The sequence below is a fragment of the Dermacentor variabilis genome, chromosome 1 (assembly GCF_050947875.1).
Source record: "Dermacentor variabilis isolate Ectoservices chromosome 1, ASM5094787v1, whole genome shotgun sequence".
Taxonomy (NCBI): Eukaryota; Metazoa; Arthropoda; class Arachnida; order Ixodida; family Ixodidae; genus Dermacentor; species Dermacentor variabilis.
In genome coordinates this window covers 283,389,849-283,502,805 of record NC_134568.1, presented here as the reverse complement: position 1 = coordinate 283,502,805, position 112,957 = coordinate 283,389,849, and the positions used below count along the sequence as shown (strand labels likewise).

The 112,957-nt window shown below is 47.1% G+C and overlaps 1 protein-coding gene across 12 annotated transcripts; it reads right to left on the bottom strand.

The window, feature by feature from the left end:
• Window positions 1–37,902: 37,902 nt before the first annotated feature.
• On the bottom strand, window positions 37,903–87,250 carry Hr38 (Hormone receptor-like in 38). 12 transcript variants are annotated; one of them, XM_075676993.1, is made up of 13 exons: window positions 87,239–87,250; window positions 86,288–86,441; window positions 78,672–78,727; window positions 73,582–73,679; window positions 69,260–69,417; window positions 50,286–50,599; window positions 49,699–50,223; window positions 45,123–45,297; window positions 44,509–44,638; window positions 43,539–43,699; window positions 41,676–41,875; window positions 40,923–41,101; window positions 37,903–40,542 (listed from the first exon to the last, which is right to left on the bottom strand). In XM_075676993.1, the coding sequence occupies exons 3-13, from the start codon at window positions 78,713–78,715 to the stop codon at window positions 40,286–40,288; spliced, it is 2,241 nt and encodes a 746-aa protein (XP_075533108.1). In that variant the 5' UTR covers window positions 78,716–78,727; window positions 86,288–86,441; window positions 87,239–87,250; the 3' UTR covers window positions 37,903–40,285. The 12 variants fall into 12 exon arrangements, with proteins under 12 accessions (XP_075533108.1, XP_075533098.1, XP_075533150.1 ...); XM_075676983.1 differs by lacking the exon at window positions 87,239–87,250 and adding an exon at window positions 86,997–87,143; XM_075677035.1 differs by lacking the exon at window positions 78,672–78,727.
• Between the last annotated feature and the right edge of the window lie 25,707 nt (window positions 87,251–112,957).

The following is a 112,957-nucleotide window of genomic DNA, read 5'->3' as shown; positions in this document are numbered from 1 at the left end:
GCTTTAGATACACTATTACATGCAATTCACAGAATTGTATTATCATTTTTCGTTGATGAGTTACAGAGTTGTAAACTTTATAGTTTCGTTTCTTGAAAATTTTCAATTTTTGCCAATGTTTAATAAAGAATTGACGACCGCTAACGCGCTATCGGAGGAAATCCGCGAAAAACTTCGTTCGAGCGCTGCGGAAAAGTTTTTGAGGCTAGATTTTTGCTTCGTCAGTCAGTAACTAGACATAAAAATGCCATGTTGGAATTGCGCAAAGAAATAGAGAAAAGGACCATTATTTAAGGCATAAAGCGTCTGCACGTAGCTTAAGCACGACGCATGCTCCTGGTGTGCTCAAACACGCGCGTAATTACCAGTTTCAGCAAGTTTTGACTACGTGAAAGTATGTGAGCGTGGTTTCGTAGGTTCATTTAGTATCTGCAGAGTGCTTTGGTTCGGCCGGCTTGTGAAAGGTTCCAACTGCCTTGGCTAAGCAATGCCTAGCATATGGGCCGCTTCTGCTCTGCGCCTTTTACAGATGTGTGTAGCTGATGAATGGGTTCCGGCGGCCATGAGCAACGTCTTAACACATAGACGATATTGATAATGCGAATACGTGCCGGTAGCTTCGCAGCGCATGAAATCGTTTTTTTTATTTCTTTTATTTCTTGCCGTGCATGAGGTTGGACTTTAATAGCAAGAACGAACCTGATGGAAAACTGGAGAGAGGTTCCAAAACAATTATCCCCCCCCCCCTAGCATCAGTAACGCTGTTGTTGAAGTTCTAATTTTCTATCTGCATACTGCGCGCGTCTGTATTCTTTTGCGTTGTAAGTTGTCGCTGGGAAGCAGTGTCCCTGTAACTCGAACACTATTTTGGAACTCTATGTTAGAGACAGAGAGAACAAAAGAGCTGTATACATGGATGTAATAAAGGTGCCCAAGGACTGCAACTCCTTCCGCACTCCATAATCAAAAACCGCGAAATTATTTGTCGGAAGAGATGTAAGGCAATGTGCAGTGCATATTTATTTATTTATTTATTTATTTATATATTTAAAATACCTTACAGGCCCCATGGGAGCATTGTGTAAGGGGGCGTTACAAAATCAAAGGCATAAAAAAAAAAGAGTAAGCCGCCTTCTGAAGTCTGGTACAAAAGATACGTCCCAATGCAGGGCTCGTCAATATTACTAGAAAGATCAAAACATGAAAAAGGAAAAACAAGTAATAAAATGCCACAAAGGTACACTTCAAGGAAAAAAACACGAGTAATATTTAACGTAAGGCAATAATACTAGTAAGTACAATACAGGAAAAATGAACAGATCAAGGAGTACAATGCTTCAAGGGATATTTCGGGAAAAAGACGCAAAAAGCAATAATATATGCAGTGCATACAAGTGATCAGGTGACGCAGCATAAAATACCAATTCATGTGAATGACGCATGCGATAACCATTTACTTAATCGGACGCATAAAAATGTTGATGTTAAGCAGTAAAAATGTTAATCCTTATCAGGGGCCTATGGTCCTTTGCGGCCTTTCTTTGCTATGATAATACCACAGACAAAACGTGCGAGTAGCCGCTGCTCATCCCTTCGATTCCAACGACGCGTCCGGCAGTAGCCGGGATAGAGGCGAAATGCGAGAGTCCCGTGTTCTGTACCAGGTGCACGTTAAACATCCCCAGGTGACCTAAGTTATCCGGAGCCATCCACTACGACCTGATCTACTAGGATCAGATTATGTGATCCAGGTCCGCCCTTGATAAAATTTACATTTGGCCGATTCTGACCAAATCTGGCCGAAGTTGGCCGAATTTTGTGTCAGTGGCGCCTGACACCGCCAAAAGATGCCGAGAGCGAGCGCGGCTATACTAATCAAGGTACAACGAAATTAGGAAGGCCAGCTAAGCTTCAACAAAGACACTCCTTCCCCAGAACAGGAATTGGCCCCCCTGGTGCAGTATTCGACCACTAACTCCCTCATGATTCCTACAATTTACCCATGGCCCTCAACCCCTAGCAGCTACGGAGCACCTGACCAAGGCGGCGGTCAGACCTGTAACGCCGCAGAGCGTGCTAAGAATATCTTGACCAGGAGAGGCCGCCAATGGAAACTGACCCTGGTAACCTTTAACACCCGAACTCTGTCGTTTGAGGCTAGCTGCTATAGCAGGACTCTTTGAGAAACTAAGGCCTTTGAGGTCTTACTGAGATTAGAAGAACTGGTGAGGCTTATACAGAGCTGACTAATGGCCATGTTCTCTGCTATAAAGGTATCCCAGATAAGAAGCAATATGGGGCAGGATTCCTAATCCATAAGGACATATCGTGGTAACATTGACGAATTCTACAGCATTAAAGAGAGGGTAGCAGTAGTTGTAATCAAACTTCATAATAGGTATAGATTAAAGGTAGTACAAGCCTACGCTCCAACATCTAGTCACGATGATGATGACGTAGATCAGTTTTATGAAAATGTTGAATTACCTATGAGAAAAGTGCTAACTCAGTACACTGCAGTAATGGGCGACTTCAATGCAAAAGTGCGGAAAAAGCAGATTGGTGTACAAGCAATTGGCAACTACAGCGTCGATTATAGGAACGCTAGAGGAGAGACGCTAGTAGAGTTCGCAGAAAGGAATAAGCTGCGAATAGAAAACCTTCTTCAGTAAGCGTAGCAACAGAAAGTAGACATAGAAAAGCCCTAATGCTGAAACAAGAAATCAAATTCATTTCATACTTTCTGGCGATACCAACATAGTGCAGGATGTAGAAATGTTAGGTAGTTAGTGATCATAGGTTAGTTAGGGCTAGGATTCACCTCAATTTGAAGAGATAAAGTGTAAAATTGGTCAAGAAGAAAATGGCCAACCTAAATGCAGTAAGGGTAAAAGCAGACACATTCTTGCTAGCACTTTCAAACAAATATGCAGCCTTAGAACAGAGAGATGAATATGACAGAGGTAATGAATGAAGCCTTAACTAGGCTGGCTTCAGAGGCAGCAATTGAAGTGGCAGGTAGGGCACCAAGGCAACATGTAGGCAAGCTCTCCCCAGTAACAAAGGACCTAATAAAGAAACGACAAAGAATGAAAGTATGGAACTCATGAGATAAGATAGAATTAGCAGAACTGTCAAACCTGATCAACAAGGCGAAAATAAGGGATATTCGAAATTATATTGTGAGAAAGAGTGAGGAAGCCGTAAAAAATGGACACAGCATGGAATCAGTGAGAAGGAAACTCGGCATAGGACAAACAAAGATGCATGCACTGAAAGATAAACAGGGTAATATCATCAGCAATCTCGAAAGTATAGTAAAATCAGCGGAATAATTCTATACTGACCTGTACAGTACCTAGAGGAGCCACGATACCTCCCTTAGACGCAGTAATGAACAGGTTGCAGCTAGAGACTCTTCCTCTAACTAGCGATGAGGTCAGAAAGGCCTTGCAAGACATGAAACAGAGAAAAATGGCAGGAAAAGATGGAATAATAGTCGATTCAACCAAAGATAGAGGAGTCATATTGCTTGAAAAACTGGCGGCTCTCTATACGAAGTGTCTATCGACTTCAGAGGTCCCAGAGAACTGGAAGAATGCCAACATCATACCAACCCAGAAAAAGGGAGACGTTAATGTCCCCTCACCAGGCCCCATAGCAAATTTTGGTTATACGCTGGAAGTTGTTACGTGTCCTCTAGGTAGCGCTCTGCCGCAAAAATTTTCGGCTCCCATTAATAGCCGAGATAGAAATACTTCAGTGCCGCGAACCCATGATTTCAGCAGGGGGGCTTCACTGCATGGCGAGACTCCCTGTCTACTCGTCCCGTCTAGCCTTCGCAAGCGAAATTCCTTCCCTGCGTTTTCCCATGCTTGACCTCGAGGATCGCGTGACATATACGTCACGGGCCCCGCCTTAACTCTTCGTTTCTCCTCGCTTTTTTTTTTTTTCGGCGATGCGCACTTCCGCTGGTTTATCCGCTGGCGGCGTTGCGCGCGAGCTGCTAAGCTGTTAACGTTTCGCGCAGCGCACGATTTTGTGCGCTGTGCACAAGGACACATGACTAGCGGTATAATTCCGTGCTACACTAATACTGAGGCAGAATAAGCGGATCGCAGAGCATGGTCACGCGCTGGAACGCGGTAGAAAATGGCATAGTTTCGGTACCTGCGCACGTGACCGCACGACCGTGGGAACAAGCAGACGAAGCGGAAGTACATCTCGTTTGCTTCGGTGCGAAGTAAAGCAAAAACACACAGACATTCCGTTTGTGTTATTATTTCTCTAAACTTTAATTCGTCAATTTAAGCAACAGATCACACAAATAACAGATGGTACCTTGAATAATTCTCGAAGTCACGTGTCACCACGAGCGACGTCACACTGTGGACGTAGACGCAAGGACGCGACTACGTCATCCTCCTGCTTGGAGCGGGGCGGCCGCGAGGAGAAGGAAAAACGGCGTTCGGTTAGAAATTTCAGATCTTTCCGCGGCGCGTAGCGATGCAATACTTCGCAGACAGGATCGTTATCCCGCAATGTATGGTCTGCGCTTGTCAGCTCAAAATGACCAGACCTGGTGAGGTCTGGCCATTCTGATTAGGCTCGACGGTAGGACTTCGGTCCGACGATGACCCAACGTAAATGGGGACAGGACGTATAGCTCTGGCTATAGCGACTCGGCCCTGGGATGAGGCTCGGTAAGTCGACATGCCGGGCTGCACCCAGTATGAGCGAAGGTCCTGGGAAGGGTGCCCGGCCCTAACCGAACCGGGTGTGATTCGGCTCGCGTGTCCTATTTTGCTGAAGCCTGTTTTCTTCTCTTAATTGTTTAATTTCCTCCCTCTGCTTAGAGTTTTCGCGAGTAATTAGCGCTGGGCATTTTTTAATTTGGATCATTTCCTGCTATAGGGCGGACCCTTCTATTTTAGGTGTTATTTTAGACGGAGAAGCAGCGCTGGAGACCGTGTCTGTCCAGCTCACCCGCGTTTTGTTGCCATGGTCCCCGCCAGAGCCCTCCGGGGTTCCGTGTAATGGGGGTCCTCTCGATTGGGACCTGGACCGGGACTTGAGTTGGACCGGCCGCCACCGCCTCCACTGGTGAGTCTCGGGAAGGAGCTAGAGCGGCTCCTGTCGCGGCGTCTGCTGCCGTGGCTGTTGGTCTCTTTGAGCGATTCGGCGATGCCCGACCGCCCCCTAGAGCGACTCGGGTGATTGTCCGCCGTAGCATTCTGCGGTTGATGTTCATTCCATTGTTGTTGTCGTCCCCGCTGCCTCTTTTTAAGAAGATATGGGGCCTTGAATCGTTCACGGCACTTTCTGTCTCCCGTGAGGTGTCCCTTCCCACACATGAAGTATCTTGGTTCGTTGCTTCAAAAGGCATAAAATGACAGAGGGGGCGGATCAGGAACAACGGGCGTGCGACATTCAGCACCGGGAAAAGCATGTTCAATGCACGAAAGGAGTGGTGTATGAAATTCCCGTCTCGTGTGGTGCATGGTACATTGGCCGGATGGAAAGATGCGTCAATGTAGGCGTTAGGGAACATATGGCTTCCTTGAGCGGTCAGCCATCTTCGAATCTTGCCTTGCGCTGCAAGAAATGCCGGAGCGGCTGCGCTCCAGTGCCTTCAAAAACCAAAGTACTATCGAGGTACGGGGATAAGTCAGTCCGACAGATAGTGGGAGCTTACTTCATTGACAAGGCAGAAGACACGTGTGGTGCGCGTCCGTCTGTTTCGCTCCGTGAGCTGGAGATGCATTACTTTGACAAGTTTCTTTAGGGTTTTGCTGATATTGCCATTTCATGCCAAGTGCACCTTTACTACGTCATTTTCGGTTGTTGTCACGTGCAGCATCGGTTATTTATGCGTGTGCTTTCAATAAAGGTGTCTTGATAGTCAGCGCTTGTCTGCGTATCTTGTGTAGTTCGAGCTGTTTCACGCTGTCAGTCGTTTCAGTACCTTGGTTCGCACTGATGATGTTCGGGTGGATTGAGGGTTCCACACTCCCGACATTTCTTGTTCGGTGCTGGGCAGACATCCGCTCAGTGGCCGAGACGGCCACAGGTGGTGCATGTTTCGTACTGCTTACAATATTGTAGGCATCGGTATTCAGCTCCTCGGTGTAGTACACGTATACGTGTGGTACGCATGTACCTCCAAACACTATCGCCACCGAAAAGGTGCGTCCCATGCGTCTTGCGCGTAGTATAGTCGGATTTCTGCAGTTTACTAGGTCTTCTTTCAGCGTCTTTGGGTGTGTCGTATTCTGGTATACCATGTATGACTACCTTGGAAGACATACACGAGAGTCATACGAAACGTCAGTAAAGACATATGCCATAACGTTCGTCATTTTCTTTTTTGAATGTTATACCTTCGGGTCTGGGGCGAAAGCCTTCGTGTTATATATATATATATATATATATATATATATATATATATATATATATATATATATATATATATATATATATATATATATATCTTATAAAGGAGATTTATTGGGGTTCGTAACGACCGCCGGTCCTGGGATGCACCGAGCAGTTCCCGAGTTCGAGCCTCTGCTGCGCGCTTGATGCTGCCCATGCTGCTGACTCTGTGCGCACGTTCGTCATCTTCCTTACTATGGCCCCGCGGAAATAAAGGAGCCATCCTGGTGACTTAGTTTTTTGGAAGGACGGTAGAATTGTGATATGGCTTGAGAGGCTGAACGTGAACGACTTCGCGGTTACGACGCCGCATATCGGACGGCGGCGTTGGCGGCTCAAGGAGGTAATTGACGGGTGATTTTCTCTCGAGAACGCGGTATGGTCCGTCATACTTCGGAAGGAGTTTTGAAGCGAGCCCAGGCGTGCGGTGTGGCACTAACAACCAAACGAGAGCGCCCGGGAGAAAAGTGGGAGTCGAGTTCTGGGCATCGTGAACGGCTTTTTGACGGTTCTGGTCGTCCGAGGTGAATCGGCGGGCCAGCTGGCGACACTCCTCGGCGTGTCTGGCGGCTTCCGAGATCGGCAGGCATTCAGATGGGTCAGGCCGGTCGGGTAGAATGGTGTCAATTGTGTGCGAAGGATGACGGCCGTAAAGAAGGTAAAAGGGGGAGATCCGGTAGTGGCCTGAGTCGCGGTGTTGTAGGCGTAGGTGACAAACGGAAGAACTAGGTCCCAATTAGAGTGATCAGGTGAGACATACATGGCGAGCATGTCACCAACAGTTCGATTAAAGCGTTCCGTGGTACCGTTAGTTTGTGGGTGATAAGCAGTGCATTTACGATGAACAATGGCGCATTCAGCAAGCAGTCGTTCGATGACTTCAGATAAGAAGGCGCGGCCTCTGTCGCTTAAAAGTTCACGTGGACCTCCGTGACGAAGGAGAAAACGGCGAAGTATGAAATTGGCGACCTCCTGCGCTGTAGCATTTGGTAGAGCAGCAGTCTCCGCATAACGGGTTAAGTGGTCTACCGCAACGATTATCCACCTGTTGCCGGTAGGAGTCAACGGAAGTGGCCCGTAGAGATCTAGCTATGCCCACGCGATCAAAGGGTCGGGATGGGCATTGTAAAGGGTGGAGTTCACCGGCGGAGTTGTGCAGTGGCGCTTTGCGGCGTTGGCACTCATGACAAGAGCGGACGAACTTTCGAACGAAATTGTACATTCCCCGCCAGTAATAGCGGTGTCGAAGTCTTTCGTAGCTCTTGAAGACTCCCGCGTGGCCACACTGAGGGTCGACGTGGAACGAGGAGCAGAGCTCTGATCGTAAGATTCTCGGAATGACGAGTAACCAGGTGCGTCCCTCTGGGGCATAGTTGCGTCAGTAGCTGGTCGCGAATCGCAAAATGAGGAACTTGGCGCCGAAGCGTACGTGACGCCGGAACTTTCGACGTATCCGAGAGAAGGTCTAGCAGAGATGCAGTCCAGGGATCATTACGCTGTGCAGCAGCGATAGTGTCAACGTCCAGAGAGAATAATGTACACTCGCAGGCGGAGTCGTCACTGACCTTCGGGGGAAGCGGCGATCGGGATAGCGCGTCAGCATCGGAGTGCTTTCGCCCGGAACGGTAAACCACGCGGATGTCATATTCTTGGTTTCGCAATGCCCAGCGGGCAAGGCGGCCCGATGGATCTTTGAGCGTCGACAGCCAGCATAGTTCGTGGTGGTCGGTCACTACGTCAAACGATCGGCCGTATAAATATGGGCGAAACTTGCCAAGCGCCGACACAATGGCCAAACACTCCTTTTCTGTAACGCTGTAATTCGTCCCCGCCTTGGTTAACGTGCGACTCGCGTATGCGACGACGTATTCTGCGTGGCCAGGTTGACGCTGTGCCAACACAGCGCCAAGGCCTACACCGCCTGCATCGGTATGGATTTCGGTTGGCGCTTGAGGGTCAAAATGGCGAAGAATGGGTGGCGTCGTGAGAAGGCGGCGCAAGGTTTTGAAGGCGTCGTCACACGCTGGAGACCATGATGAGAGATCTCTAGCGCCGCCAAGGAGCTGCGTGAGAGGCGATATAATTGACGCAAAATTTCGAACGAATCGCCGGAAGTAAGAGCAGAGGCCGATAAAACTGCGTAGCTCTTTCATAGTGGTAGGTTTTGGGAACGCAGTAACAGCACGTAGTTTCTCGGGATCCGGGCGAATGCCCTCCTTTGACACGACATGGCCTAAAATTGTGAGCTGACGAACAGCAAATCGACACTTCTTCAGGTTAAGTTGCAACCCGGCGTTGGTCAAGCAAGTGAGTACGTGCTGGAGGCGGAGTAGGTGCGTTGCGAAATCAGGGGCGAACACCACAATGTCGTCAAGATAGCAAAGACAGATAGCAAAGCCATTGTAGCAACTGTAGCATAAGTGACTGGTGTAGTCACGACATCCTGCTGCTGAACAGCCGGCAGCGCTTCGGCGACCTCTTCATGGATCACGTTACGGAGATGAGACTGTAAAGTGCTAGCAGACTCCTGAGTGACGGACACCAGAGATAGCTGTCGTGCGACTTCTTCGCGGACGAAGTCCTTGATTTGTGTTATCAGGAAGGCTTGTTCTGGGCCGGTGGTCAGGCTGCAGAGTGACGCCGCATTTGGTGTGGGATGTCGCCTTGTCAGAGCTCGCTGCTTACGTAATTCATCATATCTCTGGCACAAGCTGATGACGTCGCCAACAGTGCGCAGGTCCTTGGCTAGAAGCATCTGGAACGCGTCATCATCGATTCCCTTCATGACGTGCTTGATCTTTTCCGCTTCCGTCATGGCAACGTTCACGCGCCTGCACAAATCTAGCACGTCTTCTATATAGCTGGTGAATGTCTCACCCGTGTCCTGTGCGCGTGTACGCAAACGCTGCTCGGCTCGTAGTTTCCTGACGGCGGGTCGGTCAAATACTTCCGTAATCGACGTCTTAAACGCCGACCACGTTCGGATAACCTTCTCATGATTTCTGAACCAGAGACTGGCCCCGCCCGTGAGGTAGAATTATACGTAGGCCAGTCTGTCCGAGTCATTCCATTTGTTGTGAACGCTCACCCGTTCGTAGGACGACAGCCACTCTTCAACGTCGTTGTCGTCGGTTCCGCTGAAGAAAGGAGGCTCCCGCTGGCGAACGGTGCCAGCGCAAGGGGTGGGTGGCGATGGAAGAGTCTGCTGGTCGGCGTCCGGCATGGCGGAGGGTAGCGTCCGAGAACGGAGTTCCAGGATGGTAGAATGGAACGTTACCCCGCACCTCCACCACTTATAAAGGAGATTTATTGGGGTTCGTAGCGACCGCCGGTCCTGGGATGCACCGAGCAGTTCCCGAGCTCGAGCCTCTGCTGCGCGCTTGATGATGCCGATGCTGCTGACTCTGTGCGCACGTTCGTCATCTTCCTTACAATATATATATATATATATATATATATATATATAATGTATATAATGCCCGTGGTATATGTAGTACAATTCTACTTCTTGAGCTGAATTACTTTAAAGGGTCCCTCACCAGGCCCCATAGCAAATTTTGGTTATACGCTGGAAGTTGTTACGTGCCCTCTAGGGAAAGTTCTGCGGCAAGAATTTTTCAAATCGGCTCCATTAATAGCCGTGATAGAAATATTTCAGTGCGCGAACCCATGATTTCAGGAGTTGAGCTCCACTGCGTAGCGAGACACTCTCTCCACTCTCCCCGTCTAGCCTCCGCCAGCGAAATTCCCTCCCTGCGTTCTCCCATACCGCACCTGGAGGATCGCGTGACGCATACGTCATGGGCCCCGCCTTCACTTTTTTTCACGTCGCTTTTTTTTTTTGCGGCGCGGCGCACTTCCGCTGACGGCATCGCGAGCTGTTGCGAATGTCTCGTTTCGCGCAGCGCTCAATTTTGCGCGTTGTGCACGAGGACACCTGACTATAACGGTATAAGTATGTGCTACACGAATACTGAGGCAGACACAAGCGGATCACAGAGCATGATCCCGCGCTGGAACACGGTAGAAAATGCCATTGTTTCGTTGTCTGCGCGCGCGACTGCACGACGTGGAAACAAGTAGACGAAACGGAAGTACATTTCTCTTGCTGCGGTGCGAAGTGAAACAAAAAAATACGCAGACATTCCGTTTGTGTGTTTTATTATTTCTCTAAACTTCAATTCGTCAATTCAAGCAACAGATCACACAAATAACAGATGTTGCCTTGAATATTTCTGGAAGTGACCTGCCACCACGAGCGACGTCACACTGCGGACACGAGTACGTAGGCGCAAGGGTACGTCGCCGTCCGTCTTGGAGCGTGGTCGTCGCGAGGGAAAGGGAAAACGGCGTTCGGATTGAAATTTCAGACATTTCAGCGGCGCCTAGCGATGTAATTCTTTGCAAACGCCATCGTTAGCGCGCATTGTATGCTCTGCGTTTGTCAGCCGAAAATGGCCAGACCTGGGGAAGGGCCCTTTAAGAGGCGGACATTATTTGGGCGAAAAATCGAGAAGCATCATCGACTCATTGCCACAATTTCTGGAATTAACCTTTAAACTAATTACCTTACGGCGCATATTTCAATTTACGACTTGAAGCCGGTGAGTTCGCAAGTCATATCCACTGGGAAAAAATCCTGAGAATGACACCAGTGTCTATATACACGTGTGTTCCCAAAGTGTGCGAATTAATGCACTGGTGTTCCAGTCATTTTTTTTGACCTTCGATGCATAAAAAAAGTCATTTTGTTTAAAACGTAAGTGGAACAACGGCACATTTCTTACCACAAGTTTGAAGGCGCTTACCTCGAAACTGACGCTAGTTTTAAAATTAATTCCAATAGGATGCGCATTGTGATATCACTGGCTTCAATTCGTAAATTGCCATATGCGCCCTAAAGTAATTAGTTTAAATGGTAATAGTGATGTTTTAAAAATTTATTAAACTATGTATTTTGATTTCTTCTGCAAATAATGTCCGCCTCTTAAAGTAATCCAGATTAATGAGTACATATGCCTGCTATGGGGTGCCACAGAAAACTTGTAAAAAATTCTGTTAACGATTAGAAAAAAGAAAAAAAAAACTTGTACGACGCGCCTGTACCACTCCGGCCGCGGTATACGAACTGGCCATGGGGTTGCATCGCATGCTGAGCTCGCGGTCACAAGTTCGACCCCGGCCGCAGCGCGCGCCGCATTTTGATGGGGCCGAAATGACAAAAAAAAAAAAAAAAAAAGAAAAAACCGCTCGTGTAGTTATAGTTCACGTTAAAAAACATCAGGCGGTCAAAATTAACCCGTAGTCCCCGAATATACGGCGTGCATCACGATCAGATTGTGGTTGTGTCGAGTAAGAAACGCCAAGATTTAAATTTATCAATTTCTTTTGTGCGCATACGAGGGGTGCGGGGACCCAACAGTAACAATATGTGCTCCAGTACAGCACCATGCGGAAGAGTATAGCTATACGATACTACACTGACCCGTGTCGTCAATTAGGCGCTCTTGTAATACACTGTCGTATCGTCTCCATCCGTTGGCCGAGCACCGCCCTCGTGCAAAGTCTCGCGTGCTCACGGCGTTGTTTCCCTTTGAGCCTGTTTCGCCCTCTGCGTCCGTTTTGCGGCGACGGAGGTCGACTAGCAACGTGTGTGAATCGGATTCTATAGTCTCTCTTGGGGAATCTTTCTGATACATCAAAGAGCGTATTCGCGTTAAATTTCTGCCAAAATGTCAGACAGTCGTCCAGCACTTTTCACGGTGGAATGCCCGAGCACTTGCGCGATGCAGTTCGAAAAAAAAAAAAAAAAAAACGTCCCAATCGAGCTATGGAACAGGGGCGAGTGGGTTGTGTGCATCTCGACAGCGTCTCCGCCCGCACCGCACTGAGCGCGTGCGCGCACGTGCCGGCAAAAATTTAAATTGAATTCTGGTGTTTTGCATGCCAAAACCACCATCTGTTTATGAGGCACACCGTAGTGGGGCGACTCCGGATCAATTTTGACCAGCGGGAGTTCTCTAAACCCAACTATATACGTGAGCGCTTTCGCATTTCGCCCCTATCTAAACGCGGCCGCCTTCGGGATCTCGCCACCTCGGGCTTAGCATCGCAACGCCATAGCAACTAAGCCACCGCGATGGGTGACAGAAATATCATCACAACGCCAAAGTCCTCTGGATCCTCCATATCCACTTACTGTGTCTTGCCCCTGGCACTTCGTATCTCCGAGACTAAAAAGGCGTTTTCAATATGCGATGAGGAAGAAAACGAAGGAAGCACCGACAGCCATTAGTTGGCAAGAGTTGCTCAAGAGTTTTAAAGAAAAGCGGTTAGACAAATTCATTGCGCCCGAGAGAGTGCACCTTAAATGTGATTAATATTTTGATATATTCGAGGAAATATGCGAATTAAAGAAAAACAATTCTCGTCACTTTTGGGTCGTCTCTCGTATATTGGTCTCGAGCTCCACCACTGGAAAAGCTGGCGCCGCCGTCGGCGTGACGTGCTAGGAGGGATCACGTGGACATAGCGGCCGCGTCGGCTGCTTCGGGAGCGCCGAAGCGTGCTGAAAACGAGAGTTTAAATTCCCTGGTACGCTGCGGTCCTCATTTAGTGGCGAGATTTCCCCGCTTCGAGTGTCTCCTTTACAACGCTTGAAAGCACTACAATAGGTAGTGGCTGCCTTTGAAGGCGCGCAACATGCTAGGCTACTGCTCGGTGCCGCAGTGCCGGACGTACGTAACGGAGGCCGATGTCAGCCTTCTTCACACGTAGGCGCAGGACAAGAAGCCGCGTGAAGCTTGGCTCGCGAACCATAAAACCGGCAAACAGTCATCGGCTACAACTCGAGTATCCAGCAAGCACAGACGCGAGGAAGATTTCTGCTACGGCGCCGTGTCTGTGATGTTCGGAAAACGCGCACTGAGACGCTCGCCCGAGTCCGTTGCCCGAGTAATGTCACGACGGTTTGGTCTATGAACTTGTCGATGCTATAGATACTGGCAAGTTCAGTGGAGTGGAAAGGGAGCGGTAGGAAGCACATTTAAAAAAAGCATGGCATATGGTCATGTTTGTGTTATGAATTAGTGCACTGGATTACAAAAAAGGAGCAGCGGGGAATTGCACGCTGAGAACACCGATAAACATACAGTGCGACGCAACTCGAGAAATAGTATTGAAAGGTCAAAGAATTTAGTAGAAAAAAAAGATTGAATCGTCGCGACGGCACATCACAGTCCCCGTAGGCGTCGAAGTCTCTACAATGAAATTATTTTTGAACAGCTCTGATAGCGCCCACGCAACAATGGTTGCTTGTATACTGTCAAATGCTCATATTCTGCGGCCTAAAGCTCATGGCACGGTGCCAAAACGCGCGCGCGGAGAAAGCGAAACAGTGCGCGGACAAGCATGCAGACGCGCAGTCGGTCGCTGCGAATATGTGCGATCGCTGCATTGAGGCTTCATTCTATTACGCTCCATTTAGTTATACAAACACTATAAGAACATATTTCACGTAGTTTGCTCTCAGCGTTTACCTACCTTTCACGCAAGAAGCCGGTTCAGGAGACTCCATCGCGGCGACCGCGCGCAGTGGCGTTCACTGTAGGTATTCGGTAAAGAGATAGCGTCTGTAAACGATTGTGCTCTTTAAGTTTGCCCAAGATTATTAGTCAGTAAAAAGCTTCTCTCGTTTCGAAAGTACTTACAGAAATGTCCGGAAGAGCTCGCGCGTGGTGTTTTCAGTGAGCGCTGACAGCAAAACCTATGAGGAGCGCGCCACGTGATCCCTCATACTACGCCAGCGAGCCGCTTCCGATAGATGGCGACTCCGTAACTCCTCGCCGCCAATAGCCTTTTCCTGTTCAAATTATGTAATACACACCTACCTATAATAATAATAATAATAATAATAATAATAATAATAATAATAATAATAATAATAATAATAATAATAATAATAATAATAATAATAATAATAATAATAATAATAATAATAATAATAATAATAATAATAATAATAATAATAATAATAAAAGATGCAAATAATTCCCAGCATCAAAATTTATAAACCACTAGTGAGAACGTTTTGGGTGCCGCCGTTGTTTGTGGTCGTTCTACTTTTCTGCCACCAAACCTACAATTGCCTCTTGATAATATCTATTGCTTACATGTTTACTTTCTCCCTGCCATCCCTGAACACAAAGGCTTCAAGGACACCAGAGGAGACTAAAGCGATGGCTGGGTTTCTTCACAATGTAATAAAACATGTACCATCGTATTCTCAGCTTTACTGCAGCGAGCACATGCTTCTTCCTTGGCGTACCTGGCTTTATAACTATGCGTTCTAAAGTATCCTGATCTCGCTTCGAAAAGTAAGGAGCTTCCCTTTGAGTTTTCATAACTTGTTTCTTTCCCGATTTCGCCTTTTTCCTCTTAAGTAGTTACTCGTGGTAGGTTTCCTTTCCATTGCCGCCACCCGTGAGATTATCTCAGCTTCTGTGACTTTGCGTTTGACATTCTTTGTTGCTGTGTTGCTTACTATACAGGTCACATACTTGCTGGTAAGCTTCCTAATTCTTTTCCTCCACTTTGAGTCAATGTTTTTCCTGTACAAATACCTGAACACTCTCGCATCCCATTTACTTTCTTTCATATTCCTCAGCCGTTCTTCAAAATCAATTTTACTGTGAGCTTCCCACACTTCAAACCCTGTCCAGCCCATATCATCCTTCACAGCTTCAGTTGCAGTCTTCCCGTGAGCGCCAATGCGAGGCGTCCCACTGACCTTCGGTTGTCCTCGAGTCCGGATTGCAACCCTGACTTCAAGTAAGCAACCGCATTTCCAAATGTGAGTCCTGGAACCATCACACCTTTCCACATACCCCGGAGCACCTCGTGCCTGTTGTCTCTCTGTGTTTCACAATGGCGGCATTTCTCTTCCCCTTTGCTATTACTGTTTTCTCCTGTGTTTCCATATATCTATTGGCTTCGTTTACCCATACACGAAGGTATTTATATTCTTTTGCCCGAGGTGTTTCATGACCCTGTATTGACACTGTCTGTTCATTTTTTTTTTCATTGAATACAATAAAAACTGCCTTTTTACCGCTAAATTTTAATCCTAAATTATCACAACCCTGTCCACAGATACCAGCCAAGCATTGCATATCACTTTGCTTGTTAGCTAGCAACACAATGTCGTCCGCATAAACAAGCCTGGAAGCTGCTGCTCCACTTTTGTGCCTGCCTGTTTGAAGGAGAGGTTAAATCCGATATTGATTCCTTCTATAGCACCCTTTCCATCCTTACCGTGTGCATAACAAACAGAAGCGGGGATAAAGGGCACCCCTGTCTCAGTCCCTTGGTGATATCAATTTTCTCCTCGCCCCTCATCCCTTCCCGTTAGACGCAAAAGGTATTTTCTAGGTAAATCTCTCTCAAAAGCTGCAGACAATCGTCGCCTAAGCCTTCCCCTTCCAGAATATTCCACAAAATGTTGTGGTCTACGTTGTCATACGCTCCGGTAACGTCTAAAAAATCCACATGTAACGGTTTCCTTTCTCCTCCGCTTATTTCAATACACTGAATAAGAACAAATAAATTATCATCCAGACATCTACCGATTCTGAAGCCATTCTGAAGTTCTCTCAATATGCCATTATGTTCTGCCCGTGCTTGCAGTCTTAAATTAATTGCCTGCATAGATAACCTGTATATTACCGATGTAATGGTCAACGGTCTATAGGAGTGAATTTTATCTTTTTTCCCCTTACCTTTATAAATTAAATTCATTCTGCTTTGTCTTTAACTGCCTGGTATTCGCCTATCTTGTAAGTATTTTTCCACTGCTTTCAACAGAGCTTCCTTACATTTTGGTCCTAGTTCAATAATCAGCCTAACGGGAACCTCGTCTAGCCCTGTGGCTGTGCTCTTAGGAATTTTCTCTTCGGCTTTCTTCAAGTTGAAATTTCTAAGCACCAGCTCCTTTTCCATCTGGTTCTCGTCCATGTTCCTTTTTTTCCCCACAAACCACCTCGCCATTGTCTTGAAATGATTCGGCTCTTATTTTTCGGATGTAATTTAATGCCACCTACCCTTACGGTTTGTTTCCATCTCCGTCTAGGATGTGTTACTGTATTGTTCCAGACTTCCTGCCTATCGATTTAACGTGGTTCCAAAATATTCTAGGTGCGGCCTTCTTTTTCCCACGTATTTCTGACAACCAACGTTCACTTTCACCTTTAATCTTCGCTTGAACCAGTATTTCAGCCTTAGTTCTTTTCTCCCGGTATATCTGCCATTTTCTGTCTACTTCATCCTGCGGCAGTTGCGTTTTATTTTGACTGCCTATACTCTTGTGATGCTTTCTGTTGTTCATCGATCGCTTCCCGTGTTTCCCTGTTCCACCAGTTTTCTGGTTTTCTTTTTCCGTTCCAAGAGACGTGTTGCATCTCTTTCCTCATTTCTCTCGTCATCACACTTTTAAGCTCACTATATTCCCAGTCTTTGCTTGGCCATTTGCCAAGTTCTTTCTCAACTCTTGTGACTATATTTGTTATTTGTTCAGCGTTGGACTGACCATCCTTCGCTCCTCGCTCTCTTTCACAACTACATCTCCGTTTCGGAGGTTGACCGGGTTCCCAGATGTCAACCTGTGAAACAGATAACTTCTGCTTCGCGCAGGCCCACAGACATGCACATCGATTATCACCTAATTATAATAACAAAGTCTACAGAAATCGCCAGATCAGGGAACAGACAATTATTCATGGGCTTTCCTATAGTTATATTAGCCAAGCATTGCGGAAACGTATACGAACGCGTAAATTTTGTGGCAGTTTCTCACAGATGGCAGTCTGCGTACAAGACAACATAACGTTAGTAAAGGAAAATGGACCCCGAGAATAAAATATCGATAGCATGGGAAAAATTAACTAGCTGCGAGACAATATAGACATCCAGAAAAGCTTTCGCTAATGTTTCTACGGTTATAGCTCTGGAAAGGAGGTCGCATTCTCTTGTAATAACAAGACGGTGGGGCGGTGGACTCTTGGGTTTAATGTGCACAGATGACGTTGTTCTGTTATCGGACAGTCAGAGAGATAGCGAGCTTCTGGCAAATGTTTGCAGAGGGGAGGGCGACGCTCTGGATTTCAAATTCAGCAGAAGAAAAGCAAGGTTTCGTGGTTGTTAATGATACCAGTCAACAGGAGGTCCCAATACAGATAAACTAAATGTTGGGCATTGAAGGGTAAAAATATCTTGGAGTATGAATAAACGAGGAATAATTAAATTGCACGAAAAAAACTTGATCAAGTAATCAAAGCGAAAGGCAAGAAAAGCGCAGCCGTAATGAAACAGACCGCTATAGAGGGGGGCACAAGTATAAGGTAGTCGTGAAGCGAGTGCAAAGGGATTGACGTGGTTTTCGGACTTATGTCCGGAACATCGGCTTAAAATGCGAATGGCAATCGGGACTAGAGATTAATCAAAGAGATGATTGGAAGGCTAGCTTTATGTAGGAGTGCGTGGTAAAACTACAAACGAGGTATATTAGAGGGAGACGGGCTGCTCGTTCTTGGATGCGTGGGGTGCTCCGAGAAAGATCTGCTTCAAAAAATGACTGAGGAGTATGAGAGAAGATGAACGTTACCGTCACAGAGAGAGATAGATAGATAAATAGATAGATAGATAGATAGATAGATAGATAGATAGATAGATAGATAGATAGATAGATAGATAGAGAGAGAGAGAGAGAGAGAGAGAGAGAGAGAGAGAGAGAGAGAGAGAGAGAGAGAGAGAGAGAGATGCTTACAGTGGAGAAAAATAATTCTTGGACAGTGAAAGTGAAAAAGGCGCGAAGTCGAAAATTCAGAAACAACATACCGCATAGACGCGATGGAGAGGAAGGCAGCTGCGGAACTCTGTCAAGCTACGAAATAGGTGCCAACGAGCGCTTCATCGGAAGTGCCGTAGGTAATGGCGTCTAGCGTATACTAGGTGGTTTATTTCAAGATGCACTTTCTTTGGATGCTTCTGCGCAATCAATCTATCCATTGAGTGATACACGTGGGGAGAACCTTACGAGTAATGATGATATGCTGACTGACGCACATGGCACAAGAGCAAAGCATTCGTTGAGAATTCAACACGCTAATATAACAGCAGAGGCAATTTCAAAGTGGTATTTCAATTTCTTCAACTTTGAGGGTACCTTAAATAAGCATTAAAAAATTCAGCAGAGACACTAATTTTTTTTTAGCTGATCTATGGCACTTTCCCATCCTGTCTCACCCCCCCTCCCTAACGTAATGTCCCTGAAGGGACCCTTAAGGGAAAAATAAATGATGATGATGATGATGATGATGATGATGATGACTTAAGACTGCTTAAGTGCGGGAATGCGAAATCATTATAATCGCTTAGGAGTGTTTGGGATCGGACTGCTGGTACGATCTGTTGGGAACTCGGCGCTGACGCCCGTGGTTGTACCTGGGTCGCAAGCCCCAAGGGTAGCGTTGGCCTGGCGGCCTGGGGTACAACTGGAAGCATCCGAAGGTCCCGGCAAAGCATGAGTCGACTGGTAACAACGAAACAACTTGTTTATTTTAACATCGCAAAGAGTTGGTGGTCAGGTTTGACCGAAGTAGAGAGACGGGAGAGCACTTCACTCAACAGAAGAAATCGGAGCCCTCCTTTTTGCGTCCGGGGGCAGCTGTTTTTATACTCTCGCAGTTGAGGGCAAGAAGGAACCCCTCAAAAGACGAGCACGTGAATGTACAATGGGCTAATGGTGACGCACACTGTCGAAGCGATGCCGTAGCACCATGACGAGCACGATCTCGTAGCACCCTGTCGAGCACGATCTCGTAGCACCCTGTTGTAGCGCTGCCGGTCGGGCACAATGACTGTAATGAGAGGATGGTCCCTGCTTTGGCATCGCCTGTTTCGGGCACAATGACTGGAATGAGAGGATGGTCCCTGCTTTGGCATCGCCTGTTTCGGGCACAATGACTGGAATGCGAGGATGATCCCTATGCGGTCGCATCGCCGCAGTCGCGCCTGGAAACACCTGGCGATGAGTGTTGCGGCGACGACGATCGGGCCAAAATGTCTGCCGCCCCGCCGCAGTCGCGCCGGCAAAACCACGTGTCGCAGGCGAAACGCAACAGGAGAAACGTTTTCGATTGACGTTTTCGACATGCATTAAAGTTCCTTCCGCTGAATCGGTGAGTGTGTGTGTGTGTGTGTGTGTCTGCGTATACCTTGGCCACAGGCTGGAAACGTTTGTACCATTCTGCTGCAGAACGATGAATTTTATTATATGCCTAATGGTACAAGTCTGTCCTGACTGTGTTGTCGTCTTCTGTGTTCCTTTGCATTGTCTTCTGAGGCGTGTTCTCGTGGGCGACCACGTTTCACAGCTGTCGCTGAGGTAGACGCTTCGGAGTACATCGCAGTATAGACACAGCACCGATGAGATCCGACGAGCAAGTGACGCACGGGAGGCAGCGACGTGCACTAGGCATTTTATACGCTCATGATTTGGCGTCGAGAGTGCATCGCAGTAGACGCAGCACTGATGAAATCCGAAAAAACTAGTGACACGTGGGAGGCAGTGACTCAGGCAGTGACGTGCGGTGCGCAATGACGCACGCACTAGGCACAATTTTTGTCAGCCACATCCGTGGAGCCGCCGTGGCATCGAGGAAGCGTGCTCGCCTTGCACCCCAGGGGCGCTGGTTCGATTCCCACCCTGACAGATGTTTGTCTAATGTTCTTTTCGGAGGCTTCACCTTGCTTTGTTTACAGAAACCTGCCTGGCAAATTTGACGTCAGTCCGAGCACTTTCTGACGTGTCATTACTCTTCGCGCTTTCAGCCATTTTTGGTAGCATATTTTGGGTCACGCCGCCGACGACAACGCCGGATTTTCGCATAACGGGCATATAATGCTTTCGCATTGATAACGAAGTGCTCCCTCTTCAGTCCTTTGACTGTAGTGCCTCTTTCTGCATGTGGCATGGTATCCTGCGTATTTCGATGTGCGCGCAGTACGAATAAATTGAATGGAATTCAATTTATAACTATAGGAAAGCCCATGAATAATTTCTGTTCCCTGATCTGGCGATTTCTGTAGACCTTGTTATTATAATTAGGTAATAATCGATGTGCATGTCTGTGGGCCTGCGCGAAGCAGAAGTTATCTGTTTCACATGTTGACATCTGGGAAACCGGTCAACCTCCGAAACGGAGATGTAGTTGTGAAAGAGAGCGAGGAGCAAAGGATGGTCAGTCCAACGTTGAACAAATAACAAATATAGTCACAAGAGTTGAGAAAGAACTTGGCAAATGGCCAAGCAAAGACTGGGAATATAGTGAGCTTAAAAGCGTAATGACGAGAGAAATGAGGAAAGAGATGCAACACGTCTCTTGGAACGGACAAAGAAAACCAGAAAACTGGGGGAACAGGGAAACACGGGAAGCGATCGATGAACAACAGAAAGCATCACAAGAGTATAGGCAGCCAAAATAAAACGCAACTGCCGCAGGATGAAGTAGACAGAAAATGGCAAATATACCGGGAGAAAGAACTACGGCTGAAATACTCGTTCAAGCGAAGATTAAAGGTGAAAGTGAACGTTGGTTGTCAGAAATACGTGGGAAAAAGAAGGCCGCACCTAGAATATTTTGGAACCACGTTAAATCGATAGGCAGGAAGTCTGGAACAATGCAGTAACACATCCTAGACGAAGATGGAAACAAACCGTAAGGGTAGGTGGCATTAAATTACATCCGAAAAATAAGAGTCGAATAAGAGTCTTAAGTCATCATCATCATCATCATCATCATCATTTATTTTTCCCTTAAGGGTCCCTTCAGGGACATTACATTAGGGGGGGGGGTGAGACAGCGATGGTAAAGTGCCATACATCAGCTCAAAAAAAATTAGTGTCTCTGCTGAATTTTTTAATGCTTATTTAAGGTACCCTCAAAGTTGAAGAAATTGAAATACCACTTTGCAATTGCCTCTGCTGTTATATTAGCGTGTTGAATTCTCAACGAATGCTTTGCTCTTGTGCCATGTGCGCCAGTCAGCATATCATCATTACTCGTAAGGTTCTCCCCACGTGTATCACTCAATGGATAGATTGATTGCGCAGAAGCATCCAAAGAAAGTGCATCTTGAAATAAACCACCTAGTATACGCTTGACGCCATTACCTACGGCACTTCCGATGAAGCGCTCGTTGGCACCTATTTCGTAGCTTGACAGAGTTCCACAGCTGCCTTCCTCTCCATCGCGTCTGTGCGGTATGTTGTTTCTGAATTTTCGACTTCGCGCCTTTTTCACTTTCACTGTCCAAGAATTATTTTTCTCCACTGTAAGCAATTCTCTCTCTCTCTCTCTCTCTCTCTCTCTCTCTCTCTCTCTCTCTCTCTCTCTCTCTCTCTCTCTCTCTCTCTCTCTCTATCTCTCTATCTATCTATCTATCTATCTATCTATCTATCTATCTATCTATCTATCTATCTATCTATCTATCTATCTATCTATCTATCTATCTATCTATCTATCTCTCTCTATGACGGTAACGTTCATCTTCTCTCATACTCCTCAGTCATTTTTCGAAGCAGATCTTTCTCGGAGCACAACACGCATCCAAGAACGACCAGCCCGTCTCCCTCTAATATACCTCGTTTGTAGTTTTTCCACGCACTCCTACATAAAGCTAGCCTTCCAATCATCTCTTTGATTAATCTCTAGTCCCGATTGCCATTCGGATTGGACTGGAACGGCATAACTGGCACAGATTACCCCAGCATTCACTAATAGCCATAACACCTATACGACACAAACTCGGGTACGTAATGCACAGTGCACCCCTACCGAAACAAATGCGCCCGGTAACACATGATAGGAGCGATAGAGAGAGGCAAGGAATACAGGGGGGGTAAACCAGACGCGTGTCCGGTTCACTACACAGGGCGAAGAAGATTAAGGCACAACAAAACATCTCAGCGCCCTTCCATTCCGTGAAGAAGGATGACCAGCGAAGCTGTGTATGGGGGCTCCTTAATGGGGAACTGCACCTCCTCCGTGGGTTGGCCCGGCACTATCTTCGGGGCCGGCCCACGTATAGGGAGTGCTTAACGCGTGCTTCACCTCCGCCGCGGGTCGGTACGGTATTGCACTATCTTTGGGATTTTGTGTCTACACATGTACACGATCCTGGGGGAACTAGCTCTAACAGCTTCGCTGTAAAAAGCGTCGGCAGACTTCAGTGATTCCCCCAGCTCTGAACTCATTTACTGCGACAGCAGCAGGCTTTTACGGCGGACACCATTATGTTCTTTGGGCACAACGCCGTCTTCGTCCGCTAGGATATGCAGTAGTGCTTGCTCGGACCTCCGAAAAAAATGTACAGACGTCAGCACTCTCAGATCATGCTTTGCGCGCGAAACCCCGCACCAAGTTCCAAAGCTGCATAATAGCGCGATGCTTTGCAAATCCAGCTTCCGACTGCTCACTGCCGTAGGGTCAGGATTTATACCTTGTAGTTGTAACTTCTAGCTGCTGCCGCAATAAAACAAAATAAACGAGAAAAGAGGGATTCAACGCCATTGCAAAACCTTGCTGTCCAACTTTTGGCGATCTCTTCTTTTTTTTAGCGATGGGCGAACTGGCCATATCTCCAAGTTGGATTGCGATTGACACCGTGAAGGTCGAGAGTAGAAACCGTTGGGTTTAATTAAGGCGTAGTTAATTGGCTCATGGATTGAAAAATTGACTGTCCGGCTTTATGGCACCAAAATTCAAGCGCATGCACCACTAAGCCATCAATTTATAAGAAAGCGTGAAGCTTATAGGCAAAGAAGAAGAAGCGTCTAGAGGATGCTGAAATACGACAACATGAAGCCGTGGCGAGGAGGCAGAAGCGAAAAAAAAAGAGCTCAAGCACTGGCGATTGAGTCTGTCTCGTCCTACTGAATGCTCTCTGTCGCGTGATGGAAAGTACGCCTTCGGAGGACGAACTACCTTAACCTACAGCGAAAAGCGTAGCTCGCCCACGGAAGTATGCCACGGCTGTCGAGGCGAAAGAAGCAAAGAACGCAGCCAAAAGAGCCAAAGTTAACCTCGGCAGCTCAGCGCGCTACCAAAGAAACACCTGTCTTCGAACATCTGCGCATGTGTCTTAGTGGTCTTCATAGACTTGCTACGACCATTCTAACGTGCCATTAACCATACATAACCAGTGGCGATGTCTAGGTGACAGAAATAGAGAACAAGATAATGACAAGTAAAGAGAAAACAAGTCATATAATGTAACAACGCCTTCGAATGAGAATGTCAAAGTCATTTAATGTATGTCTTGTGAGCGCGCAGGGTTTCGCCTTCATTCTTTGTAGTGCGTGATAAAGTGACTGTCAACCTTTTCTTTCCTTTTCCTGAGTGTAGTTTTACAGGTTGTTTTGTCAAGCTAATACTGGTTCTACTTTGATGTACCTGTTCCATGCACATTTTGTAACCTGCGCTAAACCCTGCGTGCCATTATGTTCTATTTTCTGTTAATCGATATCCTCACGCTGCCAACACCCCTCTAGTGGTGGTTGCAGGACAAGCAAGCAAGCAAGCAAGCAACTAAATAAATAAATAAATAAATAAATAAATAAATAAATAAATAAATAAATAAATAAATAAATAAATAAATAAATAAATAAAGCTACTACTACGACCATGCACTACTACTATAACCACGCAAACGAACGAAATATTGCAAAGCAGCACCAACAATACGCACATATATAATCAACCTCTCTACATGGCTTTCTTATATTATGAAAAGGCATTTGATTCAGTAGAGATACCAGCAGTCATAGAGGCATTACGTAATCAAGAAGTACATGTCGCTTACGTAAATATCTAGGAAAATATCTACAGAGATTCCACAGCTACCTTAATTCGACACAAAAAAAATAGGAAGATACCAATCAAGCAAGGGATCAGACAAGGAGACACAATCTCTCCAATGCTATTGGCTGCTTGCTTGGAAGAAGTATTCAAGCTATTAAATTGGGAAGGCTTACGATTAAGGATCGATGGAGAATCTCTCAGCAACCTTAGGTTTGCCGATGATATTGTTCTATTCAGCAACACTGCAAACGAGTTACAACAAATGATTGAGGACCTTAACAGGGAGAGTGTAATAAGAGTGGTGTTGAAGATTAATATGCAGAAGACAAAGATAATGATGAATAGCCGGGCAAGGGAACAAGAGTTCAGGAACGCTAGTCTTGATCAATAGAAGAAAATTTACGGCAGGCATTGCCAGATCCTGATTGAGAGCTTACCACTATCATTGAAAAGAAAGGTGTACAATCACTGCATTTTCCCAGTGCTAAGATATGTGGCAGAAACTTGTAAGTTGACAAAGAAGCTCAAGAACAAGTTAGAGACTGCGCAAAGAGCGATGGAACGAAAAATGTTAGGCGTAACGTTTAGAGACAGGAAGGAAGCCGTGTATATCAGAGAGCAAATGGGGATAGCCGATATTCTAACAGACATCAATAGAAAAAAATCGAGCTGGGCAGGCCATGTAATGCAGAGGATGCCTAACCTGTGTATCATTAGAGTTACAGATAACCTGTGTACCATTATAGTTACAGAATAGTAGGTGCCAACAGTAGGAAAGTGCAGTCGAGGACGGCAGAAAACTAGGTGGCGTGATGAAATTAAAAAAAATGCAGGCGTAAGTTGGAATTATTTGTTGCAGGACACGGGTAATTGGAGATCGCAGGGAGAGGCCTTCGTCCTGCAGTGGACATAAAAATAGGCTGATGACGAGTTGAGTAAGCAGCACGTTCTCTAGCGGGCTGCCTATCAGAGCTCGATAATGCTGGGTGATAAATGTTTTTATCTATGAACATCATTTGGTGTCATAGTCTATAGTTACTTGCGCAGAAAGGGCATCTTCCGTGGCCAAGTCCATAAGCTGCATGTACTATGTGGTATTGACGGAGAAAAAAATAAATAAAAACGTTCTGCAGTGATAGGAATAGTGGGAATAAATAAGTTGCCGCAGTTGTAAATGGAAGATCATGACGTTTTACACCAATTAATAAAACAACAAATTGATAAATCGTGTATTCTTCATTATTGTTTATGAACCGTTGCTCGACCAATTTATGGTTGCCGTTTTGCCAGAAATCGGCGGCTCTGGCCCCGAAAAAGTTGTTGAGCCATTTTTAGAAGCCCTTCTCATTGCCAAGGATAACGCTGCTCATTCTGTTCGACGCTGAACGGAAAAGGCGATAATCCGTTGGTGCATTTATAGGCACGGAGAATATGGATGATACTTAAGTCTGAAGAACCTCCCAATCGGTCTTTTGGGGAACGGCTTTAACGATGTTTGCAGTGCGGGGCTTGGGGTTGTTGTGGAGCAGGATAACTTGGCCTTGCCGATTGGGTCTTTCCTGCTGAATAGCCTCATTTACTCGATGCAACTGGGCTACATAGAAATTCTTCTCAGCCGTCTTGTTCTTCTCGAGCATTTCTCAGTGCACCGTACCTTCCGAGTCCCACCAAACGCAAGGTCCGGAGAGTATGTAGTACGGAAAATGGGGAGTTTGGAGAGCATGGAAGACCTCTCAGCTATTGGCCTCGAGCTCCACCACTGGAAAAGCTGGCGCCACCGTCGGCGTGACGTGCTAGGAGGGATCACGTGGACATAGCGGCCGCGTCGGCTGCTTCGGGCGCGCCGAAGCGAGCTGAAAACGAGAGTAAATTCCCTCGTACGCTGCGGTCCTCATTTAGTGGCGAGATTTTCCCGCTTCGAGTGTCTCCTTTACAACGCTTGAAAGCACTACAATAGGTAGTGGCTGCCTTTGAAGGCGCACAACATGGTAGGCTACTGCTCGGTGCCGCAATGCCGGACGCACGCGACGGAGCACGGTGTCAGCCTTATTCACACGTAGCCGCAGGACAAGAAGCTGTGTGAAGCTTGGCTCGCGAAACATAAAACCGGCAAACAGTCATCCGCTACAACTCGGGTATGCAGCAAGCACAGACGCAAGGAAGATTTCTGCTACGGCGCCCGGTCTGCGATGTTCTGAAAACGCGCACTGAAACGCTCGCCCGAGTCCGCTGCCCGACTAATGTCCTGACGGTTTGGTCTATGAACTTGTCGATGCTGTAGATACTGGCAAGTTCAGTGGAGTGGAAAGGCAGCGGTAAGAAGCACATTTAAAAAAAGCATGGCATATGGTCATGTTTGTGTTATGAATTAGTGCACTGGATTACAAAAAAGGAGCAGCGGGGAATTGCACGCTGAGAACACCGATAAACATACAGTGCGACGCAACTCGAGAAATAGTATTGAAAGGTCAAAGAATTTAGTAGAAAAAAAAGATTGAATCGTCGCGACGGCACATCACAGTCCCCGTAGGCGTCGAAGTCTCTACAATGAAATTATTTTTGAACAGCTCTGATAGCGCCCACGCAACAATGGTTGCTTGTATACTGTCAAATGCTCATATTCTGCGGCCTAAAGCTCATGGCACGGTGCCAAAACGCGCGCGCGGAGAAAGCGAAACAGTGCGCGGACAAGCATGCAGACGCGCAGTCGGTCGCTGCGAATCTGCGCGATCGCTGCATTGAGGCTTCATTCTATTACGCTCCATTTAGTTATACAAGCACTATAAGAACATATTTCAGATAGTTTGCTCTCAGCATTTACCTACCTTTCACGCAAGAAGCCGGTTCGGGAGACTCCATCGCGGCGACTGCGCGCAGTGGCGTTCACTGTACGTATTCGGTACAGAGATAGCGTCTGTAAACGATTGTGTGCTTTCAGTTTGCCCAAGATTATTATTTAGACAGTAAGAAACTTCTCTCGTTTCGAAAGTACTTACAGAAATGTCCGGGAGAGCTCGCGGGTGGTGTTTTCAGTGAGCGCTGACAGCAAAACCTATGAGGAGCGCGCCACGTGATCCCTCATACTACGCCAGCGAGGCGCTTCCGATAGATGGCGACTCCGTAACTCCTCGCCGCCAATATTGGCGGTGAGCTCCACCACTGGAAAATCTGGCGCCGCCGTCCGCGTGACGTGGTATGAGGGATCACGTGGACACAGCGGCCGCTTCGGCTGCTTCGGAAGCGCTGAAGCAAGCTGAAACCGAAGGAAGGAAGGAAATCAACTTTATTCGAGGTCCTGCATGCCACGAAAGCTTTGAGCTCTCATGGAGTGGGCGTCTCCCACGACGGAACAGGGAGGTTGAGTTGCCTAGCGGCGTCGTAGACCAGCTGGACGGCCCAGAATTTGGGACCTAGTTATTCGCACCGGATTGCATCCTCAAACTGAAACCGAAACTTCAAAGTGCCACCTGCGCTGCAGTTCTGATTAAGTGGGGGGTTTTACCGCTTCTAGTGTGTACTTGACAACATTTGAAAGCCCTATAATAGGTAGTGGCTGCCTTTGAAGACGTCCAACATGGTATATAAGCTGCTGCTCGGTGCCAGACGTACGCAACGGAGCCCGGTGTCAGCCTTCACACGTACCCCCAGGACAAGAAGCTGCGTGAAGTTTGGATCGCAAAACCTAGAACCGGTAAGCAGCCATCGGCTACAACTCGGGTGTACAGCAAGCACTTCCGCGAGGAAGATTTCTGCTACGGCGCCGGGGCTGCGATGTTCGGTGAGCAGCAGAAAGCGCGCAATGAGACGCATGCCCGCACGCGCTGCCTGGCTAATATCATGAAGACTTGGTCTATGAACTTGTTGTTGCCAGATAGCGGGAAGTTCACTGAATTGGAAAGAAAACTGTAAGATGCGTATTGAAAAAAGGCTTGGCATAAGCTCATACGTTTGTGTTAGCACCAAAGAATGAATGTACTGGATTAAGAAAAAGAAGCAGCGGGAAATCGCTCACTCAGAAGACGGATAAGCATTCAGTGCGACGCAACTTGAGAAATAATGATATTGAAAAGTGCAAGACTTTATAAAAAAATGGAATCGTCGCGACGGCACATAACGAGTCGCCGCTATAGGCGTCGAAATTCCTAGTTATAACGAAATTATTTATGAACAGCTCTGATAGTATACACGCAACAATGGTTGCTTGTGTACGGTCAAATGCTCATATTCTGCAGCCTAAAGCTCATGGCAAGGTGCGAAAACGTGCTCGCAGCGAAAGCAAAAAATTGTGCGCGGACATGCATGCAGACGCGCACTCGGTCACCGCGAACCCGTGAGATCGCTGCTTTGAGGCTTCATTCTGCTATGCTCCATTTAGTTATACAGACAGCCTACTATAAGAACATATTTCACATAGCTCGCTCTCAGCGACTGCCGACCTTTCACGCAAGAAGGAGGTTCGGGTGACTCCATCGCGGCGACCGCGCGCAGGGTGCGTTCACTGTATACGTATTCGATAAAGATGTAGTGTCTTTAAAGCATTGTGTGCTTTCTTTTTTGCTCAAGATTATTATTTTGACAGCAAAAAACTTCCTTCATTTCGCATTTCGAGAGTACTCGCAGAAATGTGCAGGAAGGCTCCGCGTGGTGCTTTTATTCAGCGCTGACTGCCTGACCTATAGACCTCAGACTCTGCCCAGGCGGCGCTGCGGAAAAAACCCGCCACCAGCGCCCGCATCGCACACTTGGCGCGAACTGAGTAGTGCAAAAAGAGCTGCCCGCAAACGAAGGTGCATAGTCCACAATTGATCCTCCACTTTCGGTTGTGTTGAGGCACGGTTTCCTAAAAATCAAGTATCTGGAAAGCTTTTTCCGCCCATCCAAGCTTCGGAAATGGAGAAAGCTCAGGAGGGCGAAGTACGGGTGCAATATAAAAGAAGTCTCAGGTGTTATTTCGGCGTGCTGCAAGTCGCAAGTACAGAGAGCATCAGGTTTGTTTACAGGCCTATCAGCGTAAAAATCTAAGCATTTAAAATTGGTTCATATTGAAAGCGTCCTGAACGCAAGACTTAAGTATCTCCTATATGTTTATGAATTTTATCGTAATGTTTTTTCTCGCGATTATTTACAGAGAGTAAATCCTTCCATAGCCTTTTTCAGGGCAGCAAACAGAAAACGTTTTCCAAGGCAGAAACAGCGTGCGAACATAACGAAAGTAAGCTTCCTACAGTGCCTACGCGCAGCATCTTTCTTTCTCGCAGGAGCTACAGCCTCGCTCAGTAGCTTTTGAACTTTTCGCAGACGTTTCGAGCAACAAGCGCGCAAAAATAAATGTAAATAAACGCGCCATTTTTTTCTTTACACACGTGCGTTACTTCGTAATTACTCATCCCGTGCTCCTACGGCAACATTATTGCTCATATTTGAGAAACGCAGGCTCAGCTCATTGCGAAACGTGCTTGTATCGGCGCAGAACATACAAAATACCGAAACTAGAAATGAGCTCGCGATACAAGCATGCTCTAGAACAGGATTTTGAATTCATAAACGAGCCAAAATCTTTGGTTAAACTGTCCTCCCAAATCTCTCTGTTCCATTTGTTGAGTCAAGTGGAGGCGGATGCCTGTTAAAAGGTGGAAATATCGATGGCACATACGCAGGATGGTTCGCAACGTTGTTTTTTCTGTTACCAACGAAGTGGCGGCTGCAGATTCTTGAGTTTTCGCTTGGTTACCGCGGTCCTCCGTCAGGGCTACGCAACGCAATTACAGCAGAACAAAATTGTCGCACTTTCTCATGCGAGCCGCTGTGTTGTGGAGAACGCAAGTAATTCGATTACCCAACATGTTGAACGGCCCGTATCCAGCGCTCTCGCATTGCCCCTTCATACGATCGTTATGGAAATCGGTAAATCTGAACGTTGGTTATTCAGTCCTTCACGCTCATGGCAATTTATAACACAACAGTATCGTCGATTGCGGCGTTTCTTCGTAGTGCGCGGAGCTATCGAGGAAGCCGTCGTTTTCGCCATCAGCCTGACGTGTGAGCCATCAAGCGCTTTATGGCAGTTCGGCGGCGCGTCCAACTAGCGAAGAAATTCATAGCTCTCTGTCTGGGTGTTAAATGCGCGAAGCACTCGCTATATGGACCAAAATATGGTTAAATCGTTGTTTCGCAGTCGCTAGCCGCATAGGCAACTTAGCAGGGGAGTCGGGCTTCGCACTACTCAATTACTGCCTCTGCGCACCGGCAGGTGGCGCTACGCGTCTTGCAAAACTCCAGAGTCTGACGTCTATTAAGAGCACGCCGCGTTACCCTCATACAACGGAAGAGAGACGTTTCGGATAGATGGCGACTCCGTAACTTCTCGCCCCTAATATCGTCCTAGGACTCCGTACACAGCGCAAATGCCCCGGTCTGCTTTCTGTCCTCGGCAAAGGGCCAAACGAAGAAGGTGTATAAAGGGGAGGTTTTCGTCGCCTGAAGCATCCATTTGTAGAGCCTGAATTACAAGTAAAGTTTAGTTATGCGCAAAAAAAAAAAAAAACGATGTCAAGAAGCATTCAAATGGTATATACGGGGTGTTTCACGTAATACTAACCAAAGATTAAAAAAAAGTGATTAACCGCAGCTGGAAAAACCAACGACACATGGTTTGCCGTCATATGGCGCTCCGCAATATTTTTTTTATGTTCCGCTTAATTAGTAAATAACTGAGATCACTTATATTCTAAATTTTTAATATTCCCTTTAGGACTAAGTGTTTCGTCACGTTCTAGAAGGGCTTCAGAAATGACCGCTGTATTTTTTTGTGGCAACGTATATGCTGCGTGGTGATTTTTTTGGCATTTAAAGAAAGTCCGCGAGAAAACTTGGAGAAGGCTTAAGAGGAAGCTTTAGCTCGGGCCCAACTCCGACGAGGCCTATTCAAATACATGTAAAACGCAGAAACGGTTTTCTGAGGTAACCCCTGGACCGATTTTGTTGCATTTGTTGCATTTGAGAGAGAAAAGTAAATTCTAGGGTCTGTTGAAGGGGAATTTCGGTTTAGGGCCTGAATTTTGTGAAAAGAAGTTTCAAAAACTCGTAACTTCGAAAAAAATAGAAGCACGAAGTTTACAAACGAATAGCTCTGCATCAAGAAGAGATATCGCGATTCTGTAAACGGCATCCATTAGCTCATTCAAAGCGGACAAATTTGATATGTCGATTTATATCTTGCGCAAATTGTTACGTTGTGTACAAGGGTTCTGCAAAAGCTGTATTTCCATATTAGTAAATTTTTAGGATTTATGTATAACATATAAATTTTACCCGCTTTAAATGTACTATTAGATGTAATTCACAGAATTGTGATATAATTTTTCATTGCTGAGTTACAGAGTTGCAAACTTGATAGTTTCGGTTTCTTAAATTTGTTATTTTTGCCAATTTGTAATAAAAAATTGGCGACGTAAATGAAAAATCCGAAACCAACAGTCAACACATTTTAAGTTTTTTTTAAAGATGCAGCAAAGTTCATCTAATTTGGTGCAGTGGTTGCCGAGAAATACGAATTAACCCTTTTTCATGTATTTATATAGGAGCACCCGAGCTAAAGCCTTCCTCTTGAGCTTCGCCTTTTAGAGTGGAACGCGATAGCATTCAAAGACCCCTAATTGCTTCTCACGCTTCCCGTCAACTGCAGCCTATGTAACCGTAAAGTTTACCAGGAAACGCTGGCGGCGATCGCTATGCACGAAGGCGGGCTTTCTACTAGAAACCCGGCCTCTGCGGCGGAGGCGAGCGCCATCTGGAGGCGTTACAAGGAACCGGGCGCGCCGCTCCGTGGCCTCTAAGATATTCGTGCGCCGGCGCGCGCTAATGACGGACGCGGGGGCCGGTCTATGGATGGCAGAAACGCTGAAAAAAGGGTTTGTTTGAGTTTCTGCGTAACATAATTGTGTTTTATCGTATATTCAAATTGAAATCCGACGCAGTCGTGCTTGTAGGTTGTTTGTAAGTCGTACTTTGCGATTTTTGTACGTATTTTAGCTTGAGAAATTCAATTCAGTAACTTCATTGCGTCACACGGGGGGCCTGAGTATGGGTGGTTCGAAATTCTTTTTGCCGAAATGACTCCCGACGCCGGACGCCGACGCCGGATTTTCTGCGACGCGGGGCCCTTAACGTTCTCGCGTTAATGTTGTTACGGCGCATTTGGACAGGACCGCGCGCGCAAGAGGGAGACGAATAGGAAGTGCTAGTCTAGCACGGTTGAGAGCGTTGCGATACGATAGTGCATGAGCGCACTTACGTGGCTTTGTTTCATATTTGGCGGGCTTTCTTTAAACGCCGAAAAAAAAATAATATCACCACGCGGCATCTGCGTTGCCACAGAAAATTGCTTCGGTTGTTTCTGAATCCCCTCTACAACGTAACGAAACGCACTTGGCCCTAAAGTGAATATAAAAAAAATTGCATACTTGGTCTTAGTTAATTAACTAATTAAGCAGAATATATAAATATACTCTAAGGAGCGCCTCATGGCGGCAAACCATATGTCGTTGGTTTCATTCAGCTGGGGTTAACCACTTTTTTTACATCCTTGGTTAGGCTCCACCTACCAGCCCCCACGTGGGAGCGGCCCGCAGCTCTGCCCTAGGGCGAAGCTTCTCAGGACTTTGTAAATGAAGTTCTTTGTCTGTCTGTCTGTCTGTCTGTCTGTGTTCAAGTTACGTGAAACACCCTGTATAATTAGCATAACAGCAGACAAAAGGTGTGGAAAAGAAGCAAGAAAAAAAAAGGGAAAAAGAAGGTGGAAATTTATTGCTCAGCCTATATGTGGGTCAGTAACAATGACATTAGACTTTAGTTATCGTGAGAAAACGCGATCGAATGGAAAATATGGAACACTTAAAAGAACGCAAGATACCAATTACGGCAGCACCAGCCGAAGAGGCGCCATTGAATGCATTACACAACACCCCAACTTAAAACAGGTGAATTTAATAATTATGGGGTTTTACGTGCCAAAACCACTTTCTGATTATGAGGCGCGGCGTAGTGGAGGACTCCGGAAACTTCGACCACCTGGGGTTCTTTAACACTCACCTAAATCTAAATATACACGGGTGTTTTCGCATTTCGCCCCCATCGAAATGCGGCCGCCGCGGCCGGGATTTGATCCCACTTCCTTGTGCCATAAAACAGGTGGTCGCAAACATAAAACAATATGATATCATGCCGTCTTGATTATTATTATTATTATTATTATTATTATTATTATTATTATTATTATTATTATTATTATTATTATTATTATTATTATTATTATTAATTGGCATCCACTTTGAAAAGGGGCAGTGACAAATAGTCACCTAGCCTGACTGAGTTAATCAGGTATGCTATACATGGTCTTTATGCTGACATTTTCTATACATCTCCTTAATATTTTTTTACCTTCCTAAAAACTTCTATATTTACCTTGTACTGCTACCTATGCCTGTAACGGACACGATCGTATCAATCTCTTTCTATCTTTTTTTCCATCAAAACTCCAAAGGTCTCTTGTTTATCTCTGCTGCTGACGGTTGATGCTTCCGCCCTCTGGATGAATACCTTCGTATTCCATTAGGATGTGCTAAGTGGTCTCGGGAAATTTGATGCGGCAGAAACGTGCTTCATCTGGTTGCGAATATTTGCTCCGGTATGTTTTTATGCTTAAGCAACCAGCTCGAGCCTGAAATAGCCTTTGTGTTATCGTATAGATTTTCCCTTCTAATTTCTTTCTTGTCGTTCTTGTAAATCTCCATGCTCTTTTTTTTTTTGCTTCCACTATTTGCATCCAATTTACTTGCTATGTTTGTCTCACATCCGCGAACTCTCTTCAGCGCCCTTTTCATGTAAACAACCTCCTTATCTACACTCACTAATTGTGACAACGACGTGAGTGAATGCTGTATTGATATCAATTGCCGTGGTACTCATCGGTGTCCAGAAATGTAGCGCAGGGCTTACGTAAATGCCGCAATTTTGACGCAATGGACGCCGTTTGCTGTGTGTAATACTGCTAGCCTTATTTACACGAAAACTACAGGTGTGACTCGTACCTGGTGGTGAGTCAGGTGAGGTCATTACAACTCGCCACCTGCCGCGTGCAGACGAACACTATTTTAGCGCCGCTAGAAAAACGCTTCCTCTCCAATATACATATTATGACCGCCTGCACATTTGATGGTCAGTTCTGCTATGAGAAAAGTTGCGCTCTAACCAAAGGCACGAAGCTGCAGAGTGGGCCTCGTATATCTCAGCACGTCCTATATCGCAGAGCACACACACACACACACACACACACACACACACACACACACACACACACACACACACACACACACACACACACACACACACACACACACACACACACACACACACACACACACACACACACACACACACACACACACACACACACACACACACACACACACTTTGTTGCGTAACAGACGCACTAGGACAACATAGTTTTGTTAGTGAAAATAAAGTACACCATAGTCGGCCCCATAGCAACGCAACCTTCCGGACGTTTCAGAGTACTCTTGCAGAGCTGCCATCACGGCGTCATGCTGGCGGCGGATGTTCCACATCCGCCGCCATGGTTTGTGAGTGGTGGCGCTAACACTCCCAAGGTTAGTTCTGGCAGTAAAACATAAATACCCCAAGAAAGTGGATGGGAAGACGGCGCCGGCGGTAGCTCAACTAGTTAGAGCATCGCACGCGTAATGCGAAGACGTGGAATCGTTCCCCTTCTGCGGCAAGTTGTTTTTTCATCTACTTTCATTGCCATTAATTTATCATTTCTTTAATTCAATTATTCTGTACAAGTAAGTTCCCATATGTTATCATTGGTGTCTTTCTTTGCTGGCTTCTTATGCTGTGATTAATAAGAATTGGACCCCTCGGTTAATCCCCTTTAATCTCATCGAGGTATCATCAGTGTTCAGATATCCTGACGACACCCAAGTCCAGTTCTTTCGTAGCATACTTTCAAGGTGAGCCGGATTAGCGTCCGAAACGTAGGATTGGCGGGTGTTTACCTGCATGGGCCGCTTGAGTATACGTTAGGTTCCTTCAATTTATATAGGTGATGGCAGAAACTATTTGTGGATAGACTGCTTTTGAATGCGCATCGGATGAGATTAAGAAGTTTGCAGGGACGGCATGGCCACGATTAGTACATGACCGGGGTTGTTAGAGAAGTATGGGAGAGGCCTTTGCCCTGCAGTGGGCGTATAATCAGACTGATGATGATGATGATGATGATGATGATGATGATGATGAATGCTCATCGGCTTCAAGAACGCAGATCACTGGCCGTGCTGAAGATATCTTTTAACCGCCGAACGTCTTTAACTACGTTATCGTTCCATTTGATCTGTTCTTGTATTGCGATAATGAGGCGATTAACCTTGCGAGACGCCTGCTCACAGTGCGCCGACAACTTTCCATCCTGAAGTCAGAGAAAAAACCTCAGCTTGCATGACATATTGTGTTGGACCAGTCACGCACATTCGCCTTCACAAAGAAACTGCGCGACTAAGAGTTTTAGGCTAGAGAAACGACCACATGCCAACTTCGTACGTGGTATGCCCCACACCAGGTCTGGCTTTTCAAGATGAGAGGCTTTCGCTCTACATTATACACTATATGTATACTAAAGAAGTATATTAGGCTGGATTCCAAAGTGACGCCCCTACAATAACAAGACCATGCCTTACCTTGAGCAGAGACTTGGTAACCCTCAAATTATGCAAAAAGAAGACACAGCTTTGATGTTCCCCTATGCCAGCTTCCCGTGACGTCACATATTTGGCGGCGTATGCGTGGGACAAACATTGCTTACTAATAAACGAGGATTACAACCCAATGTAACGGCGCAAAAAAGAAAATCTAGCAAATTTTGACAAGTTTCCCACCACATTAACGCCCCAAGTACGCAAAAATATTTAGCATTATTCTTGTGTATTTGACCGTAACATCACGCTGAGGGAAACGGTGTTGCAGTTTGTGCTGACTATGAACTGAACGAGCCGACTGTGAACATTTTTTTGTTGCCAGCTCTCAATGCGAACAGATCTTTTTTGGGATACATTATTTCCTCTTTCTCTTTTGTGTGTGTGAACCATGGACTTCTGGTTAATAAATATACATCCTTGCTATTTGTGAGGTATGTAGTAGTCGGTTGCAAATTTTCACCTAGGGTATGCGTGTTAAAAAAGATTTTACCTTTTCAACTGGTTAAAGCACCAAAAAAAGCAGGAAATCGACAATCCCGGACGTCTAGTTTTTCCTCTTTCACACTACAGCAAATGATTCAGTCCGATATGATGATTCTTACACCGATGTTAGGCACTTTTATTATTCGTACTGTACTTATATATTTGTGAAAGTTATGCTCGGATAAAGCCATGCAATTTATCTGTGCACGAATCTATGGCGGACTGGGGTTCTTCTACATACTTTCAAGCTTTTATATGCTTACCACTTTCTCAATCTATATCTGGTCAGTTTTCCAATACGCAACAATGCAGTTACGCTGCATTGTATGAAGTTTGGATTTGTACATTCAGAGGTTTAGAGATTTTCTTAGTCATAATGCTTACTTGGCAAACTTTTCTTAATGCGGGCGATTCACTACGAGGCATATGCCAAATAAGGACATCGAATAAACGAACGCATCCCTGTGTGGCGCAGGTACTGCAGTAGTGACTTTGCGCACTCGTCCGTTATCCAGTGGGGATGGTCTCCTGGAACATTAGGCTTGAGTTTGGCTTCCTTGAGTATCTTGGGCCTATTATTCCCAGTACTATGGCAAGCCACAGCAGGTGATGAGTTTACGCCGTAGACACATGGGCCGGGCTCTTTGGATTGTCGCTTGTCGATTCCCAGGCCCATGTGACTGCAGCTGTCAGGGCGACCTCAGCACCAAACCTTTGAATACATATTTCTTCCGCACGGGAAAGGTTGCGGGGAAGGAAGCAGACACATGGGGATATAAGTGCAAGTGTGCCCCGTCAGCGAATGGACTTGGAGGCGTAAAATTACTTGACGAATTGGCGAAGTAGGAATTGACACTTGGTGAATTGTTTGATTAGACCATTTGGCTCTTCTTTTGTGTGAGCAAACGGTTTGACGCAAGGGCAAACAAAGAATTTCAAGATGTAGCACCAATTTAACTAATGAGAATAGGCGGGGCTGGAAGCTCCGGCATAGGTTTCCGGCTGCTTCTTTAGTGTTGGAGCATAAAAACTCACAAAATGAGTTGCTGACACAGCAATGTGAAAAAAAAAGCTGGCACTACAGTTGTGTGGCCCACAATGTCTGAATCGTGCCTACATCAACTGTGTTCCCTGTATGTTTGGTCGTTGCAGGTTCTCGCGCTTTCTTCGTAAGCTTCGTAATAGCACACGCATCGGCATTTATTACGAGATGTATAGCGTCCTAACGCAATCGCTAAAATCCCCATCTCTTCACTAAAGTGTCGAGACGGAGAAGTAGTGACACATCAACGATCACAACAGCAACAAATTCTGTATTTCACTCACGTCTTTCAAGAAAAACAACAACAACAACATAAGAAGGGCGGTTGAAAGCACAAAGAGAACCGTGAACCATGTTACAGTCTTCTGGTCAGCACAGTATTTCTGGGATGGTGACGGAAACGAGTACTCCGGCAGATGCCCTCCCTAACGAACGGCAACAGAACGGACAACGACTCGAACGAACGGTGGTGGTGGACGACGGCGGGACCGCACGTCATGCAAGTTTGGTCGGTTTTGGGGGGCGGCAGGCGCGGTCCCGGGAGCCTCGCCGGCGCAGACGCCGCCAAGGGCGAACATCCGGTATGTCACCCGCAACGCTAGTTCAGCTGCACGCCATATGCAGGTCGCTTTCTCCACGGGCCGAACGGAACGAGCCCCGTCACATATTCGCCTCGCTGGGACCCTTGGCGTGTTGCCGGCGGTGTGTGGGCTCGGCCGGTGCGACCTGCCGTGAGCGAGTCGCTCGCGGAGGCGAGGCGGGTTACGCTTGGAACGTGCTCGCAGGACCGCGCCAGCGAGGCGGTGCGCGGACAGGATGGGGGTATTTGATACCGTTACCGCTGTACCGTTACCGTTCCCATCCAGGCCTCAAGTCGCGACACTATATACGGGCGTAGGCGGACTTGGCGTCTGTAAGGAGGGGCAACGACAGGGGCAAGGCTAGAGTTAAGCGCCGCGCGCGCGCGACCGCCGCGGCGCTTGTGAAGCGTGAGCACCGGGCAGGGCGCAAGCACGGCGCGGACGACGCGAGACGCCGGACCTGTCTTGTGTACTTGCCTCGGGAATTCCGCGCGCAGCTCCCGTATCTTTTTGTACTATCGACATATATTGGTTCCCTAGACACCGAAACAGCCGCACTCTTCAACAACAATCTAAGTGAAAAACGTCGACAGATAAAAATAAAACTGTCTAAAGACTAGAGCAACCTTGACTTTAAGATGCCGGTGCCAAAAGCACGTGCCTGTTTGTCTGGTGGTTTTGATGTATGGTATCTTATGTACACGCGTTGGTATATTATTTATATCTGTATATATATGCACATATATGCGCTCAAGCTCGAAGAAATGAACACTAAACATATTCGAGGAAATAAGCTGACATCGTGAGAGCCGATTGCAGGTCTGCGAAGAGACAGCGTGAAAGAAAGCAAAATGAAGGGCGCACAGAGGAAGCAAACGGCTTGTGGAATGTTTCGATACTCTCCGGGCGCCATCCACGAGAGCGCAGTAACTAAGTTGGTCTAGCCACGAAGTAGCGGGGAATGTTGCTGGAAGGCAGTGAGGGGTCTCGTGTGTGCATCGTGTCGCCGCGTCTGCTGTACAGAAAAATACGAAAGGCAGGCTCTTCTCTTTGTACATGACTTGTCAAGAGCGAGTACCCATGGCATTCTCTCTCGTTCTGCCTTTTTCTTCCTTTCCGGTGGGTCTGCGAGACCAGTTACCAACAAGTGCTAACCGACTGACCGCCGATCGTTTAATGGGCAGGACACCACAAGATGAAATAGAAAGCGAATACAGCATATCGAGCAAATAAGGGTACAGTACACGGAATAGGGGCCGTCCGCTTCTGTGTACCGGGCAACACACATAACATTTGACTAGATCCAACAGCAAAATAGACTCGAGAAACATTTTTTCAACACGTGCGCCTTGGGGACCAGTATATCATGTACGGCGTGTACATAACGTATATGAATATATATCCCAAAAAGAAAGGGCGCTCAGCTTCAACATGCGCTCAATCTCGGAATACGCTGACTCGAAATGCGAACGAAACAGAGGGCGAGCTGGCTGACTAGAATGGGCTCTGCCGAAGGGACTAACGGTAGCGCGGCAGGACGCCGGTCTAGCGGAGCACTGACGACTCGTGTAAGTATGGAGGGCCCGGGCGGGCCTCTCTCTCTCTCTCTCGGGTGACGCAAGGTGTACGCAAATAAATAGCGCATGAGAGGTGATAGTGAGCCACATACAAAGGGGAATACACAAGTTCTAAAAATGTTCACGGGTGCGATGCAAACAAATGCCATACCACGGTGAGAGTGCGCGAGCGACAGGACTATGGCGTGCGCCGGCCACTTTTACAGAGCGTGGCTTTCGCGGTCGCCGGTCTAGTCCCCGGGTGCAGGACACGAACACACAAACGAAGCGCCGGAAGGGCGCGCGAGTGAGGAGGGTGGGATCACAAAGAAACGCCTCGACAAGACACACGAGAAAACGGACGACGCGACTGCTATCACAATCATTATTGTGAGACGGCCCCGGCCGGGTACCGAAGGCAGATTGACAACAACCACGCGGGACAAAACAAGAGGGGATGATCCGATGTGCGGAGGGCGAATGTTCGGGCGCACAGCCTTCAGAACGGCAGGCTGGAGACGAACATGTTCTCGATGACCGTCGGCGCGGGCACCAGGTCTTCGAGCTTCAAGTAGAAGATGCGTTGCAGGCCCTGTACGCTCAGGCTGCGCAAGTCCGGCAGCTTGGCCAGCAGTCGCGAGAAGTAGTGTGGCTTCTTCTGGGCCTCGCTGTTGTACGTCACGTGGTCCCTGAGCGACCCGATGATTTTCATCTGGAGCCGCTCCACCTTGGCACCGTCCTTGAGGCCGTGTCGCTCTGCGGCGCGGGAGAGAAGCATGAGCGCGCCGCCGTGCACACAGCGCAAAAGTGGAACAGCCTTGCACAACTACTCGCGATGACAGCACCCTGCCAATCTTCCTTACGCAGGAACCACATGCAGAATGAAGGAATGCAATCACTGAGGGATACGTCATACACGATCAGTGGCCAACAGTGAGCGCTCTGATCTTGACCCTTCAGACTGCCCTTCGTGTGTTCATAAATTTCACAATTGTTCCGCACAATCAGCTGGCTGTTGCTGAAGTCTGATTAGACTCCCCCACTATTCTGCATACTGTGTAGCTGCTTCGACTCGAACGCTAGCATTTGCCAGTTAGCTTACGTGCGTGCAGAAACGGCCAAGAAGGTCAACTTACCTGTCACAAGCGTCAGTGCTGCGAGGCATGCGAAAGCAGATATGTCTATCTGCATGGCGTGCAGGCTTCTCGAGAACTCGAAGATGGCAGCCAACCATTCCCCGAAGATCCTCTCGCACTGAGTTCGGTGGAGGACGACGCCGTTACAGAAAGTGAACTCGTCATCTTCCTGCCTGATCCTGCACAGCGCGCAATTGAAAAAAAGAACGAAAAGCTTGTAAATAAGTTGCAGATCTGCATCGAATTTTTTCGCTCTTACGATCATCTCCGCTTTAAACGGTTCTCGAATAAGCAAGCATGCAATGATTTTTACTAGAGGATACCACGGCTTGGACTGCAACGTTTAGAGGTTAATGGACGGGACGCTAGCTGTAAATAAAAAAAAAAAATGAAGACAGATACACCTAACACCTGATAAGCTACCTCTAAGTCGGCCTTTCTTACTTGCTGCGGGTGAAATGTCAAGAAATTTATTTCAGCGACAAACGTCTTCGTCATTGGCAAACTTATAAATTCAATCGACATAAAACGTCAACGTCCTGTTTCACCTTTCTTTTTCACATACATCTGGTTTGAAATAGTTGGAGATCGCAGGTGAATTTTTATCTGTAATCAATACGACATTACGAAAAGCTTATTTAATATGTGAAGGCCAAAACAAGCGAAGCTATTGTTTTCCGTGTGAGTTCCTGCAATGGTTACGTGCGTCCTGCTGAAGCGACGCCAGCCACGTGTCTCTCGTGGCATGCTTACCTGTATGCCAGTCGAAGTGCAAAAAGCTCGAGGCTAGCAGACTGGAAGAGAAGGTCCTGGTCGCTTTTCTCCAGTTCATTGAATCCAGGAATCTTTTCGGAGAACGTTTTGATGACGTCAACCGACGAGGTCAATAAATTGTAGAACTGCTGAACTTCAGCTGCAGTCCTGCGGCTTTCATCGACCGGCATCTCCTGGCACTGTAAAGGAGAGAAATAAAAGAAAGAGCCCTTAGAGGTCACGAAAAGGTGCGCAGAAAACGCGACACTGTCCTTGCCCAGGAAGAAGTGAAGTTTTTGACCAAGGTTTCGCTTTAGAGCCTTCACGCCGGAGGAAGCTGGCATGAGCACTTGGGGCTTAGGTACTTTTGATTACGACAACAATTGTGCATGCTTTGACAAAACCGAAGATTATAGTACAAACTGAAAGTCACCTTAGGAAACAACTGAAGCATAAAAATGGCATTGTTACGAACGATCCACAGGCCCCTAACTATTAGGGCGATTTCACTTCTGACAGTTAAAGTCAAGCAGAATTGACATTTGGGATGGTTGGTGAAAATTCATCTTTGACTTGAATGCTGCGCAGAAGGCGAGGGATACATTATAGAGAGGCAGAGAGCGATAGAGAGAATGAAAGCAGTGGTGTGTCATCTTCTCTCATATATTGACCCTCGTTATCTGCACGCTGCTCTAGCTAAAGATGAGCTGTTCAAGCACGTGCGGAGGCTAAAAGTTTGTAGTGTGGCTGAAAATACTATCTCTCAAAGAACTAATAACACAGAAACCGTTTACTACTACTACTACGACTACTACTACTACCACTACTACTACTACTACTACTACTACTCCCCTCCGTGGTGGCTTATCGGCTTTAGTGTTGCGCTGCTAAGCACGAGGTCGCAGGATTGAATCCCGGCCGTGGCATGCATTTCAATGGGGGGCGAAATTCAGAAACGCCCGTGGTCCCGTGCTTTGGGGGCACGTTAAAGATCCCCAGGTCGACAAAATTAATTTGGAGTCCCGGACTACGGCGTGCCTTATAATAAAATCGTAGTTTTGGTAAGGAAAACTCCAGAATTCGCACCTACTACTACAAACTAGTAGTCAGTAGTAGTAAGTCTGCTGATTAAAATATGTAAATGAATAGAAAGGAAATTTCTCCTTAACTTATCTTAAATCCATTGACAAAGCTATGTGATTTACTTTTGTATCGTTTGCATCTTGTCAAGTTAGGTTTCTTGCTTCGGTTTGCTGCTTCACATTCCTGTACCGTGAAGCATGCTGGTAAGTGCTGTTTTTGTATTATGTCTTAATCTCTGAATTCCAAATCTTTTTTAAATAGATATGTACAACTTATTAAAGTGAATCGTAAACTATGCTTGTAAGTGCTGTTTTTATATTGTCAATCGCTGCAATGCCAAATCTCTCTCTTTTTTTTTTTTACATAGATCTGTACGAATTAAGTAGCCTGTATTTAGAGGGAACATGGGCCTTTGTCAAGCCGCACTCTTTCGGCTTTTTGCCCACGTTCCTGACATTGTGTAATAACGATGTCGAATAAATCTGTCTGTCTGCTCGCCACACTGTAACTGTCTAGCTCGACACCTAAACGGCGGCGATCAGAGGGAGGCTGAGCTATTGGATCACTGGACAGGTACAGAGAAAGCACCGCTGAAAAGATGGAAAAAAAGGGATCAGAAAAAGGAGATTAGGCTTCGACTTCTAATTGAGACCGACTCTCGATTTTTTTTTCCTTTTTCCTTGCACGTACGCGAGCGCCTTTTGGCCTTCAGCTGTTCCATCCTCCATGGAATACAGGCCGCGTGCTAACGATCGTCAGCAGCAGCGAAGGAAGGCTTACCAACGAGTAATCCCTGTTGGCGAGATCTGGAGAGGTGTCCACGTGGGCCCTGACCAGTGCCGTGATGAGGCTGACCGGCGGCGACGGCGGGGACTCCTGGGGACTCTTGGGCTTCGAAGGCAACCTGCCCCGTCGTCCCTTAAGGCTGTCCGTCCGCACAACTGAAACAGGCGCAGCATGTGAACGTCCGATCACGAACGAAACACGCCAGCTAAGCCAGCATACAAGATTTCCACGAGAAACCGAAAGGATCAGCAGTGCAATGCTATTCATATTGTACGCTCGCATTACAGGGTCTCACAATTCAGACTTCCGTTCTGTAGAGCCTCGAAAGAAAGCAGCTTTAAAGGATTCCACAACATATTTCCCACGTTACATGAACATCGTTACATGAACATCGTTACATGCCCCTTTAATGACGGCTTATCGCTTCCACTGCCCAAAATGACTAACACAAAATACTAAAGATAGGGAAATAAATGCAGCAAGTTATCACGGTGGGTGGCGTGCTGTTGTTGTCTGTGATAGTGATAAAGTTCGGGCCAAAGAGGGGGTTTAACGACCGCTACTAGGTACGAACCCATTTGAAATGCTGGGAATAAAGATATTAGCTTTTCATTTGCGTAGATACTACTGCAGCACCAGTACATATCTTTGTAAATTGGGGAGGGATACTCATACAAAATAAAACACGGATAACAAATCGGAAAAGTATAAATATATTTTGAAAGGGAGATAGCACGGCAGTAATATAGATTTAGGGGCTAGTGATTACTCCATAGAAAAGACTTGCATATTAATTTTTTTGACAAAAAATTGTCACACGGCACGGCAATCAACAACATTACTTAGGGCGGAGGATATTATTAATTTGCGGGCTGCAAAGCGTGTTAGCACTTGTTCTAGTGGTTTAACGCAACGAAGTAACGCCACTTTAATCGAGATGAAACAAAGGAAAATTGCCGCTTACCTTCTTTGACCATTCCGACAGCGAGACATTTCTGAAACCTGCAGAACTGGCAGCGGTTTCTTCTCCTCTTGTCGACTGGACAGTCTCTGTTAGCAAGGCACACATATTTGGCTCCTTTTTGAACTGTCCTCTGCACAAAAGAGATAATTAAAGTAAGAAAATGAAATTTCAAGATGAAGGAAACAGCGCAACGAATAGGACGAAATGGAGCGTAGACAAACACAGCGCTACAATAGTGCATTATTGGAATTTAAGAAATTATGACGGCCAACGAGCCAATAATTAAGTCATTAGTAATCTTCATTAATGATGTAAGAACAAATACGATTGTTTATTCCCAAATTAGATGACTAAATCATGGCTGCATTTCGGATCGTGCTCAATTAGAGTGAAAGTACTCCTACACCACCGGGTTGCGCAAGAGCTCTCGGAAATGGAGCCAAGCACAGGAAAAGCAGTTACTCTGCGATAAAGGAGTTGCCAGCGCTACGCCTTTTTCTCGGTGTTTCCACACATTCGGAATGCTTAACAGTCCAAGATGGTGGAACTCCTTTTTTGTGAGCGTCGTCTGCACCGCGGTAGATCGCTGTCGGCACGTGTTCACAGCACCGTACCTTGAAGAATCCCTTGCAGCCCTCGCAGGTTCTGACGCCGTAGTGCTGGCAGGCCGCGTTGTCGCCACACACAGCACAGAGCTGGTAGGACGGGGTGGCGGGCGGAGGCGACGAGGCCGCGCTCGATCCCGACGCCGGGGGCGTTCCGGGGGCCGACGGCGGGGCCAACCGTCCACTGCGCACGGGGCACACGTCCGTCAATCAATGCGGACACAGCCACGCATCGAAGGACTCTGACCAGAACATAACGAATCCTCCCGCTTAAATCCCGGCTCCCTTTATTTTCCCTATGCTTTCCTAAACTGAAATGTCATTGCAGGTAACGCAGCACAAAATAGAAATCTTGACAGCACCCCATTTTTTTTCTTCTTCTGCTCTTTCAAAAACACAAGTTCTTTATGGGAAGTAGTCTTTGTTAGCTGCAAGAATAAATACACATGATATCATAAACGAAGAACATAACTTGTGCGAATGTCATGGATGGTCCAGTTGTGATCATAATATACGAAGAAATCGCTTTCGTCTCGCCCGAGAAGTGCTAGAACTTCCAAGCCCTTTGCACTTCGTAGAAGCGAATTTTGGGCGCCCCTGTGTGTTTCTGCGCATGTCTTGAAATGTCGAAGGCACTGTAGGTTTGACAGTTTCAGAAAACATTGTGCAAATAAAAAAATTATAAATTTAGTGGTTAGCGTAAATTTTGATCCGTAATATGATCCTGCTCACTAGAGTCTACGAAGAAGATCTGCATATGCGTTGACCTGCGTTTTTATTTCAGTAGCATCAAAAAGAAAAAAAAGGAAGAAATTTGTTCTTACTGCTGCTTTGCTATCGTTTAAGTTTCGCCAGGAAGGATTCTAAAGCAAATAACCGCCCTCAATGACAAACCACAGCATGGCTATGCGAGTAGCCGTACATTTTAGAACCAGGCAAGGCAATTAGCAGCTTGCAGTTTATTAGAGCATGATAGTTATTTTAAATACTATATAGAAGTAAACTCTGTGAGTAAACTCTGGTTTCAGAAGAAGACATACTTCGGGCCCGTTGACTTGCGAAGAGAAACAAACACAGTTATACGAACATGCAAGCCAGAGAACGACTCCCAGCAGCAAGAAATTAAGCCGCCCAAATCCTGCCACGTGGAATGTACAGTAAAGTAGGAACGACGCGTCAGGACAGCCGGTACTGACTTCGCTCTTTGTGTGTAAAAGGAAGTGCACGACAACGACATGAAGTATGAAGGGGTTGTCGAAGCACGGAATCGACAGTCCCTTTGCCGAGATATAAACACTTGTTCGATAGTGAGTACATTGCAATGCTCTTACCGCATACCTGACACAGAAAGGTAATCGGAAAAATACAACTGCCTTATGTCTGTAGAGGCATTCTGACTACCACAGCTATACTACTACGACGTACCAGCCTATCTCCGAGGCTATAAAACCCGGCAGCGTATGGCGTTTGTTTTTCCACACTACTAATACCATAGGAACTCGGCCAAACAATGCTCGAAATGACCGCCATAGGAAGTGGCGTACACTACATCACAAGGACAGAAATATGTGGTAATATGGGTGGTCTGCTTCGTGCATATTTCACCTAAAAGGCGCCACCGAGCGTATCCATACCCTATGGTTACAAGAATAAGCGAACAAATGCTACGAACAGCTGCTGGTCTAGTATGTTACTGGTGTGGCGCTAGTTAATAATCGCTTTAATTCTGAGGAGGGTAGCTTTTCGAATATTGCTCCAGTGAACTGACCAGTCAAGTAATTTGCCGAGTTCTTAGTGTTCCAGGCTGCAGAAAAAAAAAAATCATACTCCTTCCACAATCCCATGATAAGAGTATCACAGTTATATTTTAAGTAATGGTATCTTCCATGAGAACATTATGTTCATACACTAGTGTGGATGACGTCACAGCAGGAGAAAGAGGACGTCGCTTCTCGACACTTTCGTCTTTCTCCTCAGAGTTGTTCCGCCTTCCAGTAGCTGCTCCCTCACCATAGCGATGAGAGTGAGGGCACGTTTTTTTGTTTCCAGCGAAAGCAGACGGCTGCCGCGCACGGATAAGAATGTGACCTTATCAAAATGCGATCACAAAAAGTTGTGCTCGTCACAAGCTGTCCGATGCTGACATAGGGGAACTGACGCACTAACTCGGTTGTTTTTAGCTCTACAGAAAGAAAAGAAAGAGACGTTCTACACGGTTAGGTTTGCTTGTTGTTCGCGCATGAGCTAAAGCACTAACTACTAGCAAAAGAGCTGAGGAATGAGAATAAGCGCGCACGTCAAGGAATTAGTCCGCGATAGCCCTTTCGCCACTCTCTTTTATCGCAATTCCCGAGAACGTGCATGCCGAATCCGATTGATTTCTTGGGACAGGATTTATAGGAAATGATCTAGATGGAGTGATTTTAGGAGAAAATATTAAAGTGAACTGAATGCAACCCAGTGACTGAGGACGGACGGAGTTTTGTCAGAGCGACAAAAAGCTGGGAACATTGGTTGGAATTCATGGCACTGAAAGGCAGGCGTGCAAAACAAGAACATATGAAGAACAGGAAAGACGTTTACACTTTGCTGCTCGTTCCTGCGTCCGTACGCCTACCTTCGCGTACCATGAGTTTTCTTTTAGTGTTCGGAAGCCTGAGATTGGTGGCGCACTTATTACTGGTTACCTTCTCCTATATACATGAAAAAAACCTTGTGGATTCGCTACATTCGCTATATAGCCTGCTAGCGCAGGGTATGTTTGTTAACGGTCATGCTTTAATTTCGAACGGTGTGGTGCTCATGGTCGTTTTATGAACGCTGAACTGCGGCCGCCTCGCAATTCTGACGAGGACGGGATGCATCACGGTACACAAACTGTGCAATGGAAGACGATCATATATGGTAACCTGACAACGAAAGTAATATATTTCTTCTTTCTGTCGCCACTGCCCGGGCTCTTAACTGAAATTCAAATTTTTACACCGTAGTTTCCCATCTGTAGAAAATATATTAAAAACAATATCGACGTGAGCACAAGCGCCGTACATATCAATTTTAGGGCAGAAGAGCAAAGTCAACGAGCTGCTTTTTGCAAAGAGTTCGAGCCATACGGAATTAGTGATCCGTAATTCGGGTTAAGCGAGGATTGAAATAGTCTTGATGCACTATTTTAAACGTTTTTTGTCACTGATATTTTATTTACATTTCACAGAACCTTACTGCACTGCTGTGGAACTGCGCAATACAGAGTCCACAAATTAGCGCTTTAAGAAAAGTAAGTGGGCTCGGATCAGGCCACTGATATGAATACATTTTCGAAGGGCTGCGCGGAAGGCGGGCTGCGGCAGCTGCCTCGCAAAGCCCCAATAGCGCCACGAATAAGGCTTTCTTTGGTGACCAGGTCAAATGATTGACTTCATTGGTAAATGCAGTTTAACAGAAGTCTCCACCCTCACAAATGTCGACACACCATCAACAGTGATGAAGAGGTTTGTATGTAACACACGTCAAGTCGAGAGTGCCTTTGACGCCCAGCGAACAATCGAAAGGCGCCGTTGGGCACTCTTCTGTGTCATGTTACCGAAAAAAAAAGAACTAGCGCAAACGCAGACTTGCTTGCAAAATAACAGTATAGATCTGTCTGTCGTCACTGTCCAATCGGCTATTCATCATTTTTTTTCTCGAACCAGCTGCACACAATGCGCCACCGTCCGAGCCACAGAAACCAGACTCCGCTGTGCGCCGCTGTTTACGGCGTGTAGTATCGCTTCGGCTTTGCGCTTGACTTTATACAGCGGTACCAGAGTATGCGAGGAAGGATGCATTTAACTGCCGAGAGATTATGTTTTCGGCAATGTCTTTACCACAGAATCACAGCGCACCAATCCAGGATGGGTTTCTGCCCGCACAGCAGGAAGTGTGCATGCGCGTTCCCAGCAAGCTCCTGTGGCGCAGCGCCTAAAATTTGCTGTGTGCATGAACAACGGCAGCGTAAATTCCTGCACTCGCTGTACCTGAACGATAAGCAAGTTTTTGTCGGAAAAGTCTGGAGGCGCCGAAGTAATCTTGATGGCGCAGCAGCCATCTCTGATTAGAACGCGCTAGTTCAGCGGTTACCAACAGGATAGGAAAAGACAGGGGGCACATACTATGAGAGTCCGGAAACACAAATTACATTACTCCACAAGGCGAACTGCGGACGTACAACAGAAAATGACATTTAGTGCGGCACTTTGCTTCCTGAAACAACGGTATTAATGATGCATAGAGACGACAGAGAGCACTGAAAACGTTAACTGGCCACTCCAGAACGGCATGCGACACTAAGACCATCTAAAGGCGCCAGGTAAAATAGGCATTCGATAAAATCAAAATTTATCTGTATAAAGAAAGCATCCACAGTTTGCTGGCGCGCCTGAGTGGCCTAGCTAGTAAAAAACAAGTGTGTTCTTACTCCTAGCGCTCTGGCACATTAGAGCCCACAGCATAGCTCTTGAAGGGCTGTGCACTGTTTTACCACAATGACAAAGCGGTTCCGAGCAGCAATTGAAACATGATGCGGGTGCACCAAAGCCTGACTCACCCTGGCTCGCTGGTAGCGGCAGCGGCGGCCTTGAGGAGCGCCGGCTTGCGGGCCTGCGGCCACGTGCCCCCAGGGCTGGGCAGTGGCGGCGTCAGGTCGCCCGGGAACGATGCGAGGGAGGACGAGGAACCGGCCGAAACGAGGCTGAAGCTGGAGCTTTCTGAAGGTCCCGGGAACACGAGTCCCTTCTGGAACACGGGTGGCGACGGGTGAAGGTAGCCCGAGAAGCCGGCTTTGGCATGTTCCTGCTCAGCCTGATACTGCACATAGCAGCTTGAGCTCTGGTACGACGGCGGTTCTGTCTTGTAGAACTCCTGGGAGGGGCCAGCCATCGGCTGCGGCGGCGGAGGTGGCGGCGTGAACGGTGGCCGATAGCTGGTGGACGCGTGAGGCTTAGGAGAGAAGCCGCCCACGGACACCTGGTAGGCCTCAGGGCTACCGGCCTCAGCCGGCAGCTCGGTGTCCGAGCGCAGCTCTTCGAACTTGAAGGAAAACACGCCGGAGTGTGTGATGTCCCGCCTGTACCTGGAAGCAAGGGGTTTTTGATGAAGAGTCTGGCTGGTGCAAAAGCGGCACGCACAACCCACCTGGGCGAGTACGTCTCCTCGAAGCTGGGCAGGGCCGAGGGGTTTGCAGGTGAAATGCTCAAGGGAGTCAAAGGTGTCGGCTGCTCGGTGAGGGAAGGACTGCTGACCACCGGGAAGCCCGACTGGAACATCTCCTGGTAAGAGGAGACTTCTCTCACGGTGCTGCCGAATACCTCAGAAGGAATCTGCGCTCCCACTAAATCGAGACCGGGGAGCTTGAGCTCCTCGCTCAGCGATAACGATTCCTCGGCTGTGAACGAGGATGAGAGGTAGTCGGCGTGTAAGAGGCTGCTCGTGGAAGTTAACGCCGCGCTCTGCAAACGAACAGCGGACGATCCAATGTGAGTCCGCCGGCAACGCAATGCGGCCCCCCCACCCCAACTCCGCACAGGCCGGGCTCAGTGCAGGCCTCGGCCGAGCCCGGCCCGTGCGCTTTTTCCCCGCGCTTGCAATGGGCGCTGCTCGAAAGCAACCCACGTAGCCAATGGCTCTGCCGCGAAACGCGCACGGGGAAGGCGAATTTGGTTGGAGAGTCTACGAGCAGCTCCCGGAAACATTGCAGAGCGGCCGCTGCGGAGAAGAGGGCCAGTGGGCTCCCTTCTCCGCAGCGTTTCCAACATAGTACGGCACTTCATGGTACGCTCCACATGACTCTTGCAATAATTTGCGAGCACATACTTCAATATCGCAACTCAAGATCACACTGAACGCCGGTATGCATGCGCAGGAAGCACGAAATGCAACTGCTTAATCACGCAGCTTACCCAATGCAAGTGATCCACAATCATACAAATCGCATTCAGTACATAAAAAATTGCATGAAATGCGCCGAGAAACAAGGGAGAGCGAGCGAAACACACAAAGTATAATGGCGCGAGACCCCCCGCGTCGTCAGCCGTGCCTCCTCAACAGCTCGATAGCTAAGAGCTCGATGAAAACGAATGAACGGCTGGCAGGCGAATGTCGGACTGCGCGCGCGGCCAGTGGCCGAGTGGATACGTGGCAGTCGCGCGGGTCCGATCGCCGCCACCCCATGACTGGTGGTTCTGGAGCCTTACGTGAGCTCTGCGTACGAGACCGTGCCAGGCGCCTTGGATGCTAAGAGCCGCGTCCAATTCCATCCGCGGCAGTCTGTCTTCGCAATGAACACGAGTGCAGCCGTGGGTTGCATATAATCGGTCGCGTCAAGGATTACATGTCCAGTGGTGATGCGCGGTTCGCAGGTGCCAGAGACAATGACGAGAGCATGTCATGACGAGGAAAGAGGGCTAGAAGGGAAGGGCGCACGGTGGGGGAGAGCATGTCCACAGGCAAGGGCGCGAGCACAGCGAGCGATCCGCAAAAGGCTAGACGTGGTCAGGGCGAGCAGCAGCAGGTGCTGGGCGTGCACACGCCCGACTCTGTACGTCACGCGGAGACCAACGTCAACGGCGCCAATGGGGTGCCATCCGCCTCCCCCGGCACTTGCTTCCGTGGGGAGAGAGCGCTCCGTGTCCACTCAGCAGCGCGCTACGCACCCTCGCCGCATGCGCGCGAAATGACACTGACACGAGGTCGAGGCACTTCATCCTTAGGGATCGGGCCACGCGTCTCCTCGGCGTGTCAACTGCGCGCAGCCGCTGCTGCCGCAAGGCGAGCGCGTAGCGCCTTGGACGACATCCGTCTCCCGTAGCGCGCGTCCGCATTAAACACGACAGACGCCATTGTTGGTGGGTGTGGAACAACGTTACACCAATGCAAATTACGCGTGTGACGCCGTAATGGTCAGCGGAAACAGTAATCAGAGGGAGAGCGGGACGCCGAGGACCGGAGTGTATACGCACACAGGTTCGACGGAAACATCGCAAACTGGCTATCCGAGCTTGCCGAACCTTTTTCCGTTCAGCTGCGACCTCCGGATACCATTCCGCGCCATCTGATAGGTACACCAGGCGCGCCCGATCGCCCGCTCACTTCCTTTTGATCTGACTCTTGCGATTCCTCGAGAAGTGAGGGCACGCTTCGTGTACGCCCCTAGCGCGCCACGCCTATATGTTCCTCCGTCGAGGCAGGTCTCGAGTGGGGAGCGCGTATCTAAAGAGACACTCAGTCTTGTCGAGTGCTTCATGTTCACACGACCGAAGGCTTTTAGATGGTTTTAAGTGTGATGCAAGCGATTCCAGAACCAGCGTTCTCTCCTGAACCGCGAATATTAGCGGCCACTTGGAGCAGCAATGAATGAGGCAAGATATGAACACTGCCTGGAACAAAACGCCCGCGGAAACCACACAGAAAAGCACTTCGAGATTTCCACCCTTCGTCGCCAAACCCGTTATTGTATGTGTCTGTCAATATGGCACTGTTCCACGACAGACGCCACAAGAAGCGATGGCTGGACACGATTTACAGTAAGTATTGACAGACAGCGCAGGTATTTTCGTGTAGGTACGAACCGATATATGCGTGTATACGAACCCATGTGGCCGAAGTATACAAATCTTCAGCTTCAACGATTACTTTTGCTACCAGTAGATTGGTACAGCGTGTCCAGAAGTAGGAGACGTGCACAAATACTCAGCTTCAGTGCGCACTACGCTCTTTAATTAGAGAGCGAGAGATGAACCAAAAAGCAAGCCCATCCATGTACTAGTATTATGCAAGCGCTACGTACGCAGCAGCGCAGCAGGATGTGATAAGGGAGAAATAAATAAGGAAAAGTCAGAGATTAACAGAATGAGAACAGACTTAATATAACGCTTTAAGATTTTTCTTTTTTTGCAGAAACTACAGCAAGGAACCTCAAAAATATGTAGACGACGAAACGCATTGGTGCTTCTTGGTACATTGTTCAGTTAGTTGCTAGCCTAAGGCTAAGGAGGAGGAGGAAAGAAAGAGAGAATGAAGAGATGTTAACTAGAAATACGTCTGGTTAGCTACCCTACTCTAGGGGACGGGAAAGAGGGAATATAAAGATGATAAAGAGAGAGGGAGGTGGGGAGGGGGTGCAGGAAAGACGCGGTGGGCTCGCGCACGCGGAGGGCCTGAGCAAGTCACAGGCGTTCACATAGGCCAATCGCCCCCGTTAAGAAACCTGAACAGAATCATTAACTCGACCATCGGCATTTCAGAGCATGAACGTGAATTTTTCGGTCGATGGCTCCCGGATAACTTAAGGGAAAGAGACGCGTCTGATACAAACAACGTCTGGGCTATACGTGTACTCTCAGCTTGCGGACAGAGCGACCACCGTACGCAGTATGAAGGCCTGTCGGAACAGACGTGCACGCATAAAGCATGGCTCCGAAATCTTGAAAATTTTTGTAAATTCTGGCTTCGGGCAAACTTGAGTGAAGTGTATTCATTATTTTCCCGTCTCATCAGACTTTCAATTGGTTTTGGTGTTTGTGGTTGACATGATGTTATAGGCAGCCCAAGCATGACGAGCTGGGTCGAAAATGACTCCACCACAGAAGTGACTTATCAAAACAGCACAAAAGTGAGTTATCAAGCTCCCAGCAAACCGATGTCACGCAGAAATGCAAGCACAAGACGCCGCACTTTTAGCTGCCTCGAGCCTTTTTCTAACGTGTATCCATTCCCTTTTAGCATTTCATCTGTGCTCGCGTTTGGTAGATATTTGAGCTCTGCACTGCAAATGAATTTTTCGTTATGACAGTCGTGGCTTCTGTGTCATTGATAAGTGACAAAAAGAAAAAAGAAAGAAAAAAAGAACGCCAATTACAAGGTGAACAAACCGAGCAAACAAAGGACTCATGCTGAGAGTGGCGCGCGAATCTCTGCTTGAGTCTGCGGATTAATGAAATCGCAGGCGCTTCACGACGCGACACCATTTCAGTCTTAAACGCGCATTTAACTGTACAGGTCTACACGAAGTCGTAATGTGTGCACACCTGGACGCTGTTCTCGATGTCCTCCTTTGCCCCCTGCTTCGATTGATGGACGTGAGGGCTGCAATGTGCCAGCTATGAACGCGGCGCTGATTGCAGCAAAGGCGTCTCCTACCTAACAAAGATAAGCGGGCTAGTTGGTGGTCGTTATTGGAATGCATCATGTAACCGCACAAAAACAAGGTTCCGCGCCTGTCTTGTGTGTTCCTTCTTTGTCCCTTGTTTTTGTGCGGTTACAAGATGCGTCTCCTATCTGCTGAGCAATTTCGGTGCCACATGTGAATGCGCTGGTAAGCTGGTATGGCTATGGGCACTCAAATGAATGCAGGCCACCCTCTCAAGATTACGCCTGTGTATGGTTGAACACCAGCAAGGTGTGTCACCAGGCGAGTGTATATGCTCTCTCTCTCTCACTATATATATGTATTAGTCATATCATAAGAAGCCAACAAACACTGACACTAAGGACAACATAGGGGAAATTACTTGTGCTTAATAAATGAAATAAAGAAACGATAAACTAATGCAAATTAAAGTGGATGAAAAAACAACTTGCCGCAGGTGGGAACCGAACCCACAACCTTCGGTTCCCACCTGCGGCAAGTTGTTTTTTCATCCACTTTAATTTCCATTAACTTATCGTTTCTTTATTTCATTTATTAAGCACAAGTAATTTCCCCTATGTTGTCCTTAGTGTCAGTGTTTGTTGGCTTTGTCCTTCTTAATAATATTAGTTTCAGGTAAGCGCGTGTGTCCCTTTCTCCCGTCAATCATGCGTCTGCTGGTGCGCTGTTTTCTATAGTGAACATCAGCGCTCGATCGTTTTCATTAAGGATAAAATTTAGTCCACTTAACCTGTTCGTCCTGATACGGAGGACCCATTGTACGGTAAAAGATCAAATGTAAGCAACTGACAACAATAGCATGCGACACGATAATGTTAATGAGTTTATTTTGAATAGAGCAATAAACGTAGCAAGCAAGGTAGAAACCAGACAACATGATAAACGTTCCTTGGTCCTCACTGAATGATATTTAAACACGAATTTCGCATCTAAAACCCCAATGGCTCGAAACTGTTCGATTCGGTAAACTGTTGCCTTTATAGATCGAGGGAATTGAACCGTCATGCTTTTACACTCACAGAGGCAAATTGGGAGTTTGCTTAACCGTCTACAAATGATTTCCAGCTTCACACAAGTTACACTGAACAAATACAGGGTCTCATTAAGGCTTGATGATGGCAAATCGAGCTGAGCAAGTTTTTTCCAGGTCTTCAGAATGCTTCAAGTTTGACCGTAAAAACTCTGCTATCGTTTACTGTCTCCTAATGTCTACTCTTAAAGGGTAGGGCAACAACGAAACATTACTGCATTGTTAGCCTTCGTGGTCTTTCGTACGCGCTCAACGTGTTCCATTATGTTGATCTCCCAACGCCGCGTCGCATTTGTAGCAGCAGAATGCATTAAATGGAACGCTGCATGGTTGTAACGTCGTAAGAAAATTTGATGGTAATACGCGTAAGAAAGATAAGCTATATTAAGAATACTACTTCTTCTGAAACAACCCCGTATTTGAAATCCTTCTGAAACGATGTACAAATAACCAAACAACCTTAATACGGGCAACGCTGACGGCAATGTTTGCATGTTCGTCAAACAGGTTACCCAGGCTGAACACGAGCAATATGCCGGAAATGCTTGAGATTCAACGCTTCGAGTTTCAGTCCGATTATTTCGGATGTCGCTAAACCTGTGCTTATTTACGAGAACCCTGCTTCTTACTTTTCGTTTCTTTGTTTTTTCTCTGCACTAGTGCATTGGCTACGTGTTCTCACATCCACTGTGATGTCGTCATACAAGTTCATTTACGCGGCTTTCATTCAGTGCTGGTTAATACAGTACTGTTATGTCTACTGATCTTAATGGATCACCAACGTGCCCAAATAGCCACATTAATGGTTAATCCTCATTTATCACTTGCCTACAGTGACGCGTGAAAAGTGCGCAGACCAACTTCCACGCCGGCGTTTTTGCGCTGCGTGCACAGAGTCGAGGGCAGTAAATAATTAGATGAAGTAATGATATTAGAAAGTTTTAGGTTCTAGGTGGTACGGTTAAAGCGGAACTGGGGCGAACGAGCACCTTTGTATTTGTCTTGTAGTTAACTTAATTAGACTGAGGACAATGGTCAGTACGCATATCCGCGTAAGCAATTATGCCTATTTTGAGATCTAGCCTTATTTGGTGTTCATGGTGCTGAACATCATCCTGTGCTGTGATTGGGTGCGTATGATTGTGTGAGTATGTGTGCGTGTGTGTCTCTCTACCGTATCTGTCTTCCTCTCTCCCATCTTGCCCAATGACGAACGATCCTTACGATTGGAAAGCTTTGTGGATTCGGTACAAGTTTTGACCGCGAGGAACGTCGTGTCGCGCAAACGGCCATGCTGTGCTGCTTTGGCCATGCATGGAAGGCTCCTGACCACAACGAGCCTTCTTGGGCGATGGATTAAGAGGTTTGGCTGATAGAGTATTCAGTGAAACTGACCATTAATTCATGCTGGCGAAGGTCATGGCTTTCAACCGTGTACAGTCCCCCTTGAATGCGGTGAAAACACCGTCCGACGCGGGAGATGTGACAATCATGATCAAAGCGATGGGTGACATCAGCTGGGTCCCTCGAGGTGAAGGGCCCAGCTGGTCATAACACGGCGCATGGGGCACGAGGAAAGCTAAAAAAATCGCGCGTAGGTTGTCTCTGCTCAGGCGGGACCCGCAGAACAGCAGATAACTCAGTGCGTGAGTAGGCAGTCCCAGTATATAGGCACACCGAGCAGCGTTGTCAATGTTTCCCTTTCCTACGCTGGTGACAGTTGTAATTCAAGACGACAGCCTATAGTCGCGAATATGTGCGCGTCCGTCAAAGATCACGATGGTAGGCAGCCCCGCCTGTCGTCGTCGTCGTAATAATAATAATAATAATAATAATAATAATAATAATAATAATAATAATAATAATAATAATAATAATAATAATAATAATAATAATAATAATAATAATAATAAAGCTGCTGCTGATGATGATTTGAAAGCACACAAAGCAGAGCCAGATTAAGACGCTTCTCGCACCAATGTGGAAAGGTTTTGCGGCTGCCACTGAATCTATCCTATTCTGTACATGTGCATTAGAATGACGTCACTCAATTTGAGGGCGTATGCAAAAGTGTGTGAACCTAACGATATTGCGCTTAATAGATCGCCGAAGCGAATGCTTCAACTTGCGTCTCTCAAGGGGAAAGGCGAAGTTCCAAGTAACGTACGCTCGAAGTTGGTTCGCCGGCCAAAATTTTTCACGAAGAGGAACTCTACGGCCATAGAGATTTGGTGCGTGTAGTCAATCTTTGTCACTCTTCATCGTATTTACCGCGACTCCGAGTCACAATGAAATACGCCCGCCTGCTGCTTAGCGCGTGCATCTATCTTGTATACTTTTGTAACTGTCGACTGCTCAGCTTCGTCGAAATACGGTGAATTTCAACTTTATCTTGCAATTCATGTGCGCAATATTCACAGTCGGCTATAAGACTGTCTTGCAACGCCAGAAGGGAAATGCCGTTGGCGGGCTTTGACAAAGACTAACCGCTTGCTTGAAGCCTGCCAGCGAGTGTTTGGCAGGACCAACTCGAGCGGCCCTGATTCCCAAGTAACGCTCGGTTCAAAGAACTGTTACATATGTATATTCCTTTCTAATCTCCGAGAACTCTTGTTTAACGTCTGATTCTCAGGACGATTATTTGGTTAACGAGAAATGAAATTGTAATGAATGACTCTATTCTCTGACGCGAGACGAGGAACGCACGCGCTCACGTTCACGTTTAGACGTCTTCAAGGTTGCAAACCGAGTTATATGCGTGCCGCAGTTGGCGCGGATCATGCTTCGGCGAGTAGGTAGGTAAACAACCTCTGCTACAAGGACCATATGCGCAAGCACGTGATGTATATAGTCGCTTCTGCGGCGACGCACGCTAAATGCCACGGAAAATGAGCGCTTGACGGACGTGCAAATATTTACCACGCCCGTCGAAAACGCATAACCACGTGAAAGGAGCCACAATTGAGCTATCAATCACGAGAAGGATACGAGTTGAGCGGTGGGAGCAATCCGAGGGAGTTAAGAGAAAGCGAGATGGGGGGGGGGGGGCGAGAAGGGGAGTGATGAAAGCTGTTGTGAGTGGGTGGCGACAAATTCTAATTTTCCTGACGTATTAGTTGAGCGTCACCTGCGTGCAACACAGGTTCTTGGTATGTGCTTCCCCCTGCCGGCTTTGGCGAGCCCCGAGCTACGAGATCGCGTTCTCGTGCAGCTGGGCGAGTTTAAATAAGGCAAGTGTTTCGTCGCATGTATCGCCTCGGGAATCTTTTGCCACGAAAACGTTGCCTGTATGGAGCTGTTTAATATACAGCGTCGTGCCGAAGTGTACGCAGGCTATAGCGACCATGCTTTGCGTTCGCGAACCTCTTATGTGACGATGCAGTGCCACGCTGAATATTATTTCCGCACGCGGTATAACCTAGTCTCGAATAAGACATCTGAGATGTTTATGGGTGAGCATTATCTTGTCAAGCCCGCATCGCCCTATTCGAAAGAGGGCGGGGGGGGGGGGGGGAGAAGCAAGCTACGAGAAATGAGAAGCTGGGTGCCACCTGTTCTACTCGGTGCTCTCATCAGTCTCAGCTGCGTCTTGCCTCTCAACCGCCTTGAAAAGAAAACTGCCTCTGCGAGCCAATCACAAACCGGCGTACAAGTTACGTAGGGTGGTGAAGCAGCCACTCGCCGGGAGCAAACAATGTTGCGCCAACGTGGGACGGTGCTGGTAGAAAAAAGAAAAAAAAAAGAAAAATGAAGTTCGTTTCTTTTGCATTTCGAACGGCGCAGTCTCCGAGGGCTGCTTGCTCAAGAGCGCGGGGCCGGCTGTCTCGGGGGTGTAACTCAGCGGCTCAACGAAAAGGAGGGAGGGAGAGATGAAACGGCAGCCCCTGCCGCTCGAGACTGGGCTTCGAGAACACTCCTACTTCCCCGAGACCTTCCCGGATGCACGGGCGCGGGCCCTCCTGCCTTCCCGGTGGCCGCCGTGGAGACGTTTTGCAAACCGCCGACGACAACGAGGCGGTTGTCGTCACATCTTTGATCCCTCTATCATTAACATCCAACTTTGGCGGCAGCTCAAACGGTATTGGCTCTCACGCCCGGTTTTAGTATTACCTTATTTTCCACGATGCTTGAAGGCAGTAAGTGCAGGAATGCGGTCATACCCGAAATGAACATTCAGTCGTCATCAATGTGCCGTCCTAACGCTCATTCGTGAGCGATTGGTTTTCTAAAATCTTACTGCGGGGGCCCCAACCAAATAATGCAGTGTGCGCGTTGCAATGTAGCCATAGGTGACACTCCCCAGACGATAAACAAGTAATTTTCGTGAGTTTAAGATCATCGCCACTCACAGCTTTTCGCGCAGCATCGTGATGCATTCTACTGAAGTTAATGAGTGGTAACTGATACAGGTCGTTGTAGCAGACGTCAGTGAACCTTGACTGATCAGGTGCAAACATTCCTGGTAAGTTTTATGGAGTATAGAATGGTGCATATACCGCGTCCGCATCGGCTATCTGGTCATGATAGGCGTAATAAGGCAAAATTCTCGTTGAACTCGACAGGTCATGAGGAAAAGAATTAAGGCACAGACCCCGTGCCATTTCAAATAAAACAGGTCATCAGATGCGCTTTTCTAAGTCTTTTTGTTCGAGTTCAACTATAAATTATTAGTTTGTAGGCATGAGTGGAATTAGCTTGCTCGTTAAAACTGTTGAGCTGTTCAATACTCGGCGTTATCTATTAATGCAACCGCCTCTAAAAAATTTAGGGCGCAATTTTGTTTTTAATTAAATAATGACGAGCACCTGTCCGTTAGATCAAAGCGACTCGACCAAAAAAAAGTGCATACAGCCTAATATACGGTTACGCAACGAGGCTGCAACCCGCCGTGGTTGCTTTGTGGCTATATGGTGTTGGGCTGCTCAGCACGAGGTCGCGGAATCGAATCCCGGCTATGGTGGCCGCATTTCTATGGGGGTGGAATGCGAAAACACCCGCGTACATAGATTTAGGTGCACGCTAAAGAACCCCACGTGGTCCAAATTATTCCGGAGCCCCCCACTACAGCGTGCCTCATAATCAGATCGTGATTTTGGCACGTAAAACCCCCCAATTAACTTTTTAATGAAATTGCACGCCATTCTGAATATTACGCTCTCAAAAAACGTTTACACCCTCTGAGTTGTATTTTGTACCCAAACAATAATCGTCATGTGTCTTGCCCGCATTTCCTTTCTTTAACGCTGGGAGCCCGGTACACTCTTAAAACGGTTGCACCCTTTGGGGTGTGTATTTGTCCCACAACGATAATTGTCATCAGCCTTGCTGGCGTTTCCTTTCTTGAAAACTCGGCTCTGGCCACTTTCCTGTCGAGACTGCTGCGTCACACTGATAACGCGCATGCCGTTCGTGACTGGGAAGTACCGGGCTCGCAGCGTTAAAGAAAGGAAACGCGGGCAAGACAGATGACGATTATCGTTGTGGGACAAGATACGCCCGAAAGGGTGTAAATGTTTCTAAGAGTGTATAGTCACGAACGGCTTGCGCGTTATCAGCTTGAAACAGCATTCTCGACAGGAAAGTAGTGAGCGCCGAGTTTTTAAGAGAGGAAACGCAAGCAAGGCAGATGACATTTATTGTTTCGAGACAAGATAAGCCCGAAAGGATGTAAACTTTTTTAGGGTGTACTCTTAAAACGTTTACACCCTTTGGGTGGTATCTTGTCCCACAACCATAATCGTCATGTCTTGTCCGCATTTCCTTTCTTTAACGCTGCGAGCCCGGTACTTCCAAGTCACAAACGGCATGCGCGTTATCAGCATGACATATCATTCTTGCCAAGAAAGTAGCGAGCGCAGCGTTTTGAAGAAAGGAAACGCAAGCAAGGCAGATGACGATCATTGTTGTGGGACAAATATGCACTCCGAAGGGTGCAACTGTTTTAAAAGTGTGTAGACCATTACGCGCTGTTGAAGCGCAAAAAAATGACTGCGCATATTTAGCCCGTGGTCGAATGCAGGGTTGCGACACACGTATCCCGCCTTCGGCAACAAGTGTCTTATGTTTATCGCTTGTCGTCACCAACACGATCGTCCGTTGTGCGAGTGCTCGGCCGGGGTTCCGCAGCACTCGGCGTGACAAAAATGGACGTAGAATGAAACGTAGATAAGGTGAACTACGCTCGCAAGCGACTCCGCCGCAAGAAAGGGGAGAGGGTAAATTGTGAAGCGGAGGCGGGTGTCAGCAGGACGGCGATTAGCGGAGCGCTCCGTGCGACCTCGAGTGGCGGCCGGACTCCACGGCGAGCGCGCACGGCGTGATGCAAGTGGACGCGTTCGGGCACGGCCACCCCGCCGGCTGCACGCGTGACACCTCTCGCTCTGCACTCGTGCGCGGCACGCTTATCTGTTGACGTTCGGGGAATGGAATTTCTCACTTCAGCTCAACTTATCGTCGCCGCGGCAACGTAAACATTCGATAACCATGCGCTTCTTTTAGAACGATAGTGAAACCTCTGATGTCCGAAGCGATGCGACCCACCTGCGTAGTCGGCCGCCGCACCCTCTCCCGACCCGGCTCCCTATTCTTATTCCTGAGCGCATTTTAATGCAGATAAGCAGCGCGAGGCGTCCGCGAGGACGACCTTCCAGCGCAAACGTAGAGACTAGCTTTCAGGGCTCGCGCAGCCTAGCGAGGAAATGGGAACGGATAAATCGAGGAAAGGGCACTCCTCCTTCACCGAGGCACCACGATGTCAAACAAATTTCGATTGCGACAGTCGCCGTCGCAAGCATACGCAAAGCCACGATCGAGTGCAAGGCGATGTCTGGCCGAACGCTGAGGCTGGTAAACATCCTGTGCATGTCTTGCCTGACCTGCTGGGGTAGAAAAACTCGGAAATCGCGACCCGTGGTGGTCGCCTCAAGCAGATACGCAAATTACAATCGGCGTATTGCTTTGAAACAAGAGTCATTCACAAGTCGGTTCTACCGTAAGCCTCTTCCACGTGCATCCGGAAGAACCTTTGGCGAGGCCCATGTCGTTATATATTGTAATTATAGAGCTCTTTGATCATCGCACCATACATGGCCGCAAAACACCCTCAGAAATCTGCACAACGAGTGTGGTGTTACATTTGGAACCACAAGACTTAATGTGTCATCTATGACTGACTGAGACATCAGCTGCGCCACGTGCTATATGTAAAACATGGTGGAAGCCCCCTTTCTATAAAGGGATAATCTTTCGCTCTTTTGTGTTGACAGGGTACGCAAAAAACTTACACCATCTACGACAGACTAAGATAGCGGCTTTAAGTCGCAGTGGAAGCCCCCTCCTTCCCAAGGAATAAACCACTTTCTCTTTCGGTGCGCACATGCATACTTTTTAGATTCCGAGGGAAAGGTAGATGGGGCAAAGAAAGGGGGATGGCAGGGAGGCAAACCAGAACATATAATACGGTTTGCTACCCCACATTATAGCATGGGGAACGGGAATTACAAAAATAAGTGAGGGGGGGAGAGGGGGAGTGGCGATCTCACAACAGATACAGACATGCGAAGATGTCATCACAATGAAAAGGTTTGGCGTGTAGTTAAGGAACTGTTATGGTCAAACATTCTGTCATGCTATGTATCACGAAACACCTACAGCAAATGTATTCTGAATAGATACGATCAAGGCTCTAATATTACAAGTTCCGCTTCCTCGACCACCACCATAGCCACCGCGTTCGGCAGGCGAATTAAAGCGGATATCGCTTTTGTAAGTTTCTACGTGCATTTTAACAATATCAAAGATAGACATACAAAGAGACAACTACGATGGTGCCAGCGATGGCGCAAAACAGTTTCACCATTACTAATAGTCAGAGGGGCATTAGGCTCACCTATAACTATGCATGACTCCAGATGTGCGCATTCATGGTGGTAGACAAAAAGAAAGAGCTGCAATTTTTCAAATGCCACGAAATGCTTATCAAAGTTCGTCAACAAATGTAGCGTAACATCTATTATGCACCCTGAGCAACTTGTTCAGCTCAAAAAACGCGTACTGTGGAGACTTGGCTGGCGGGTCCAGAGAGCGAAAATCTATTTGTATCACTGACACACTCTTAAACGCCGGCCAAAACTTATTACCCCTATATTTCTATATATCAAGGTTTTTGGAACCAGACTTGACCCTTATGTGAGTTGGTTAAAAAATATGTAGTCAATAAAAAAAAACATAATTCACTTGAACCTGACTAAAATTTTCTTTAGTAAGTGGCAAACGCCAAGAAAAACAGGGCTCCCATATAAAGTTAGAGTTTTTAAAAGAGCATTGACACTAAATTTCCCACTTCATTTTTTTTTTCGTTACCTGAAGGACACAAACCGCTAAACCAAAGAAACAACTCTGGCAAGTGTCAGACCGCCCTAAAAGAAAATAACTTATTCTACGAACGAGGGCCCGTATTCACAAGAACGACTAATATGGTGCAATTGTTCGTAAGAGAAAATTTCAGCCAATCCTGATGCTGGACCTATCATTAACGAAGGCAGCCGGCCAATGGCAAAGATCACGAAAAAGATTTGTGGATTCAGTCCACTTTCGGTATTCAGGTGGTGGATGCGTCATGACGTCACGATACATTGGCTCGCTTCGCTTCTGCGATAGCTGCGGCTTCCACACGCGAGAGCAGCGACAAGAAACGTGTGCACTAGTATCGTTATTTTTTGTTCTTTAATGGTCAACGTCTTCATACCTCTGTCATGACGTCGCGGTAATGTCGATGACGTCAGGACCGGCGTTCCAAAAGTGTGAAATTAATTTTTTTTATAAGCGTTTCCTAACGTTCGTACTTGCTAAGCGTCACGGTTTTACGCGCGAGAAGCTTGTGGAAGAGTTCTTACAACTTTTAAGATAGGTGCCAGTACTCCCTCAAGGTTCACGGCTCGAGACTGAGCTAGCGATCTTCCAGGTGGCGTTGCAATGGGGGAGTGTCGGACAAGGTGTGATTCCAGGCTGCTCGAGAGGTACTTTTCTATCGTAATGCTACCAGAGCCGCTGGCAGTACATGACGTCATCAGTGGCTTAGCAACCCCGAGCGAGTGTTTTTGTTTGTGAGTTTTTTTTTTTTCGCAAGGCGTTAGGCGTGGCGTCAAGTGAGTGCAGCTGTGCATCGCGCCGCATTGGATCGAAGGCGTTTTGCTGTGCAAGGCGGCTTTCGGAGAGGGAGCAGCGGGGGTGCACGTGGCGTAGCCAGTCTTTACCGCGTCGCCGACGCTGCCAGCGCAGAGCTTGCTGCGCTGCGCTGCGCGGAGCCCATACATCAACAGCGGCTGCAGCCTTCAGTCAAATTGTTTCAATTGCAAAAAAAAAAAAAGGAAAAGACAATGCAACTGGCTCAAAAATAGACACAAGAAAAATAATAGGCGTAGTCGAAGACTGTATCTAGAAGGGAGAGGGGGGGGGGGGCGCATGCACTTGGTAGTAACGCTTTCGATATGGCGGGCAAAACTCGGGATCGAAGACGAGCAAGAAGAAAGGCTGACTTTCCGAGACACTGACCATTGTCACTTAACCCGTCGGTATCCTTGGGGAAAAGAAAGACGAAAACAAAAAAAAAATCAAGACGAACAACGAAACGAACAGATTTCTCGTTTTCCGACCGACTTTCGTGCGTAACAAAATGTGCAGGTGCGGACGTGAAAGTGAAGAAGAGGCATCGGCCCATCGATCTAGTGTGACGAAAATTCACTCCCGACAAGTCGCGGCTCCGCGCGCTGCGGCAGCGACAGCGACGTTCGTATCGTGACGGCTGACGGCAGAGAATAAAACGAACAGCTCCCGACAATGGAAAGAAGACACAAATTCGAGCCACGTTCGTGCAGGAAACCGAAGCACCGCTTGCTCGTAAGGCAGCCCATTGTTTGAAGGCGCCCTGAATCTCCGACGCGCCAGAGACGCAGGTGCCTGCCGTGAGCAGTGGGGGACGTGCGCTGTCGCCGCGGCAATACGACTCGATGTGCGCTTGACGCACATCTGAGGTGGACGTGCGCATGGGAGTACTCGAGTGCCCAGCATGGTCAAGACTGACGAGGTATCGTGTCCAGTGACAAATATAGTGAGGAGCCTTGAATTCCCGAGAGCACTCAGTCTGAGAAATAACTGAATATTAATAATAATAAAAGAAAATGTCAATGACATGCACAGGAGAATCATGCCTTGTGGTGCGTATCAGCAAGCGTTACATTCACTACTACAAGACGCTGAGCCGTGGTCCCTAAAGGGCTGCAGAAAATAGCGCCTCTTCCTCTCCGCAAGCACTATCTCCCTCACTAATACCGAATCATTAAAACCGAAGCACAGCGGCCCATGGTAACATCCTGGCTCGACGATGGTAACCCTCCCTTAGCTCAACCCCCCCCCCCCACACACACATACACACACGAACACGCGCACACACGAACACGCGCACACACACACACGCACGCACACACACGCATGCACGCGTGCGCGCACACACACACGCACACGCGCGCGCGCACGCACGCACGCACACACACACGCACACGCGCGCACGCACGCGCGCACGAACGCACGCCGATCTAATCACTGTGAATAATAATGACTGAGTGAGTGCAGTAAATAAAACATCTGTCAAGTAGATGTACTGGATTATGGGATGTTCCCGTGCTAGAGTTCGGGAACATGAGGAAATGAGAGCGAAAGCTTACGCTGTGTTTTTCTTATTTACCAGGACTGTGCTTAAGGGCAGGTGATCACGTACACACAGCCACGAGGAGATTCACGTCGTCGGCATGGCCGTCTTTGTTCGAATCGGTCGGGCGTCCTTGCAGCAGTAATTTCTGCATCTTGAGCCTTTTTCGACTTTTTGAACCTTTTTCGAACGCGTTTTCGACTTGCCAGTGACCTGTGTCGAAACATTGTTTTAGCGCTTGCCAGGCGTAAACGTTAAGAAACGGTTCCCGCCGAGCCATGCGTGCTGTCAAGCGACTTGTTTTCCCCCATGTCGAAGGCAGCAGCGCATTTCACGCAAAGAAAAAGCAAAAGAAAAATAATAGGAAAAGAAAGAAAAATAGGACTGTGTTTTCGCGACTGCAATGGTAACATCTACGCTTCATCTTACCAGCGACATGAAAACTGGCGTTCACGCCTGCTATCTGAGAATACGCAGAGCCTGAAGATATGCGTTTTACACAGCGCCACCTTTCCGGCCTGACACCTTGTCTGCTGCTTTCTAGTTCGCTTTATACCTTATACTCTTCAGCATCGGATTTCTTGGCTGGACGACCGAAGAAGGGGGGCACGAAGAAGAAACTATATGGGAGTAAAGCACACGCACACAATTTCTTTTTCCCTAAGCGATTTTAACACGACAACGTCTTTTCGTTTTGAGGCTACATGTACCTGCAGGCTCCTTATAAAAATGATGTGCGATAATGCGTGGCGCGAATGGCCAGGGAAACAACTTATTCAATATAATCACGTGACATTAGTTTATTATTGGCTGCGAATAGTTACTCATCACTTAAAATACACTCACCTAGCCTGCAAAACAAAGCGCGCACGATTTTTTTATTCCAGCGTCCTTCGTTCGTGCGCATGACTGAATGCAAACGACTGATCTCCCGGCATGAAAGTGGTGCCCAACACCCGGCTATGAGCACTGACCTAGAGCGACGGACAAGTCGCAGTAAACACGGTGCCCCACTTTTCTTTTTGTTTATTCTTTAAAATGATTTATCTTTCTTTCCATGACAGTCTGACCATTCTGAAATTCCAGATTCCTTCATAACACAGAAGGTGAACTGTGACTGACCCTGGCACACATCTTCTAAATCTTCTGGTATACCCTGCGTGCAACGCGTATACGGATGAAGCGCGCCTCTGCTAACTACTGTCCGGATTTTTTTTGTGCGCCGAGATTCCCCCCGCTTACACGAGCCTCAGCGGCACCCTCGAGCATCGCTGTTCCACACCCAAGGGGACTCGAGTGACGCACATCGAAGCGGCCGGTCGCACGGCGCGTCCGTGTTTGCGCTATACTCTCGCCGATAGCGCAACAATAACGAGGTGCACTCGGGGTTGCGCACATCTTACGCAGTATCGGCGGACATGTTGGATATGATCCAATATGAATGCCGCTCGTTCGATATCGCGCCTGCGCCGCGGGCTCCGTCATTAGCGTCACGTGAACCCAACTATGGGCGCGGCGGCCCCTTGCAGAAAGCCCTCCGCAGCACCCGCCTGCAGAACAACCTTCGAGGGGCCTCGTCAGTCGCCGCGCAGTGCGAGAAAACGAAACTGGGCGGCAGCACGCGGGGCGTTCGTTCCGGCTTGCAGTTCGCACGCGTGGGAATGACGTCACTAAATCAGGCAGGCAGGCACCGAACTTTGACTCAACACGCGCGCGCAAACGAAGACCCCGCATGCGATATGCAGGGTGTCCCAACTATCTTGCACCAAGACCTCGAAATATGCATATGCCACGTGGCTGGACCAATCTAAGATGATGTTGTTTGCCGTCGCTTGGAGATACTCATATTACTTTTGTTTTTTTTTTGCATTCCGCCTAATTAAATAAATAGTCTTGATTAATTAATCAACTTCTCAAATATTGTAACTAGACTATAAGTGTCAGTGAGAAAATTGCAGAGCGACAAGAAAAACTCTCGATACAGCTTTCTGTTGCTCAATACGTGCTACGTGATAGTTCTGCGGAAACCCGCAAGGTGGAGCGGCTGCCCCGGAAAGGCCGTGGCCTCGGGTTCGAGTCCCGAACCAGGAAAAATTTTTCTTCAGTTGCGAGGCTTTTCTTTCGAGGAAACCGTATGGGCTTCCTTCGCAGCAAGTGGCTACGTTTTGGGGGGGTGTCTCATTTTCCCTTTGTTTTTGTTTGATATTGTTTTTCCGAGCCTGAAAGAAGCCCGCGAATACGCGTAATGTGCCTCGAGCGGGCAGTCATGCGGCAATCTAGCGTGTATTCGCGGGCTTCTTTCACGCTCGGAAAAACACGTTTATGTAGCACGTGTTGAGCGACAGAAAACTTTATCGCGACTTTTCCTTGTTGCTCTACAATTCTCTCATTCACACTTTTAATCTAATTACAATATTAGAGAACTCGATTAATTAGTTAATACTAATTATGTAATTAGGCGGAATGCACAAAATAATCTGAGTATCTCCAAGCGACAGCAAACAGCATCACTTTGGTTCTGTCCAGCCACGTGGCATTTGCATAATTTAAAATCTTGGTGCATGTTAGTTAGGACGCCCTGTAAAGCAAATTACCAGAACCTGCGACTTTATGGGTGGGGGATTTCGCGTATTGAGAAGTACCAGCTAAATGATGTGAATACTGTGTTTCCACTTCATCACTTTCACCTCTGCATAATAATAATAATAATAATAATAATAATAATAATAATAATAATAATAATAATAATAATAATAATAATAATAATAATAATAATAATAATAATAATAATAATAATAATAATGTCATATCTTCTTCCTGGCAGTCTTATTCCATATATATATATATATATATATATATATATATATATATATATATATATATGTCCCTCATACCATCGCTTGGAATCTGGAGTACCTTTCATCGACAATATGAGAAGCCCAATAAGAATAACAAAGAGAACAACAAATTAGACAAATTTACTTCAAGCCCACGAAACCACAGTATATGTACACTCGCGCTCAAAGCAGCACCCAGCATATTTAAGCGCGTATGTTTTTATTTTTCTTCGCAATAGGACAAGCCAATGTTTTCTTGCCAGGCGTCAAAGACACCCCACTCGAAATGAAAATATCCGCAATCAGGCCACGGCAAACACTTCTCGCGAGGAACGGCGCTGCTGGCAGGGCGCCCGCGAGCGCAAGCAGTAAAAGTAGGGGGTGCCTTACCTGCGGTGATTCAAGGAGCAGCATGGTTTCTGACGGTGCAGCCCCAATTGTCGCCAGAGCCTGGGAGGCAGACTCGAGCTCCGTGCTGGGTTCCGATCCCGCTGAGCTTGCAGCTGCACTCGGGCTGGGCTGGTCTTCCGGCTCAGACACCGCGAGGGCTGCGTGGGAGAGTCGAGCAGGGCGCCGCCATCACAATCGAGACAAGAACACTTTACAGTTTCGCGCGTCAAACATGACGCCATTGCGCCTCCTTTTTCATCGTTTTTTTTTCTTTCACGAGCTAAAGACATTCGGGAATTTGGATCAGCGACAGATACAAAGCGTGAACCTCGAGGAGCCTATTTTCCATTGGGCCTGACGATTCTTGCATTTGACGATGGCAACGAACAAATCAGTAAAATATTAATCGTCTATGAATACGCTAACAATTGGACAAGCATCATCATCATCGTAAGCCTATTTTTATGTCCACTGCAGGACTAAGGCCTCTCCATCCGATCTGTAATTACCCATGTCCTGTGCTAAAGGATTCCAACTTGCGCCTGCAAATTTCCTTATTTCATCCCCCCGCCTAGTTTTCTGCCGTACTCAACTGCGCTTCCCTACTCTGGGCACTCAATTTGTAATTTTAATGGTCCACCGGTTATCCATCCTGCGCATTACATTGCTCGCCCAGGTCGTTTTTTTTTCTCGGAACTTCAACTAGAACATCGGCTATCTCCGTTTGCTCTCTGATCTACACCGCTCTCTTCCTGTCTCTTAACGTTACGCCTAACATTTTTCATTCCATCGCTCTTTGCGTGGTCCTTAACTTTTTCTCGAGCTTCTTTGTGAGTCTCCAAGTTTTTGCCCCATACGTCAGCACCGGAAGAATGCAGTGATTGTACGCCTTTCTTTTCAATTATATAGTTGTAAGCTCCCAGTCAGGATCTGGCAATGCATGCCGTATGCACTCTAACCCATTTTTACTTTTCTGTAAATTTCCTTCTCTTGATCAGGTTCCCTTGTAAGTGTTTGACCTAGATAAACGTACACCTTTATAGACTCTAGAGGCTGACTGGCGATCCTGAACTCTTGTTCCCTTGCCAGGCCATTGAACATTATATTTGTCTTCTGCATATTAATCTTCAAACCCACTCTTACACTTTCTCTGTTAAGGTCCTCAATCATTTGTTGTAATTCATCCCCAGTGTTGCTGAAGAGGAAAACGTCATTTGCAAACCGAAGGTTGCTGAAATATTTGTCATTGATCCTCACTCCTAAGCCTTCCCAGTTTAACAGCTCGAATACTTTTTCTAAGCGTGCAGTGAATAACATTGTAGAGATTGTCTCTGCTTGCCTGACCCCTTTCTTCATAAATAATTTTCAACTTTTCATGTGGAGAACCAAGGTAACTGTGGAATCTTTGTAGATATTTCCCAAGATATTCACGTATGCCTTCTATACTCCTTGATTACGCAATGCCTCTATGACTGCTGGTACCTCCACCGAATGAAATGCCTTTTCGTTATCGATGAAAGCAATATAGAGCGGTTGCTTGTGCTCTGCTGATTTCTTGATTACATGATTGATGACACGGATGCGATACATTGTAGAATATCCCTTCCTGGAGCCAGCCGGTTCTTGAAGTCAAGTATTGCCCTTATTCTATTGGAAATGATTTTGGTGAATATTTTATACAATACAGAAAGCAAGCTAATGGGCCTATAATATTACGATTCTTTAACGTCTCACTTTTTGTGAAGTAGTATACGTTGGCATTCTTCCAGTTCTCTGGTACACTTGAAGTCGTAAGGCATTGCGCATAAAGAGCCGCAAGCTTTCCAAGCATGATATCTCCTCCATCTTTGATTAAATCGACTGTTATTTCATCTTCTCCTGCCGCTTTTCCCCGGGTCATCTCTTGCAAGGCCCTTCCAACTTCATCGCTAGTTATAGAAGAAGCCCCTGTATCTTGTTCATTACTACTTCGAATGAAGATAGCTTGGCTGCTTTGGGTACTGTACAGGTCAGTACAGAATTCTTGCGCTGCATTTACTATATTTTGGACATTGCTGATATTACCCTGCTTAGCTTTCATGCATACATCTTGGCTTGTCCTAAGCCAAGTTTTATTTTCACTGATTTCATGTTGCGCCAATTGTTTACTGCTTCCTCCGTCTTTCTCACGTTATAATTTTAAATATCCCTTACTTTCTCCTTGTTGGTCAGTTTCGACAGTTCCGCGAATTCAATCTGATTTCTTGAATCGCACACTTTTATGCTTTGCCGTTTCTTTATTAGGTCCGTTGTTACTTGGGAGAGCTTACCTACTGGTCGCCTTGGTGCCTTACCACCCACTTCAATTGCTGCTTCTGAAATCAGCCTAGTTATGGTTTGATTCATTACCTCTGTGTCATTTTCATCTCTCTGTTCCAAAGCTTTTTTTTCACACCCTTCTTTTTGTCCCCACTCTTCTTTCCGTTTTTACTTCCCCTTTCCCTTCCCCTAATTCAGGGTAGCAAACCGGAGGCTTTAACTTTGCTTAACCTCCCTGCCTTTCCATCATTTGCATCTCTCTCTCTCTCTCTCTCTCTGTTCCAAAGCTGCATATTTGTTTGCAAGCTGCAGCCTGAATTGGTCTGCTTTTAACCTTACTGCGTTTAGGTTAATTTAGCCTGTTTCTTTTTCACTAATTTGATTCTTTCTCTCTTCATATTGAGGGAAATCCTAGACCTGACTAACTTATGATCCCTGCACTTTACCCTACCTAACACTTCTACATTCTGCACTATGCTGGGATCGGCATAGAGTATGAAATCTATTTTATTTCTTGTTTCTCCATTAGGCCTTTTCCAGGTCCACTTCCTATTGCTACGCTTCCTGAAGAAGGTATTCATTATTCGGCTTATTACTTTCCGTGAATTCTACCAGCATCTCTCCTCTAGTGTGCCTAGAATCGAATTGCTTGCTCACCAGCAAAAAGTGTGTGTGAAGTGCTGTTGAGGTGTCCTCCTGTGAGAGACAGTTACGGCACTGCACTTATCTCTTCCATTTCTCTTTAAAAATCACTTCACACACACTTTTTCATTGAAGTCGCCCATGACTACAGTACACTGAGTTTGCCCCTTTTCTCATCGCTAATTCAACATCTTCATAAAACTGTTCTGTTTCTTCATCATCGTGACTGTAGGTTGGAGCGTAGGCTTGTACTACCTTTATTCTATACTTCCTATTCAGCTTTATTAGGACTACTGATACCCTCTCAATAATGCTGTAGAATTAATCAATGTTGCCCGCTATGTCTTTATGGATTAGAAATCCTACCCCTTATTGTCTCTTTCCTGTAAGTCCTCTGTAGCAGAGGATGGGGCCATTAGACAGCACTGTATAAGCCTCCCCAGTTCTTCTAGCCTCACTAAGGCCAATAATATCCCACGCAATGCCTGATAATTTCTTTTTTATCTTTCTTCATTTAATTTCTTTCTACAGCGAAAGTGGAGCAGGAGCTAAAAGCTCAAGGCCTAACAGAGGCTCCTGCCCCTGGTAACATGTTGAGCATACAGTTTCACATAACCGAATGATATAAACACAAAACAACACACAACTCATCCATGTATAATATTTGCAGACATTCTGATGTACATATCACCATTTCTGAATATATATATATATATATATATATATCGTGGCCGAATACTGCACCAGGGAAGCCAATTCCTGTTCTGGGAAGGGAGTGTCTTTTGTTGAAGTTTAGTGGGCATTCTTAATTTGGTTACACCTGCACTAGTATAGCCCCACTGGCTCTCGGCTTTTTTTTTTTTTTTTGCCGGTGTCAGGCGCCACTCCAAGCCTGAAAATGCCTGAAAGAGCGAGGTGACCTTAATTCACAGGCAATTTGTACATCATCACTACAGTTGTAATTTCGTCCATACGTACTTCTGGACCTATACTGACACAACGTTATTACGCTAATAAAGCTCACAAGAACAAAAAAACCGTCCAATAGTGACAGCGAACTTATTAGCGAAGGCCGCCGACCATTCAGAAAAGGTTGTTGCAAACAAATTCGGCTCCTGTATTTGATACGCCATAGCAGCTTCCCTGACGGGCCTATCTGAGCCTAGTGCATAGAACAAGCCATCAGTTTACAGCATTACGATTACAACTTCGGAATTCACGAGTAAGCACTAGAAACGGCGTTGACCACACCAGGACTAGTGTTGGAGCGAGTTATTTGCTATGCTCGTTATTCGTAGCCGTTTCAGCTAGGCACCACCTCGGAGCACCGTGCTAAGCGGTAACGACAGAGCGGTGGCTATATGCGAGAACGTTCTACTAACGTTTTGACACGGGGTGATTCGGCTTGTTGTATAATTGAAATCCATTGTCCACATGACGCACCACTTGTTTGAGAGAGTAGAGATACGGTCCTGTCCGTCTGCAAAGGAGTCGCCAATTGCAAAAGCACTCTCTCAAGGACTTGGACGTAGTCTATACAACATGAGCACATTTATCTCACTGTAATGGTTTGCAGCTTCCGTATAAGCCACTAATGCCAGATGCCTGGCAAAAAATGTAGCTATCTTTTCAAATCCATAGTGAGCACAGGTGGTTAACATCGTAAGCGCATGATCCTCGCGTCAACGCTAGCTAACGTGTAGCGCGCGCCAGTCGAGATGTACGATAAAAGCAGGAAACTCCCTCAAAGTATTCTGTTCTTCATTTTCTTCTACTTTGAGACAGCATTGTTCTGACACAGCTGCTGGTTGGCGTCAGCGAAGCTATGCCAAGACCGCGCAGAAACCGCTAAAGACAAAACACAGTGTGCCTATGTTCCTCCTTGGCTATTAAGTTTGTTTGCCGGCGTAAGAAAAAAGTGACATCAGCTACAAAGACCTTTGTATCTAGACACAAAAAATAACATGTTAGAAGTATATGCTGAGCACAACTATCAAAAAATGGCACACTGTGAATAATGGTTGTATGACGTCATCACTGCTCAGAGCAAAAAAAATGTGTTTGCGTTGAAAAATGCTTTGCACTGTAGCCACCAACAGCATTCAGGTATAATTACCATTGTGGCTAAAAACACGAAAGGAACAAATTATCGAAGTTGCGTTATTAACAAAAGAGCGTTATAACGTTTGACGTTATCAACTAGTCTCATGCAAAACAATTCATAAATCAGTCAACCTATGACCTGAGCAGAAAATCTAAGTGACATATTTACAGCCCTCAGGTTTATTTAGCATCAGTAAGTTTATTAAGATAATGAACAAGGTGGTAAAGTAAACAGCATAATGATATGAACACAGCATGACGAGCAGTCAGCAAGGACACACTACATAGAAGACACAATAGGTAAAATATTGACATCGCGATAAGTACGACTTAAACAAACCTGACCTCTCATAGAAACTTTGAAGCATAATTTATGAAAAAAAAAATGGTGGAAGCTGCGTTGTGATAACGAAATTAAAGCAGACCAACGGCGCCGTCGGACCAGATCTTCCAGAACTGCCATCGCCTGCAACTGACAGGCGATGTCAATTTTTCTCGAGCATACCGAATTTCGTTTCAACTACGTTATCCAGGCAAAAGAACGCCAGAGTTGCTAGCACATTTGCGAGTGCATCCATTAAGCGAGCCCAAGAAATACGTCACATTAATTTGTATTGTTTTTCTTTCGCTCTCCGCAGTCGGTTTCAAATTAATCTCATTAAGCGTTGCATTCAGAGTGAGATCGGTGTGTCCATGATGAAAAGCCGGCGCTACAGTTCACAGGAGCTGCTCTCAACGGGAAACCGGATGGGGGCGGCGGGGGGCGAATTCAAGATGCCCTTAGTCCGTAAAAGCTATTCCTCAAGGAGTGGCCGCATTTGACATCCCGATAGGAGGCCGCCTGTTCTTGTACGATCTGCGTCGTGCGAACTGACCCGGACGCGTACTGTCTCGCGAAGACACGCCCAGCATTGCGGAGGTCGACCGCTGGTGCAAATGTGAAGTCTTGCGCTCAACTAAGTGGCGCGCCCCCGGCGGTGTTCGCTTTGCTTGCCGCCTGGCACTCGACGACAGCACGGCGGCTCGCGCATAACGCGAGCACTCGACAGCTCTCCGAAGCGTCGACGGTGCGTGCAACACGTGCGCGCACATACTCACACTGTTGTGCGTACGGACTCCAGCAAAAAAATCGGCCGCGTCGAGAAAGCGCGGCGACAGCGGCAGGGCCACGAGAGGCGAGGGGCACCTCGGCACGGCGCCGACTGCGGGCAGACTGCGTGGAGCCGATCGCGCCGGCCGAGCGAGCGCTATCAGCACGCGAGCGGCACCTTTATCGCGTGCGGCCGCAGATAGCGAGCACGCTGGAGTCACATTGCTCTAATGTCCCTGCCGATAGGCGATCGTCCAGCGCGAGAATTCGCCCAAAGATTCCAGGCGCGACATCGAAACTAGAACCGGAGAGGCGCGCGCGTCGCGGATCTCTCTCCCTCGGCGCCCTCTCGCCGTTGCGGACCGGCAAATGCGCGGTAGCTGCTGCCGTGGGTGGGAAGTGACATCGCGGGAAGGAAAAGGGACCCGGTGACGGAAGTGTAAAACCGGCGTCGGAACTACGAGATCCAAGTGGGTTTCGTCTGAGCTCCCTTCTCCCCATTTCGTAGAGAAAGGAGCCAGACTCCCGACAACATTCGCGCGTAAGGACCTCATTGGCTGCAGCGTGGGCGGTGTCCAATCGTGGCGGCCAACGAAACAAAAGCGAGGTTTCGGGCCAATCACAAGTCACTCTTGCCTGCGTGCAGCTTGGCGAATCCGCCCCTGAGGTTTTTGGCCTCAAAATCTACTGCAGAGTCTCTAAATAGCGCTTCCGTTTGTGGTTAGCTGAGTAGATAATAAAATTGGCTCATGGTTCTAAAAGGAAGTAGTCGATGGTAAATACTGACTCGCAAGTCTTGGTGGCCATCGCCTGAAGAGTCTGAAAGCTGCCAGAGAAGTACGGATTCTAAAGGTGATATGCGGTTCGTAGCGGTTTGTAGCATGTTGCTCCCACTCATCAAATTATTGCTTCACTTGTGCAGCCAGTATACTAACAAACAGGCTAGCTAGTGTGCTAGGAATTCACTAGCATGCTTCGCCTCCTGGCTACATTTAGGAGACTGTTCTTAGAGCTGGACTATGAATGGCAATAGAGCTCATCACTCTTACGGAGTCGTCGACGACGAACATGTGACTTACCACATTTCTTGCTGAAGGCGGATCGGCTCAGGAAACGCCGCCGCGCTTCTCTCACGCCAAAGAACGCATTAAAATTCAGAGGTTCGTAGTATAGCAAAGCACAGTTCTGAGAGCGGGAAAGCGTAGTACACTCGGCTCTCCTCGTTTAGTGTAGTCGCCTCCGTTTTAACATTATCCGAAAGAAACTGAACGGCATGTGCGGTGGTAAGTTCTTGCTTGCGGCTCGCCTGCTCGGGACGCAGCGCGAAGAGAGCAACCTCGCATACGCTTTCTTTCGATAAACAGAGACCCAACATCTAGCGTAAAACTAGCACCGCTGCCCTCCGTGTGCCGAGATGCGGCAAGCTTCTCAATGCCGAAATAATCGGAGTTTAGGGGAGGTAAGAACAGGACTCAAGATGTCGTACTTCAAGCTGGGCCTGTGGCGCTGCCAACTTACTAGGTTCTAGCTTTAAAAAGCAGCTTTCTCATCAGTAGAAAGCTTCGTGAAATTTGTCCCAGAATCGCCCGATGACGATCAAAACACGGCAGTAAGTTTCGCTCTATCCATCCGCCCTTACCCACTACTCACTACTATAACCAGTTTCACTTTTCATGCTTTAAGTTCATCTTCGTTGCCTCAAAATCATGCTGTACTTTGTATCAGTAACACTTTATGGTAAGGCGGAGTTGTCTGAGCGAAAGGTTAATTCTGTGCAACTTTATTCACCATTTCTTACGCCCACTATTCTCAACCACTCGACTTTCAGCCAGCCCTTGCAGCTATATATGACATCGATGCCTCACCGTATCTTCTGAACGTTTTAGTTGACCTACTGCAAAAGTGTCGCTGTCGATCTCGCGCCTAAGCACCGCCTGTGCGTGTCATGTAACGGAGACACTACTAGTGTTTTAACGTTTTTAGAGGTTTTCACGAAGCGAGTATAACTTTAATGCCGTACGTGCTTATGAGTGCGTGCTTATACCGCCTGTGTGTTTGCGCGTTCGCTATCTGTGTCGCTTCATCTTTCACACAACGTCGTGACCACCATGCGAAGCTGTTGCCAACGCTAACAGCTCCTGGGACCGAATTCACACAGCTTTTCTTTCGTAAGTGTTCTTTGCCGTTGGCCGCCCGCCATCGCTAATAACATGTCTTGCATCCGGATTGCCTGCAATTTTTTCTTACGAATAATTCTAGCGCAAGAAGTTTTTGTGAATTCGTGCCCAGTTTCTTATCCCAGCCAGCATATCTCTGTATACATCCCGCACCACGCTACATATGCACTATGATATGCACTGTCAAGTGAATTGAATATATTTGCTAATGAGAATTGTATGTCATGCTTAGTTACTCAGTGAACATTATGAGTATCAAGTGTCCCTTCAAGGTGCACTGCTCGAACCTGGCGCCCATGCATGAGCAACAGGCTAGAGTTTTCCCGCTCAGGCCGACTTCTCTGCCTTCCTTCAAATAAGCGCTCTTTATCTCTCTCTTTCTGCAGGGCCGCTGATAATCGTGCAATGTATCCCGCACCGGTGTTGGACAAAAAAGCCATAAGAATGGTGAAGCCTTCGACTCGCGAGTAGCAGTCAAAGATGTTGACCGCTGCTTCCAGATGCACATTACTTATGCGAGTACCCCATTTCGAGAGGAAGGAACAATTCATCGTGCTATCACAGTTGTTACTGAACGTAATATTTATGCCTTTCAGGAGTTGGTCGTTGTCTACAAGTGTCAAAGAACTGTGTTGCTGCTTCGCCCGTGGGTAACGAGATTATAGCTGTCCACAAGCATTTTTCAGCGCCATTTGAACAGCAGATGAAACGTTTCATGCTTAGCTGGGTGTGTTATGACGCTAAGTTAAGCACAGTTTTTACCACCGTCAAAGATCTGAAGCATCAATAAATGGTGTCACGGAGCTTAGAACATCAGTAAATCATCATAGCAGGCGCTACTGCCCGTGCACCTTTAAAGAGAAATGCAAAGTGCACGGGGTTCTAGTCTCAATAATAAGGTTTTGGCTTAATGCAAACGAGCTCTCCGCAAGTAGCAGTTTTACCTGTATTGAAATAATGTCATTGGTTATCAATTAGTATTAGTATATGACGGCAATCAATAACTCAACCCATGAGAGCACCTAAATTTATTAGGATAGATGAATCGTAGTAAATGTGACACTTGCCATTTTGTTCGCAGCGAATAATTAGTGGTGCTCACCTGTCGGCCACACATGTCAGAAAATCCGGATATACGAACCACATTGCTCCATGATCCTGTAATGTAGGAAAGTTTGACTAGAAATTTTGTAATATAATATTTGCATGGCACCTAGAGACATCCTTGTCGCTCCGGAACACAAGTGGTCGTGTTTCGGTTTGAAGGTTACCGTATGCTATACCTTGTATTAAGAAACCAAGGGTCGGACACTCAAATTTTTGCATCGCCTGTGTTACCACTACCACACAACTATATTTCAATTTTAGACTCGATCGAGTCCGTAGAGAGCCGTGACGGGTCAATCGCAGTGCGAGTACTGGGGCTGTATTTTGCGAAGATTTTGTTCTTCCCATTCTATTAATTTTTTACCATACGTCCCGCCGAGTGACCAGTCCTGGTGACAGTGGGCGCACGTCTTCATGCATGCCAGCGACGAATATGAATAAGAACTGAAAATGAAAATAAATGTTACAAAATGCGCCCCCTGATTTTCTTCAGCACGCAGACAAACGAAACATACTGATTATATATTGCAGCACTCCTGTCGATGCCATAGTGACACTGGAGTAGGCTACCGCGCCCTGTTCACGGTCTGTAAGCTTTTTTACAACGCTAGCATTGGTCAGTAGTTAAAAAACGGGCAAGCTTGTAGCGTGTAAAGTAGAGCACCTTGGCCAGGGCTAATTTCTTTAGCCATGCTGCCAGTTAGTCCTACATTAGTATTACAAGAACAATGAAAGCCATAGAACTACGCAATAACTAGGCAGAGAAATAAATAACTAAATATACGTTAATTGACGGTACTATATAGTCATAGCCTTCGTCACTAGTGCCCGCATAAAGAGGTTTGTGAACGTGGTTGTATCTCACAACGACGCCATTGTTGAGAGAGAGAGAGAGAGAGAGAGAGAGAGAGAGAGAGAGAGAGAGAGAGAGAGAGAAAGGCAGGAAGGTTAACCAGATGGGTAGATCCGGTTTGCTGCCCTAGGCTGCGGAGAGAGGGGAAGGGGAGGTAAAGTGATGACCGTTCTGAATGAGCTGAAAATAGGCAACTCCATCATTTTTTGGCGATTATTTCGCGCCAACTCCCCTTACTCCCCGAGCGTTTGAAAGAATGTACAAGTGCCTAATTCACAAAAATGTTCTCACGTTAAAACTGTTCGTAAAAACAAGTGTCGGCCAATCACCATGGCGAACCGATTAGCTAAGGCCGCAGGCCAATGGCAAAAAGTTCTCACGAAAGAAAAATTTAAGAAATTCGTCCCGAGGCCCACATTAACAAAAATTCGCATAGGTAAAACACCACTTGTACACTGCCGGCCGCTTGAGCGCACGCCACTCGTCAGAACGATCGCCGCGATAAGGATAACGTCGCGGAGGCGATGGCCCCTCGCGAGCAGCAGTTGCAGAAGAGTTTTGCGAATACGGGGACAGGTGTGCTCGAAAGAAGGGAAGAAGAAAGTATAAGCTTGGACGTAATCTAGGCGTGCCTTTGCTTGGATACCGACAGAGGTGTGAAGGGTGTAAATGGCATTGAGGAGAGAGAGGCGAGTGCGATCTTCTAGCGCAGGTGAGGCAGCCCAAACGTGTCGACTTAAATACGACAACAAATGCTTTTAATTTCACCAACCCAAACGTTGTAAATTTACCTCTAATGACCTCGCTCGTTAAAATTCAGACCAATAGAGAGAGAGAGAGAGAGAGAGGAGGGAGGAAAGGCAGGGAGGTTAACCAGACTGAGTCCAATTTGCTACCCTACACGTGGGCAGGGGGATGGGGGAGTGAAAGAAAGGGAGAGAGAAGGCATGAGTCTACATCGCACTTTCGCATGCACTGAGCTAGATGCAGCATGCCTACAGTTGGCACTCAAGTCTGTTGCCTTCAGGTACTGAAGCAGAGCTCGAATGGCTTTCTAGGCTAATGAAGTGTGAGGCCAGGCTCCCAAGACCTTTGCTTCTGTAAATGGCCTGTAGAATTTAGGTTCTGTAAAGCAAAAATAAAATGTCTAGATGCGATTTTGTCTTCACTAATCAGCTGCGTCTACTATGCACATCATAGATGAATGAAGCAACGTCGAAGAAGCGTCGCCTGACTCTATCGTCAGCGAGGAGGTCGGGCTAAAAATCCACTGCGTAGCTCGATGCCGGCGTTTCGTTAAACAATATCAACCAGTTCCTATAGGTTTACAAGCGAGATTTTCCAATAAAAAGTTTTAAGCAAGGTAAAAAAATCCGCAAACCTTGGATAACTCCCGAACTGCGCCGAAAAATCAACGAGAAAAATATGCTTTACCATCAGTTTATTAAAACAAAAGATCCTGATACCTTAAAGCAATTTAATGCGTGCCGAAATAAATTAAACAAGGAGGTTAAGAAAAGCAGATCTAGTTACATTTACTCTGAATTCCACAGTTGCCTAAAGAAAAGTGACCTCGTATGGAAAAAGTTGAATACTGTTTTTAAACGCACGAAACTTTCACCTAGAATCGAGAAGTTGTCAATAAATGACTGTGAAGTGTCTGGCTGCGCCCTTGCAGATTCCTTTAATGAGTATTTGCTTCATTATTCTGATCAAGGTATACTTGTAAATTTTTGCAATTTTATGCCCGTTAGAAATAATTCATCTGCTTTTCTAAGCCCTGTAACAGAAGATCAAGTTACATCAGTTTTTTCTTCTTTAAATAATTGTTCAAGTTGCGACGCTGAAGGAATTCAGACACGTCCGGTGAAATATGTGTTGGATGTCTTATGTCCATATTTAACCCATATTTTTAACCTTTGCCTAACAAGTGCATGCTTTCCAAAGCGAATGCAAATCGCTAAAGTAACTATGCTCTTCTAAAAGGGTGATCCTAATGATATGAATAATTACCGACGCATCTCCGTCTTACCCATATTTTCCAAAGGCTTGGAGAAGCTTATCCATTATCAGCTTTGCTCGTTCTTTGATTTACACAAACTTATTTCAGATGCTCAATATGGATTTAGGAAGAACAAATCGACCGAATTAGCTTTGCTGGAACAGAAAGAATTTATTTTGTCCGAATTTGGAAAAAAGGACTTTGTACTAGGTATTTATGTCGACTTTTCTAATGCATTGGATTGTATTCATCACTTAACTTTGCTGAAGAAACTGGAAATTTATGGAATCCGAGGTCATTTTCTTGAACTTATCAAATCATATCTCAGTTTTCGACAGCAGTTCGTCCAAATCGAAACGTATCGTTCTGATTTAAAATCCATAGTTAAAGGTGTTCCTCAGGGCAGCATTCTTAGTCCGCTTCTTTTTAAAATTTACATCAATGATCTCACTAACCTCTCTACTAAACCTAAATATGTTTTGTATGCCGACGACGCTAGTATATTTCTATCTGCTCCAGACTGCCATATCTTACACAATGACGCGAATTCTCTCCTTACTAAGCTTAAAACGTGGTCAGTAGTAAACCATCTAAACATAAATGTTAATAAGACGAAAGCTGTAATATTTAGACCTAAATCGAGGCAGCTAAATGCTCGTGTAAGCTTAAGTTATGGTGGCGCCCACCAATAGAAATCACAAATAATATTAAAATTCTGGGTGTTACATTTTCTCAGAACATGCTATGGGATAGTCGCATTGATGCTGTCCTAACTAAGTTAGCTCGAGCAGTCGGCATTACTTCCCATTACAGATCATATCTCCCGTATCAAGTAAAGATCCTGCTTTATAATTCTATATTTTACTCTCTTCTTAATTACTGTTTCTTGGTCTGGGGCACAACCACATATACAAATTTGCAAAGGATCTTTATACTTCAAAAAAAGCTTATCAGAGTATTTTTTAATCTACCATACAACAGTCACTCGCAAGGTCTTTTCTCCAAAGCATGCATAGTACCAGTATTCAACCTTTACAATTATAAGCTAGCACTTGCATTCCAGCACGAACTAAAAAATCATCTTGAATCTCTGCATGAGTTGTCATTACTGAAAAAAGTCTAACAGTTACTGTTACTGAAAAGACTACCAGTCATAAAGAGGAGTGGATTGTACCAACTCCTAGAACCAATTACACGATGGAAAAATTATCCTTCACACTTCCAACTCTATTAAACAACTGAAAAAAATCCGGGACTAACCTACTTAAAATATCTAAACGTGAATTACGACAGCTTCACTGCACACATTCCTAGTAACTCCACCTGTATTCCTATAATGTGTGTACTTAATCCTGTGTTTATTGTACAGCTTTATGCCCTCTGCACTTATTGTATTGATTGTTGTTCTATTTTCTTTGTTTCTATTTTATTTCATTTATGAAATCATCCTGCTATTTTTGGCTCTGCTAAATTGCGAAGAGATTATATGCATACTTGTGTGTGTCTTTTCCTGCTTTGCTGTTGTTGCCCTGTAGAAGGGGGCTGTGGGCCTTTGTCAAGCTGCCGTTTACGAGCAGCTTTTACCCACAACCTCCTCCATCATCCCGATGGAAATAAAGATTATTATTATTATTATTATTATTATTATTATTATTATTATTATTATTATTATTATTATTATTATTATTATTATTATTATTATTATTATTATTATTATATTCGCTGCATATTCTTCGACTCACTAGGTAGGCGATTCGAGCCCTTCTTTATGTGCTCAAGTCCTGTCGGATGCAAAGCTGGAAACCGGGCAGCAGTCATTGTCTGGTAGAACAGGGGAAGGAAGTTTCATAAAGACCTATGATGAAAAGTACGGCACACTTGTTCAAGTCCTAGTATGGCTATTCGAATGATGCGTATTGCATTTGGACTCGCGGGGCTCGTGGATGTAATTTGTCCCGCCATCGGCGAGGCTGGCCGTTATTCTCCCAGGAAGACAATCGCGCACTCCCTTCAAACAGACATGCGAGTCACGAGTGGCTCGGCAAGCGACCAGATCTGTTTGCAATGTTCTAATTATGCGTAGCGAGAGCGTTGAAACATACCCTCGATGCCTACACGCCTCAACCCGCGCCGAAGACGATTCTCTGAAGAGGCTGCCATCCTTTTAGAATGACAATGCCGAATTGTATAACTATTTTTTGAACATTCGAATGCGAGCGATAGAAGCGTAAAATGGAGTTCAGGAAATCAGCAAAAGAAAGTGCAAAACTATCAGAATTCCTTGCGCTCTTTCACAGTAAATTGTAAGGTTTAATGTTCCAGAAACTGCACAGGGACGCCGTAGTGGACGGCTCCGGTTAATTTTGACCACCTGGTTTTTTTTTTTTTTGACGTGCACCCATTGAAAAGTATGCGAGCGCTTTTGCATTCCACCCGTTGGGAATGCGGCTGTTGTGGCGGGAATCGAACGCGCGACCTCGTGCTGAGCAGTGCAACGCCATGGCCACTGAGCTACCGCGGCGGGTGTGCTCCCTGACTAAGGCTAACCATAATAACTTTAGGACATTCACGTCTGAGCTAACATTTCACAACTTGAGCACTTGGCTACGTTACAGCGAGAGTAACCACGAATTTTTAGTCGGCTAAGATCAACAGCATCACGTCAACAGTTGGGGTGTATTTCATTCAAAAGTGCTCAACATACCTGCAAAGCACGCGTACCAGTACTGTTAGTCTAGCGGCTAGTTCAGTGTCCTAGCAGTAAACAGCGCAGTATGTATTTTTCGTGTGACTATATGATGTCAAGAAAACAGGCTATGAACTGAGTGTTTACCCACTGTGAAGAATGCCTGCGGTAAGATCCCGACGCACATTGCTGAAATGCCATGCTGAGCCGCCACCGTGGCTCAGTGGCTGTGACGTTCTACTACTGAGCACGAGGTCGAGAGTTTGATTTTTTGTCCAAAGAGGCCGCATTTCTATGGGGACGCAATACAAGAACCCTCGCGTAGCGTGCTTAAGGTGCACGTTAAAGAAGCCCAGATGGTCATGGAAATTATTCCGGAGCGCTCCACTACGGTGCCTCTCATAGCTCTTGCTTTGCTTTCTGAGGTTAAACCCCAACACTTGATAAACCAATCAACATGCCACGCGTGAAGTGATAAATGAGACAGAAATTCCCTTCGCATGCGATATCATAGTTATTAGCACATATCAGAACGAAAATACAGCCGGAAAATCGAAAGCCAACAGTCATTGGTTTCTGTGCGCCAGTATACGCATAAATGTAGATCAAGGGGAAGAAGAAAAAGGACATATGAATCTTAGTAGCGCTTGCATAAGCCTCGATGTGAAAAGCATACGGAATGTTGTTGACGCTCTGTTAACGCTTTCAGTGTTCAAAAGGTCGTCACTATGTCGTCTCGTTCGCAGGGGTAACAAACCTGTATGAACGTTATTCGGCTCAATCTCAAAAATAAAATAGCCTAACTTTCACCTACACAGTGGGAAAATCTGTATGGTTCGGAAAATGCAAGCGAATGCTTTGCAATAATCAATGGGGGGTGGGGAGTGAATGCAGCTATGCCAGCTTGGGCGTAAATGTGACTGTGAGTGCGTAAGCCGAACAAGTACTAGGAAGCTTTTTGTTTGCACGAACTCCTAACAACACTGAAAGCTGGCAGCACACTCCGATCGGATTTTGTGTCCTCAGGTTCACTAACTAATGCTCAAGGTCAAGGTTACCCACACTCGCTGACCTCTCGCGCATCGGTATAAACAAAAGAGAGCCGGGCGCGAGCTCAGCTCTTCCGCGCGGCATTCGCGAGGGTCGGCGGCGGGAGGAAAAGGAGCGAGGGCCCCTACGTCGGCCGGAAGGGAAAGCAGCGCAGAGGCGGACTCGCCAAAGGGACCGCAGCGCCAGAACTAGGTCACAGCGTGTGCACGTCATCGGCGAGGCTTGGGCGCCCGAAGAGGCCGTACAAGCATCCCGAAATAGACCGATCGAAACGGCCGCTGACGTCACGCGCGGCGCTACACTATTATTGGACCCTTCTGACGCTTCCCTTCCCACAATACTCACGTGACGTCACAATGGCGTCAACGTGACGTCAGCGGGCGCAGTGGCGAGCTAACTCCGGGCCGTCGGGCAACCAGGCCACAACAGCTGCCCCCCCAGTGCGGCCGCACAACCTAGAGATGGCCACGAGCTCACTGGCGGTGACTGCAGCGCTGCTTAGGGCAGCTGCTCCGACTACGCTTCTGCGGATCTCACTCAAGCTCATGTACACTGTAACGTTCGGCATAAATGCAACAGACAAGACTCATGTTCACTGATGCGCCAATGCAAAGCCACTGAAGGGTACTAGCGCGAGAAGAGGCTCACGCAAGTGAATGTATCCTCAGCACAAGTTCCTAAGTGTCGCCTTTTGGTCTAGACCGTAAGCTTATGTCAACAAGCTACAACACACACGGCCGTAAGAGCGTCAACCGAAGAAGTGAATAATTGCATTCAACAAATCTGGATAATCCAACAAACCTAGACGCTATTTACAAGGCAGCAGCGAACTTCAGTGGACGCGTAATGCAAGATGCAATAGAGAGAAACCACGCCGGCGAGCAGCCGCCACGAGTCCCGCGGGTCACGCGGACTCGGCGCTGCCCACCGGCTAAGCGTGAGGTCAAGGGTCAGCCGCACAGGTCGACCACGGGTGAGGCAGCCCGGGCCGGCCCGAATAGCCGGAAGGAAGTGACTCACTGGTTGCTGGTCAGTGCGGCAGTGTGCTCGGTGCTCGACGAGCTTGCAAGCGGTATGGCTGGTATCCGGAGGCTGGTTACAGATGGCCGGTGCCGACGTACGCTGTAAGAGGGCCTCTCTCGCGAGCTGTCCCGTTGAGCGAAGACGAGGCTGCCTGCATGAATGTGTCTGAGAGGTCGGCAAACTTGCGTCAAAATCCGGGCGCACCGGCCGCCGGCGAGCTTTTATAGCGGCCGTGAGCCGAAAGGGAGCGGTCATGACGCAACCACGGGTCGTGACGTCACGGCTCCAATCCCGAGCGCCGCGTTCGGTGACGTCTCTACAGCCCTGAATGGGGAAGCGCAGGCAGACATAAGACGCGCTGCGACGTCACGCATCGATTCGGGTCCGTGACGTAAACGCGCGCGTCATGAGGTCCCGGGCCACGCGACCAACGCACCGCGATCGATTCCGCCTGGGGCTCCGTGCACACGTGCCAGCACGTCCTGGCGACGCGCACTGACAACATTGCGTCTAGCGCCGGGGCCTGCGTGACAGCCGGGGCCCAATAGCGGCGACGCTGACGGCCGCAGCTGCTGCCAGCTTCAGCTGACTCACGCGCGCGTCGTCTGCGGACGGGCCGTTGCGCCCAGCGACTGCACGAAAACAGGCACCCGTGGCGGGAAAGCGTGTTCGCCCGCAGGACTCCTAAGCCGCAGGGGGAGCCTACCTGCAGAGGACTGGCCTGCTTGGTCAGGTGCACCGCACTAAGCCAGCCTTCCGCATTCTTGGCGCCTTGTTGCCCACGTGGACCGTCCAAGCTTAGCCGCTGCAGGGATGCAACTGAGACCGGCGAGAAAGAACTGCGCTGCTAGCGCCGATCACGCTTCGAATGTAACCGTACACTCACAAAAATGTACTGCCTACCATACAAGCGCCCAGCGCGAGAGTGCGCGCGAAGCGGTTACTTACAGATGGTTTGAATTCATCACTACGTGTGAGAAACTGCAGCACAGAAGGAACCAAAGAGAGAAAGGCACGTTTCAGATGCGCGGGAGGAGGAGGAGGTGAGAGAGAGAGCCGATGATGTGCTCTCTTCTTAGGAATTCAAGCGGTGTGATCGCGAACGCTGGCGAGTGATCGAGTGGGTTGTTGTGATCAGGCAAGTTCTTTTTGCAGGAGTGCCTTCCTTGCTATGGTAGGAAATATCCAGATATATTCTCAGATATACATCAAGATATATGTTCGAAAGCAGTCCTCTTCACTAAGGCTTCCAGATGAAGAAAAAAAATATTCTGCGAATTTCTGCTTTCCTGACACACACTTATACCACTAGCTGCTTACAAATCTCGGAAGCCACACTTATAAATTAAACGCTATAAATAAATAAATAAATAAATAAATAAATAAATAAATAAATAAATAAATAAATAAATAAATAAATTTGTAACGAACAAAAGCTAAATTTGAAGAATAGGGGTATAGGGGTCAGGAAAACAAGGGGTGAAGGCCAGAGAGGTAAACCAGATTAAGTGTCCAGTTGGTTATTCCGCACAGAGGGATGAGGATAAGGTAGAAAAGGTAGGAAAATGAGAGCAGAAAAAAAAAAGAAAAAAAAGGACAACGCGTCAGTTCGCACATTCTATAGTTTTTTTAATGAGGCCCGTTTCCTTTAAAAAGCCCACTAGCGCTTTTAAAGCAGTTAATGCCGACGTCGGCTGGGACCAGGGTCCAATAATTCTGCCTTCCGTAAAGGGACAGTTGTCAATCTTGTCGAGCTTTGTGCTGAGGACTTTGTGCATAAAAACGACGACAATCACACAGAAGGCGCGCTATCGTCTCTTTACACCCGCAAACTTCACTTTCCGGACTTGTGGCAATTCCGATGAGGTAAGAGTACGCATTAATAAAAGCTACTCCAAGCCATAGGCGACAAATGGGAGTTACTTCCTGTCGTGGTGAGCCATGTGGAAGGCGGAGTTTCACATTAGGATCCAGGGAACAAAGGCGCTGGTTTTTAAGGTTTGCCGAATTCCATTGGGCTAACGTAAGCTCCCGAGCAAGCGCATGGAACTTTCCCGCTGTACAACAAACGCTTTTAATTTCACCAACCGAAACGTCGTAAATTTACCTCGAATGACCTCGCTCTTTGAGATTCAGACAAAGAGAGAGAGAGAAAGAGAGAAGGGGAGGAAATGCAGGGAGCTTGACCAGGCTGAGTTCAGTTTGCTGCCCTACACGTGGGGACGGGGATGGGGGTGTGAAAGGGAAAGAGAAGACATGAGTCTTTATCGCACTTTCACATGCACTAAGCTAGGTGCAGCATGTCTATAGTCGGGTACTCGTCTGTTGCCTTCAGGTACTGAAGAAAAGCTCGAATGGCTTTCTGGGCTAATGAATGGTGAGCCCAGGCAAGCAAGACCTTTGCTTCCGTAAATGACCTGTAAAATTTCAGTTCTGTAAAATAAAAATAAGAATGTCTAGATGCGATTCTGTCTTCACTAATCAGCTGCGTCTACTATGCACATCATAGATGAATGAAGCAACGTCGAAGAACCTTCACCTGACTGTATCGTCAGCGAGGAGGTCGTGCTAAAAATCCACTGCGTAGCTCGATGTCGGCACGTCGTTAAACAATATTCGCTGCATATTCAGCGACCCACTAGGTAGGCAATCCGAGCCCTTTTTTCTGTGCTCAAGGCCTGTCGGATGCGAAGCTGGAAACCGCGCAGCCGTAGTTGTCTGGGAGAACAGGGGAAGGAAGTTTCATAAAGACCTATGATGAAAAGTACGGCACACTTGTTCAAGTCCTAGTATGACTATTTGAATAATGCGTATTGCATTTGGACTCGCGGGGCTCGTGGATGTAATTTGTCCCGCCATCGGCGAGGCTGGCCCTTATTCTCCCAGGAAGACAATCGCGCACTCCCTTCAAACAGACATGCGCGTCGCGAGTGCCTCGGCAAGCGACCAGATCCGTTTGCAATGTTCTAATTATGCGTAGCGAGAGCGTTGAAACATACCCTCGATGCCTACACGCCTCAACCCGCGCCGAAGACGATTCTCTGAAGAGGCTGCCATCCTTTTAGAATGACAATGCCGAATTGTATAACTATTTTTTGAACATTCGAATGCGAGCGATAGAAGCGTAAAATGGAGTTCAGGAAATCAGCAAAAGAAAGTGCAAAACTATCAGAATTCCTTGCGCTGTTTCACAGTGAATTGTAAGGTTTAATGTTCCAGAAACTGCACAGGGACGCCGTAGTGGATGGTTGCGGTTAACTTTGACCACCTGGCGTTCTTTTTTTTTTTTGACGTGCACCCACTGAAAGGTATGCGATCATTGTTGTATTCCACCCCCGAGGGAATGGGGTCACTGTGGCGGGAAACGAATCTAGGGAACAAAGGCGCTGGTCTTTAAGGTTTGCCCAATTCCATTGCGCGAACGTAAGCTCGCGAACAGGCGCCCGGAGCTTTCCCGCTGCGTCTCTTGTTGAGAGCGGGATAACGACGCAGTCTGCACTGGTAAGTGAAGATCGAGCGGCTGTGTCTGCTTACTCGTCTCCAAGGATGGCGCAATGACTTGGCAACCATTGAAATACGATGTCATGTGCTGCCTCAACTGTCCGTTGTTAAATTTCAGGTGTGTCCGCGACAAGTCGCTTGGGGGGCCACGGCGTAATGTAGAGAGCAAACTCTGGAGGGTAGCCTTGGAATCACAGAATATGGACTATTCCTGGGGCGTTTCCTGGTAGATCAATTGAATTGCTGCACGCAGAGCTGCAAGTACGACAGCCGTTGTTGATGTCAAGTGCGATGTCCTGAATTTCATCACTGTAGGAAGGAAGGAAGGGGAAGGAAGGAAGGAAGGAATAGACGGAAAGACAGGGAGGTTAGCCCATCCTCAGCCCGGCTGGCCACCCTGCGCTGGGGAAAGGTGGTAAGCGGTATGAAAGGTAATACAAAAGAGATGTTACAAAAAGAGCAAAGAAGAACAGAAAAAAATGGTGAAAAAGGGAAGGAGAATGCGGCAGTGCTAAAGTCTGTCTCTGAGACCCAGTTCTCCGTAAGATGCGCAACAACGCTTTCAAAGCCTTCACTTTAAACGTTATCACTCTAGATTTTGCTGGCACAAATACTGCAGCTGCTGAACTGGAGTGCATGACCGAACCGTCTGTGTAAACATGTAAGCGCTCGCGGTGGATTTCATGTAATAGCAATAATTCTGCCTGCTTCAATGCTGCTGACGGCATTTGTACCTTCTTCTTGATGCCTGGAATGGTAAGGCATACTCGAGGTGAGTGCAGAGACCACAGTGGCAGCGAAGGCCATGCTGCTGGGACGTAATTCGATGGTAGCGATGCTCCGTGAGTAGTCACGACACGGCTGAAACTCGCATGTGGCCTAGTTGTTGGCAGGCAAGCAAGATGTCAAATGTGCACTCTTAGAGCGCCGACTGCAATGTATGTTGTTATACGGTGGTCACGCGCTATGGCGATTGTGGATGCTGTGGATGCACCCTTAGGGAAGCCGAGGCACGTCCGTAGAACTTGAGCCTGTGTACTCTGGAGTGCGCGAAGGTTCGTTTTACTGGCGCTTCCCAGCACGGGCAAGCTGTACCTTATGAAGCCCATAAATATTGCATGGCACAGCTGCCGCATCGATTGAACAGATGCACCCGAAGACTTTGCGGCAAGAAATTTGAATACAGCGGCTATGGCAATCAACCTCTTTTTCATATATGAAATATGGGGCGTCAAAAAAAATCGCAGTCCATGATGACGCCAAGAAAACGGTGCTTCGTTTCGTAAGCAATTACTTGTCTATTTGTTAGTAGAACATACGGAGTAATTGTAATAGGTGTGAGAATTCAACCGTGGTAGCAGACACGTAGATTAAAATGCAACGTAGCGGAAAATTTGTAATAATCTCTTGGAATAATACATAAGCCAAAGCTACAGAACTACAAAGGTGCAGTTAACACGTTAGGGCGCAAAGCAGTGGAAGGTTCGCTAAGGAAAGGATTCGATTTTTGCATTTGTTTTTATTCAACGGATGAACGTTGTTCCAGTAGGTTACTACAGAGCTTTGGGACATGCGCGTCATGCTCGCTTATCCTATTTCGTCACCGAACAATGTAAGAGCAGCAGCAGCAGCATCGACATTAACAGCTGCTACTACTACTATTACTACTGCTACTACTACTACTACTAGTAGTAGTAGTAGTAGTAGTAGTAGTAGTAATAAAAATAAATCCTACCACAGTTAGGCTACAGTAGGCACCCCTGCTATTTCCTACTGAAAGAAAATCGGCGCTTTGAATGTGAGAGCGTTTTCGCATAGGCTGCCTCAATTCCAAACGCCTGTTAGGTGTCGAGGCACCCTATTTTCGCATACCGCGGTGCGCATTGTACTACTGCGATCAGCAGAACCACGATTTCACCTACGCATGCCCAGCTGACCAGGCGCATGCGCACCTAGTCCTCCGCAGTCGGGTGCTGCGGTGGCCGATAGCGCTTTGCTAAAAAACGACTTAATATGACCGAAAGTTTAGCCACGTCTTCAAATAGAGGCTATAGTCGCATTTCGCGACCGCAGGACGTGCCCCATGCATGACTGCCTCTAACTGCATAGCTCTTCTTAATTCCGACTATTTACTTCTGTGAAACGATAATAAAGCTAGAACAATCACATTTGGGTGTAATGGTTTCACCGTGACATAGATTTGAATTTTCCCTATCTCGAAACAAAACAACGACTACAAAAAAAAAAAAAGAAAGTATCATAACAGTCAGCCCTAAAAGATCGGAGAAAAGCGCCAGTACAGTTGCTGAAGAAACAAAGCAACCGAAAATAGGGCTGGGGAAGAGGGGCGGGAAAAGTGCGTGGTCGGCCTGATGAGTGACGGAGTTTCCAGGCATTTGCGGCAGTGATCCGCATGACGTCGGCGTGTTTTGCGGGCGACCTCCGAGCCCGGGCCCGGCGCGACGCGATGTCACCTCGCGTGCCAGATGGCCGTGCCTGTTGCGTGCTCGGCCGTCGAGCGCAGCCAGGCCTGCGCGGTGATCGCCGTCCGACAGACTCGTGCCCGTACCGCATTCCTAGATGACGCTGTGCGACGCGCCACAGAGACGCGACAGAATCCCATTCTGAGCTCCCCGGTGCCGCTTTGCGCACACGACCGCAGTTAAGAGGCGCGAGGAACCCGTCGCGCAGAGGGCGTGGAGACACTTCTTGTCCGATTACTTGGATCGCCGGTCTTCTCTCGTGAGTTGCGTCAAGCCTTGCAGTCATTTTCCACAGCGGGACCACGCCGACCGCAGTCATTAGGTGACGAGTATGTGCAGCGTGTTCCTCGCCTGCTGCGTGTTGGCGCCCATTGCTTTTCCAGCATGCCTCGGCGTTTTAACTGGCTACATGTAGGGGTTTCTTTTCCAATTGGCCGGTATTCTTGAGATGCTTATGCTTCTATGAATACTTCACAAGCCTCCAGAAAGTCATATAGAGTAATTGGTGGAGGGGGTTACACACGAGGACCATAGCGAATTGCATGCATTGATGAAAAAGTTTGAAAAACGTGTTATATGCGCTCGTCCAGTTGTTACATCATGGAGTTTTATGTGCCAAAATCGCAATCTCATGGAGGCACGCCGTAGGGTTGGGGACCACGGATTAATCTTGACCGCCTGTGGTTCCTTAACGCGTGCACCCAATGCTCGGCCCGGGCGCTTTTGAATTTCAACCCCATCGCAATACGGTCACCGCGGTCGGGAATTGAACCCACGCCCTCGGGTTTAGCCGCACAACGCCATAGCTACTACACCACCAAGGCAACCACCAGATTTTTTATCGACATAGACACCGAAGAGTGTTCATGTACGAAGTAGCACTTAGCGCATTAGAAAAAAAAAAAAAGGTACCCTATCGCTTTATGAACCTCAACTGCGCATGAGCAGAACGCAAACAACATTTTGGACTTTGCATCTACCTCTGGCTCAAGCCATAAAATCGAGTCGTGACGCGCGTACAGAAGACTACAGGTGACAGGACGACAGCAACTCGATCTTTTCGCCATGAATTTGTCTCTGTACACACGTTGTGAGTTCGCGCTCACTACAAATAAAAAAGCGAAACTGTCTTTCCCTTTCTGTCATCTCTTCTTGATGGTAATACATGTGCGCAAGAACGCGTCTGTTTTTGTTTATTTTTCATGAGCGCCCTCAAGCCTAGGGTCTATAAAGCCGTGAAAATGCGTAGTCAGAACAACACATTGTCCAAAGGTGTAAATAGTTTAGCTCGGCACAAAACAGCGGAAATGAAGGAATGTTGTGTAAAACGCCGCGAATTATTATTGAAAACTCACTTCAGCAAATGTGAAACAGCAGGAATTAGCGCGAACTGTTTTGCTAAATCGCATTGTTGTCAGCCGGTGTGCCCCTACAGGTAACGATTGTAAAGCCAGACCAACTGCTCCTTGATAAAAGAAGTTTTTGTTGTTGTTGTGTGTGTGTGCTTTGAGCCGTCAGACCAAGCGGGAAGGGTGAGAATCCATATCCAATGGAGGACACTGGACGCATTCTGCGCGATAACTTTTTTTCCCACTGAGCTACACCCTCCCCCCTCCCCCTTCCCGCTGCGCCTCGGTCACTGCGGCGTTCCTAGCGTGAGGTTATGGGTTCGATTCTCGGCGCTCCGGTGTGGGTGTACGCTCGTGTGCAACCATTTAAGTGTGTGAGAGTGAAGACCAGGGGAGTCACAATTATTAATGGGGGAACAGCTCACTGCGCGGTTCCGCGTAATCGAACTGCTCGGTTTCGGGCCGCATATCCTGATTTTTTTTTTGAATCGTGAAACTTAAAAAGTACAGATAATAAAATTCCTTCTCCAACATCGCCATCACTGTGAAACAAACACGGGGGGCGAAAATTCTTGTAATGTATATTGGTTGAAGATTGCGCTAAACACATGCCTAACATTGCCACCAATTGCGCGTCAACCTGCGCGGTTCCTCAATTCCATTCAAGTTTCGCGAGCTTTCGCACATGATGGAAGGGCGAACTTATGCCCTTGTACTCGTCTTCCCGTGACCTGTTTAGGACTGCATAACTCCAGAGGCAAAATAAAAAAAGAGCAAGTCATAACAGGAGGTGCTATTGTGTTCCCGTGGTGCCCTTTAGATCATTCATTTCAACACGGAGGATGGAGCAGGATAGGTCAGAAGCGTTGAGGTAAAACAAGGTTGCAGCTGTCACTTTCATTCCACAAAGAAGGTATCGCTGCTGTTACCCTTTTTTGTGTCATCTTTTCCCTTTTGTTTCCTACAAACATCTTTGAAAGTCAACTTGTTGTTGCTGAGCGCACCAACATCGGTAAGATAACTTCATAATTAAACTATGTATACGTTTAGAAAAAAAAAAGAACATCCGAGAAGTGGGGCTTTTCTTTTACGTGATTCCCCTATATTTCCTTTATTTAAATGACTGTTGACTACTTCGATTAATTCAGGCAAAACAACGTCTGTACAGTCTGTTTATAGTAGTAACTCGAACGACACCAGATTCTGTGGAATGTGACACTAAGTAGAAGTCTGTTAAGGCCACAGTTTGACACTCCGTTGTATTCAGTGGGTTCTGTGCAAATCCGATGAAACTACTCGTTTTTCGATCGCGATCCTTTGTGTGTTATCGGGTGTACGCAAAGTTTATCGAGATCGTCTGGCGCCTCTGATCCCGCGGGAGCCGCCTCGCCTCTTCTACTACATATATATATATATATATATATATATATATATATATATATATATATATATATACAGTACGGTGGTAATGTTGCTTTCCGCCACCTGTAGATGCTCAGCTTATTTTAATGTGAAAGCATTATATACCCTATTACGCGAAAATGCGGCGTTGTAGTCGGCGGCGTGACCGAATGATGGTACTAAAAATGGCCGACAGCAAAGAGTGAAACCACATAAAGAAATACTCGAATTGACGTCAAATTTCTCAGGGAGGTGCCCGTAAACGAGGTAAATTAGTACCTTTGAAAGTAACGTCAGGTAAGTTTCGGTCTGGATTAATTACGCAATTAGGTAGAATGAAGAAGATAATCTGAGTATCTCCAAGCGACAGCGAGCAGCATTACCTTGGTTCTGCCCAGCTACGAGATATTCGCATATTTTTAAAACTTGGTGCATGATAGTTGGGACACCCTGTATATAAGTAGCCTATTTTTATGCCCACCGCGGCACGAAGGCCTCTCCCAGCGATCTCCAATTACTCTGTCTTGAATCTGGGACTAGCTTATTTTTATCAGGCGAAACAGAGTAGAGGAAGGAACGAAATTGCTATAAGAGGAATCTCATCACCGTTAAAATTCCTGCTGGAGGGTCAGTAATAATTTTGAGCTCCGGGTAGCCTACATGCGGTCCAATATAGCCACTGCATGCCGACATTCGTTCAGGTGGGTACTAATTGCAGCTGGGACCTTTGGCGCGCCTAATTCACGATTTTCCATTTGTGGCACACAACCTGTCCTGTGAGGGCTTCCTTATCCGATAAGCTGAGCGCATTAATGAGACCCGTGAAGTCTGTTGTCGCAGTGTAAAGCTTACCATGCAATTTTTTTTTTTGTAATCGGGCTGGCAGCATTGCATGTACAGGGCGTCTCAACTAACTTTAGCCAGCGTTTAACAATATGCGAATGCAACGTAGCTGTACAGACAGATCCAAGGTAATGTTGCTTGCTGTCACTTGGAGATACTCATCATTTTTTTAATGCCACCTAATTACATAATTAGTCTTAATTAATTAATTATCTTCTCAGATATCGTAATTTCATTAAAAGCGTCAATGAGAAAAGTATGGAGCGACATAAAAGCTCTCGATACAGCTTTCTGTTGCTCCATATGCGTGCTATATAAGGTGTTCTTGCGAGCGTGAAAGAAGCCCGCGAATACACTCAAAGTGCCCCGAGCGGCCAGTCGCGGGGCCGCTTTTGCGTGCATTTGCGGGCTTCTTTCACGCTCGGAAAAACACTGTTATGTAGCATGTATGGAGCAACAGAAAGATGCATCGGGTATTTTTCATGTCGCTCTACAATTTTCTCATTTACACTTTTCATCGAAGTATATTTATTTGAGAAGTTGATTAATTAATTAAGAATAATTATGTAATTAGGCCGGATGCAAAATATAGTTTGAGTATCTCCAAGCCACGGCAAACAACATTAATTTGGTTCTGTCCAGTTACGTTGCATTCGCATATTTTAAAGCTCTGCCCAAAGTTAGCTGGGGCATCCTGTATATTTTTGTTAAGCTTGTCTCGGCCCGTGCTCACAAAGACTTTTCTGCGCTAGTGCCATGACAGCCAATCGTAATGCAGGATCACATTATTAGTAGAGGCGGTCGGCGAATAGCAAGCGGCACTTACGAACGAGAAGCTTTGCGAATTCAGTCCCAGCGTCTAAATTCAAAAAGCTTTTCGTTCCAGCGCACGAACATTTTCGTGAATAGTTTGCAATGACTATCACGTTGAATTTGATCAGCGTACGAGGCCGCGAGCAGGGCTAACGTCTCCAGCTTCTCATTGAAGTGAGCATCGGTCTCTCTCTATCTTCCTGGCTCGCATGCTGCAAGGGTACATCGCAGGACTGTATTATAGAAAATAGAGAAAAGTTCTTGTGACTGATCCACTTTGATGTTTGGAAAAACCCGCCAGCGTTTGACATAAAGATGCAGTTTTGCACCGTGGTTTGTGAACATTAAGCGTTTATTCCTCATGGCGGCTACGGATGCGTATACGCAGCTGGCAGAAAGGTAAGAGATGCCTGGACGCCGTGACCTTAGCAGGTTTTGGTTGACCGTGGCTCGGAGCAGCGGTTCGCGCACTCGTTGCGGACATAGCAAGACACTGCTGCGGGCACTTGTTTCCTGAAGCGTGCACTGCTCGTTCCGCGCCTTTTTTGTTCACCGTGAGCTGTGTGAGGTAATGGCGGAGATTGCTCCGCACTTCAAAGGGACTAGCGGCAACATAACACATTCGAAACCGCCGCATAGGGGCAGAAAGAAAAATGCAATGCAAAGCAGGACGTGTCGTACGCCAGGACTCCTGTGTTTTTCTAGCCAACTGGAAGAATTAAAGCCGACAAGAGGGGCAGTCATGCACCTGTTACAAGCGCGCCACAATGCTCGTGTTGGCGCGTACCCAAATTACTTCGCCAGGCTGAATGACGGCGGTTAGCCAGCGGCCGTTGCTATAGTGAGCCTCTCCATAGCATCATGCCGCTAAAATCGACAGTCGCATAACTGAAATACAATATTGCTTATCACCGACATTTTTAATGACTTCTGACAGGCATGAATGATTGTGATCGCTCCAAGTAATTTGTGAGCAACAAAGAGCACAAAGGAAGAACGCGTCGTATAACGCAGGTTGACCCCGCGCGCTCGTACAACTCTGGTACAACCACTCCATCCCCGTGAACTTTCTTCGGCTCATCAAAGTTATTGTTGCGCATTCCTTCTCATTCAAATTTTTGTCGTGCGCGCATGTGTTGGAGTGCGCACGCGCATATGTTGTGTGCAAGTCCGGACTCGCAGTATATTTGTGTCTGTGTGTTTGAGCAGAAATTAAGCCGGCGTGATAGGTGGCTGCTAATCGAATGATGAATTGTCAGGCAGCAAATGTGACCCACGCTTAAGCGCGCGTGGTTGTTTTGCTTGTCAGCGCCTACGCAAACGGTGAGGGCTTTGTATTCAGAGCCACAGTGAGATCTGCTCACTGAATTACTGTATGGTGGGAGAGGAAGCTTAACAGCGCTCATAATGAAATGGTAATTGCGTTCAGTGCACTAGCAGTGAAGTGGAAACGCTAATACATTACCGCCACCTACCTCCGTAAAGTAATAAATTGTCTTTGAGAAACTAGAGAAGCATTTGACGAGGCAGAGAATGAGTGGCGAAAATTAGAGGGCAAGGAACGGATGACGCTGGCTCATCACGAGAGTCGATGAAGAGAGAGAGAGAGAAAGGAAGCAAGGGCTGCGATATTCACCATGCTTAAATGCGGTTGACTACGGAAAACGTTAGTATTGAAAACGTACTACCAATGGCTTTGTAATCGATTTGTAGGAATCAGTGTTGGTTCTCTCTTCATTACCTTTGAAAATTGAATTCATTCTACTCTGCCGCATGTTCTAAGATACTTTCTTGTTCATTGTGACTTTTTCTAACGCTGCTTTGGGATTTGGTCGAGTTTCTCGATAGGTCCACCATGTCTAGTCCCTTTGAAGCGCCGACCGGAGTTCTTTCTTCTGCCATTTTCCACTTGTGATTCCTCAGCTGTAATACTTTCCCTGCATTTGCCTTGTTTCGTATTGACCATTTCACGGATCGTTCCACCGTTCTCGAATAACTTGGCTGCAGTTCCTGTAATGAAATTCAACGCGTCTTGCTCCTGCAAATGGCTTCTGGCTGCGTCCTTATAGGATACTGGATGACATTATTTCTTTTACGGAGAGATTTGACGTTGCTCCAGAATTTTCTTGATACTCCGTTGTTGTTTTTTCGCACGTACCTTAGCTTCAGCAATGATTTGCGCTATTTGAGCTTTTGTTTTTTTCCGGAACTAGTATATGAACTTTTAATTATTTTTCACCAAGATCAAAAGTGTGTGTTTAGGGGGGGGGGGTGCAGTCTGCCACTTTTGATCTATTTTCTGTTGTGCATTGCTGCTTTCTTGTGTTTTTTATCCTCTGTGTTAACTTGACGCTTTGCTCCAATTATCGACTCCTTCCGCGATTGTATAGTTCCGCCAGCTCTCCACCGAACTTTCTTTAATTGCCCTTCGATGCTTGTTGCTGTTTCTCGGTCACTTAAATTTAGTGGGGCGTGTTGTACCCCTGCATCATCCTTTTTCTTCTGTCAGGCAACCCGGGTGCTACCTAATACGCTTGCGATCACTTCCTAAGCTTTCAGTTCCTTGCTTGCTTATTGTCATCTAGCCCACTTATCTTGGATTTCGTCGGACATCAATGCGTAATCAACTGAGGATTGCCTGCTTGCGGATTCTCACGCGATTTTGCCGTCCCGTTCAGGTTTCCTATTCACAATCGCCAGATGATAATGGTCGCTCATGTCAAACAGGATTTTCTCATTGTAGTCTCTGGCCCCCTCCAAGTAATATACGGGGGCATTGATATTTCCTAGCAGTATAATTTCCGCATTAGCTGCGAGCTCTTTAATATCTTCATTTAGGCACTGTACGAGCCCTTTGTTTAATTGTCTACATCTTTACCTGTAGACAGGTATGCTATTCTTAGAATTACATTCCTCCCCACGATTGTGTCTATCGTTCAGAGATGCTTCTTACAAATAAGCTTAATTCTCTAGCAGTTAAAGTTATGATAAAACAACCCGCCGTGGTTGTTCAGTGGCTACGGTGTTGGGCTGCTGAGCACAAGGTCGCGAGATCGAATCCCGGCCACGGCGGCCGCATTTCGATGGGGGCGAAATGCGAAAACACCCGTGTACTTAGATTAAAGTACAAACCTCATGCAAGCCATCTTGCACGCGACACCTACAAGTCATACCCCATGCGAGCGATGACTTCGAGCGACGTCTTCCCAGTGTTGCCGGTATGAGGGCAGCAATATAGGCGTCAAAACGCGTGCTTTATTAACCTAAATTGATATGTTTTACTGTAACAAGCAGCATAAAATATTTCTGAAGGTCTTTCAGAAGGTTCTTGACTTTGCACGTATAAAAATGCACTCGTTTGCTCGTTCCGTGCGACAATCGGAAGTACTTGAGCTATGTACATCCAGTTCCGTCTTCGCGCTATTGGCTAGTCGCTCATAGCACTTCCGGGTGACGAGGGACAAATTCTAGGTTTGCAGAACCAAGCGATCGCGCGACAACACCGAGCGATCTGTTCAAGCGACGGCCCGATCCGTCGCTCGTCGCTGTCGCGCACTAAATCGTGTTCATGGGGTTTAGCCTTTAAGTGAACGTTAAAGAACCCCAGGTGGTCGAAATTTCCGGAGTCCTCGACTACGGCGTGCCTCATAATCAGAAAGTGGTTTTGGCACGTTAAACCACATAATTTAATACTTATAATAAAAAGCATACCAACCCCGCCTCACCTCTTGTCTCATTTTCTTAGATGTTAGAGTCGCATGCCGTAAGCCGTTTTCTTTGTTACGTTAATATATGATTACTGTCTAAATTTGACTACGAGGTATGTGGCCAGTGGCGTAGCTAGGTCGTCTGGCACCCGGGGCCCATAGGTCTTCTGTCACCCCCCCCCCCCCCCTGATGTAGTCGAGGAAGGGGAGGATATCGACAGTTTCCGGGTTTCAGTACAGCCACCTTGGATACCGCGCACGTTCCCCGGGTCCCCCTCTCGTTCGCTTTCTTTCCCAGAGATCGCGAATGCAGCAAATATACACGCTATTTTTCCTGCGCCAAATAACACAGGGTGCTGCACTGATAACGTGTGATAAGCCCATGTGCACATCTTCCGTCAGACTGTAAGGCTTGGCAGCCAATACAAATGCGGCATCGTGGAAAATATGACTGACGTTACAAGTGACGAAAAATATCTTTATAATAAAGTTTTAATTACCAATTTTAGCTGCCATATTGCTTTTGCAAAATTGAAGCCCGACATTCATATCTTGCCCAACAACAACTTCACAAAAATTGTCGTAGGTACTATGGCACGCAGTATTTTGTCTGCGGGCAGCCCTGAACGAAAACGAAAATTAAATTGTTTGTCAGTGACGCTGATCTCCCCACCCTATTAGAAAACTCTACCTGCCTCCCCGCTGCGCGGGCGCCAATGCTATGACAATTACGAGTTCTCTTCATTCTGATCAATAAAGCCTTGTTTTCATTTGCTGCTTTACGGACAAACGTATTTATCAGAACTGCGGTACCACCGCAAGATTGGAAAAAGAATAGAGCACGCTTCGCCTCGATTCTTGGCGTCACCATAAAAAAAGAAAGAAAAGGCCGCGATGAATCCCGTGCCAGCGAAAGCTTGCAATACTGTTGGTCTGCGTTTGCAATGGAGAGGATCAAGGGATCAACGTCACTGGTCCACTATTTCATATTTCTTTCGCTGCTGCCATATACTGGGCGCCGTCCGCAGTGCCAAAGTACTGTAGGTTGTAGCACCCAAAAGAATTTTGTTCAAGAAGTTTTTGTTGAGTTAATAATATGACTTTGAGTCCTCAATTCTCGAATTGAAGTGCTTCCTCTATAAGTACTAATTACGGTATTATTAAGGATATGGTTATTACTTATCTGCCGTATTTTTCGCGCTACCGAGTTCCTAGTAATCACAAAAAGACATAACTTCATAGAATCTCGATTGGGAAATATCATTACAAAATTCACCTTTCTTTTTATAAAATTCTGTGCCGCTGATACAGACACTCTACTTGTGACATGAAGTCACACAACAACAACAATTTTCTGAAACTTTCGAGGGTAAGAAGGAAAGCGTGAAACATAACGGCAGGTTTTGCAGCGGCTTCTCGGAGCGAGCGGGAGAGGGGAAGTAAAAGCGAGCCGGACATCGCGGCGGGCCCGCGACTACAGCCTGTCGAGTCATACGCCGCCAAACTCTTCGGCCAAACCGAGTCTGAAGACGATGCAGAGAATCCCATTCGCGACTTTTGACGGCCCCAATTATGCAACGTCGCTCTCAACGAACGCTTCGCCGTAAACGCGAGCGCTGGGCGCGCTGGTTGAACGCCCTCTTGCTGCTGTCTTTGTTCGGCTTCGCTGCGCGTTCTGAACGGAAGAGGGACCCAAGAGCCCCAACGCCTTACAACGCCTCACTGTATGTTTAGCGACTCCTGCTCCCAGCATGAACGCACACCGCGAGCGCACCCCACATGAAAAGTTCCGCTAAGGCGAGTAGTTTAGCGACCATTTCGCGAATTAAATTTCTTTAGCCCGCACATTCGTGCAATTATTTCGTGGGGTGTTGATAGAGCTGCAGCCAACAATTCTGCGGCGCAGCGCATCGGGTGCATGAGCTCGGGCTACTGGATGCCGGAGCATTCTTTGCAATTTGCGCCCAGTCAAGCCGGCAGAAAGCGGGGTGTCTTCAGACGTATATGACACCCCCCCCCCCCACCCACTGGCCCCTTGCACCCGGGGCCCACGGCCCCTCGGCCCCCCCCCTGTTGCTACGCCAGTGTATGTGGCATAATCACTTGTGGTAATTTGATGCTGCCAAATTAATACAGCCAGATATGCGATAAATGAATAACTCTTTAGGAATAAAAGATAAAGAGTAGGTGGGCGCTGCATCAGCGCGTCATCTCCTTCATATAATGCCAGTAAAAAAAAAAAATCGGAAGGAAGATGTAGTACGATCACTGCTTGCAGTTTCCATACGCATTTCTACGCATTCGCACGTGTAACTCGAGCTCGTTTCTTAAACTTGTTTTAAATGTCATGTTCGTTGCTATATTGTTCCAATTACTGGAATCAAATCCTCCTAAACCATACACCTGTTTATTCCGGCAAAAATCATTCGGCATGTTGTGAAATAGTTGTCGGTGCAAATCATACTTCAACAGCAAAGATGTTCCTTTTCCATATGCGAGGGATATTTTCGCCATCTTATGAAACGATAATGGCAGGCTGAACCAAATCAATGAAAACTATGGCAGCTGCTACCAACCCTTACGGAGGACTGAGATTGCTTGGCCATCGTCATGAGAGCAGGCTACGACAACGTCGACAAGAGGGAAATGGAGATCGAAGTTGAAAGAAACGAATTCGACTTCACAAGATGTTGAAATACACTATTGAGGATGACGTGAGAGCAGGGGAGCTGAAGAAGCAATGAGTCAAATAGAGCATCAATATCCAGGAATTAGGGACATCAACTAGTGGCCATAGAGTGGCCATGAGCTGGTAAGGGGGTGTGTTATTTCTATAGGTAAAGCGCCGTTTCTCACGAATAACGTTTCGCCGAAGTCACTATTAAAAATGCACGAAGAAATATATTCAGTGCATCTATTGGCAACTCCAGAATCTGCTACTTCATCATTCATCATTCTTTATTTGGACCAAATAAAGAATGATGGCTACGACATCCAAGTTCGTGGCGGCTTTTTCGCTTGGTGCTGTGGTCACGGCACTCTATTGCGGCGTCAAATCGAAGTGTTTCGTGGAAGCCGAAAGAGTCGTTGCTGCCCACCACCTTATTTTGATCGGTCTCAAGGATTTTAGCGGCGAAATCGCGGGAATGGTTACGCTGTACGTGCAAGCGTCCGTCCTGCCCAGCGAGCCGCATCAGGTTTTTTTTTTTTTTAAGACAAAGAGCTGTTAAAGTGATCCGGTGATTTAAAAAAAAGGAAGTGCTTGCGCGTAGCGAGCCTCCCCGAAAGATGCAAGCACTTGTTTGAGGCGTTGCTCCACTGTACAGCTACGATACTTGACTATTTTTGACCTTCATAGGCAACTGCGCACTGCGACTCATGTCGCAGTATATCACGTATAACATCGCACAATATATAGCCAATAACGTCTGTCGTGGTTTCAGACGTTATATACTGATATTCTGTACTGGTAGAACGAGGCTAGATACTGTAAAGTTACCTGGTCAGTCTCTCCTAGTATAAAAATAAATGAGAGTTCCATAGGTGAGTCGGGGTGCACCTTCTTTTTTTATAGTTAGCTGATACGTGTGGTGAGGTCGCCTGGGTCCCATGACTTGCGCTTGTTCGTGCTCGCAGAACGCAGTGTTCGAGGTAGGGCTCGGGCTTTGGAACACACCACACGCCTGCCACCCGTAGAAATTCTCAAACCTGGTGAAACGTGTGACATGAATAACAACCAATCGGACCAAGTTGAGTATCGTCCTTCAGGTTTCCAAAATTTAGCGAGGGTATTCTCTTGGCCAACTCAGTTGTATTAGTGTATATGCATGACTTGGAAACGAATTGAACCAGTTGTAACGGAATTTACCTGTGTGCCCAGTGTCGAAAGAAAATTAGCAGCGCTGTGCTCCTTTCCCAAGCGCATAACCCCTGAAGAAAGCCGAACGCCAGTCCGGGCTACACGTGTGCCCATTTGAGAATCCTTGGGTGCCCGGTGGCGGCGGGAATCGCACCCACAACCCCCCGCAGCCGATGTAGGCGCTCTGCAACCGTCCATCGCCTTTGACGATTCACCAGCCGTCATAAAACATCAGGGTAGCTTGTTGGGCGGGTTGGTACATGGTTCTGAGCAAGGTGGTTGCCCGAGAACAAAATGGGAAAACAGGAAAGGAAATCGACAGGAAGGCTATGACTAAGTTGAAGGCATGGGCCACTTGATAAGGTTAGTCTTCCTCTTTGTTTACTGTCCTGCTTTCACATTCTGTCCGCTGGCAACCTCCTGCTCAAGCCTATCATAGAACAGCCTACCGACCCCGTTACTCTCCCCGTACACTCATTCTTCATTTCAAGTTGCGAGGTGCTGGAACTGCCTTACTGCGGACATGTACGAGTTACGACCTCATCAAATTCAAGAAAATAATGCCACAGCTACTGACGGCAAACTCTCACGGAATAAATAAGCAAACGGTACCTAGAAGGCTGTCACTATCTTCGTTATAGATTAATCTTGTGGCGAACAAGTTAGGCACGCACTTCCATAAGGAAGCCCCTTTCGTCTCTAGAAACTTTAGACCAATTTTCATTTGGCGATGTCATACGTAAGCAACAAGTGTGCATAGGCTGCGAGTGTGCCGCGTACAGACCGTTGCCCCGCAACCTCGTCATTTAGATGGTCTGCTCGTCTACTAACCCACGCCCATATTCTCCTTCGCTTCTTTCCTCTCCTTTCCCTACACACAGCCGCAGTCAGCCCTCGTCTAGGGAAGACGACGTGCCAGGTGTGCTCTCTCTGGAAGTCTAGAGTGTGAGTCCATAGCTCGCGGCCGCACCGTGACTGCGCGCTTCCTCCACGAATTCTCGGATGCGAAACAAGACACTTCGGCATAGGACGACACCATAAGAATAATTCGGGCCACTTTCCTCTGATTTCCGGTGTGCCACTCCTGAATAGCTTTTGTGCCTTTAATCCCGTAGTCCACTGAAAAAGGAGACGAACAGCATGCGGGAGTTAGCGCCGACAGAAAAGACTCAAAAAGGCGCGCGTTGCGTGGCCGGAAAGGCAGAACGAATCAAAAAGATCGATTTCAAGAATGAGAAACAGGCGCGGCAGTGGTGGACATGGGAGAGTAAGCCCCCCCCCCCCCTTCTTCCCCCTCCATCACCGTTGCCTCCTTTTCACTCTGCGAGCCAAATCGGGATCTGGGTGACGTCGCGATTCGTCGCCGTCGCTAGGGAGACGCGTCATGAGCTGCGACGTCACTACGGTGCGCTGGCGTGCCCGTTCGTCCGTGGCGCGGCGCCTAATCGATGGCAGCGCGCTGTGAGCGACAAGGACAAGACGTGTTTCGCAGGCGCGCTACCGCATGTAATTGTAGTAGCGCATTTTCCACCCGACTGCACCGGGATGAATTGAAAAATGAAGCCGCTTTAGTGGGCGGGCGCACCACCGCCTCCTCCGCTTCTTCGTTCTCCTTTCCCGGTTTGCACCCGCGCGCTTCGCCCGCGTGCGTCCCGAAAACGAGCCATCGGCGCTTCGGCTTACTAGCGACCAGTTAATCAGCGATGACGTTGGCTGCTGCCTCCGCGTTTCGACGAGTGCGCGCGGCAAGCGCATTGGCAAGTGCGTGTGGGAGCGCGCTGGGCAGTCTACGGCATCAGAAGAACTTCACTTTGGCCTAGTTGGTATTTACTGCATATCATATTGACCGCAAAAAAGACGGGGACAGAGGGAGAGAACACAGAGGAGAGAACACCGCCCGTGCTGTTTATGTGTTCTCTCCCTCTGTCCCCGTCTTTTTTGCGGTCAATATGATATGCAGTCTACGGCAGCTCTTGGCCTCCACAAGTGTCGCGCTTCATTTTCAAAACACGAGGCGTGTGGCCGAAGCATGACTGAAGGTATTCGCCGTCCAGTATTCATCAACAGGCACTCACACCCGGTTCGACCGAACTGCACGTTGATGCACCCCCTACACTGCGGTGTTTTGCGTTTCTGTTCAGGTTCTCTTTTATTTCGTAGCGAGAAAAGATGACGGAGCAGTAATGATGGTGGTAGAAACTGTAACATGCGCACCGCTGTTAGCGCTTCCTTTTACCCCGATAGCTTCGCCGCACTGTGCGATATACGCGCCTTATGCTATGTTCAGACTACGTTCGTAAGGCGCCGATTTTTCGTAAGATGCGTTAGCGGAAGCGCAACAAGCGTATGCGTCTGGTTCAGACTGTGAACGTAAAGGTACCATCGTGCGCAATTCACGCGAAAATCGTGGGTGAGAGTGTTAAAGGGTCGGCAACATTTACGACTGCGATATTACGACCGTTGCGACACAGCCAATCACCGATAAGCTTTCGGTTTTCAGCAACCGGTGACGACACTTCCGTCCTCCCGTCTGCAGACAGCTCCGGGCGCGGGAAGTGCCATTCCGCCATTCCGTGCGCACGATTAGGTTGGCTGTGTTCGTGTAAATTTGTGCAGTGCGCCTTGCGAGACTGTTTTCAATTCATGTGGTTTATCCGCGTAGGAAATCGATGGCCGCAGATGCGTGCTCCGAACTTTGATGAGTGGTCTCATTAGGTTTTCAAGGAAGCAGAACTGCTGGGGCGACATGCACATGAAGTTATGAAACATCGCAGCGTCACCAACTCGGAGCTTGGCGAAAAGGTTGTGAAAATCACCGTCCACGGCCCTGTCGAGAAATACTTGCTGCACCCAAACCCTTCTGCGTCGCCTTCGTCGTCTTTGGGCGATTGAATACATGACTATTTGTTTTGAGCGTGAATTTCTTCGATCTCGGCCAGCGCTCGCATGTTGACAGGAGCCATATTGGACCGCTGGTGACGTCGATTCTGCAGCTCCAAATTTGACTGGCCGGTTGTAAAGCCGTAATTTACGCAGCAGTAAATGTGAACAAAGGTGCCGGCTTAACTGCCGTAACGTTTTTTACAGCCGTTGCGTTAGATACGCCGAAAGAGCTGTTACGCGCGTTACGACCGTAGTGTGAACATAGCTTTATACCGCAATATTTTAGCTTCTGCTTTGGTTTTTGTTTGATTATTCGCTTACAAAACGTCTGTGCTGCGATGGGTTCACTTTGCAATCATTGTACGAGTGATTGTTGATGTGCAGGCCATGTCGTCGTCGTTATTGGCTTCTTCTTCATCTTCATCATGATCATCATCGTTATCATCCTATTTTACGTTCACTGCAGGACAAATACCTCTGCTGGCGATATCCTATTATTCCCGTCTTGAATAACCGACTCCATCTTACGTAGGCCTGCGAAATTCCTAACCTTCTCACACTACCTTATCCTAAGGCTTACTCGACTGCGGTTTCCTTCATTTGGCAGTGTGGGACCTATGTTGTTAGCCTAATAGATCACTGGTTATCTACTGTACGCTGTACATGACTTTCCCAACTTTATTTTCCCTCTTAATTTGAACTAGAATATCAGTTAGACGAGTTTGCTCTCTATAAATTCTGTACTGCGGTCTTCCGGTTTGTTAAGGTTTCACTCATCATATTTCGCTGACTCGCTAGCTGTGCCGTCCTCAAGCTTCGTTATCCTCCGAATTTCAGCCCCGTAAGCTAGCACTGGTAGAATGCACTGATTGCATGTCTAAATTTGCAAGGATATTGGCAAGCTGCCCGTCATGACTTCAGAGTGCCTGCCATACGTGCTCCAGCCATTTTTTATTCGTTTAGAAATTTCCCTCTCATGATGTGGTAGAAAGAAAAGAAAGAGAGCCCTTGCCAGGCTATTGAACGTTGTCGTATTCTTTCTATTCCCTCTTTCCCGTCCTCTAGAGTAGGGTAGCCAACCAGACGCATTTCCGATTAACATCCCTGCCTTCTCTCTTTATTTCCTCCTCCTCCTTTTGCAAAGTAATCCGCAAAACCACCCTTGCACATTTGCCAGTTAAGGTCTTCAACCCGACCGCGTTGTGCTCTATTTTGTTTCGCCTGGTCCTCAACGCTGTCTCCTCTAAATATTTTCTATAGCGATACAACATCGTTTCATCCCTTGATATTGATGTTGTGCACAAAGGAAAAGGAAGCTGCTTGGGTGAAAAAGTGTGTCCAGGTGTTTATTCTGTGCGTTTCCTCCTCAGAAAAATCTATACCTTTGTTAAAAAAGGGGTTGTGCCTCGGTATACAGAAAGCCATCGCACTTCTGAAGCTGCCAGCTTCACTAAGGCGGCGGCGGGTGTGCCAGGCGTTGTCTCCCTAACCATTTGCTCGCTCAACCAGAATACGAGTGCTCTTCTGAGGCATCCTGCGTACTGGTCCACGAAGACGCGGTGCCCTGTGAGCTTCAATATTCGAACTCCCCCCCCCCCCCCCCCCCCACGACATAATAAACGACGTTGAGCACCGACATATAGCTGCCAGTAACAAAATGGAGACATTTAGAGAAAAAAAAGTAAATGAAAATAAAGCATGCATCGAAACCGCGAACTCACGTTCATCTTACCAGCGAGTTTGATACCCGGTCATCGAGAGCGCTCGGCCGCCCCACTTACTTCCGTTTTACTGCACGTACAGACAGCACAACACAGAAGCCAACAATAGTAAAAACTGTAACCAACTTATTACTGTGTTTAACAAGGAGAGGCGGGCTAGTTGGTGGTCGATATTGGAATGCATCATGTAACCGCGCAAACGACAACGGACGAGGAAGGAAACACACAGGACGGTGTGTTTCCACCCCTGTCCTGTGTGTTTCCTTCCTCGTCCGTTGTCGTTTGCGTGGTTACATGATGCGATCCAATTATTACTGTGGAAGGTCAGTCAGCTTCTCGAAGCAAGGGAGCCCGTCGGGGGCACACGACTGGAGCTTGCAGGGCTCCACGAACGGCCGTAATACGCCTGCGTCGACGGCGCGTCAACATCACTGCGTCTGTGCGGCGTTCAGCTTCTCCATGTGTTTTACAGGTCCAGAAGCGTTACAGCATCAAACGGTACGCTATGCTTGTTCTCAACAGCAAGGATACTATACGGGTCTAAAGGAAAATCCCTCTTTAATGTGCGCTGTAGTATATGCCAAAGGAGCATTGCATTGCGACAATCAGTGAAGATGTGCTCGGTTGTTTCGGGTTTTCTACGAATAAAAGAATGCGTACCTCACGCAAAAATGGACTATTTCTCCTTCATGCAAATTTTAACCGGCAGAGTACCTGCACGTCCAAACTCCGCGGTTCACTAGCAAGCGTGTATCTATCATTTTGCTTTTGAATTTTATGACTGCGTCATAAGAACAGCAATTTTGGGACAGTCTTATAGTCGTTTCGATACACTATCTATCTGAACACTAACTATCTGAAAGTGGAGCCGTTTGAAGTGTGTAAGACATCTGGCATATAATAATGACCATGTCGTGCCTTTGCAAATCGTATTTGACTGAGAAAGAAAGCCTCGAAATTTCGACGGTTTCCATAGCTTCTCATACTTCTAACTTCGCACGCAATTTGGAACACATTGTTGGCCGCGAAAAGCAGCACCGCTCTTGGGGGATGTTGGACTAGGCGTAGAGCCTATTTCCTGTGGATGTTTTGAATAATATAGCGTCTTTTTATAAGTTATTCGCAAAAAACAGCGCTTTCCTATAGAAACCGCGCCTGTTTCCATGCAGCTGGAGGCTTCTTTCCCTTTTTCATTTAGATGTCTTGAATAATATAGCGTTTTTTATAACTTATTCGCAAAAAACAGCGCTTTCTCATAGACACCACGCCTATTTCCATGCAGCTTCAGGCTGCTTTCCCTTTCCCCAGCACAGGGTAGCCAGCCGGTACTTACACTGGCTAACCTCCCTGTCTTTCCTCCCCTTTGTCTCCTCCTCCTCCTTGAGGCTGCTAAAGGCGCAGGCTGCTGATATTTCTAATTTGTAATCACGCTCGGTAAAGGGTGGCCAGAGCGGTAGTGCTACGCGTTCGTCTAGAATTGTCTTGTACTTAATCCGACATGTGCATTCTGAGTGTTCGTGTCTTTTCTTTGTCTTTGTGTTTGCCCTTTTAGCGCTGAAATACATAACTCTCAGTAAGTAAATATTCTAGGGAGAAATCACAAGGCTTTTTATTCATAAGTGTTCTTTGCAATTGACCGACCGCCTTCGCTAATGTTATTTTCGGCATCAGGATTGGCTGCAATGTTTTATTAGAAATGATTCTAACTTAAGAGATTTTTGTGAATATGGGCCCCATGTAGCAAGTAGTCAAGTTCTTGCGTTTTGTTCGCCACTGACAACAGTGATAAGGCCTTTCTGGTGAAGAATGAATTACCCGTTCCCAGTCAAAAGCTGATCAGAAGCAATTCAGTTTCCCTATCCTTTTTGTTATTTTTGTTATGCAATCCTTGCAGTCTCATGCTTCAGGTGTTAGCTGCTCTGAGGCTATCCATTTTTACTATTGGTAGTAGCTACAGCGGGGCGTGGCGTTCCTCACGCCGCTCGACGTTTCTGCGCAGGCGCGAGTAAGAGCGGGTGCGAGGGAGAAAATTTGGGGCCTTTGCTCCTTGAATATGTGACTCTGTTTATAACACTACGGAGGAGGTTTCTTAGCGCCTGTTGTATGCGTTTGTCCCCTAGACATGCCGGAATTGCCGAGTGCGGTCGAGTTTGTTTACGTTCCGCCACTGGCTGCCCGCGCGGTGAGGCAGTGGGCACGGACGCCCCATTTGATGATCGCTGTGTCTGAAGGGGCAAGGTACTGACTGGTGCTGTATAAGTCGCGGGTCGCTTTTTTTCGTGGCGACGATAGATTGAATTTTTTTACAAGCACTGCTCCAAGAGGGCACATGTAACCGGCAAATGGAGGCCTCAGGAGAGCACCTGAGGTTATAATAAAGCAGGCGGCGCAGGATCTCCAGGACACCAAAGCGACGACGGGGACACCAAAGCTGGAAGCAGGGCGGCCTGTGGGCGGCCTGTGGGCGAGCCCCAACCAAGTCCGGGTGCTAGCTTTGGTGTCCCCGTTGCCGCTTTGGTGTCCTGGAGGCACCACCAATAACCCGAAATAATGACACGTTGTTTGAATTAGTAAAAAAAAAAACAATTGAATAAATATAATTACGTCCAGCCGTCAACTCACGACGCTAAGTTCAGCACTACGGCGCCTCGCGACTTCTGCGGGCACGCCTCAACCGCATACAACACGCGCTAAGAAACTCCTCCGCAGTGTCTAGGCAGAGTCATATATTCAAGGAGCAAAAGTCCCCACATTTTCTCTCTCGCACCTGCTCTTATTCGGGCATGCGCGCAAACGTCCGGCGTCTCCACAAGTGCCAAGCCCCGCTGTACCTGCTAGCAATTGTAAATACGCATCCAGGTCATAACCGATAGCTGCCTTCGGTATTCAGCAGTTTTAGTTATGTACGTCCTCAGAAAGCGCATTTCTAGCCAAGGCTCATTTAAACATGTGGCGTGCAAACACTAATGACTGACATGAATTCGTCCTGATCTAAGCTCTATTGCCATTATTCTTTTTTCTCTTGCGGCTCACACCTTTGTCTTGAATTTATTTCGACAAGATGGCTTGTGCTCCGTTACTTCTGTAGAAGATATTGAATGCTTGCCTTAGTTTTTTGTTGACGAAATCTCTTGTTTCTTGTGCGGAAGGATCGCTGTGCTCCTCCTCTTCAGCATGTCTGTTCTTTCTCGTCTTTCTGACATGACACCTGCATTGATCGAAGCAATTCCTTGTGGGAAAGAAAGACAAGCTCGCCTCTTCAGTCGCAGCCGCTGTCGATGCGACAATCCCTACAAACTTTTCTCCCACAACGCACCTTTTACGGGGACAACATATCATTGTCGAAGACATGGAAAGAATTAACAAAAAACAGGCTGGGCAAAATATTTTAGAGGCATTACGCTAACCGATCTTCTTTATCGAAACTTGGGACTGGCGAGGATGCTAAGATATACAGTTCCTGTTGACTAGCCTGCTAACAAAAGACTTGTCGAGCTCCACAGCCTGCACCCTGTTGAACACATTTGTGTATTTCAAAATCGTACCGGCATATATTTAATTTCAAAATCGTACCTGCATATATTTCATAATTTCACATTGGATTATTGTTTGTCATACGGTTGAGCGTCCCCTACGCTCACATTTGAGCGCGCAGGCACTGCACAGACCTGCGTTCTCTCGCTTTTTTGGCGTGTGGCAGAAACATGGGCGATGCGCGATCAGCTTTGTCGGGAAACGACCACGAGGACGTACCATCACGTACAGCTCAATCGCTTCGGCAGTGGAGCGAGGGTATGGTTCCGCTTTCTGCTGCCGACATGAACGTTTTGCGCATACCCGCAGGCGTTTCCGCTGGGCGGCTGTGACATGACCGATTAGACAAGTTCTGAGTTGAAAACAGCTCGAACTATGGGACACCGGACTGGAAGACACAGTATCAGTGCCGTGATCAGTCCGGCCAAAAAAGTACGCTTTACTAGCTTGTTACCTTGAGCTGGTTGGTTAGGTTTCCTACCGAAGACGGTGCGAAAGGCACGGACGAGTGAGAAGTTGTCAATTAGCGCTTGTGTGGTCTCTACCTCGTCAGTGTCTTTGCGCTATGGAATG

Coding starts and splice junctions, on each gene's coding strand:
- Hr38 (XM_075676962.1), bottom strand. CDS start 86,545: ATGACCGCTCCCTTTCGGCTCACGGCCGCTATAAAAGCTCGCCGGCGG. Junction 44,639..45,122: donor GCTGCAAGGGATTCTTCAAG/GTACGGTGCTGT, acceptor TCTTTTGTGCAG/AGGACAGTTCAAAAAGGAGC. Junction 41,876..43,538: donor CCAACAGGGATTACTCGTTG/GTAAGCCTTCCT, acceptor TCTCCTTTACAG/TGCCAGGAGATGCCGGTCGA.